We start from the raw sequence: 121896 nt of genomic DNA, 5'->3' as shown, positions 1-121896 counted from the left end.
TTCTGGCCAGGGAAAAATTCCTCTGGTGAAAGAATTGTGAAAGATAGCTACAAGATGTCTTCTGAAGACCCCCTGTAGTGAGGCAGAGTGGGCCAGAGAGTGAGGGACCTCTCTCTGAACCCAGGCAGTACCTGCCTCTCCCACCGGAAGTCAGGAGGCAGGACAGAAAGTATAAAGGGCAGGTCCTGGGGCTCAGTTGGGCTGCAGCTACCAGAAGAGACAGGTACCTTCTGGCTGCTATCAAGCTGTGAGACCATAGAGGAGCCCTACCGCACTGCAAACTGGCTAGAGCTGCCAGCTGACTGAGGAGTCTCTGGGACTGCCACTGGCCACCTACCCTGAGGAGATGGAGGACCACCACAGATCCAGGTACACACTGAGGGGAGGGGAGGAAGTGGCCCAGAGATAGTCAACCCCTATCTGGCTGCATTGCTGCTGGAAACCTGGTCAGCCTGTTGTGGCTGGATTACCTGTTTACCCAATGGCAGAACACTCTGCTGTTGTTAGGACCCTGGGCTGAGACTTGGTGGAGTCGGGTGGGCACAGGTACCCCTACCCCATGCCACTCCATCCCTGAGGTGGCAACCTCCCCACAATAGGCCAAAAGGCCTGTGTTTGTTTGCCATCTGCCTGAGCCAAGACATCAGGCAAACTGCTTACTGCTCTACCCTGTCTCTGGGGTCAGAGAGATCCCCTCCTGAGCCCACAGACTGTTTGGTGCCCCACCTGGCCTGAGCCCTTGGGCCCATACACTGAGGGCTTGGGCCCCAAGACTAATTGCGGCTCTGTCCCTGCTTAAGGGCCAGGGCTCACAGACTGCCTATTGCCCTGCTCCCGCTTGAGGGCCAAAGCCCATTGACCGCCCTTCTTGAGGGCTAGAAGCTTTTAGACTGTTTGACTCTGCCTTGCCTAAGGTCCAGAACCTTAGACTATTTACTTTGCAAATTCCCTGACTGTGGGTGTCACCCACAGACATAGTGATGTGGAGTGGCCTCCCTCTGACCCACAGGGGGAGGATCCACCACTAACTTGCTACACCACTCAAAACACTGGAGAAGGAGGCATGCTGGGGCAAGAAATTCTGTTGCTGAAGAGATTTTAAGCATCATTTGGGCCCATATGATAGCCTAGTGAGCCTTAGACAAAAACCGAGTACTGTCTAAATTATGACAGGGGCCTCTCCAGGCTCCAGAAGAATCCAGGACCAGTAGGGCAGGCAGGTGGCCTTTCTTTCAGGCCCTCCTGGCTCCCCTAGCATAGGTATAAATAGCAGTGTGGCTGGCAAGGCACAACTGAGGCAAGTAGAGTAAGGATGCGTTTGAAGTGTTTGGGTATATATGTGATTGCATACCCTATAAAGCTCTCTGCTCACCCAAGCTGTGCCTCGCTGCGTACAATGCTATTTTTAGCAGTGTAGTATCCCTTTTCCTTCTTGTTGCTGATGCCTTCTCAGGAAAAGACTCTCCCGTGTTTGGCAGAGAGCAGTCAGCAGGGAAAGCCTTGGGCACTGCAGACCTTTTCCCTGCCATATGGAAAGATTCTGGCAAGGGGGAAAAGCTCCACCAGCTCCCCATTGATGAAGCTTTTCTCCACCTGCTAGAGCCTTTCACTGACCTGTAGCTACACACCACAGTGTGGACACAGCAGGCTTTTTGCTGCAGCATGTAGCTATGGTACCCTACATGCCTCTGCCAGTGGTGTGTAGTATAGACATAGCCTTAGCAGCCAACACATAATTCCCCCCAGAAGTGTGAGGGTAGGTGGAAGGTGACTCTTGTTGCGTTAATGTCCAGGTGGTGGTGGTGTCCTGTGATATACAGGAGCTCAGAGTAGATGATCTTGGTGGTCCCTTCTGGCCTTAAAATCTTTGAGTCTGTGATTTTTGTGCTCCCAGATTGGTGCCCAATCAGATGCTTCAGTAGCTTGAGGTGAGATAGGTGCAATGTTACCTTGACCACACTGCCTTTAGTTCATTCTGGTGGTGTAGGAGTTCTATAACAGCCCTTTGACACTGAAGGACTCCTATCAGGAAGAGGGAATCCTCAAGTTGCAGAATCCACTGTGTTTAGTCTGCTTTGTACTGCCAGTGTAACACTGAGGAGAGGTAACCCGTATAAGAACTGGCTAGCTGTTTGTTCACGAATGTCTGTGACTCTTATGTAATGTTAATGAAAATTATATGAACACATCGAAGGGGGAAAATGCTGAAAATGAAAAAAACAGTGACTGACCATTGTTAAACCTGTGAATTGACTCTGTAAATCTAATTTACTTCCTGTGCATGCAAACTGAAAAGTAGATAGAAGTGTTAGGTGTGAAACCTAATCCACTTGATGTTGAACATGGAAAATATATATATTTGTGTCAGTTGCCTCTTAAGATCTGCCACTGAGAGACATTCTTCCTCTTCCACAAGAACATGAGTTAAAAAATATCTGGAGCCCAACTATGGGGGTAGGGGTAGGGTACACACACACCCCCTCTTTCACATCAACCTTACAGAAACTCCCCGTTGGACATTCTGTGGTGATAAAGATCCATGGGTGAGGAGGAGGGCCAAATAACAGGCTGAGGACGGAACCATTTTCCATGGTGTCATTTCAGACATGAGTTAATGTGGATTCCATCAGTGTTCACTGTCACTGGTTCCCTCACCATACAACAAATTTTCCTTCCTCCCATTAGGGTTTTGAAAGCACCCATTGGAGCTAAGGCGACTGCGAAGCAGTTGAGACATTGAGAACTGTAACAAAGGTGAGCGACACCTATGGTTCCGATGATGACTCCAGTGTCTACTGCTGCACATGGCTTCTTCATAGATGATGTTGGCTTCCATAGCTCTCAAGAGTTCTGTGAGTTTTGGGGGATCGAACCCCTTGCTTTGTCCACTGGGGGGGGGGGGGGCAAATCTGTGGCAGCAGTCCTAGGGATACGATCAGGTTAAGATCTGGCAAATCCACACTCATAGTTTCGAGTCCCGTACACTGGAAATAACTCCTGTATGGGGATGATTTAGACCAGGCTTTCTCAAACTGAGACCTGACCCCATTGGTGGAATCTGGACAATGCTTGCAAGGGGTCTGAAATGTGTCTGTCCGTCTGTCTATCTGTCGCTCTCTCTCTTTTTTTTATCTACAATCTTGAAATTAAGAAAATGTTAATGGGTATCTGGAATTTTGTTTTGTTTTTATCCCCTCTGTGCATTTTTCAGTATGCAGGAGGGCTGCAGTCACTTCTCCTGGCTGTTAGGAGCCACTCTGGTGCCAACTTTGAAGACTGGGAGTCTGTCTCTCCCCATCTGCTCTCAGTGCTTGCTCTGCAGTGCAGGTGCCCAGTCAGCTGAGCCTCACTAGTGTGGGAGGAGGAATTGGTGGCCAGCTGCTTCAGGGCCTTGCTGTCAAGGAGGTGGGAGAGGCAGAATTAGGTCTCGTGGGGGGATAGGCTAGTGGATGGTGGCTCAAAAAGGAAAAGGCTGGGGGAAGAGAAGAAGAAACAGGATGGTGCACTGGAGTCAAGGGAAAAGGCTCCAGGGTGAACAGTCTGGGGAGTGGGGCTATAATGAGGGGTGGGAGGGATGAGAACAGGCTGAGGGGACTGAATGATGTATTAGTCTAGGGGACTGTCATGAAGGGTGAGCAGGAAGAGTGGTTGGAATCAAGAAGGAATAGGCTGGGAAGATGGTGGCTATCCTGCAACCCTTGTTACCCTCTGTGTCCCTGTACTTCCGTTTTGTCCCCCTTGAGATTCCTGTGGGACTTGTAGATCACTCTCTAATTTCAATTTGGGTCCATTTCCCCACCACTGAATAAGCTATGCACACAGAAACATGCTCCTCCATCTCTTTAAAACATTTCATGGTAAGTTTATTATAACCTTAGGTGGAACTGGCAGCACCACCTACAGGTAATGTTACTTAACTCTTCCCATTATAAGACCTTGTTTTCAGTTGCTTATAACTTTAGCAAACCTCAACAGGTGAGGGGTGAAATTTTCCATGCCTGGTTTCCGCCTCAGGCTTTTTAAACATTGCAGCAGAAATAGTTCATCCAGGGGTTGCCTTTTACCACCCCTCTGAATATCTGCCCAAATTTGAGGTTGAGCAGTACTTCCCCTGGCATTGCTCCTCCTTACTCCAATGGGCCACTGTGGCACTAGACACAGGAACTGAGAGCAGGGAGACTGTCCTGTGTTCTCAGCACTTACATACCAGTTTTTAGAAGCTTTCCTAAATCTTTAATGGAAGCGACTTACTTTAAAAATGTAAGTTTTGTGAGGTGTTGATCCCCGTATTCACTTCAGTACTTCAGAAAATGTGTTAGAACATGGTTGAGGTATTTCAATTTGATAAATAAACTAAACTGGTTACTTTTTTGAGAATGTTTTCTGTCACTGTGCTAATTTCCTATTCATTTGATTGGGATGCAATGATTTCACGACAGTGTCAGTGCAGGTCTATGGAAAAGACATTATAGTGTCAAAATGAAATGAAACAATGTTAATTTGTCTATGGAAACTGTGTTACACTGCCAAATTGAAACATAACCTTTAACTCAGCCACCTTGAGACTTGGCACAGCAGCCCTGTCAGAGGACCCCACAACACAGGGTGATTTTTACAGCAGCACACTGGGAAACTACAAATCTGAGTTAAATATTACAGGAGGTTAGGCTATTTCTTTTGTTCAACAGAATCACAACTATATAGCCTTTCCAAGTATTGCTGCAATGCCTCAGAAATGGGAAGAGGCTGGGAGTCTTGTAAAGAGCACTCTGGCAGCTTACCTCAGACTCCTTTTGGCTTTCATCGGTTTGCAGCCCCTCTCATTCATAACGTTATATTGCTGTATGCTTTTGGGTGTGAAACATTAAGTTGTACAATGTCCACGGCACCTAACTGACATCTGGGACATCTGAGCTCAAATTAAGCAATGTTCTAAATCTAATTTGGATTCTAATTCCACCAGAACAAAACATTTCTATTAAAACTAGAATTTGAATATGAGCCACAGTCCAAGGAGCATGGGAATACAATAGTAAAAAAGAATGATAAACACTCTGATATCAAAACACCTATTCTGAGGGAAGGAATTATAATAATTATTCCCTTTACTGCCAGCATTTGTTGAGTTATAGAATCAACTTCTCAGCTGTAGTTTTCTCTTTCATTTTGTTCTATGTTCCTGGACAGGGTAACCACCTTTGAAAAATGGCAATCCTTGATTTTTTTGCCCCAGGGCTAGGATTAGCAGATGTCCTTTTGTTTTCTTTTTTTCTGTCTTCCATCTTCAGTGTCCTTCACCTTCTAGCAGAAGCGTTCACATGGTACCTGTGACAGATGTTTCTCCATTTGATCATGTAGTGATGGAAAGGCTGAGATCTGAAACCATCGAAACAAGTCCTTCCCCCCCCACCCCCCAACCTTGTTAGTAGGTGGTGGAAGAGGATGGCAACTGTATTACCTGTACTTCTGGGAATATTGGCAAATCACATGGGGATGTCACAAAGATGAAGAATGATCCAATAGTTAGGGCACTGACCTGGGACTCGGGAGAACTGTGTTTAATTCCCTGCTCTTCTATAGACATGCTGGGTGACCTTGGTGGCTTAGTTTCTCTGCCTCCGCTCCCTATCCAGGATGACAGCATTTCCCTAGTACTTCCCAGAGGACCTGTGAGGATAAATACATTAAAGATTGTGAAGGGCTCAGCTGTGATGATGATGGGGGGGCGGGGGCAGAGAAGTATGTAAGATAGACTGATATTTTGGAATGGTGGTAGGCAAATCGTATGCATGCTGTGTCTTTAAGAAAATAGTGTGAGCTTTTCAGAGTGTATGGCCCAGATGGCTTATCTGTCATTAATATGACACGGCTTATAAATAAGCGTAATAATATCAGTCAAGTCCCACTATTGGCAGTGTAAATGGCTTGGTCCAGAAGATCTGTTTGCCTACTGTGGTGTTTGTCATTTCGTACCTGTAATGATGTTTTCTGTGGTATGCACTGTGCCTTTTAAGTGTACAGTGAGCCCCCAAAGCTGTCTGCAAGAGAACTCCCTGGGAGTTTATGCTGGCTCCTGCTACATCCCGAATGGTGTACGCTGTGCTTTCTCAGAAGGACTTTATATTTGTTCTCTCTTTGTTCTTTCCTTTAATCTCCAGGCTGAAAGTACATGTTGAATGTTATGGGTCCAAGTATGCTAGGCATCTCTTGAGAGGGGCTGAATGTCTTATTCCCATTGACTTCAATGAGACGGGAGCTGTAAGCACTTAGCACCTTTTCAGAGGAGCTCATTTTATAATATATATAATATGAAGTTACAAACTTAATGAGTTTCTGTAACAAATTCTTCTTCACTCACCCAACCAATCATGCCAATAATTATTCTCTTCTAACCCACTTATGCCCACCACAACCAAACACAACCCTTAAAAGTCTGGTAGAATAGACAAGCCATGAGGTGTGCCCTGATAGTCCACAGACTCCGACAAAGGCAGAAGTGATTCCTTGAAGTGTGGGTCACCCATAGAAAATGCCCTGTTGCCAGCCCCTTCTCACTTAAAATGGGAGTCTTCAGTGCTGAAATATTATATGGCAATATGTTCTCTGTCATAGAAGTTGTGTATAAGGTGCCCAACTATTTAGGGCTTTATAATGTAGGTCAAACTAAGCATCTAGAACTGCTCATAGAAATGAAATGGAAGCCAGAGCAAATCTTAGAGACCAGGTGTAATTTGTTTCCCCAAGAGAAGAACCATTAAGCAAGCTGGCAGCTGTGTCCAGCTGAAGTTCCCTAGGAGCCTTCAGATGTAGATCACATTGCAGTATTACATTTGAAATCTCCATTTGGTACAAAATGTGGCAAATCCTGTATTAAGGTCACTTAACACTTCATATTCTAACAAGATTTCCCATGTTTTTTTTTTTTTTTTTGAAGAGCTGACAATTTGCACCAGGGACTTGAAATTTGACTGAGGGGTAGTTGTGGGACATAGAAGTGCCTTTTGCTTGTCCTGTGAAAATCCATTCAGATTTAAACAAAGATATATATGGTGTGTGCTTGTATGTGTATAAATTCGTTGTGCAACACGTTTATACAAAAGGTTTCAAATGGTTATTCATAACAAATTATACAAATGAGGTTTGCAGTTTATTGCGGGCAATGTGTTGTGCAGGCAAATGGAATAGCTAAATTTAAGGAATGTATTGTTTAATGTGACACTTTTTAATCATGAAGATATCAGCTGCTCTATTTCTAGAACATCCTTTTTAGGATATTCACTGAACAATGTGTCTGCCCAAACAAAATATTTTCTGTACCTCTGTATGCCTTTACAGTGAATGAAATGAAAACTTGGTCCCACTGAAGTCAATGGCAAAACTCCCATTGACTTCAATGGGATTTCAGCCAAAATTGCCACATTTAAGGCTGTAAGACATGAACGTACCACACATTTGATCTCTTACAAATAAAATTCTGTTCCCAGAAATTATCAATACTTTCCTATATACTGTTTTTGTAATCTATAATCCTCCCATTATGACGACACATGATTTTATACAACACATTTTGTTTCCTTTTTTCAGTTTTGCACATACTGTCTTCATGCCCCAGAAGTTCAGAGTCATGGCATACAGTTAAAATACAGTAATACAAGAAATATAAAGATCGCTTTTTGTAAACTTTGTTTACTGCTTAATAAAGTCCTGGGGTGAAATCCTAGCTGTGTTGACTTAAGTGGAAGGTTTGCCATTGACTTGAGTGGTATTTCACTCCATATCTTTAAAACAAATATTTAGCACATAAGCCTTCTAAAAAAATACATATGTCAAAGGAAGAACAGAAGACAGGGCAAAAAGTAGCTGCCTCAATTCTCCATAAAATTCTTTCAAACATCTCTCAGTACTCTAAGTCCTAATCTAAACTTCTGGCCACATAACAGATAACAGTCCTTGGAAATGAACTGAAGAACTGTAAAGCCAATAAGAAAATGTTCCATTAAAAAAAGAATTGAAGAGTTTCCTGGGGCGAGGGGGGAATCACAATATATGTACTTTCACATGTTCAGAGAAATGATAAAAAGTTTATAGCGCTTGTAATATATACATTTTTTTAATCCAGATACATTTCTCTGCCTCGCTTTGTGGTATCATTAATGAAGTCTGGGTTTTTTCAGTAGCAGAGGGTACAAAATGATGTGTTAAGAAAATGTAGCAATGAAACATGATAGATAGATGGCAATCTAAACACACAAACTGGATGATCCATCAGATGGGACCCAGTCCTGCAGGGTACCGAACACCCTCAATTCTGGCCCATCATGCAGCAGTAAATAACTCAGATGATAGGGGGGATTATTCTTCCTGCCAAGGCATTTCTCAGCATGTTGATATCCAGGCCATTACAGAGTGTTTGAGTGTTTTTGTTGTATATTTCCACCTCTTTAGATCTCAGTTAATAGTTATGCATGGCTCAGTGTAACTGCAAGAAAATCAAATTCTATCACTGTATACCAAAGGGAGGGAACGGAATGAGGGAATCCATGGAAAACTCCCTTTCCAAACCACCACTTGGCTTTTCTGGGAGAGTTCATACCCAGACAAGTTGTGTGATGTAAACCAGCTAACTCCAGTAACAAAGCCACTTGACCTGTTATCTTATTAGTGTGTCGCCAACAGACTAGTCTTAAAAACCAAAGTCACTTTTGACATCTACAGATCATGACCTTTTGATTGGTGTATGGCAAAAGTATGTCAGTACCGAAAGTCCCAGTCAAGATTTTTCATATAAGAATGTATGTGTCTATATATTGCTTTTTCTGTAGCAACTGTCAATCAGGTCACATGTTAAATTTTTTCCATTCTATTATCTTTTCTACTGTTAAACTAAGCTTTAGGTTTTGTTCTAACTGTAAAAGCACATATGAAATGTTTCCTTATTTCTTTTCATAATACCACAGGAGAGGGTGTTTTACCTTTTCTTTTGTAAGTTAACATAAGTAGAAATTGTCAATCTGAAATTGACAGGTATTTGTTACAGTCAACAATGCATTGTTCACATTTTAGTTCATCCACCAACACAGGCATTGCCTGTCAGATGTCACAACAGTGTGGAAACTTATTAAACTATAAAGAGTAATACTATAATATAAAGAATTGTGGGTAAAAAATCTAAAAGCATGTATGCTGGCTTGAGTTAGCAAAGTTTGTCCTTAGCTAAGCTAATGTAGCACTTATCTGCATATTCCAGAAACCTCATGCTTCCGCTGCCAGAGCTGCCCTTATGACTTACGGGGGCTCAGCTACCAAATAACAGTAAGATGGAGGTAGAAGTTTGGCAATAAGCTTCCTCCCCTTCAGTTTTATTGTTGGAGGGAGGAGGATAGGAGATCAAGTTGTTGCAGTGATTTTTCTACTCCACTGGAAGACAAGGAGATTGAGCCAGCCAGTGAGCTATACTGCAGAGCCCCCACAGTGTAATGATCCAAGCAATCACTTGTGTCTTTTCTGTTTAAATCTGTCCCTAGCCACCAATGAACTAACTATGCCAATCTGTAAGCCATTCTGTGGCCTGTGTGCCTGGCTAAAGGGATGTGTGACAGCATCCACTGGAATGGTACATGGGGAAAAAACATGCATTGACCAAGTCTCATTTGGTATTGGTAGTGACTAAATACATGTGTTCTAGAGATGGGCCTGAGCCACAAAACAAAATCTATATGTTTATATTCTCTCTCCACCCACCCCCTCAAAAAATGTCAGGGTTGTTTGGATTTGAGGTTCTATTTGGGGCTCTGCTCTAATATGCAGCAAAACAAATTTTGTATTTGTTTGATTTCTCCATACAGGAAACAGATACTTTGTCAGAATGAGTTTGATTGTGTGGTGTGTGTTTTGGTTTTTTTTTTTTTTTTTTTTTTAGATTGAGAACAAAACAAGGAAGGAAAAAGGTAAAGTTTCTATGTAAGAACGTGTGTATTCCCTCTGATGGTCTTCACAGCTTTCTGGGAACAAAATGATTGCTACATTCTGCACAGAAAGAACTGAGAGGGCCAGGATGCCATAAGCTGCCTTAGGTACTAGAACCTTTTTTACAAAGGAAAGAGAAAAGTGCTGATAATTCAATGGATTGCAAGGCAAATGGTTTTTGTAATCTGAGAATACTTAGTGAGTGTCTGGGTGTGTGCATTTGCATGCACACACGAGTGCAGGAACAAGAGCTCATTGAGATAATTTTCATCTTTTGTTTGTGGGAGACCCTCCTTTGCTTCCTGCCAGAGAAGGGAAAACAAACAGTTTCTATGGAAAGTTTTCCTTCTCCTTGAGGACCGTTAGAAACCTTGATTTCCAACTGGATCTCAGATATGCAGTATGACAGTAACATGTGAAGTGATGTGCAAAACATGCAATGTGAAATATTTACTTTTCAATGAAAAAGACAATGGACAGAATCTGGTAAACCACCATTATGTTTCTCCTGATCCAGGGCTCTCAGGGGCCAAAATGCCGTGTGACCTAAATTAGGTCAGCCCAAGAGTTGTTCTAGGTTACGCCAGGGATCACTGTACTGGCTGAGAATTGGATGTAGTTGTCACATTCGGGGTGCAGTCCCAACCAGAGAGAGAGAGTGTCACTATCTGCCCTATAACCCTGGTTTCCTCACAATGCTTTGTTGTTGTAGCTCCCAACCTGGGCTACTCACAAACAGCTTACCAGCAAGCAGGTCACACCCTGAGTGTCTGTATAGCTGCAGCCCTGATCCAAGCAGCCTGTCAGCGACACTCCAGTCACAGTCTGGTTCCCACCAGCCTTGGTTACTACTTTCAGGGTGACCCCAACACCCTCCCAGTCCCAAAGTTTCCCCAAAAACATCTGTTCTGCACTGTCCAGCCCTCTTGTGGGCAGTTCAGATATTAAAAGTCTGTTGCCTCTGTTCAGGGTCAATATTCAACAGTTTGCTACTTTTACTGGAGTTACTAAACAGTTCAGTTTAAACACAGCATCGGATTGATTTAGATTTAAAAAATAAAAGGAGGTAGGATTTTAGATGAATTCAAGTATCAAGTGTTAAAGTCAGAAATGGCTACAAATGAAATAAAGATAAAATGCTTTCTAGTAGCTGAACTTAACGAGCCAGGCTTGTTCAAGGTAAAAGCCTTACACATGTTCCCAGCAACATGGCTGACCAAATGCTAAGGTCAGGATCTCCCCCCACAGTCAAAGGGCTGGTTCTTTTGTCATCTTAGCTGAGAGAGAGAGAGAGTGAGTGAGTGCTTGGGGTTTTCTGCTCCTTTCTTTTGTAGTGCAGTTAACCTTTGGAGTGGATTCTTCTGAGGGTTACCCCTGGAAGCAAAGCTTATTCAAACAGTAAAGAAGGAGACATGGAGTCAGGTGAAGGAGGCTCCATATTTTTTTCTTCTCACCTGTGTTTGCTGAAATGCAAATTTGCTTTCTCTTCTGCCATCTCCCCTCTCTGTTGTTTTAAGGACCTTGTTTACTACTTCTATGTAAATTGAGGTAAACACACATTTCTTCACACAGAATACTTCTGTTTGGGTAGGGCTCTGTCGTTTTGAACGTGTGCTAAAAACATCATACAGGGGGAAGAGAATGGAGGTAGAGTTCATAACTTTACATATAACGTTGCTACACACATTTCACCATGATATTATTGACCAGTGAGTTGTTAGTTTTCAGATGATACCTCACAAGGCATATTTTGTAGAAAGATTATTACAATAGCATGTAGGGTGTTTTCGGTACAGGGGTGTTTTAGGTAACAGTAATGTAGAAGACTATCATTTATTGTAAATATCAAGACTTGAAATATCCAGTCAATGAATTGCATTGCATTTTTATTTGGATATGTTACCTTACTGTTGACTAGCTGCCTGAAAGGATCCAGTTGGGTAGAACCGACCAAAGTGGTATCTATTCCCAATACTTTGGGCCAACCACTCTAGGCAAGTTGTCAAGAAACGAGATTTTATTTAAAATGGAATTCTTGTAAAATTAAAATACCTATGTTTTTAAATGTACCAGCACTGAGAATAAAGGAAGGAAAAGAGGAAATTAAAACTGACAAAGGAGGAAGATCTGGCAGGTTGGTTTTCCACCTAAAAAGCTCAGGTAGGAGCCAGGGATGCCTGAAATTACCAAGAAATAAGGAGTTTTATAGTTCCTTGTTCAGTCTCTTAAGTGTCCCACACAATCAATAATGTGAGGGGTAATAGTGTATGTGGGGCGGGGAGAGGAAGGGAGAAGGGTGAGAATAGGTGTCCAGAACCAAAAATATGGGGTGGGAAGAGAGAGAACCTGGATTTGTGCTGGAAATGGCCCACCTTGATTATCATACACATTGTAAGGAGAGTGATCACTTTAGATAAGCTATTACCAGTAGGAGAGTCGGGTGGGGGGAGAAAACCTTTTGAAGTGATAAACACCCATTTTTTTTCATGGTCTGTGTGTATAAAAACATCCTTACTGCATTTTCCACTTTTATGCATCCGATGAAGTGAGCTGTAGCTCACGAAAGCTTATGCTCAAATAAATTGGTTAGTCTCTAAGGTGCCACAAGTACTCCTTTTCCTTTTGCAAATACAGACTAACACGGCTGCTACTCTGAAAAATATTCCAGTTCCTATAAACATCTATGGTTAGAAAGGGCTATTTACAGATTCAGAATGTCTTTCATTTTAACCTTAAAGTCTTTATTAAGAGGGATAATGTCACAATATCCTTCCTAACCCAGAAAAAACTAGCTTTCTGAGGACAAAATATTCATAGATAATAAATTAACCTCTCCTGGTAAATTGGGCATGTGAATGAAACATGAGGAACTCTTGATATAAGAAAAAAGAAAAGGACATGGCTGCTACTCTGAAACCTCTTGATATAAGAGTGGACAGTTGGGTTTCCATAGGCACTACATTAGCTTGCTTTTGTCAGATTATCTGTAACATCCCCGTTTGGTTATGCTATCTAAACATAAATGTTTGCTGTTCCAGAGCTCTCCCAGTTTAAGCTACTGCATGTTAAACTCCAAAGCTTTGAATAAATATCCACATTTTCACTTGATCCATACTAAACCCAGCAGCTGAATGTTTTAGCTTTGCCCAGTGCTGTGTTACTCAAAGAATGTTACTTCATATTATATAATATACCATATTAATATGTGATATGTAACTTCAGAAAGTTTAGATCATGCTGTACGTGCTCTATTGTACCAGGAGAACATAAAATTGACTGTTTTTCTATAATTGTGTAGATGGAAAAGAAAGAGAAATTAGCCAGGTAGTGAAGAAGAAGAAAGCTGTAGGTAACAATCTGATTTCAGTTAATAATATTAAAGTAGAAAAGGAAATAGAACACAAACATCAAATTATAGAACTCTTCCATCTGATCTATTTACATCATCAGTTGGTTCCCCAGTAGGTACTTTTGGCACTTGTATATTTTCATTGGGCTAGAGCTTATTCCACCTCATTTCTCTCTCGCTCTCTCTGGTTTTCCCTTGGAATGTACATGCACTTTACTCACTGGAGTCTGTGGCCTGGTCTACACTACAGCGTTAGGTCGACATAAGGCAGCTTACATCAACCTAACTGTGTTAGCCTCTACGCTAAAATGTAGCTTCCCACCAATGTAACTTGCCCACTACACTGATTTAATAATTCCACCTCTGCAAGAGGCATAGCACTTAAGTCAATGTAGTTAGGTTGATGCAGTGTCAATGTAGACCAGGGATCGGCAACCTTTGGCATGCAGCCCATCAGGGAAATCCGCCGGTGGGCTGGGATAGTTTGTTTACCTGCAGCGTCCGCAGGTTTGGGCGATTGCAGCTCCCACTGGCTGCAATTTGCCGTTCCAGGCTAATGGGGGCTGCAGGAAGCAGCGTGGGCTGAGGGATGTGCTGGCCACCGCTTCCTGCTGCCCCCATTGGCCTGGAACAGTGAACCGCAGCCAGTGGGAGCCGCAATCGGCTGAAGCTGCGGATTCTGCAGGTAAACAAACCATCCCAGACTGCCAGTGGATTTCCCTGACTGGTTGTGTGCCCAAGGTTGCCAATCCCTGGTGTAGACACTGCATTGCTTACATTGACTTTTGATGCCTTTCCAAAACCATCCCACAATGCCCCACACTGGCAGTTAAATCAGTGCAAGTGCTCCTGGTAAGCTCTTCCTGTATTCCACCAACAAAAGGAATATAGTGTGGATGTGTAAAACTGAGTCAATTACTGTGGTGGCTGTACGTCGACGTAACTTGGGTTGACTTTAATTTTGTAGTGTAGGCTTGCCCTGTGCCATGGCATCATTTGCATTTCTGCAGCTTAGAAAATACTTTGCAGAGCAAGTTACCTGTACTGAAGAATGTGGTGCTTCTTTCAACAATAATTTTCTGTCTTACAAAAGGAAAGCCTGTACGTTGACTAAGTGCTCTCCAATGGAAATGATATTATTCACCCTTGAAGAGCACATTATTGAACGTGGAATTTTCTGTTGGGAATTTGCACTGTGCTTTTTGATGTGTGAAAGAACCTCAGAATTTTGAAGAAAAATTTTTAAGTTGAGCGAACAGGAAGACCATATTAGAAGACCGTATAGAGAGCGGCTCAGGCAACAATTTATTTTTAAAATATATTTTAATTTTTCTTTTTTTTTCAATATATAGCATATGGACTACATTGAGATAATATATTATGTTATGTTACAATAAGTGCATTATTATTTATTAAGCTGTGATGATATGGGTGACGTTCTATACTTTGGGGAGTGTACTGTAACCCCCATGTTCCTCATTTTCATATAAGTGTGATCTCACATATAAAGCATGCCTTGTAAGGTATCAGGGGAAAAGTTATGATCTGCTGAAAGTCATTTCTCTACCATATATATATATATATATATATATCATTCATGCATATGAAGTTCTGAGAATTGTGTTGTATGGTTGTCACTAAAACATGCTGTAAATTGGAGAATCAGCCAGATATTAGCTCCCCAGAGGCAACAGCAAGGAAAGTAACCAACACCTGGGCGGGGTGTGAAACAACCCATCAACAGCCATTGTCCAGCAAGGGAGCTACAATTCAATGGCTCACCTACATGAAGCCACAGCAGGGGAATTGCTCAACTTTGCCTGTTGACTCAGCAATGCCTCCAAACATGTCTGGACTTGTGTTTTCCAAGCAAATGGACTGAGGGTATAAAACAGACAGAGTGGACACATACTGATCCTTTTCTCCTGCCCCCACCTACACTGCAATCAACTACAACACTGAGAAGAAGACAAGACTCCAACAGAGGATATTGGCCCAAGTTTAAGGAACAAACCTGTGTGTTAAGGACTGCAATATCCAGTGGGGTGAGAGAAACTGCTTAATTTAGATGTTGCCCACTATAATGGGGTTGACAGGTTAGACTGTGTACTTATATTTTCTTTTTTTTTTTTTGGTAACTAATTCTGACTTTTTGCCTATCACTTAAAATCTACCTTTTATAGTCAATACATTTGTTTTACTGTTTATCTTTACGAGTGAGTTTGTATGACGTGTGTGGCAAGTCTGCTCAGGTTTGGCAAAGGCTGGTGAATATCCACTTTTCATTGATGAAGTGGTGAACCAATTAATAAATCTGCATTGCTCATCGTGAGCAGTGCAAGACGGTATATTCCTGAGGTACAGAGCTGGGGGAATTTGGCTGGTGCCTTACTCTGTGTGATTCATGGGATCATTCATGCATTATAGCTGGGTATGGTGCTCCACATGCTGTTGTGCTGAGTGATCACAGCTCCTGGAGCGGCTTGCTGCTGGTCACTAGCAAGGCATTGTGAGAGACAGCCCAGGCTGGGGAGAGTTAAGGTCCCACAGTCCCAGGCTGCACCCCGAGGGGATCCCGTCACAGTATGCTTGGGCTTGCAAAAGGCATAAATATAGAGAGAATCTTACCCCACAGACAGTCTAGTCCATAACAACAATTACATCTGTACCACATCCATTTACTTGTGCTACTATAGCAACACTATTCTCAATTTGGGTATGTCTACACAGCACCTGGGAGATGTCTTTCCCAGCACAGGTAGATGTACCTTCCATAGCACTGCTTGAGCTAGTACCTAAATACAGATGTGTGGCCATGGTGGCACAGGTGCTGGGAGGACCTAGCCACCCAAATACAACTCTGTTTAACCTCTCGAGTATGAACTCAAGTAGCTAGCCCAAGCTGCCATTCATGCCATGGTGGCCTCACAGCTATTGTTAGTGTGGTGACTCAAGCAGAGAGAGTGCATTTATCTCTACCTGTGCTGGGAATTACACTTTCTCCTGCTGTGTAGACATACTCTTTATGTTAAGAAATGAATTAACCTCTGTCAGTCATTTACTGACATCTCAAAAATTGAATGTTAAGGAGCCCCAAGATTTACCTTAGACCTACAAGAGGATTTAAGGGGCAAATATTTCAAATGTAATCTCCATTTCTGGACCTTTTGCACAGCTTTTACATGTGTACTTTTTGAACATTATCAAAGCCACAAAATGAGACCCATTCAAACCCCACTTGCAGTCCCTACACACCTAACTTGTACAAATAGGGTTGCATATATAAATTCCAAGTTACTGTATTCAATAGTTGATGTGGAAGTACGTTATGAAAAATGGAAATCTTGTTTTGAAAATTTGGCCTCACCACATCAATTATAGAAGGTAAATTTAGGTACCCATAAACCAGGATGTAGCTATCTACAACATGAGGCCAAAGTTTAAGAAGTGGTACTAATTTGTGATGTCTTAGTTTTTGGGTGCACAACCTGTGGTACCTAGAACCTGATTTTAAAAAAATGCTGGTCACCCACAATTTCTACGCATTTCATTTGGAGGCGTGGGTGATCAACATCTTTGAAAATCAAGCCCTGGTGTCTCAAATTGGGTGCTCAGTTATAGAGGCACCTAATGCCATGTCACTTTAACAATGGTACTTTGACACCAGATTAACTGATGAGTTCATCAGCTTGGAGAGTTTTCTGAAAAAGGAGGCCCAAAGAATTCTTGTTGAAACCACTGATTTCAAAGGAAACTGGAAAGAGAAATGAAAAAGTGGCAGGTGATATAGGACCTTCCCTGAGGGGAAAATACAAATGTAAATCTTGCTGGTGAGTATAAAGCTCATCTTAAAGCACAATTAACTGATTCAGAAGCTGAAAGGAAAATTTGCTTCCACATTCTTCGTTGTATACAGTACACACAGCATACTACATAGTCATCTAGCTAGTAAGAGTACATCAAATACAAATGTAGCATACACAACAATCCTTCATTTCAGCTCTAATACAGATGGTTATCCCTATAACAAATAAATAGCCAGGCTCAGAATCAAGAAAGGATAGGAAAAATGATAAGCAAAAGCCAAGAGGAAAAAAAATACTGGTGCAGATGATTTTGTGAGACACTACTTTATCTACCTCCCTTAAAACCTCATATCTCAAAAGCACAGTAGGATAGCATAGCCCAAGAGCACTTAAACGGGAATACAAATATGGATAATTGGTACTAAAACTACCTGTTAAGCACACAGTCACGTAATATACTGTCCTACAGGTTCAGTCCATTTAGGTCTTCCAACCCCAAGAGCTATATCCCTTTCCTAAAGTCTTACAGTAATTGCCATTTTGATATTTAGAGCTGACGGGTGTACAATTCCATTTAACTACAGCTTTCAGGATTTCTAACTTTGTCTTCATTCTGCATTGGAACAAAACCTTCTGAAAGTTTTTTTGGAATGGGATTTGTGTTGGAATGTCCATTTTCTGCTCAAATAGGCCAGGTTTTCAATTCTGCTTTCTCTCTCTCTCTCATCAGAAGTGGCAACAGAGAACCTCAGAAACCCTTTGGATGAAAACTTCATTGAAATGGATACAATTTTTTTTTAGCTTCAATGAACCAGCACATTCTAATGAACCAACTAGTTCCACTGATAATATTTTTAAAAGAGAAAAGACTTCCAGAAAAGAATGTCCCCAAAATAGACATCTCAGAGTGATACATTGTGCTTGAAAGCAGGTGTGACCACACTTTCATTTTATTTACATAGTTGTTCCAGTGCTCACCATTAACTAGACATAGGTCAAAAGAAGTTGCCCATGCCTATGTGATGAAAGAATTTGTCCCAACTGTACTTGCTTAGATGTTACAGCTAATGTTATATTATCACTTCAAAATATGCAAGATTATAATTTCATCTCACACAACGCCTTTTCTAGGTGACAATGAACTATACAGCTTTGGGTTATTGGCAAAAGAGTGTGGAAGATGCCTAGGTTAAAATCTGGCCATGTGTCTTTGCTCTCTCATTTAGCTATAATTTTTATTTCCAATCTTTTTCTGACTTCTTAGTCTTACCACTAATATCTTCAAAGCCTTCACCTCCTTCTGTTCAATAGGCTACATATAAATGAAGAGACAAAGAGGTAGATATTAGTGACCTCTGAGAAACCTTTGAAGTCTGCATACAGAGGCTGTCAGTCAAGTCAGGGAGTGCAAAATGGAATAGTTTTTGTTGTAAATCAGGACAATGAGTTTCAAGATTCACCTGCAACATTTTCAGTGATTTCAGGATATTCCAGACAAACCTAGTGATCTAGATGGCTCATATAATATATCATGGGTGCTTTACGTCAGAGAATTAAATGGACTTGTGGTTGTCAGTGGACTAGAATTTAGGAATACCACGTTCAGTTCTTGGCTTTGCCACAGATTCCCTTGGTAACCTTGTGAAAGTTATTCACAGGGAAGTTTTCAAAGTCACAAATGGGAGTTAAGCAACCTTGAACAGGGTTAGTGCCATGGAAAGGTAGTCACCAAATGGCCACAGATAAACGGTGTTCATGTAGGTTCAACAGGTCCTGTTGTAGCATACAGAATTTCCATTGATTATAAATAGGAGTTTCACACAAGAACCACATGTGGAATGCCCCTTAGTGTTTGCATTAGTGAAAAATACCCTTACTATCTCTGTGCTTAAAATTGTCAAACTGGGATTTAATATATAAGGGCTAGATCCTACAACCATTACTTGCTTGACTAATCTTTACGCACATGACGTCAGTGGGGCTACTTGCGTGCATAAGGATTACTCAAACAAGAAAGACTTGTACAGTTAGCCTGCAAGGTTGTAAGGAACAAGTCTGATTTTCTTAATCTAAGACATCTGTATGTTTGTTTTAGCAACTTGTCCTTAACTTGAACAATGTTATTATTTTAACTACTTATTATTAACAATTTATTAATTATCTCACTTTACCTGAAAGTTCAAAGACCCTCCCTTAATCTAAGTGCATCATTTCAAGTGGGTAAGAATATCCATAGAAGCATTTGTCATTTTAGGGCCTTATTTAAGCAATGAAAATATTCAAAAAAGGGTTTGAGTCAAAACTCATAGGTTCTTTTGTTTGGTTCCATTAGTGGCTTACAGTGAAATCTACCACTGGTTGAACTTGAATGAATGCCGTGCCTAGGTTTTCATTTTCCAGTACGAACTACTAGAGATTGATGGATTAAGTATTTTATTAGAAATATTTCATAACATTTTAAAAATAAATTATTGGATTAATATAACTCCACATAAGTAGTAATATTCACTAAATTGTAGCGTTCTTGTTAATAATTCAGCCAATATATTCTGGAATATTTTAACATTAACTTTACTTTATTCATTGATTAAATCATTGGCAAATATTTTTTCAAAATTTATTAATGCAAATTTACTGACTACTATTCATTGATCCACTCCTCTCCCCACCCCCTTACTGTATCCATTTTTGGTCATGGCATGGTTGCAAGTAGGAGATATTTCCTATTTCACAGACATCTTCTCTGAATAAGTTAGGACAGCGAGATACTGGAGTGTGAGGTGATATTTCAGTGGGATTCAAAGACGTGTTTTGTTCCATGATTTACTGTGTATTCTCAGTAAATTCATGCCACTTCCCATTTTTTGGCAGTCTTCTTTCCGGGTGCATTTACAGTGGGGCAGATTTCTGAATGAGGTTGATGAGATTTGTAATATACTCTGAGTTAATTTAGACAGCAGATTCTTCCCCTCAACAAAACTGCGTCCCATATACAAGTCAAATCTGCTTTTTTCCTTGGGCAATGATTTATTTCCCTCTTAAATTGGCTGGACCAGTTAGTTTTTTATTTTTATTAAGTCACACTATTCTTAAATGAAACTATTGATTTAAAGTCAGCTTAGTGAGAATTTAATTTGTTTTCAGGGGATTAGAGCAGGTAACATGGGATAATTTTACAATAAAGTAGAATAGAAGCATTCCTTCACATTACCCTCACCTTTTTTCTTGCCAGAGTGCACAGACATTACAAATTTTCAAGTAAATTGTGGAAATACATTCATAAATCAGGCCTAATTCCTCTGCCTGCTTAAAGGCTATTCTAAAAAATATTTTCCTTTTGACCTTGTTCCTGTTTGTCCTTCCACTGGCAGTCTATGCATTTGATGTTTTTTACATACACACAAAATTCTATCAGACCTGCCGTACTAGGAAGCTGTAAATAGGGGCATTTGTGGAGTAAAAAAATACAGACATGTCTTTTATCTCTGTTGAAATACATTGGCTACAGAGAGCTTTCCAAAGAGTTAAAAAATGGCAACAGTATTGCAAGCACAAAGAGGGACAGTCTACTATATATAACTATCATATGAAATCTCCTTTCTCTATATAATTATGCATTGGTCTTTTTTTGGCCCAAATCTGTACAAAGCAGCTATTTATCCAACAGTTTCAGGGGATTACCTGGCTGATTTGAGATCTGCTCCCAGTGCAACCTCTCATTGACTTGAATGGGGTTGTATGCACTGTTTGGATTGCTTGTTCTTTGTTGCTGCTGCTGCTGTTCTGTAGATGGGACATCCTTGCAAGGAGCCACATTTGGCAAGACTAAAGTACACATAGTTCTGCCACTCATTGTACTTGGTGAAGTTCCTCCTCATCTTGCTTTATAGTTGTCTTTAGTGCACATTCACTCTGCCTTGTGGGAAAGAAGGCTATAGTCTGCGCTCATGATGGCCTTGAACCTTTAAGTTCCCACTCAGTCCCCTTTACTCATGCTGAGTAGTATCCTACTCTGAAAATAATCCCACTGAAGCCAAAGGTTTAGTGTGGTGCAATGTACTACTAGGTGTAAATAAAACAGACAGTATTGGATCCTTAATGAGTGAAAATATCAAAACATGGCTCTTTGGAATAATTAGCAAAAAAGGCAATGCTTCATTAACTCAATACCTGTTTTTACCTTGCGACATAAAATAGCATGAGAACATGGGTATTAGAGAAAGAGGAAGGAGATGTTTCTTGGAAGAAGGAAGATAAACCAGGCAGATACTCTCCCTTTCACTACATAAGAACTAAGTATCCTTATTTATTTAAATGGAGAAAACATATTTTCCCCCACATTCTACTCCAAAGCTTTGAGATCCTGTAGTGGGGTAGTCACCCGCTCCTGCACTGAAGGGCTTGAAATCAGCCCTGGGAGAGGGCTGCTGCTAGGGAAAGCAGCAAGCCTCGGCTGATTGGGGAAACAGCCACAGTTGCGGCCATGCCCCAATCAGGGCCCAGATGGCCTTTATAAGAGGGCAGTGGGCCAGGAGGACATGGGACGCCGGAGTGGGACGCCGGCCTGCAGCAGGCTCTCCGGAGGCTGGACGACTAGCAGGAGGCACCGCAGGGGTGAGTCCCGCCCTGCTACAGATCCATCTCTGGAATCCAGAGCATCAAAGAATTAATCTACTAGGCTCTAGTCAATTGTAATAGTGCACCTGGGATAAAATTTGGGCTCCATTAAAGCCAGTGGAATTTTTGCCATTTGTTTCAATGGGGCGAGGATTTCACCCCTGGTGTCTATATTCATCCCCAACCCTATTCAATGTATAGGCCGACGGCTGATGTGGAGTAATGGTGACTAAAAAAGTAGCAGTCTACAGTGAACCTACATTCATGGCCATAGTGATATGACCTAGAACTCTCCAGTATCAATAGTTTTGGCAAATAACGAAATGACTTTACAGTTCTAGAAATAATCAGCAGCCAGGCAATTTGCCTCAACTTCCCACCCCGCCATAAACGTCTTCCCCCTTACTCTCACAGATACTGTGGAACACACAGCAAGCAGTAATAACAATGGGAATATTGGTTTCGCTGAGGTCTAACCGAGTCAGTAAACTGCGCCAGCACACTTTGAAATGTCCAAATGCACATTCTACCACCATTCTGTACTTGCTCAGCCTATAGTTGAACCGCTCCTGACTACTGACCGGGGTGCCTGTATCTGGCTTCATGAGCCATGGCATTAAGGGGTTGGCTGGGTCCCCAAGGATAACCACAGGCATTTCAACATCCCCATGGTTATTTTCTGGTCTGGAAACTAAGTCCCTTCCTGCAGCTGTTCAAATGGACCAGAGTTCCTGTAGATGCGAGCGTCATGTACCTTTCCCGGCCATCCCATGTTGATGTTGGTGAAATGTCCCTTGTGATCCAACAGTGCTTGCAGCACCATTGAAAAGTAGCCCTTTCAGTTTATGTACTGGCTGCCAAGGTGGTCTGGTCCCAAGATAGGGATATGCATCGCCCCACCACAGTTAAGGAATCCCATTGCAGCAAAGCCATCCACTATAACCTGCACATTTCCCAGAGTCACTACCCTTGATAGCAGCAGCTTAGTGATTGCATTGACTACTTGGATCACAGCAGCCCCCACAGTAGATTTGCCCACTCCAAATTGATTCCCAACTGACCGGTAGCTGTCTGGTGTTGCAAGCTTCCAGAGGGCTATCATCACTCGCTTGTGAACTGTGAGGGCTGCTCTCATCTTGGTATTCTTGTGCTTCAGGGCAGGGGAAAGCAAGTCACAAAGTTCCACGAAGGTGCATTATGCATGCAAAAGTTTCGCAGTCACTGGGAATCATCCCAGACCTGCAATGCTATGTGGTCCCACCAGTCTGTGCTTGTTTCCCGGGCCCAGAATCGGCATTCCATGGCATGAGCCTGCCCCATTGCCACCAGGATGGTCAAATTGCCAGGGCCCGTACTTTGATAGAAGTCTGTGTCCATGTCCTCATCACTCTTGTCACCGTGCTGCCGTCGTCTCCTCGCCTGGTTTTGCAGGTTCTGATTCTGCATATACTGCATGATAATGTGCGAGGTGTTTACAATGCTCATAACTGCCGCGGTGATCTGAGCGGGCTTCATGCTTGCCATGGTATGGTGTCTGCAGGAGAGCAGAGTTGCAGGGGAAGCGGTGGTTGGATGACCAGTTTTGCAGACCTACTGCACCGTCTGCTGCCAGGACCCAACAGCTGAGCAGGCTGCATGCTTGCCGTGGTATGGCGAGACAAGAGCAGCTGAGCAGAGTTGAAGCAGAAGTGGCAGATGACAACAGTCATATAGAGGACCTGCAAGACCACCAGGAGTGTAGCAGAGCAGAGTGGCAGAGGAAGCGATGGATGACGACAGTCATATAGAGGACCTGCGAGGTTGATTGATAGCACTCGATGACGACGGTTTGCAGCCCTACTGCACCGTCTGCTGAAAGCAGTATGTCACCCGCATGGAAAAAATTGCAAAACGATTGTATGTCTTTGCTTTCACGGAGGGAGGAGCGACTGACGACATGTACCCAAAACCACCCGCGACAATGTTTTTGCCCCATCATGCATGGGGAGCTCAACCCAGAATTCCAATGGGCAGCGGAGACTGTGGGAACTGTGGGATAGCTATCCACAGTGCAACTCTCCGAAAGTCGACGCTAGCCATGGTACTGTGGATGCACTCAGCCGACTTAATGCGCTTAGTGGGGACACGCACAATCGACTGTATAAAATCGCTTCCTAAAAATTGACTTCTATAAATTCGACCTAATTTTGTAGTGTAGACATACTTAGTCTAAGCTCATAGCCTCTATAACTTGTGTGTGTGTGTGTGTGTGTGTGTGTGTTGTGTTGTGTGTGTTTGAACATCAAGAGAATCGTCTTAATGTTAGATGAAATGAATGAAAAGGTCATAGATATTTCATTTGAGATCTGAACTTAGCTAAAAATGCAATAGATTTTGTGTGTGAGGAGTAGGGGGCAGGGGCAACTGGAGACTGAAACTAAATTTCCCATACTTTGACTACTGATGAAAATTGAAAATAATAAGCATGCTAAAAGGCATTTATCAGGAGCCAAAGTGCTTACTACCAAATAAATAAGTGTTGCTGTCTTGAGAAAAAGATAAAGTAATCTATGCCACATTTTTTTCAGACATAACAGAAAGAGTTTTACAAGGCAAATGTTGATCCACTTCAGTTTCACGCAGTCATGGTATGGAAATTTGGGATGGCCATGCTCATTTTGTCTAATTTCAAACCCACTCAAATACCTTAGCTTTGAAAGCTTAACGTGAACTCACAGGTTATTGGGTTTTACTTAAAAAAGATGGTAGAAAGAAAGAAAGAAAGAAAGAGAGAAAAACATCCGCTGAAAAATCAGGATAAAAAATGAAGCACTCAACCTACAGAGTGAAAAACAGATGCTGGAGAAATTGTATATAAGAAGAGATGAGAAGAAAGGAAAAAATTTTAACAAAAATACATTTATATGTACAATACACAGTATATATATATCAGGAAATGTCTTCTGTCAATCTAGAGTTAGGAGATGTTAGCCATAGTAGGGTACATGACCTAGGATTCTCTTTGGGTAGAACATACGCACGTTCATATGTGTTGCATCACTCTGCAATAAAACTCAGGCTCTAAATTACATCAGGAAAAAAGATTCACCAGCTCGAGCCTGCTTTGTAAAACCTGTGCAGATTCATATAATACTGAACTTTGTGATATTTGACCACTTCTAACTGCCATGTCCCCTTCTAAAGTAAATCCTTAGAGGTGCAATATTACTTATAGAAGACCTGCCCACTCTCATGCTCCATATGCCAACAAAACTTCCATTGCCTTTAATGGAAGTTTTGCCTCAGTAAGGGACACACCATTAAGCCTGTAATATGTATGTGGACCCTTGAAACCTGGGTAACTTAGTGCCCAGTACTCGGCATTGAAACTTATAACTGAAGTCTGCATTCCGTCTCCCCTCAAAAACCACCCCTCCATTTTTATTCTCTGAAGATTAAACACAATAAAAGATGTTTTCTGTAAACCAAGGTATGCAACACATTTCTCCTTCTCTCTGGCTGATGTACTAATGTGTAACTGTAGGGTTTAATTTTGCTTTACATTAATCAAACAACAATAAAGGCCATAAAAACCCCAGTAAGAAGCATTTTAAGTTAAGATCCAAAGCTAAACACCCTGGGATTTTGCTTATTGTCTTGTCCAGTCCCCCTGTAAAAAGAACTAGATAGCATGAGAAAGAAAGAAAAATTGAGCCCACGTTTTTTGCATAGAGATGGAGAAAACACATAATAAATTAGGGGGAGAAGGGACTGAAATAAAGGCCAGAGGTAAACTACGCTTAATTGTGTGAGCTGCTCTTCCTCTTGTGGTTCCTGCCAGCTGCTGCTGCTATTGCTACCTTCCTGTTTTAAGATGAAAGCAATGATGGTAGACACGTGCAGACACACAAAAGAACCTATTTGGACTGGCGTGTCAGCTCATCTTTATCAAATGTTGCACAGGTATATTTTGTTGCCATGCTTCATTACCTCAGAATGGTGTGCCTGAAATGTTTGTCTCTTCTATAAACCCAATAGCTTTCCCAGCAAGTCACATTTGACAAAGCAATAGACGGGTACTCGGTTGTTAGCATCCGTTTATAAAGCCCAGGCAATTATATATATATATGGAAATATTATTATCACCATATTTTTATATATATATATATATATATAATCTACTTTATATATGTAGAAGATGTATGTATATATCCATACATACACACACTGCGCAGGAGATACCTAATATAATAGTGTGTATGTATGTATATACAGGAATAGAGTACAAAAATGAAATGAAGGAAAACCAAACTCGCATTGTTGAACTAAAAGAAGAGGTTAAAAAATCTTTCTGTAAAAATCCTAATCAATTAAAGTTGAAAAATGTGTGTTTTTAAAAAGGAAGAACTAGTGACTATTTTATTGTGAGTATTTTATTTCCTGGCTTCATCTCAGCCATCGTTGTGGGGAAAAGAAAAAACAAACCATGGATCACTTCAGCCTGGAACTAATTTTAACAGTAGTCTAGTTTAAGGTAGGAGATAATGTGAGTCAGAGGAGGAGCCTCGCAACAGCTATGTGAGAGACGATAATTTTATTAGTATTTTACAGATGGGCAAACTAAGGCTTAGAGTTTTCATATGATGTGCACAAGGTCACATATGGAGTATGTGGCAGAGCCAGGAACAGAACTGCCATATCCTGATTTATAGCTGTGTTTTAACCTTTTGACCTTTCAGCACATACAGCAAATTTAAGCTTCATAAGTGGTGTAAACGAGCCAGAGAATTCCATACTACATTTAGCTGGCTATTGTTGTGTCACTGTTGCTTTCTATTGGTTGGAACAAAAACACAACTGTGAATTGTTAGCCTGCTTCTGCTAATTAGAAGTTAATTCAGATTTGCTTTTTACTCAGGCAATAGGGACTATGCTATTGAAACAGAAGGATGTGAAACTTAGAGGGGCCATGGTGTCACATCATAGTAATAATATGGAAGTTATTTGACTGCTGTTTTTACAACATATTGTCCTTATTATAACACATTGTCAGAGGAATATAATTCTTTGGTTAAAAACAGAACACAATAAAAACAAGACAGTTAGGGGAGTACATTTTCTAGAATACCATCAACTGAGGTCAAAGTTCAGATGCCTGTCCCCTCCCCCACTTCCCCTCCTATTACAAAAACTCTAGCATTTAGCCGCACCTTGTTCACTTACAGGAAACTTTTACTACAGGGACATCATAATGAATAAGTAGCAAGTTTTCAATTTTCTATTATCATAGTCTTAAATAAAAACATACTGTAAAGTGTAGACTGCAAACTTTGGATCTATCTGAACTTTCCCAAATTTGTCAAGTGTTTGGATCCAATTGGTTTCTTTGTTTGTGTTTGTTGTTTTACCCATCTCTAGAGCTAACAAACAGATACAAGGGGCTAGAATTTGCCCTCCTTTGTTGTCAGTGGCGTTTCATGGGGCACAAAAGGAATTTGCACCTCTGCAGTCCTGGTTCAATTCTAATTTGAGGAACTGTTAGTAGGGGCAGATATGCATGGCTTGGATAAAACAGGAACACATCCAAGATTTGAAGTAAATCTTTTTAGAGGTTTGAAAAAGAGTAACTAACTTAAGTAATATCTGAGTCTAATCAAGAGTGAAAGTGTCATGGTACAATGAGAGGCTGTTCCTGCAATATTTGTGAATGGATTGGCAGTGGGAACTATTATATTTTTCACGATAAACCTGTTCTTGTGATATTCACACCCCAATTGAACAGACTGAAATGTTTCAGTTACTTTTGATAAGATTTGGAGCAACAGCTCAAGCAATGGAAATGCCAGTTTTGAGGTTTGCTGGTCCCTAAATTTGTCCTGTAGCTTAATTTAGGTAAAATGATTACTCTCTGTATTAAAACTGTGGTGTATTGATTTAAACAAACAATTGTTGCATTTCACTTCAAGGGCAGCAATGAATAAATTGTATGAATACATTTGCTCACATATGTATAAATGTTTGCAAGTTTGGTGCCGAAGGCCCTAATCCTGAACTGAGTCCTAAACCATCTGTGATGGAATGTACCTGCCCCACCCTGGCCCCACAGGAGTTAACTTTGCATTGCAGGCTGGGGAAGCCCTGCCCTTTCGCCTCTGCAGGGCATGCTCAGCCTGGAGGCAAGATATAAAAGGAAGCAGCCCAGCTCAGTCAGGGCAGACTGCTGAAGGGAGAGGATGCAGACTGCAGGCTCTCTCCAGGGAGGGGCTACAGGCCCCGCCCTCAGAGCTAAAGTACGCAGCGCCCGAGATGGATTCTAGGCTGCCTGACGAACCCAGAGAGGAGACTGTGCCGTCAGGAGCTACACTGCCTGAGGACCCCAGAGACCTGTGGGAACTGTGGACCATCACCGGCAAAGACAGGGTAGGAAGCAGCCCAGGGGATTTAAACTTTGCTTTGGTGGATCAACTGGGGAATCAGTCAGCATGTTTTGGGAGGATCCCCGGTGGTAAGTAACCCCACCACTGCCAGAGCCTTGGGCTGGGGCTCAGCGGAGCAGGGAGGGCCACACTCCTTTGAGTGGTGCCCTACTTCCTCAAAGGTCCAATAGGCCACACAATCCCACAGAGGGGTGCAACTTTATTGACTCTGGCCATTAGGCCATGCTGCCCTGTCTGTTAGGGTTGTTTTATTGACACTCGTTAGGCCACGCAGCCCTGAGTGGAAGGGCCACTCTATTGACTCTAGCTATTAGGCCACGCAGCCATGTGTAGAAGGGCGACTTCATTGACTCCAGCCACTAAGGGTCATCAGCATAGGATCTAACCGGCTGCAGTGCAGCCTCTTCCCTTTCTTTTGACCATACCCCGTGTTGGGGTGTATGTAACCCATAACAGCATCCAAAAATAATATATCATGAAACTGATGTGATGTTTGCCACAGTCTCACTGGTTGCTCCGCTTGTGTGTGATAAACTCTTTCCCCTCCCCTTTGTTCTCTTGCCTAGTTACGCCGTAAACACTTCAGGGCAGAGGTACTACTGTGTGCTTATAAGCAGCCTCACACAGTAGGGCCCCAGTCTTGATTTGTCCTTTGGCACTATTGTAAAAAACATGTTTGATAATAACCGGGATGGCCCCTGAACCACTCGAAACCCCAGTGATGACAGTGGCCTCTGCATGGGTTCCCACATGGGTCTCAGGGCAGGATTGGGGCCTCAGTTTGTAAAGTACTTTGAGAGGCTTCGATGGTTTAGCAGCAATTAAAATAATGGAATAAAAATCAAGGGGTGGGGGGAGGAGGAAATCAGTTGGTACCTAAAAGCGAATATACAATAAGCAATGAACATATCCATGGTGAACAAAACTTGTCAAATACATTTGATTGCTTTTAAGAAAAACAAATGGCTGAATTAGGCCCCTTCTGCAATGAGCTGTCTTATGGGCAGAGCCCCTCATTGGGACTAGCTGTCCTGACTAGCTCCTGCTTGCGCATAGATCACTGCCAAACAGGGACTGATTTGTTAAAGTGAGCAACACAATGGGTGTGGGATGTGTGTGTTTGTATAATAAAATATATGAAAATCAGTATGAAACATTAGGAAAATGTATTCAGATGGGCTTAAATATGAACAATGTGGTTGACAACTGGCAGAATGAAACAAAAGGTAATTCTAAGAGTTAAGCTAAGGTGGCCGTGCACAGTGAGACAGTCTTGGCCAAACACGATTGCCTCACAAGGGCATAAGAATCAAGGACAGATCATCTTGCTTAGGAGAAAAGGAATGATTTATAATTCCACTGGGTTGATGATGGGGGTGAGGTGGAGGTGTTCAATCCATTTGGCATATTTTTTATTTTTATTTTTTTGAATTTGTATTAGTTCATGGCTTTAGAGGCTTAAAAAAACCCCTTCTTCTGGTCTATTTCTCTCTTTTATTTGTCTTGTTATAAATCTCTATAAGGCAACTTAGGTTGAGTGAACTCTAGGAGAAGGAAGTAGAGGGGGGAATGTGGAAAATGGAGTGGCTGTTATTTCATGTAGCAGAAGAAAGAAGCAATACCTTGGAGGTGAATGATAGATATTATTATAAGCCAGTTGTAGCTCAGGGCAGGTGAGAGGTGTGTTAATGAGGCGCCACCTCCTGCTTTCTGACAGATGATTGTCATTGTTCGAATGCTGCCATCAGACTGATTAATAACTGGGTTGTCCTGCCCTGCAGTTGCAGTATACCATCTTCATTCTTCTGCTGATTTCTCTAATCTGCTGACCTGAAGATGACCCAACAGAGGTGAGGTGGAGCTGAAATTAGCATTGCACTTCCTGTAGAACAACAGAAAAACAAAAGCAGAAAAACTAGATTGTTCAAGAACAAAAATCCCAGTCCCATTAAAAGAACCCACATAGTGTTTAAGACAAATATTTTAATAAAGATTTAAATCAATTGTTCATGCTGCCGTATGACAGGTCAATATTTCCTATATGGAAAGACATATAGGATCTGCTTGGAATACATAAAGGCATGTAGAATACACACCTGATCGTGGTGGTTTGGATCTGATGAGGAACGTGAGATGAAATTGCTTGCTTTAATTTTAGAACATCTCTTATGTTCATTAAACATATTCTTACAAGATCAAATAGTAAACAGTGTGTTTTGACAATTAAAATACAGAGATGTTGTCCTGGATTTTTGTGGAAAACTATATTATTGTGTGCAGTATCTTCACCTCAGTAATTCTTCTTCAGGATTTTCTCTGCTTTCTTCATTTAAGCTCTTCTGAAAGCAATGGTATGGCAAGTTTACCTTTTTCCCTTGTGTACTGTGAAGGTATTAATACCATTGGAAACATGAAGCAATGAAAGCTTCATGTAATAGCCAGCTTTTGCTCCAGGGATAACCTCAAGCTTGTGGTACACAAGCAGCTAATTAGTATTTTTATTTGCAGGCTTTTTGGAGCATCAATTAGCTCAATGGCTGTATGGAATCATTTCTGCTATACCTGGTGACAATGACTCATTTCTTGTATTCTGTAATTACTGAGATTGGCAATGGCAAGGTTTAACACACTCTTGCCTTCTTGCTACAACTGTCTTATCATGTGAGCATCACATTGGGTTTATAAGTTCACTGGTAACCAGAGTGATCTGGCAATGGCAGAAGAATGATAATAGTCTACACTGGTATCTTTAAATAACTTCAGAAAATTGTGTTTTTAAATGTTTCATCCTGCAGTGCAGGACTTCTTTTGTTGAAGTTTAACAAACAGGCGTAGCTTTCTGTCTTTCACAATATTCACCACTAAGATGTCACTTTATCATTATCATCATTTATTTTATCATTTGTCCTTTTATCATCTGGTCTTCTCCATTGGTTTTCATTATTTCCAACCCCAAGTGTTCAAAAAGCATGAGTCAGGCTTCAAGAAATAATGATATTTTAAAACATATACTTTGGTGATCCTTTATTTTCTGGTTCGAATCTTTATGGCTAATGTTTTCAAGATTTTCTCCACAACCGTAAACCTCAGAGTTAAGACTTTGGCTGGGATGGGGTGGAATGGAAATCTTTGCTCCAGCTTTGGCCAGCCTCATTTACATGAATTATGGTGGAACTGGGCAAGCTATGCCCAAGAGTGAATGGGTCACTCTGAATTTACAGACACCAGATTCTGGTTTGGGAATGGGACTCAGGTTCATGGAAAAAGTGTAGGGGGTTCTGTTCTAGAGACCAGGAGCTGTATCCCAGGAGAAGAGACTCTCTCCAAGGGTATTGTCTTGTTTTAGACTCCCCATCTGGAGATTTTGATCTGAATGTAAAGCGACTGTGGGGCTGGACCAGGCTGAGCTGATGGTAGTGGTGCAGAGCTAACTTGGCAGCAATGTCTGACTGGACCTGCAGCAGTGGTGCAGAGACGACTTTACAGAAATAGACAAGGCAGCTACAAACTGGTGTGGGCCATGGTGTCTTGATTTCTCTTCCCCTGAGTACCATAGCATCTAAATGGGCCTGTGAGTGGGGATTGCTTTGTGACTAGGAGGTCTGGAGCCCAATAAGACGGACAATTAATACATTAGAACTATGGTGTTGACTGTATTCATTGATTTGTGCTTTGCTCATTTTCTTGTATGTAAATACAAATATATATGGTTATTGTGTTGCTCTTGCTTGGTTTTTCTCCCTCCTTCACCCAGCCCCCCAAATAAAAGGTATTTATGGTTTCATATTCCCAGGGACTCTTGGATGCTTGTAAGTAGGGATGAACCAGCAGCAAAGGTGACCAGGGAGGTTTTGTTTTAATTTTCCAGAGCCCAAAGTAAGGGTGGGACAGTGGGTGGGGGGCTTGAGCCAGTTTTATTCTTTTTTCTAAAAGAATTTCCTGGGGTCTGACTAATGATTTTTGAACACTTGGGATTGGTAATACTGAAAACAAATGGAGAAGGTCAGATTATAATTAAAACTCAAAAGACAAGAAGAGAGTGAAGGGTCCCCTCATTCTGACTCAATACAAACAGACTAGACCCATCCCTTTTTGCTTCCGTTGGCACCTGACAGAAGACTGTACAGCCATGAGGGCTAGAAAGTTAGTTTAACAATAACACCCACCCTGATATTGTTCTATAATCCCATGTCTCCAGGATATAGGGTTTTAGGTAAAACACAAAACATCCATGGAAACTTGTTATAAAATTGCATTATCACAAGAGTTGGCAACATTGCTTTTCATTCTTATCTTCCTACAGGGTAAGTGTAAGGCTCCCCAGCCCTCAATTAGCCATGGCAACACTTTTTTCTCTTATACGGCTTCCACTGCAGGGTTGGAAGAATATCTGGGAGACTTAATACTTGAGTTTCTCAGTGATCCACATCTGGACTGAGAAACAGTACCAATTGGTCATCCGGATTATCATTCTGTGTGCTGAATTCAAGTGCTTCATGGACCTCTTCTGAGCTGGTTACTGTAGAAGTATAGCAGACAGTTTCTCCCTATATGTGGAGGCTGTGTATGCAGATATAAAAGATGGGAATCCAAAACTAGAATTCAGCAGGCTCAAGACTTCAGTTTCAAATCTCTAGAATTGTGAATCATGATTTATACTTTGAAAACAGTGTATAAGCATGAAACAATTTTTTTTAAAAGATCACAAAATGCTTATTTAGGCATTAAGTTAAAATCAAACCAGTGAAAAAAGAAGTAGGAGATTGATTATAAGAAGCAAGTAGCCAATTAAATTCTTCAAGTACCTATGTAGCACCTTATCGCAAGCTCTTTGGTGCAGTCATTTTAAAATGTTCTCTCTCTGCCCACAATGCTAGTAAGCACTAGAAAAGAAACTCTGGTGTGCAGACAGTCTACAGTGGGTAATTTTTTGAGCATCCAAGAACAAGTAGAGATACTGATCCCACCTTGCCCAAAACTGCATGTCTATAACAAATTTCTCCACTCCCTATAGGACCTAGGCAAAATGATAATTTTTAGGAACAACTATTTAGTGCTGTGAGATCCACATAGAATACTTAGTAGACTGGTACATAACTCTGACTTAGAGACACCAGGGCTGTCCATAGCACATAGTATATAGCTCTGTGGATGAAAAACGTTGTATAAATGTTTTCATCATCATTGGCACAACAGTGAGCCCCAAATGTCTTTTTTTCTTAGGTCAACGTATTGCTAAAATATCGCTTTTAATTATAAAAATATTTATTATGTCTGCTATAAGAGAAACCATCCCTGGACCCCAGGAATTAACACATTATCAGTGGGCACATTTAAAAGGGTGGCTTGGAGTTCTGTGAGATAGAAAAAGCGACTTTTAAGCTCCTTGAAGTAACTGCTGTAGAGATTTTTCCCTTTATCTAAAGCATGCTGTTAAATCAATTCAGCTATGTAGCACTATGTTTGAGTAACATTAAAGGTTGGCTTTAAACCCATAAAAGTCAGGAAATTCAGGGTTAAGGAGGAAAATCCTGACTGCAGGTCTGGTCTCAGCTTGTGGCCTTGTGCCAAAATAATAATAACGCAAAAAAAGTGGCAACCTCAATTTTCAGACTCAACTATGAGTTTTCCTTGAGCTATAGGAAACACTACTGAAAACTCATCCTTCACTGCCTGCGAAATCTGCAGTAACTGGTGTCTTTCTATACATGGAATAGGTGAGACCACAATAATTTAATCACTGTAAAGTGGTAAATATTTTCATTGATGGTGATGCCCAGTAAAAGATCCTTAAGATTCTTACCTTAAGACTTGTATTGATAAATTGGTGTACTAATTCTACTAGTAACAGCTGTTCCAAAACACAAAACACAGTACATTGTTTAGTATAACTTCTAAATAATCCAAAACAGAGGAAAAGAAACTAAATTTTCTTCTGAAAATGTCTCTTTTCTCCATTGTCTTCTGGAACTCTGAGTAGAGAATTGCAGTACAGGAAGGCAGTTTCAGATGGTGGGAAATGCAGAGGAGAGACTGTGTAAACAGAGACCGAAAGAGAGGAATTTAGTACTAGGTGAGTAGTATGAGGATGGGGGAATGAACTGGAGAAACTTCACGGAGGGAATCAAAAATAAGGGGTGAAATCCTGGGCCCCACTGAAGTCAATGGCAAAACTCCCATTAATTTAAATAGAGTCAGGATTTCAAAACCTCAGCCCTTGAAGGTCCATTAGCAAGATGGTCACCAGAGACTTTATCTGAGTGTCATGTCATAGTTCCACTTAGGGTTTTTTTTAGCTCCCCTTGCTGTAAAAGTTTATGAAAAGTTCCACCTTCCATCTTACTTGTCATGCAATTTACTGTGGCATGTCTTCCAAGGCATCTTATTTTACAGAATGGTTTTATGAAGGACATCTCAAGTTCTAGCTAAAATGTTGGGAAGTGGGTCTGTGTATCACAGTTCTGAGCTGATAGAACATGACAGGGTTTTGCTACTAACCAGCTATTTGTTGCTCGTTTCATAAGGAAATTGATTTGGCTTATTTCATGTTATTTCTTTATTTTATAGGGAATGGACTATTCCCATAGCGCTGTTATAAAATAGCACATATATATGCTATTTTATCTCGCAGATTTACAACTTTGCTATTCCACTAGGGATACATTTAATGTAGCATGTCTATGTATATGACAATTACATTCACATGACTCACAGACCACCTCACAACTCAAAATTGCCCTTTACGTGTTACCAGAGAATGCTGATTATCCTCTAATCACTTCTTAAAGCTTCTTCTTTTCAGGGGGTTAAAAATGGAAACACAAGCCAATGCTCATAAAAAATATATGGCAACGTAGCAGTGTCTATTACCTGTTCCTCTATTAAAATATGGTTTAGAAGGCCAGTGTCGCATGTTTCTCCTCCATCCTCTCACTTGCTTATTGAAACAAAAGACCCTGGTTCAGGGAGTATTTTGAACTTACAAATGTATAAGTACCCTTATAAATGGATCACTGGATGTAATGAATAATATTGCATTGACCTAGCTATCCTTACATTGTTTCGCTGATCTGCATTGGATAGAATCTGAACCATGCACAGGCCCTATAACTGCTAACAGTGGTTCTCCTTTTGTTGAAATGCTAAGCACTACGACTTTTTTAGAACAGGAGATTGAGTTCTAAATGTGCTACCCCTTGGAAGTTCCGGAGATCCATTGTGTGCAACATGAAGGACAGTGAGGAATCCAAAGTCCTAGATGGCCACAGACTTGCTATGGCACGCTTCCGGCTTATTATAATAATGGAAGATGGTAGCATTGGTGGTTTTTGCATTAGATTTGAAATTCTTAGAATCCACAGAACTGCAGGTTTGAGGCTTGGCTGAATCAAAACATTTTGTCTGTCTGAATTACATAAATATACTTCCATTTAATTTACTGTGGGAAAGCCTTTAAAAGCCTGATCCCATGACACATTTGGTGGTGGTAGATTTCTGCACCTGGGTTTTTGGCCTAGGTCACATTGTGCTGGCTGTCCCCTGGTCTGTCATTCTTTATCCCACAGGTGACTGAATTTCAGTGATGGGGTAAGTTTCAGAGTAAGTGATTTTTCTGCTTCACCTTAGGGGCTCTTTGGATGAAAAGAACAATATAAATGTCAGATGTAGTGCAGAATTTTATACCTGGTAAAAACATCCTTGTTTTCAACCTAACTTATAATGAAAGAACAACTAAACTGTAACTTTTTTTGACTAACTTTTTAACTTGGGGGAATTAATTTTTGAAACTCAAGTGAACAGCCCATGCCCCAGCAGCTCTTAAAATGAGTATAAAGATCTGTTCATCTACTTGCAGGCCAACAAAATTTGTCCTCACTATCTCTGCACTGATTGTAATGGGCTTCCGTTGCCAAGAACTTGCAATTTGTCAGTACCTGGAGTGCATCACCTATGCTCCAAATGCCAGACTGATATTTACTAACAAGGTTTGCAGGTTTGATCGTTACACCCATATCCCCATGGGCAGACACACTTCCTGTTAATATTTGAGTCAGTGCTTGGATTGCTTTTTCCCCAGCACTTGCAAATGGCAATGGGAAACTGTAGTAAAAGTTGGTATTAAATAACAAAGGTAGAAAATGCTAACACCTGATTAGCAACACTACATTTTCTTTAATTTTGTGGTGAGCCAAAGCTGCAAAATTGGAATATGGTGTCTGAACCCACTCCCTGCCCCTATAACTAGTGAGGAAGGATGGTTCAGTGATTAGGGTGCCAGCTTGGGACTCAGGAGACCTGGGTGCAGTTTCCTGCCCTGCCACAGACTTCATGTGTGACTTTGCGTAAGACACCTAAGTCTTCCACTGCCTCAGTTCCCCATCTGTAAAATGGGGATAATGGCACTTCCCTATCTCACAGTGGGGTTTTGAGATACGTAGATACTCTGGAAATTGGAGCCATATAAGTACCTAAGATAAAAGTTGGTTGGAGATAGCTGCAATGTTTGCACCAACGTTCAGATTCTAAGTCCCACTAACGTCTGGGCATATTAGGGTCTGATAGCTTTGGTTTGAATCCCCAGCCCGAGGTTTTTTTTTCCCATTAAATTTACTAGAATATCTCTGAGTCTGCCAGAATTAATGGACCTGATTCTCCATTGCATTGCTCCAATGTTATGTCAGTGGCATTTTAAGCCAATGGAGTTATATCAGTGCAAAACTGGAGTATACAAATAGAATCTGAATGGAATGATTCTTTAACCAGTGCATATTAAATTCTAGACTGCTGCACTCCTCAGACACCAGGACTCAAAGGGTAATTGTAATTTTAAAAAGTGGTAGACTGTATGCACCAGTACCCTTATTATTGTTGTTATTATTATTATTAGTGTTTATTATTTATTTGTATTGCAGTAGCCCCAGTGTTGGCCCAGGAGCCTATTGTGCAAGGAGCTGTGCAAACACAGAACAAAAAAGACAGTCCCAGCCCCCAAAAGTTGACTGTGTAAATATGTTTGGTTTGCTATTAAAAAAAACACTTCTCCACTCTTTTATGGCATTAATTTGTAGGCTTTCCCGTTGCCCCCATCACGGAGCTGTCAGAGTACCTCACAAATATTACCGAATTTAGCTTGCCAACAGTGTGAGTTAGGAAAATATTATTATCCCCATTTTACATAAAGAAAGTGAAGTAGGGTGAGATTAGGTGACTTGGTCAGGGTAACACTGAAAGCTTGTCACAATCCAGCACTTTGATCACCAGACCATCCTTCCTCCACTGAACGTAGGCTGTATGTTTATGCCAGAGGATTGTCACCTTTTGGCCCTGATCCTGCCATTGAAGTCAATGGGGCTTTGTGTGTGTCATGGAGTCATAGAAAGTTTAAGGCCAGAAGGGATCACCAGATCTTCTAGTGTGACCTCCTGTATATCACAGGCCACCAACACCACGCAGCACCTGCCTACTAAACCCAACAGCCAACATTGGACCAAAGTATTACAGCCCACTGGAGATGAGACAATTATGTGCCACAGGTGGAGAATAGGAGGGACCAAGGTGCACCAATGCCTGCGGTTCCTACAATGGCAGGAAATGATTAAGTGAGATCTATCCAGATAAACCTGGTAAGTCACCCACACTCTCATGCTGCATAGGAAGGTGAAACCCCCCCAAGGTCACCCCAAATCTGATTTGGGGGAAATTTCTTCCCAAGCCCATATATGATGAGTGCAGCAGTCCATCTACATACTATCAGTTGCAGGATCGGGCCTTTATTTGCACCTTAATATGGTATAGGTTCTTTGCAAAAATGAAATAGGAGTGTTTTGGTATTGATGACAATTGCTGACAAGCTTGCTGTAAACTAATTTTCTGTCCCCCCATCGCATATTATAAAGTGGTAGTAAATGGAGACCATCATCTCTCTGCATTAAACAAATAAGGAAGCTGCATCCTGAAACTCATAAGTCAGCACCAGCCTTTACCAAATAATAACAGCCACATTGCTGATGATCTTATCTCTCTCTACAAGTAGATCAGTGACTGAGCGACGAGGTGGGGTGTGTGTGCGCACATACGTGTGTGTGTGTGTGTGTGTGTGCGCGTGCATGCACGTGTATATGTGTAGGGGGGACATTTTTCATTATTTGCTCCAAGAGCGACAAGCATTCCTGGAAATCCATGGAGGCTCTTGATAATCTTTTGCAGGTGGTCAGATTTTAAATATTAGAAAGACATTAAATAACATTTAAAACAGGAAGATATACATTTCCTCTGTTTGATTTTATTCATTCACTCAGGTAATGTATCTTATTTGTGTCACTTACTAGGATTTTTTGTAAAATCCCAATGGATTGATAAACCTTTTTGAAAAAATAAAATAAAATAAAACTGATTTGCAATTCTACAAAACCCTATTTCCAGTGCATAGAGTACAGCATATGCCATAAAACATCAGGCAGTGTTACTGAGATTCCTGTCTGCATATTCAACAATGTCTGATGGCTTCTAGAAACAGAGATATTGAGATTTAATGTAAATAAATGGTAAGATTTTAAAATATGGGATAAAGGTTGTACAGATATGTCATTTTTCCTAATTGGCACACACAGAGGAACAATACAACAGTATTACTTAGGCAAACCCTGTCTGTGAAGATCAGGGGCGGCTCTAGCAATTTTGCCTCCCCAAGCAGTTGCTGCCAAATTGTCACTGCACCAAGAGTGGCAGAGCTGCTGCCCGAAAGCTGCCACGGCAGGAAAAGCGGTGGACACGGACCGCCGCCCCATTCTAATTGCCGCCCCAAGCACCTGCTTGGAAAGCTGGTGCCTGGAGCCGGCCCTGGTGAAGATTGCAGTCCAATCAATGTGCCCTGTAGAATGCCAGCTGTGTCTAGTTTTCATAGGAAAAAAAACCTAAAGTGTTCATGGTTCTTATTAGAGATGGGCCGAGGAGGCAGCCTTCAGATCTAAACTTGGATCCCAATTAAAAAGCTGGGGGTTGGGTTCTTCTCCCTCCTTCCCCCCAAGAGCACACTACAACAAACACTGGTCAGGGTGTATGTCCAAAGTGATATTTTACAGATCCCGTGCAAGAAATGTACTGAAAGGTGATATTCCCTGAATTCTCTAGACTTGATACCTTTTGGCTGTTTCAAGGCACTAGAATATTACCCAGAATGAGATGGTTCCCATCTTCTGAGATTTACCCATGGGCCTACCATTCTGATGCAAACAGAAAAGATCATAGATAACAAACAGGAGGCACAAGAGTTCTGGCAATCCCACAGTGCAGAGAACACTTCTACTGAAAATGAGGCCAACCTTTGGGGCCTGTCTGAGAATGCATTGATAATACTGCTTATATTATTATTTTAGCACAGACAGAATGCTTGGCACAGTACAAGCACCTTGTGCAGGCTATCCTTGTGCAAAATATCTTTGCCTCAAAGGTGAGAATCCCAGACGAAGGGTTAATTCCTGAGTTTTGTTTTATTTTATTCTAATGTCATTTGTTTGTTGCTTGTGGGAGTCATGGAAGACATAAGTCATGTTCTGTTGTTCGAAACAAAACTGGAGGAAGTCCATAAAACAGTATAAAATTACCTTTGCAGGTAATTTAGATTTGGCAAATTTAGATTTACTGAATTAAATGTACAAGACCACATAATTGAAGAGTACTGAGAAAAATTTACTTATGGAGCCTGATATTACTTGCACTGGTTTTGGAAGCAGGCAGGCCAGTCCTAGCACAGACCAATAATAAGCTACTGAACCAGCCCTGGAATCAGAGGTGACAACACAGCTAATTAAGAGGATACAAACTACTCCTCCCCCATCAATGAACCCTTTCTAGTTGTACTATAAGACATTGTGCTTATCAAATAGATTGTAGAGTAGACGGGGTAAAGAGAGAATTCAGAAGACCCCCTCATCAGAGGCGCAAGGTGCAAAGGAAATAATTGGATCAAATGAGAACAATCCACTAGAAGGCAAAAGAATAGTGCGTAGTAGAAAGGAAGGATGGGCTCATGGTTAAGGCACTGGACAGGACCTCCGGAGGGCTGAGGTTAATTCTTGGCTTTCCCTTGTTACACCGGGCAAGTCACTTCATCATTCTGGGCCTTGGTGTGTGTTTAGAATGTAAGCTCTTTGGGGCAGTCACTGATTCTTGCTGTGTTTGTACAGCACCTAGCACAATGGGGGCCCATTCTCGGTTGGGGCCATATATTGTAATACAAATATTAAATTAATAAATGTCTATTAAGTCTTACTCTGTCCACTGGACTTTCTGGCTTTGTTCAATGGTGTGGGGCATGCGCCGATCTTTGTTCATGATGCAAGAGCTGATCTAGTGGTTGTCACTTAAAATTCCCTTCTCTACCACAGGCTGCTAGCTCTGTGACGTGACACGGGATAGCTTCTCTCTGCACAGTGCACTAAGCAGGCAACGTCAAACCCATTAACACCGCTGGGGTATGTGAGTTGGGGGGAAGTTTAATTTCTTGAATAGGATGCTCTGTACCTTCTCAGCAAAAGGTGTAGTGAGAATGGTGAGGTCAGGAAGGATTAGGTCACCAGGTATTCGCTTTATTTTTCTAGAATCACCCAGGGTATTTCTACACTATGAAATTAGGTCAAATTTATAGAAGTCGATTTTTAGGAAGCGATTTTATACAGTCGATTGTGTGTGTCCCCACTAAGCACATTAAGTCGGCGGAGTGCGTCCACTGTACCGTGGCTAGGGTCAACTTTTGGAGCGTTGCACTGTCGGTAGCTATCCCACAGTTCCCGCAATCTCCATCACCCATTGGAATTCTGGGTTAAACTCCCAATGCCTGATGGGGCAAAAACATTGTCACGGGTGGTTTTGGATACATGTCGTCAGTCTCCCCTCCCTCTGTGAAAGCAATGGCAGACAATCGTTTGGCGTTTTTTTGCCGTGCGGATGCCATACTGCTTTCAGAAGATAGTGCAGTAGGACTGCTAACCGTCGTCATCGAACCACCACTTCTGCTGCAACTCTGCTCTCCTGCTCTTGTCTCGATAGCGAATTTCTCCATGTTGGCTGTCATGGGCTCCTGCTTCCTCTGCAACTCTGCTTTCCTGCTCTCCTACAGACGCCATACCATGGCAAGCATACAGCATGCTCAGCTCAACTCACCGACACCGCTGCTGTTGTGTCCTGGAACTGCTGGCAGCAGACGGTGCAGTAGGCCTGCTAACCATCGTCATCCACTGCTTCTGCTGCAACTTTGCTCTCCTGCAGATGCCATACCATGGCAAGCATGGAGTCTGCTCAGATCTCCGTGACAGTTGTGAGCATTGTAAACACCTCGCGCACTACCCTGCAGTATGTTCAGAACCAGAACCTGCAAAACCAGGCGAGGAGGCGACGGCAGTGTGGTGATGAGATTGATGAGGACATGGACACAGACTTCTATCAAAGTATGGGCCCCGGCAATTTGACCATCCTGGTGGCAATGGGGCAGGCTCATGGAGTGGAACGCCGATTCTGGGCCCGGGAAACGAGCACAGACTGGTGGGACCGCATAGCGTTGCAGGTCTGGGATGATTCCCAGTGACTGCGAAACTTTCGCATGCGTAAGGGCACTTTCATGGAACTTTGTGACTTGCTTTCCCCTGCCCTGAAGTGCAAGAATACCAAGGTGAGAGCAGCCCCCACAGTTCACAAGCGAGTGGTGATAGCCCTCTGGAAGCTTGCAACACCAGACAGCTACCGGTCAGTTGGGAATCAATTTGGAGTGGGCAAATCTACTGTGGGGGCTGCTGTGATCCAAGTAGTCAATGCAATCACTGAGCTGCTGCTATCAAGGGTAGTGACTCTGGGAAATGTGCAGGTCATAGTGGATGGCTTTGCTACAAAGGGATTCCCTAACTGTGGTGGGGCGATAGACGGAATGCATATCCCTATCTTGGGACCGGACCACCTTGGCAGCCAGTACATAAACCAAAAAGGTTACTTTTCAATGGTGCTGCAAACACTGTTGGATCACAAGGGACATTTCACCAACATCAATGTGGGATGGCCGGGAAAGGTACATGACGCTTGCATCTACAGGAACTCTGGTCCATTTGAACAGCTGCAGGAAGGGACTTAGTTTCCAGACCAGAAAATAACTATTGGGGATGTTGAAATGCCTATAGTTATCCTTGGGGACCCAGCCTACCCTTTAATGCCATGGCTCATGAAGCCAGACACAGGCACCCTGGACAGTAGTCAGGAGCTGTTCAACTATAGGCTGAGCAAGTACAGAATGGTGGTAGAATGTGCATTTGGACTTTTAAAAGCACGCTGGTGCAGTTTACTGACTCGGTTAGTCCTCAGCGAAACCAATATTCCCATTGTTGTTACTGCTTGCTGTGTGCTCCACAATATCTGTGAGAGTAAGGGGAAGACGTTTATGGTGGGGTGGGAGGTTGAGGCAAATCGCCTGACCGCTGATTATGCTCAGCCAGACACCAGGGCGGTTAGAAGAGCACAGCAGGGCGCGCTGCACATCAGAAGCTTTGAAAACCAGTTTCATGACTGGCCAGGCTACTGTGTGACAGTTCTGTTTGTTTCTCCTTGATGAAAACCCGCCCCCTTGGTTCACTCTACTTCCCTGTAAGCCAACCGCCCTCCTCCCTTCAATCACCACTTGCAGAGGCAATAAAGTAATTGTTGTTTCAAACTCATGCATTCTTTATTAATTCGTCACACAAATAGGGGGATAACTGCCAAGGTAGCCCAGGAGGGGTGGGAGAGAAGGGAATACCAGGTGGAGGGAGGAGGGAAGGGAAAGGCCACACTGCACTTCAAAACTTATGGAATGGCAACCTTCTGTTGCTTGGGCAGTCCTCTGGGGTGGAGTGGTTGGGTGCCCGGAGGCCCCTGGCCCGCATTCTTGGGCATCTGGGTGAGGAGGCTATGGAACTTGGGGAGGGGGGCGGGCGGTTACACAGCGGCTGCAGCGGTGGTCTATGCTCATGCTGCCTTTCCTGCAGCTCAACCATACGCTGGAGCATATCAGTTTGATCCTCCAGTAGCCTCAGCATTGCCTCCTGCCTCCTCTTATCACACTGCCGCCACCTATCATCTTGCTCCCGCCACATCTCCTCACGTTTATTTTGTGCTTTCCTGGACTCTGGCATTGTCTGCCTCCACGCATTCTGCTGAGATCTTTCAGTGCAGGAGGACTGCATGAGCTCAGAGAACATTTCATTACGAGTGCGGTTTTTTTCGCCTTCTTGTCTGTGCTAGCCTCTGGGACGGAGATGATAGGGGGAGCGTTGCAACATTTCCAGCTGCAGGAGGAAAAAAAGGGAGAGTAGTATTTAAAAAGACACATTTTAGAGAACAATGGGTACACTCTTTCATGGTGAATGGTTTCAAACAGCAGCTCCCTCCTTTCCATACCAAGCAGCCTTGGGTTGGCCATTTAAAAGGAGAGGCTGTGGTTTTCGGGTTAAAGTGCAGCACAAGCCCAACTAACCCTCCCCCCCACCCAATTCTCTGTGATGATCGCTTCACCCCTAATCCCACCGCGTGACTAGTATCAGGGAAGATCCCTGCCAGCCAAATGCGAACAGCTCAGCATGAACGCCCCCCCCCACACCTCCACCACCGCATGGGTAACAGTGGGGATGATTTCTTTTCAGCCACAGGCAAACAGCCCAGCAGGAATGGCCACCTCTGAATGTCCCCTTAATAAAATTTCCCTGTTTCAACCAGGTGACCATGAATGATATCACTCTCCTGAGGATAACACAGAGAGATAAAGAACGGATGTTGCTTGAATGCCAGCAAACACTGGGACCATACGCTGCCATGCATTCTTATGCAGTGATTCCAGACTACGTGCTACTGGCCTGCCGTGGTAAAGTGTCCTACCATGGGGGATACAATAAGGCTGCCCTCCCCAGAAACCTTTTGCAAAGGCTTTGGGAGTACCTCCAGGAGAGCTTCATTGAGATGTCCCTGGAGGATTTCCGCTCCATTCCCATACACGTTAACAGACTTTTCCAGTAGCTGTACTGGCAGCGAATGCATCCCAAGTCTTCAGGGAAAATTAATCATTAAACACGCTTGCTTTTAAACCGTGTATTATATTTACAAAGGTACACTCACCAGAGGTGCCTTCTCCGCCTTCAAGGTCTGGGAACCCGCCTTCGGAGGGTTGGGAGGGTATTGGCTCCAGGGTGATAAACAGTTCCTGGCTGTTGGGGAGAACGGTTTCATCCTCCGCCTCATCATCATCTTCCTCATCCCCGAAATCCTCATCCCTGTTGCATGAGACTCCCCCCTTGCAGGAATCCACATACGGGGTGGGGCACTGGTAGGGGCACCCCCTAGAATTGCATGCAACTCATCATAGAAGTGGCATGTCTGGGGTTCTGACCCGGAGCAGCCGTTTGCCTCTCTGTTTTTTTGGTAGGCTTGCCTGAGCTCCTTAAGTTTCATTCAGCACTGCTGTGGGTCCCTGTGATAGCCTTTGTCCTTCATGCCCTTGGAGATTTTTTCAAATATTTTGGCGTTTCGTCTTTTGGAACCGAGTTCTGATAGCACGGATTCGTCTCCCCATACAGAGATCAGATCTAGTACCTCCTGTTCGGTTCATTCTGGAGCTCTTTTGCGATTCTGGGACTGCGTGGTTACCTCTGCTGATGAGCTCTGCATGGCCATGCCACTCTGGCCAAACAGGAAATGAAATTCAGAAGTTCCCAGTGCTTTTCCTGTGTGAGTTGAAAGTGCTGTCCAGAGTGGTCACAATGGAGCACTCTGGGATAGCTCCCGGAGGCCAATACCGTCGAATTGCATCCACACTACCCCAAATTCGATCCGGCGATGTCGATTTCAGTGCTAATCCCCTCGTCGGGGAGGAGTACAGAAATCGATTTTAAGAGCCCTTTAAGTTGACAAAAATGGCTTCGTTGTATGGACGGGTGCAGGGTTAAATCCATCTAACACTGCTAAATTCGACCTAAACTCATAGTGTAGACCAGGGCCTAGTCTTCAAAAGTAAATTATTATAAAAGGAAGAGTGGGAATCTTAATGCAACTCTGTTGTCCATACTACTGTCTAACAGGGTACTCTCTTGTAAATAAGTTTACTGATTTCTTCTACATCAAGGAGATTATTTATTTAAAAAAAAAACCTGACTGCTGTTTGACTATTTAAAGTATTCCCGTTATCAAGGCTGCTTTTCTAAAATGAGCTTTTAACAAACTTCTTTTTGTGGTATCTCATAATTAAACTTCAGTAAAGTAGCAAAGTGATAACGAGAGTTCTGCTCAGTTTTATGAGGCAATAATCTAGTTCCTGAGTGGATGAACTGGAGAACTTCCTCCCTTACGTGGGAATTGGGTAATTGCTGGGAAATCCAGAGTTATGCGCCTTTTGCCAGTGTGCTGTAAACCTTTTAAAATAAAATATGTGGGCCTTCCCTCTAAAATGGATTAGATGGAAACAGTGGATCACAGTACTCTGAACCTTGGGGCAATTGGGATCCTAACCTGAATCTCGATCCAACTTTCACAGCTGGACTGTATCCCTGTGACTGGCTGAACCAAACCTCCTGATCCAAACAGCTCTGAAGTTAGATAGATTAGGGTGTTTTTGTAGCTCCAGCTCACTTCTAATTAAAAGAGAAATACTAAAAATAGGTCTTGGGGAAGAAATGGAAGCCCAAAAGCAAAATGAAAATTAAAGGTCAAACTGCAACTTAGCAGCTTGATGCAGAGCTGGATTTAATAACAAAAAAAATCCATTCTGAGAAGGAAAGAAATAATCAAAATTACTGAATAGATAAAAGACAGAATGGCATAATATGTAACAGCATCCTCTGTGATATTAGTCAGGGAGAGAGGGTTCAATAACGTAACAAAAATAGAGCCAGTAGTTTACAGGCAACAGATGAGAAAGTGGATACACTTGGAGGCATCTATGGTTTGCTAAAGCAGCAGTGCAAAATTATATTTAATTTGGAACAGAATCTTTGACAATACAGTTAAAAAAAAAAACCCCTGTGCCACAGGATTTAATTTGAATTATTCTTGCTTCCTTATAACATTTAAGTCAAGCCCAATATAATTCTACATTCTCAGCTCCAACTAATCAGAAGATGATTTATTAATTTTTAAATATGTTTAGGTTGCCTTGACATTTGGATAATATTGTTTTCTATACCTATATACTTGTTTGACTGGAGAGCGAGCAGATATTGAATCTTTAAGCAGCTGTTGTATTAAGTCTGTAACCAAAAAAGTAGTAATATTATCTTTCCTTTCCTTTAAGGACAACTGAATCTTCCTTCATAATTAGTGCAACATCATCAATAAGTCTGAGTTCTCTGTATTCAAGGAAAAGCTATCATTGCTATCAGTGTTTTGTATATTTTAGCAATAGGAATTTCCCAACAATCATGCTAAACCACAAGCTGCCGTGTCATGTACATTTTGTGTGTGTGTGTGTGTGTATGTGTGTGTGGCCTATTTAGCTTTCCTCGTTGTTCCTAGGCGAGGCAAATAGCCAAAGAAAAGTGATGACTGCATTTCATGGTAAGAACAACATGTTAAAAATCGCTAAATTAATTTAACATTTGCAAGGAATGTTGGGGGCTTCATCAATTGAAATATGCTGGCAAGCAGGAAAAGATTTTTCCATGTGTGTGATGTCTTCTTTTTCCCCTGCTATGCTCAGACAAAATTTGAATTTTAGTTAAATCACATCTTAACCTCTTTGTGTAGAGGGGTCATATTAAGGTCAGTTACACAAGTATATACAATCACAAGCTGTCTCCCTAATTCTCAAATATGCACATTGCTATCCCACTGCACTCAATTGACTCCCCGCTAAAGGAGGTTCCTCCAGGCCAGGATTGAGACACGTTGGTGAGGGCAGTTCTGGGAAGCTTCCATTACCACTGCCTGTATTGTACTTCCTCTGTGGACAGAAGACTTCAGGCGTCAGAGCTGTCCATCCAGAATCCTTCGTGAGGGCTTACATTCACTACATAGTTCTTTCTGTAGAAAGAACTCTAAAGCAGGGTAATCCTCGAAGGATAACTGAGGCTTTGTTAATTAATGCAAACCTCTTTTCTGTTTGTCCAAAACATCATGTGTTGTCACAGTTCGTGTGTTCCCAGATTCTTCACGTTATCCCAGTCGCATGTTCCAAAACCACTGAAAAGGCACCATGAACCTTATGACAGAGACTGGCTTTGGTCAAACAAAAAGCATTAATGAGCGAGTTTTCCATTGAAAATTTTGCCTGCTCCTTGACCGGTATGCAGCTACGGATTACATATCAACATAAACCATCGGAGATTCTCCTTGTCTTCAATAATGATTTTAAAAATAGTGCTAATAGATGTGTCCAGGGTAACTGAGAATTACTGAATAATGTGTTTGGCAGCCAGTGCTTTTTTGTTTTTTGTTTTTTCTCTTCCAATTTAATGTGAATACAGTAAGGAGACTAGTCTTATAATTGTATCCAGAGTGTGCTACCAGGAGGAATACTTCCAGTCAAACTCTTCACTCTTGCTATTATCTTATTTTATTTTTGTTTGATTGTTTGCCTCATAGTGATGGAATATGTGTCCTAGGAGTGTGGGGGTGCCGGTATGAGATCATATGTATAGCCATTACGGTCAGTGGAAATTGACAGTACTCAGAACCTTGCACAATCAAGCCTTAAGAGAGGCAAAAAAGAGGATCAAGCTTTCTGTGGGAAGGCCTTCAGAACTCCCACTGAAATCAGTGGGAATTTTGCCTGAGCAAGAACAGTGGGATTGGGTCAAGTGCCTATAATCTTGCGATGTAAAGTTGTTGTTGTAGGTTTTTTTTCTGTTTTTACTAATTTTCACTAATTTTTACAAATTTCCATACTACTATTAAAGGGCCAGATCCTCAGCTGCTGTAAATTGGCTTAGTCACAAGTTTTTTGAGATTATGGGTGGTGATAGCAGAAGGTTATATTGCTATTAGCACATCACGGCAACAGGAAATGCTGCTTAATGCAGCTGAAAAGGCAATCTGTTTCAGGGGTTTTAAAGTTTACTGTCAAAATTCCCCTTTGGGCTGAAATCTCTCATGTTTAGTCCTAGCCCCATGAGGAATTGTTTTAAAAAGTTCAGTAAAATTCCATTTGATTTTTCTTGCAAGAAGTAAGTGTGGAATTGGTACATTTCCCCAACTATTAAGGAGTTTTCCATATGCTTTACATTTTTGCTCAGATAACCCTCACAAGTTTTTTGGTTGGTTGGTTGGTTTTTTAAAACTTCTTATTTGCACTGTGGATGAGGCACGCTGATACCATGGCAATGGGCATGATAAAAGCAAGGTAGATCAGATTAAGTGAATTTGACATGTTTTGAAGAAAGGTGGTTTTGAAATGATTATTACATGATTTCCCACTAGGGTTTTGACATACAGAGGTGCAAAGCTCCAGAGAGCTGTATGTATCCAGCTCCAGTAGATCAGTGGAAATCACCTAACCATTCACAAAGAATCCATTAGCAGCAATCCCATTTTCCTCCTTAATCTGCCACCTCTATTTTTTTAACGCATGGTCATTGCAGTGCACATTCAAATAATTATTGCATACCCTAGGGTTTTGCACTCAGTTTATTGTGTCCTACAGCAATTGCAAAATCTTAAGTGGGCAGCAGGGGCATTTTAAATGTAGGGGGAGAAGACCTAGAGAGCATGAAACTTGATTAAAATGTGCAATCTGGTATGAGTGTTGGTACATCTAATTGGATGTGATCATTCAACTAGCCCCTTCACTTTAATGTATGGGGACTGTGTGTTTTTTGTTCTTTTTTCTATTTCAAGTAATTATATTTCCCCCCCCCACCCCTCCAACAAAAAGGTCAGCACCGAGATCTAGTAAAAATTGCACATGTCTAAAAGTCAAGAATTTCTAAATTGCTTCCCACTGCAATCATGAGTCAGTGACCTTGAATGTATAGGACCTGATCCTGAGATCAGTGGAGTTATGCTGATTTACAACAACTGAAGCAATTGGCCCAGACAGTATATCAAGCCTGCTTTGTCCACAAGAGCCTGGACTTATCAGCCTTTGGGAGACACAGTGGCCTGTCTTCTGAAGCAGGTATGTGGGACAGAGCTGGACTGATAGACTGAGCTTTAATTCCCAGTGGGTTTGCAGTGAGGGAGTTTGGGTTGGGTCTGGAAGATGCTTTAAATTTTGTTGCTAGCCCATAGGACATGTATTGTTAACTGAATTGTAAATTTAAATCTTGCATTGAGTGTTTAACTAATTCTAAAAGCACTTGGAAATGGGATCAGTGCTGTAAAAGTCTAAAAGAGTAAATTCACTAACAGCTTATATGGTCATAAAAACCACTACATATGTACAAGGGGCCAGAGTTACACTTACAGTGGATATCATAACTTACATTTCCTGACTCTTTCTGCAGGTGAAACCTCAGTCTTGTCTTTGCTTTATACTCAGAGAATGGTTATCGCTGGTTCATAGAATCTCAGGGTTGGAAGGGACCTCAGGAGGTCATCTAGTCCAATCCCCTGCTCAAAGCAGGACCAATCCCCAATTTTTGCCCCAGATCCCTAAATGGCCCCCTCAAGGATTGATCTCACAACCCTGGGTTTAGCAGGCCAATGCTCAAACCACTGAGCTATCCTTCCCCCCAAATCTAGTCCAACTCCCTGCTCAAAGCAGGACGAGTCCCCAGTTTTTGCTCCAGATCCCTAAATGGCCCCCTCAAGGATTGAATTTACAACCCTAGGTTTAGCAGGGTAATGCTCAGACCACTGAGCTATCCCTCGCTTGGGAGGAGTGCCTTTTGCATTTAGCCTATTGTATAAGTGGAAGAAGAAGAAGATGAAGTTGGTAGTTTAGAATGTCAAACAATGGTTTCAGTTTGACAATAAGGTTCAAAGAGATTAATTTGAACTCGGCTGTTTTCGTTACTGATCTCCTACTAGCTGGATTTGTGGTATTAAGATGTCAATAGTACAACAAAATCTAACTAACAGTTTCATCACTGACATCTTTGGAAAGTACAGATGATTGCCTTCTTACAACCTTACATCAGGACATATTTCTTTAGGACAGGACTCTTTTGTAAGTTTCCACAAGAGAGTGAGAAGAAGAGAGGTGGAGGGGGAGTGAGTCTGGGTGTGAAGGTAATTAGAAACATTTCCAATGGTTTATATATTTTATTTTATTTAAACTAGGTCATCCACATGGCATAAAAATCTTGATTTTCCCAGGGCACCCACCTTGCTCTGAACTGTCACTAGAAAAATGTCTTGGATAATAATAAATTGTCCTGTCTGGTTTTTTTTTTTTTTTTTAAATGCTTCAACCTTGAATGGGGCAATGCTGACTCTTGCAAGGGCAGCCAAGGAGTTGATAATGAAGTTTCTTCAAAGAACCCCCACCCCGCAATACAATGTGTATTAATCAAAAGTAGCCAGACTTCTTTTGATCTGACTGTTGTGGTGAGTCTTTTGGCCCAGCAGCTGTTAGATGCAGTGTCAGTTAAGATGCTGCAGATCTGGCTAGTTATTCATTAGTATTTTTTAAATAATGGGGGGGGGGGGGGGGAGGAAGATAGAAAGAAATCAAGCAAGTAAAAAACTGCATCCAGCTTAAGTATTTTATAGATTGTTTCAACTGTTGGGCTTGTTTTATTAATAAGTAACATTTTAATTTGTTCTGCTTTCATTGTCTCTCTTCTATCAAACTAGCTGTGCTCATATGAAGGCTCCCTCAATGCCGGAGGCTGGGCGAAGGAATGCTGGAGGAAGCTTTCAGGGGTTAATAATGTGAAGCCTGGATGCAAATAGTTTTGCTTTGGAAAAAAAAAACCCTCATTTTCACTTAAGTATTCTTTAAAAGCCTTTCTCCCATGTTCTGGCTCTGTAGCAACCCCATGAAGTCCTGCGTCTCTGAAGGAAATCACAGTTTAATCCTTTGGTTCGGCACGTATTGTCCCTTAATGACAGGCATTACATTTCCACAGTACCATAAATCAAAGCTAGAGGCTGTTTTAAATAGGCTGCAGATGCATGTGGACATTGGCTTTCTAAGTGGCATTTTGCTAGAGAGACAAAGGGGGGAGGGTTTGGAAATCCCATAGTATAGTCTCCAGGTAGGATAGAACCAGCAAAGGTCTTCCCATTTTCACCATATTTTCATTTCACCAGTGCATGGGCTGTACATGGAGGCGTGTGTAGCAGGAGGAAATGCTTTTAGACTACATCCTTTAGATGGTGTAATGGGAATTTAACTGCTCCTATATTTTTTTTACCCCCCTGTGGGAGTCTGGAGCTCCGTTTACAAGGTGTGTCATATCCTCTCTACCCTTGACTTCTTCTCCCTCCTACCCCCACATCCCCTCCCCATTTTTTTTTTTAATGTCCTGGCCAAATAAGCAGAAAGAGACCTTTGAAGGGAATGTACCCAGAAAGACCCGCAATTACTGTCCCTGACTTCACTGTGAAAACTTTACAACGGCCCTACTGAAAAATCTTCCCCTACCCCTCCCACTCCTTCTAAGAGAACGAAAAAATCCATCAAATTAACACATCAATGAGTTGATTGTAATCTCCAGGGTTCAGTGTAGCACTTTCTAGCCTCTCAGACAGGAGGCCAGCATGATTTATCAATGCAAACCTAATAGCATCAATATGAATCTAACTAAAAATCAATATTTCATTACCAAATTGTTAGTGAGAATGAAGAAAAATTGCAAGAGTCAGAGCATTCTCTAGGGTAGGAGCATCTGGAGTTCAATGTGACAAGATGAGTGATGCATGACTCGGGGCCTGGGGAAGGACACTGGGAGGACAGGCCACTACGTAAGGCCGAAGACTCACGAAGAAAAGCATGCCTCACTTTTTTTTTTTTTTAAAGCTTTCTCTAAAAAGAAAGAAAATGTCTGAGAAGGAAAAATGGAAGGCACTCTATTTACTAAAACTGATGCAAAGTAGCACAAATGACTAAATTCAAAGAGACTAGTCTGTTTCTTGCACACACAACTTATCTTCAGGGTGTGGCAAATACTGAAGGAAAAATAAATCCAGTGGGCCAGATTCTGACCTCATCTACACAGGGTATAAATCCAGAGTAACTCATTCAATGCCATCACTTTGGATTTATACCCTGTATAGATCAGATTAGAAATGGAGGGTTATTCTGGATTTACACCCTGCTGTAGCCGAGGCCAGAATTTGGTGTAGGAAACTCACTTAAAGCCTGCAGCTCATTGTTAACTCACTCTGTCGTGCCTAGGCACTTCAGTTTGCTTGGTTATGTCAGTCTGAGGGCACCTTCAGAACCAGGGCTGAAAATGTAGGGTTATAGTGTATTTGTGTAAATTGTAACTGAGATCTGACTGTAGATAGACTGAAATCTGTTAACAAGAAGGCAGCAGAAATCAAAACAGCATGTTTGCTAAAAGCAACCTAGCATCCCAGTAATTAATGAATTTACTATTTAAGGAAACAGTAAGAATTACAGGGAACAGTGCCAGAAGTAGGCTCAAAGCATAACTTAATATTGATTGTGTCTCTGGTCTGTCCTGGCATTATAGTCAGAAGTTAGGCATATGGTTTAATAAGCTGAATGGAACCACAAAAGTACTGAAACTGAGCTTCAGTTTGAGTGCCACTTCTAAGACAGCATTGGCTTGCTCAGATTTTGTTTGGGGACAGTATGTAAAAGTGATTGTGCCATTCTGTTTGGAACCTTTTGGCTCAATCTGGATAAATGACGTTTATCTGCTTTATCAGTTCATGTATTTAAAATCTGAATCTGCTCTGTTGAGAGAGGCCACATGGTGGGTGTTGCCAATTCTTCTGATTTTAATCACATAACTTGTGATCTCTGGTGTTTTTCTTTAAGCCCCAGCTCCTGGAATTGGGTGATTATGTGAGAGAATCAGCTTTAAAAAAGTTTCTAGCCTTCAGGGTTGTGGAGGAATGCTTGAAAAATTGTGTACTCTAATGGCTCAAAATCCAAAAGGCAAATATAAAGAGCCTCAAATCTACCCTCTACTTTTAAAAAGTCTCATGATTTTTAAGGCAGTTCCATGAATAGAGGGAAGGTAGCATTGACTCATGATCGTGAATACTTGGGTTAGCAGCAATACTGGAGTCACTGTATTTCTTCTTTGTCCCAGATCGGCTAAGTCTATCCTATGGCTAGGGGGTGAGCACAGATAAGCAGAAGACATGTTTCCATTTGGCTTCTTGGAGAGAGTCTCCATGTTAGATGACTTTACTGCTCAAAATAAAATTTCTCTTAGCCCCTGTCTTTCTAATTCTTGCAGGAAGTAATACATCATTATTCTGTATTTCCTGTAGGTACTAGGAACTGTCTCATTATTTTATGTTTTAGCTCAGACAGTTGTCTCAGTTCTGGAAGGGTAACTTTCCACTGAAATCATAATTTACTTCTTACATCAGGAGAGAAGCCCAGTGACTGTATATTCCTGACAAAGGCCTAAACACTCCATTAATAACTTTGCAAGTTACTGGGAACTGTCTCACTCTTAGAAGAATTTGATGATGCTTCCATTTTACAAGGCATTAACTGTAACTTGGCCTGAATGAACTCTGTGGCCAAATATCTTTTCTAGCTCTCCCAAGTTTTGTCTGGAAGATGAGAGCTAAAGAGATGCATAAATGGAAACTAGTTTTGTGGGATATGGAGGGTCTTACTTTTTGGAGAAAAAGTCCTAAAAATTGTTACTTGTCATTTTTATAAAGATTTTATATGTGCCATGACCACTGGATCAGTGCATGTCTATACACTCAAATAAAATGCATTACAGTCAATATTTTTCAAGAACAAAAGTCAATAGCGCATTTAGGCCAGAATATGGTCATTGCCAAATTAACAGGAAGCCTCCTTAAACTGAATATTTGTATTAAATTTTCCAATTTTAAATAAAAATGAAGAGGAAACAGGCCATCAAGCTTCTGACGGTAAACTGTTGTTTAACCCTTTCCCCTCATTCCTTCCTACCTTATCTCTCATACCTCTCTTTATGTCTCTCCTCCTTCCCTTCCTAGAGGTCAACAGGTTCTTGTCCTCAGAATAACCATAATTTACTTTAGTTTATATTGTGTTTCAGAAGTTGGGAGACAGAGACTGGGAGCCTTTCAGTGTAAACACAAATTAAGTATTGTGGAGACAGTAGCTTTCCTGGCTTGTGGAGAGTGGAGGAGGAGGAGAGCGGAGAGATAAGTCAAAAGTTTTATTTAATCTTTTAACAATGTTCCCTTTTATCCATTTAAAAGCCCCATTTCCTGTGCTTTCTTCCATGTAAACTTTAAAGTTTTCGTTCTTTAACTGAAAGGAATAAGAAGCTGAGGTGACATTTTTGTTGCTGGAAAACAATTTTGAAAATGGAGTACAGGATCCAGTTGGAGAAGACTGATTAGATACCCAAACAGAGGAGAGATTTGCATATTCACAGCACACTTATTGAGAAATATAGTACCTATGCAAATCCTTGCACTCAGACTGATTGACAAAGGCCTCCAGCCATTTCAATAAAATACCTTATTTTCTGGCTTGCATAATATTATAGTACAGTTTTGTAAACTGAAACTTCTTTCCAAGGTCAGAGATCTGCTGTCACATTTAAACTGAGTTCCATTTTGATGAACTGGTAGAACAGCCAGGAGGGTAGGCAGGGCCCATTCAAAACTGAATCTTTCCAGGTTCAACTGAACAGGAGCCAAAATCAATCACTGCTGGTTGGACTTTGCTTGTCCCTTCCTACCAGATGTACTGATTCCAACAGACTACAAGATGTGGTAAAAACCTGGTGGTTGTCAGCACCTGCCTTAGTCACATGTTGGATATTTGGAGTAATACTGCCTTGTCGAAAAAAGGAGCAGGCGTACTTGTGGCACTTTAGAGACTAACAAATTTATTAGAGCATAAGCTTTCATGGGCTGCCTTGTCACTGGCTCTTTGCAGCCCTCCTTATGTATTCATATTGTGCATGAAGATATAGTAGCACAGATGACTAAATTCAAATATAGACCGCTGCACAGCAGGGGAAGGAGGAGGATATCTGACCCTACAGCAAACCTCTGCTCTTACAAAGTTTGTTGTAGGATCTTTAACATGTGCACCCTCACACAGCCAACAGAGCTTCACGTTTTAAGATCTAACCTGACAATAAAAATACAATAAAATATATTCCTTGCAGTTTACCTTAAAGATGAGGTTTGAGCCAATCTTGCTTAGATTTGAACTGGTGCTAGTTAAAGCACTGAGTCACCTCCTGCAGTAGAAGCTGAAAGCTCCACTAATATGGTGAATGCTGTCTTCCTCACTTTGTTTTTAAATCATCTCTCTCCACAGAAGATATTCGTGCCCAGCATTCTGCGTCCCTTCCCACTCTCTACTTGTATCCTCTGAGATTGCCCTATCTGGGATCTGTAGAAGGCAGTAAAATAGGAGAGAGTGAAAAGTATCTGTCTTCCCTATGCAGTACTCTCTGTTCCTTCAAGCTGTGGGAGACAAATAGTAATAAGTAATTATTTTAGAGTTGTACTTTTGGAAAGAACTGAACAAACATTCATCTCCACGTCACACAACTATCAGGTGGAGAAATATGTTTTAATAACCCCAGTCGACTGATGTTAACAGGAAGATTAGGTGACATGCCCAAGTTCACACAGCAAATAAGTGCTAGACCCATACGTTGAACCTAGGTCTTTTAGCACTTGGACCAAGGCATAACCCACAGGATAAAATTAATCATTCAACCCTCCTAGGTCTTACTAAAATAGACAAGAATTTTTTGACTACATAGTTCTTTCATCTGTTGATCTGAAGAGACCTGACAAAAGGTATGTAAGCATGAGTAGCCCTATTTACTATGTATATAACTAAAGCATGTAAACTTGAAAGAATTTTTCTGACAGTTCTTATGATCTAGTGAATTATGGGTTTGTTACAGCAAAAATCCTGGTTCTGTTCCCAACTGTGGCCTGTTACCTTTGGTTAGTCACTTACTCCCTTATGGATGGGAATGATATGAAGCTTTTCTAAATAAGGACTAGTAAGTGCAGAGACTTGAGAACGGTCAGTGGAAGAAGGAGAACAGAACTCAGACCCGTTATAGCACCTCAGCTGATGCACATTCCCTTAGGCTGAGGTGGCACCTTAGATCCGTTTACAGGGTCCTGAAGCTTTTAGAAATGGGTCCCACCTAGTTCATAGCAATTCAGGGGCTACAGAGTTTCAAATCTACTTTACTGAGCATGGATGAACAATGCAGTTGATGTGAGCTGTGTGTTTTTCAAACTTAGGGCTACTGTAGTTCACAGCGTACTGGGCATGGTGTACATCCGATGTTGTGGTTGACTGTTCTAAATAAATAAGAAAGTAGGACTGAGATGGGGTAGGAAGAAGAGAAGAGAACTTTCAATTAGTGGCAGAATGTTCAAAAGCTTATACAGGCGCAACAGGCCTGCCATAAACTCCAAACAGAGCTCAGCACATGTCTGGGCTCAGGAGATTTTTCAGAAAAGTTTGTTAATTGCACCTAATTCCCCTGAATGCTCTAGAGGATGAGCAGTCCCAAAGGACAGGTGTCAGAAGAATGGCTAAGGAGCTGGCTACTCATTGGGGGATTTTCAAAAGTGTTTGGAGGCCTCCTATGTGCCCAGTTAGGTGCTCCTGACTTAGATGAGTGAGAAGCACCACTACACGGGCAGAGGATGATTGAACCACACTGATACGTGCCCATATCGCTTGTTGTACACATGCCACTCTTAAGAGAACGTATGAGATACAGGCAGTGAGAGAAAGAAAAAGAAATTCCAATATTCAGAGAGTGGGAGATAAGAGTTCTTCAGGTGCTTTTGGGCTAGGATTGGTAAGTAACCAGTAACTTAGGCAGCAACAGAACAAGGAGAGAGGGAGCAGTGGGGGCTGGAAGAAGGTGCTGCTTGGGTTTTTTGCATTTCCAGGTGAGAACTGCACCCGCAACTGGCTGTTAAGGTGATACATGGTGAGTTCAGTAAGAGCAGAAGAGGTCAAACTTGCCCTAGCTCAGAGACTGAGGACACAACTGTACGTTCTAGACATGGTCTCTCAGTCAAAGAGATGCAGGTAGTTTAGCAATACATTTATCACAGAAAACTCTTTGGGGTGGGGACTATCTTTTCATTATGTGTATAGAATATCTAGCATAATGGGGCACTGATCCTTGTCTGGGAACTCTAGTTGTTGTCACAATACACATAATAAAGTGAGCTGAGAGAGAACCGGGAATTGGACTATGCATTTAGATTCTTGTAAAACAAAACCAAGAGATAAATAACTCTTTATATGCAAATGTTTATATTTTTCATTTGCTTAGTTAGTGCCTAAGAAAGTAGTATCTGGGGCCAAAATCACACAAGGTCTGTTTTTTTTCATGGTAGATTCACTATCTAGGGAATTAAATACTTTGGGAAGGTCAAATCTCATGTTATTTTGCATTGAAAAGCTCACAGAAAAACATACACAAATACTGACACATTAATCCTTCAAATACCAATTCTAGACTTATCCACAATCCTAAACTCTTTATACACAGTGGCTATTTGAAACTTAATTATATATAACTGGAGGATAAAACAACAATTTTGTCAAAATTAAGACCTAAAGTACTAGGTGTCATAAAAATGCACCTGTCATTTTCTATAAATAAAGTTGTTAAGCAGATTTACTGTGAAAAATTTTTATACTGTGATATGTAAATGGCAAAATTCTTAAGACTGCTTGGTTGTAAAGAACAAACCTGTGAAAAGAAATCATTTTTACCATCAGCCACACTATACATTTAACAGGCATCTATTTTATCCACAAGCCTTACAGATCTGCAAATAAATACATAAAATGCCAAAGAGTATCAGAATTTAAGGTCATTTTATTAGGCCTGTACTGAGACCTTTCTGACATCTGTTTAATGGAAAGAAAATAGGTGCCAAATAAACATCTTCAGAACAAAATATCCCTGTAGAAATAATGTTTTGGTTATTTCTCTAGGTGGGTATGCTGTAAAGGAAAGTCCCACTCTCAGCATCACTCATAAAAGTGCTAGACCCATGTTCTTGGTTACAGAGATGAAACTGGTAGGACAGAATATTATCTACTGATGGGAGAGAAAGGAAGTTTAAGAAGTGAAGCTCAGGAAAAAATTGGAGAATGAAAACAGACATTTCTGGTAGAATGGTCAGAATTAAGGCAACATATAGAAAAATGGCATCAGATGCTTCAAAGCCAATTAATGAACCAGAAGGTACAAAGGGGTGATCATTTTAGGCCACTAGGGGGACAAAGATTAGAATACAGCAGGGGTAATGTCATGCAGCTGGGAAGGAAGATAGGAAATAACTGAACGGGAGAAGAAGAGAGGAGAAGAGACTTTTAAAAAATATTCTATAAAAAAGTAAAAGAATAAAGATAATAAGGAGCGGAAAACTTAAAGGAAAGACCAGAGGATAGGAACCCAGATGAATGTTTCATTTTCCGTGGAACAATCCAAACTGGAAAGGAAGATAGCAATGACACGGAAGCCATTAGTGAAAGTCAGCAAGCAACTAGGTGAACTGAGCCTCATTTCCTGTTTGTGGGTAGTCCAAAGAGACTGAAAACAATTGTTCTGTTTTCAAAAAGTTTACATGAATGTTCTGCATATAAATTACAGTCTATTGATTGCTTGTGAACTGTTCTCACAGAGACAGTAGAGCATTCAATGTTCATGTTGAGACATTACAGCTGTGTGACTAGATCATCTATATCACATTAAACTATTTGTATTCCCTGATTGGAAAACTTAACCTTGATTAACTATTTCCACCAAAAACATACTTCAAGTAGTCATGAATTGAATTTCATTTCATGTTGAAGTAAATTTGTGGTACAGGCCCTAAATTTGCTTTCCAAGCACATTTATATGAACAAAACTTCAGTAGTGTGAATGTGCATGAAAAGGGATAACCATGCAGTCAGAGCAAGCTTCCGTTTAATACAGTCACTGGGCTTACCTGCTGATGTAAGAAGTTAACTTCAAGAAAATAGTTTCTCACTATTCATTCAATATGCAAAATGATATGAGAAAGATGGATGTAGGGTATGTGGAAAGTATTTTCTGATGTGTGTAATGAGAAATAAAGCTATCTAGTGGTGAAGCTTTTTAATAGGTTAAACTTTCACCACACATTTCTTTGATGCCCATGTTCTCTCCGAGAAGTGGTGAAAGGGTCAGATACCCTGCTCCTTCCTCTGCTATGCAGCGGTCTATGTGCCACTTGGGTGCTGCTTTCTACCATGGAGATGGGTGCAGTTCCTTAGTGGTTTATGTATCAAATGTGTAAAGTACTTTGGAATGAAGAGTGCCTATTTAAATGCAATTCTTGGAGATATTAGTTAATTGAAGACCACTAGTTCAAAAAAGCAGAATCCCATACTCTGCTCTGTCATCTATCCACTTAGTTCAAAAGTGGAAATGAGAAAGAGATTGTTTGGTTTTTCCCCACTCCTTTTTGTGGTCTTAATAAGATGACCATGAGTCAGCAGGACTCTATTTTCATTGGTCTACTCTGGCATACTAGATAGAATTCAAACTGTTGGCAGAGGAACATCCACTTTTCTTGGTCTTGTTCCACTCAGTTTCTAATATTAGCTCCGAGGACTCCATACAGGATTAATCTAAAGGGAGACAAAAACAGTAACCAAAGCACTAAGGATAATTAATCTGTGTTTGAAAGGGATATCCCTCCTCCCCCTTATCAGCCATTCTTTAGGCACAAATGCCCAAACCTTTTCCCTACAGTGGTGCCTGAGTGTTTTACCTACCCCCTCTATTTGCCCCCGATTAAAGTGTTGTCATCAAGGACTGCTTTACATGTTACTGCAGCGCACTGTTGTTCCAAGTTAATCTCAGATCAGCTAAAGCCATCAAATCAGCCCTGTGAAGTGAGCCTGGAAGGACTCCATTCCATACCAGGTTCTTCACTCTTAATTTTTAGATTATCTATCTTTTTTATTTTGTTAGCCATAAATAAATAATGAACATCTGGGCTGTATCAAAAAAGGTTTCAATGTACATATGCATGCAAAAACCATTGCCACGCTTATTTTAGCATATTTTTTCCCCTCTCCTGAAGAGCTCTCTATATCTAGTGAGAGCTCTGCTTAATTAGTTATTTAAATGATTGGAGCAATGCTGTTTCTTTAACTTCTAACTGTGACAAACACATATGAAACATACTGTTGGCGGCACTTAATCAACAGCAGTCAATTTATCATTTTCACAGTTTTAGTGAGTGGTTATGAATCACTAAAATCACAGGTATTGTAGACGCAGTGTTGTGGCACTATCATTAACAAATATACAGTGCACAGAGGGATGACTTGGTAATTGAGTGGGACTAATAAGAATACATCATTTAGCTGTGTGTGACAAACTGTGCCTCAAAACACAAGCATGGAAAATTCACGTTTTGCTTAATAAATAAATTACACAGCCGATGTATTATACATAATTTGTGTCCTCATGGATTTGAGTGATATATAATGCATGGTCCAAGTCATTTATTTATTAAGACTAACTATATATATTGTAGGTGGGGAATTTTAAACTCTAGAGTAAGACCTGCCTAGGTAACTGTTACAACTACTGAGTTTGATTGGGCTGCAAATGAGGCTGTGCATTTGGGGAGTTGCAAACACTGGCAAATGTTTCAAATGTTACAAGCTCCAGCATGTCTATAAACTTCAATTTCATTCACTTATTTGAGGCAGAGGAGGAGAAAAATCTCAAGGCTGCATAGAAAGGTTGTTTGTGTATACTTTACTCGGTGAAGAAAGACAAAGTAATGTCTCAATTTTTATTTTAATTGAGGCAAGGAATATAGATGCAGTGGGAGGATAATTGGTATCTCTTATGTACTGGAAGGAGCAATTTTAAACTGGGGGCCCATTCAGCCCTTGAACAGGTCAAGAATTCCTGCAACCATTGTTAGAACACCACTAGCCTCCATGAAGTAAATAGCAAATCAAGCCACTTTATCCAACAAACATTTTTAAGACACAAGTTTGAAATATTTGGCTTATAAACACTTTCCAAATAGCTTTCCTAGTCAGGAGGTTTTCAGCCAACTTGCAATGGAACTGGCCTTTCCTGTTTTCCTCAGAAACTTATGAATTTCCCGAGTTTGCTATTGCCCCCTCAGGATTGCTCTGATCTAATCTGCTCTCTTATTTCCTGGGCATAGATTCCAAGGCCAGAAGGGACCATTGTGATCATCTACTCAGACCTTCTGTATAACATAGGCCAGACAACGTCTCCAAAATAACTCCTAGAGCATATATTTTAGGAAAAACATCCAATCTTAGAACCCTTGGTAAATTGTTCCAATGGTTAATTACCCTTACTATCAAAAATGTACACCTTATTTGTCATCTGAATTTGTTTAGCTTCTGTGACAATGCACCTCTTTTGTCACATCAGGCTCAGACTTTCTCCTTCAGGTGTTGTGGGGAACCTGGGGTAAATCAGTCTTATTCTAGAGGTTTAATTCTTCACATTAGGGTTGGATCAAGAGGCCCCTTTAAACTAAAAAAATAAATTTCCTATCTGCCACTGGAGTACTGCCTCTTTTGAGCTGCTTACCAATCGCTAGATACCCTCTCTAACCCACTGTGGGAACCAAGGCCATCTCCCTAATGACAAATAAACATAAGATTTCCCTCATAGAGAAAATCAGCTCTTTACCTAGGAGAAATCTTTTCCCCTTCACCGCACGCAGCCCTTCTACAGCTTGCTTTTCATCCCTCCTCTTTTCCCTCTCACTGAAAGAGGTTTTTAAAGGTCACAGGCTGCTCTTAATTAGACACAGGTGTCCTTAATTAACCTGAGGTAATCTCAGTTCATAGGAAATAAGGCTTTAACTGTTCTAAAACTGATATACCTGCCTTCACTCATCCTTCTGAAACTGTCAGGTATGACTTCTTCACACTTCAACTTTCAGCCGCTGGATGGTATTATGCCTTTGTTTGTTAGATTGAAGAACCCATTATTAAATATTAGTTCCCCATATATATACTTACAGACTGTTATCAAGTCACCCCTTAACCTTCTTTTTCTTAAGCTAAATAGACTCAAATATCTCAATCTATCACTATCAGGTATGTTTTCTAGTCCTTTAATCATTCTTGGGTCTTTTATCTGAACCATCTCTAAATTTACAACATCCTTCTTGAATTGTGGGGACCAGAACTGGACACAGTATTCCAGCAGCAGTTGCAACAGTGACAAATACAGGGGAAAAATAACCTCTCTACTTCTACTCAAGATTCCCCTGTTTATGCATTCCAAGATCACCATAGCTCTTTTGGCCACAGCATCACACTGGGAGCTAATTTTCAGCTGATTATCCGCAATGACACGCAAATCTATTTCACTCACTGATTCACTGGATAGATTCCCTCCTATCCTGTGCAATTCTGGTTTTGCTCATTTCAGGAAAACCTAGTTTCTTCTTCTTCCTGCCTAATTGACATCTGGTCTCATGTTGCTCACTTTATGATTACTCAAATATAGTCCATCTCTGCAGCAACTGACCTCATAGAATTCTAGGTATCAGGAGACAACAACAACCTTCCAGAAAAGTAACCTTTTAAAAATTGAACCTTAATGTTAATTTTAAAATAACTGCACTGCAATTAATAAACATCAAACATTTCAATGATGTCCATATGCAAAATAGCAAACATTCTCTTCAGTTCCCCCTTTGACCCTAGACGTAGCAAGCAGTTTCCTTCTTGACTGCTCTCAACAGTGTTTCCTGAAATGTCTTTCACTCTGCATAGAACAGCTTTACAGCTGAGAGAATGAACCCCATTTCTTTGAAGACAAGGAAAGGGAAACTGAAACTTTCAGAATGAGGTCTGTGTGAAATGTTGAGGCACTAACTTATGTTTGTTAAGTACAACCATGTCTAGAAGTAGGAAAGGTATGAGGCTGGAGGACACTGCCAGGACTCTTTTACTAGTTGACAAAAAAGATTCAAAAAGAGAACAAAAAATTCCCCAACCACAATACGATAAACCATTCCAGCACTGAAAACTTGCAGTAGTCTTCAAAGGCCTATTAGGGTGTCAGATGTCTTGTGACTCATGTGTCAGATTTTTGGAATAAATCCGGAAACCTAGAGAGGCCCAATCTGCAAAGTTTGGATCTAGATCAAAATTTCTCCAGAGGTGTCTTGTATCTGAGATTTTGGTTTAACTTAATCTCTTGCTGGAAACTTGGCCTTCGCTTTTTCTTGGTTTCAGGTTTTATCGTAAACTGGAAACGTAAGCCAGACTCATGGAGAAGATTGCTGAGTTTATAAACCTTTCAGTGAAATCGGGCTATTTTTGAGCAAATTGGGGCTGAGTTTCAAGTGACCAAGGAAATCTGAATTAACTTATGTTTTCAGGAAGTAATCAGATGGGGATGGGGGGAGAGGGGAGGAGCGGAAACAATGGTTTCAGCTAAATTTTCCTTGAAGTTTGGGATTTATTGCTATCCAGAATTCAAAGTAAAACTGGGTGGTGTACACTCTCACAAAACAAAATCAGAATGTTTATGAAACAACATGGCCTCATTGTGCACAGTGCCCCTGTTAGTCCTTCAAAACAGCATGTATTTTACCAAATTTGTAATTATTCTTGGTGGCTCTTCTAAAAAGTAATGCATTTGGCAATGATGTTGAATGGCCTGGATTTGTAAGGTATCTGGGGGCTTTTTTTGGTGCTGTGAGATGAATTTTTTCATGGAATGCTTCAGTTAGGGAGGCATGCTGTCCTTTAAGTCCCCATAACTTTTCAAACTAAGTGGCTTCTTCTTCAGAAAGATTATGTTGTTTGGTCAGTAAACATATTATGCTGAATCTTCTTACAGTTGGAGGCATTGCAGTGCTATGATGAGATCCTACCATCCAGTTCCTCCATGAACACTAGGGGAAAATATCCAAATATCAGTATAAATCTAACTTCATATCCGAAAGTGAAGCAACTTGAAGCTCAAAAGTATTGAGCCAATGCAGAATTTAATCCAATGGAGTCAATTAATTCTAGTTAAATCAGGGGCATCAGGAATCTCACAGCTAGGGTGGATATTTTACCACTTCAGGCTGGGTTTGAACGGGTTTCTTGAATGGTGTCATGTCTTGTCTTTAAGCAGGTGGGATAAATTCATCTTCAAATTGTCTTGTATCTGGGGTCAACTTATATTCAGCTGCCTCAGTGGCTTAATTTGAATGAGATATCGAGACAAGACTATAATTACAAATAGTTCAATATAAATAGGTTTGGAAGAATTAAATTTTTATGGGTAAATACTGATAAACGTTGATTTAACCAAATACATACTCCCCAACAGAAAACATTTCCACTGATGATAGAAAAGTAAAGATAAGCAAAGTTAAAAAAAAATGCTGCTAGAGAACTCATTAGAGTTTGATTTAAGGCTATTTAGTTTGTATATTTCGAAACATGATGTTGACAATTTGTATTTGAAAGATTTTAAAGCTGTAACTTTTAGAATCTCAGTGTCTGCTGTCATTTTAAATAATTGTGTGACCTGCCCCATATTTATGTGCAATTGTGAAAATTTAAATTGATAACTTGAAAAAATGCTTAAAATTAAACATTGATATTATCCGTCTTAGTGCCTCTTTGAAATGCTAATCCCAAGGCTTTCTCTCCTCCCCTTTGATTACCTATCCATCCCACTAGCATTCTCTCTCCCCATAGAGGCACTTGGCCAAAATTTCAAGAAAATAACAACTAGCTTTTGGTGCCTTGATTTCAATATATATTTTAGCACCTGACTAGAGACACTCAGGACTTGATTCTTTAAAGTGCTGACCATTCACGGCTCCAACTCAAGTCAATGGACGCTGCAGGTGCTCAGCAGTTCTTACTTTACTGACTGAGTTAGCTGACTATCTCTGCATTCCATGCGGTGTGACAGGACATCGTCACATTCATTAGAAATACCTAAAGTAGACAGAATCTTAACAGCCAATCAGTGTAGTATTTAGGTGCTTTAATCCCATGCCCCCTAAAAAGACCCTCCCAACATTGGTCACAAACAATTGTTTGTAAAAGGATTGAATGAAAACCGGGCATTCTACCCTTTGCTTCATGTTCCACTATGATTTTTGCAGATAATTCTAGGCAGCTGGGTGGGCTGTGTATCCCTCTTCCAGCCCAGCTCTACTCCAAAGGAAATAGTGAGACACAGGACAAGACACTGTATTATTTACAATGCATCATCCCTTCTTTTAAAGCTTGTAACAAGCCAGTGAGCACTGGAAGAACCCTTGGTATACTACTGAAGTGTGCGTGTGTGTGTGCAGGGGGACTGATTAAAGCTCCTTGGTAAGAAAATGTCCTTGATATAATTTGAGTCAGTTTGCTCTGCTATTCCATTATTAACCCTACCAAAGCCAGCACCTGGATTGCTGTACACTTCCGTGCTAGAATTTCATATCCCTGATCCCTCAACATTAAATCTACGCTAACAGGATGAAAGATAAAAATCAGGAAGGGATGTTTAGGCCCCCGCGGTCACTGAGATAAATTAAATAATTTAAATTGACCTAGGGCCTGTGTGTAGAATAATCCTCCACTTAGATGACCCAGTGATTCTTAACACATTTCCGAGTCTATATCCAGTCAGTGTGAAAGTGTTAATGTTCCTGTATCACAGTACACTGATTACACTTATCTTTTTCATACCCAATAACCAGAGACAATGATTATATTATTCATAAGATATTTTTACCTGAAGTAATAAAGCATGCAGCTTTAGTTATTATTTCCTTATCTTTTTCTAAACTATACCTCTGTCTCTAGCCCAAGGATAACCCTACACTTTATATTAAAAAACATTCCTCCCTTACACTTTTCCCCACTCGCCCCCATTTATCCTAAGGTCGAATAGTATCAGCAGCAGCCAGTTTATTGTGAGCATCTTTGTATTGTTTGGGGAATGTCATTCCAGTATGGCTGGCCAAAACACCAGGTTTTTTTTTTGTTTTTGTTTTTAAATTGAACAATAAAGTTGGAGATGGTTAGTGTTGGCGAAAGAGCTTAGATCAGCACCTCCTCACTAGTCAGGTAGTATACAAGATCAAAATAGTTTGTGCTGCCTCACCATATGCTGATCTAGTGCTCCAGATGGGCCAAAAATCTGTGAAAGTCATGTTTCATGAGCATTTCTTTCCGAATCCCAGCAACCCTCAGTATGCAGCTGGAGAGATGCGCATTCTAAGCAGTAGGGGAGACAGTCCACTTAAATACTTCCTGATACAACTACATGGGAACAGTTACGTGCTACCTTATTATCCAGGGCAATAAAAATTCCAGGTGAAATACTTGTAGCTGACTCCTCCTACCCCCAAATTCTCAGAGCCGTTTAAAATCATTCTTATTTTCTTTATTTCGTCTGGAAGATGATTCCATGTAATATGTTGTAACAGCATGGTGAAAATATGGTGGAAATTGGTGCATGAGTTGGAAACATTTAAATAAAATCTGTTAGTAGAGGAGCTGTGTCCTTCTATTCCTTCCCTCTTTTTCTTTGCTTACTGTAAAATGTATTTCCTTGGCATTTTCATGAAGTGAAGTAATTTTAACCCCAAACCTGGGGGAACAAAAGCTCCATAGATAAGTTCAGTTCCCCTCCTTCCAAAAGGCCGCCAATTTTATGGTTTATATTTATATAACAAAAACATGTAAGGGCTTTTCTACACTTCAACTTTTAGTTATGCTTGAGCACATTAATAGCACACATTAACAAACACAATTGTAAATCCTGGTGTAGACACTAACAAAATGTTTGTCCTGGGACATACATACATGTACCTCGTTGTGTTAAGATGACTAGCAACAAAAGTTTGTCCTGTCTGCACGAGAATGTTCCATTGGTTTACTTAACACTAGTAAAAATAGAACTAAAATTTCAAGTGTTAACGTGTGTGTGTTTGTGCATGTGTATAGAGCTCTGTCTGTGTCCCTTACCCCAGTATTGGGTGCCATTTCTGAAGACACTGCTCTGTGTTTTTTCTCTCCAGTAAAGGAGGTGTGGCTCACCTTCTACCTGTGCAGCTGATCCAAACCCAAGATATCAAAGGCAACATTTAACATAAGCTCTTTGCATAATGTACGTAATAACAGAGGGTTTGGGCAACAGATATAACCTAATTGTTTGACTGTCACAAGTTTTCGGTACAAACCAAACTGAAACCACTCAGCCTCGATTTCAGTAAAATAGACAAAATATTGTTCTTATCAAAGCACAAAGAGCTTATGTTCAATAATTAATTTATTTTATTCCCATTTCACAGAAACCAGAGCCTGGTTTTAGCTGCAACCTGCAGCTCTCTACCATAGTGATCCAGTCACAGATCCCTGCATTCCTATCTGGAGAGTGACATTTTGACCTCTGCAACCACCTCCTGAGATCCATCTTCAACAATAATACCTACTGTGTACAGAGAGCAAAAAGTGTTATGTTGCCATTAAAGTAAAGGTTCCTGGGTCCAAAAATTATGTATGGAACTGGGCTGTTTCACCATGCTCACATTGCAAACTAGCTGAGTTTTTTGCTCTGGCTATAAATGTTACTGATAAGAATCTTTCATAGCTCTAGCTCTCCTTCCTCCATCATCAGGAGACTGGGAGGAGAGGTTGAAACTATGGGGACCTAGGGGGTTTCTCAAGACTCCAGCAGGGAGAAACTATAGGAAGAGGAAACCAGTATGAAAGCTGTTGGGAAGTGCAGTTTGGCACTTTGAGACAGTAGAAGAAATGGGTCAGTAATGCTCTAGTGTAGAGGATGATGACAGAGCACTATCTATTTAGTTCTGTCCTGGCACAAAAAGATCAGCTGAATTAATTCATTTTTAACCATGTACAAGAAACACACACACTTTTAACTAGCCAACGAAGGAGCAGAAAGGTAATATCCTGGCCATTTGTTTCTGTAATTTGATCATATAACATAGGGATTATTATTTTATAACTTAAAAAAAAAATCAATGCAATTTTCCACTGATGCTCATCAGAGAGAAAAAGACCTCGGCCTGATCCCCAGCAATCTTTGCCCCCTGTGAGGCATCATAGCCTTTGCCTTCTTCCCTTTCTTCCAGGGATATAAATTAATATCTCATCATTGACCATAATATGCCCTGTAACTGTGTTTATTATTGCTGCATATTTTAGACAGGTGGTAAGTATTGGCACTTTTTATTATGCTGATAAACAATGTTGGACTGCCAGGTAAAATGTGTTGTCAGGGGTGATTTCTTGCCTCCCTGTAGCCTCCTGTGGATTTTTATCTAGGCTCATGAAAACCTTGAGCACTGAGGCTTTTTTGCAGAGCTTTTCCACAATAATACTATAGTGACAATTCTTTCCTTCTTTCATTGGAATTTGTGCTAAAAGGGAGAGGAACAGAGGGTTAAAGGATTAAATGTAAAATCCCTCACCCCTCCCACACATACACCATCCAGGTAAAGCAAAGAAAAATAAAATAGAATACTAAACACAAGCTTATTCAGGCTTTTTACCCTTTACTCTTCACGTCAATTCTTCCCTCCCAGATACTTCTCCTTTACTCACCCAACAAGAAATGTAGCTAATTTTTTAAAGATTTTTTTTAAATCCCTGTTTTTGTTAAAGGATATTGTCTAAAGGGGAGTGGGGGAGATAATTATTAAAGTCCCTTTAATTTTTTTTCTAATTTAATGGTGTTCACATATTCTGATATACTCTGGCCCAGAGTATACCTTTGGAATCTACATGGAGAGGATTCCCTCTTTCTCTGGCTTTCCTCTTCACAAAATGGAAGGAGAAATTGAGCTGTCTCCATGGTGCTGTTGCCTCGCATCCCCCAAACTCTGCAAAGGGCTCTCTGTGGGTCTGGAGATATATTAATAGGAAAGGAGTGAGCGTAAGCAGGCGGCGGGGAGTGGGGGTAAGATTTAGAAGGCTGGGGAAGAGGGACATGCATATGGAGATAAGCCTCACATCCTCATACTATTCAATGTCACACCTCTGCCACCCTCCCATCCCTAAGCTCTTTGGCCTCTCTTCTGCTCTTCATATTCCCGTCTTCTCCTGTTTATCCCTAAATATAGTGGCAGCCATTTTTCCTTAGTGCAGCATGGCTTTGGTCCTGTTAAGAGCTCTGTGAAAAAAATGCTCACAATGAGATATTTGCTGTGCACAACAACAAATTTTATTACTCCTACAAAACCCAGAAACGATGGTACATATTCCTGAGTGCTGTCCACTGGCACCTTATCTATTAGCTCACAGACATGCCTTGTAATAAGTCTTATTGAAAACAAGGGAAGTTTGTGGCCATCTTTACTAGGAGCAGGCTCATATCCACGTGCAGAAACTGCAGGGAAATGGTGGCCATTTTGCATATCTTCAACTTCACTGAAAGTAATGGGAAATATCAGCCATTTTGAATAGGAGTTCACAAAATAGAAGGCAGGAATAGGAATTGAAAAAAAACTTCAGGTATCATAAGTCTCATGATAGCTGGCAACACAGCTTTCTCCTAGTTGAAATTATTTTTTCATATAAGCTCTTCTCAGGAAGAAGGTTTAGATCCTGATGTTGGCTAGTTCTGTACTGCCCAAGTATTAGTTTAATATATATATTAAGCCCTTCATTCCTAAAATGTTATGGATGAATAAAATGTTCCTAATCTTTGTATGCCAAAATCCTAAGTGTTTTATTATTTTGATAATTTACACTTTTGAAGAAAATTATGTATTTCTCTTATTGTGATCTTAGGGATTTTTTTTTTTAAATGTGGAGCTTTACTTTTTTCTTTTCTGTAATCCTTGCTACTTGTCTCTGAATGATTGCATGAATGTAATTGTTTTGATATGATCAAATCATACTCAAAGTATTTTATATTGTAGATGAAATCTGTTTAATTGCAAATCTTTCACATATTTTTACTGTATTTAGAACTCTTTTACTAATTTAGCTGCACCGCTGCCTATTGTCATGCATGGTTGAAGGTGGGAGTGGGAAAAGTTAGCAGCAGTAGGAATGAGTAAGCTAAAACCAAGCATTCCTTTCACTTCCTTGCAGGATATTGTGAAGCTTGCAAGGTGTTACAGGACTAGCCTTTCAACAGAATTGTATGGAAGATTTAGTTCGTAAGTTGTTTTTTGTTTTTATTTACTTTAGTATTTCTAAACTGCCCCACTTGAAAACTGGTTTGAAATGGGACTGCTGGAGACTTTCTTGAGTACTCATCCCTACAAACCTGCAGGACAGAAACAACATTCTTATTAAATGGAGATGTGAAACTGATGTCATTGCTTTTGTTTCAGCTTCTATGATTGTTGTATCTTTAAAGTTTAAAGGAAACATACTACTTTTGGGAATAAATATTTTTGGCTTGTTAAAACATATGGGAAGCACAATACCTGTCGAGGTATAATTCAGCATAGTGCTTCATGCATGTTCCATGTGGGTTCACAAGTGAGTTGTCTAATTCTGGCATTATTCTGTAGTGCAAACATTGCTCTGAATGGAGAGAGAAAAGGAAAGAGGCATGTATATAGCATTAACTTTAGAATCAGATATACCATGTGTCATAAATATAAAGGGAAGGGTAAACACCTTTAAATTCCTCCTGGCCAGAGGAAAAACCCTTTCACCTGTAAAGGGTTAAGAAGCTAGGATAACCTCGCTGGCACCTGACCAAAACGACCAATGAGGAGACAAGATACTTTCAAAAGCTGGAGGTGGAGGAAAACAAAGGGTTCTCTCTGTCTGTGTTGCTTTTGCCGGGACCAGAGCAGGAATGCAGGTCAGAACTCCTGTAAAGAGTTAATAAGCAATCTAGTTAGATATGCGTTAGATTCTGTTTTGTTTAAATGGCTGATAAAATAAGTTGTGCTGAATGGAATGTATATTCCTGTTTTTGTGTCTTTTTGTAACTTAAGGTTTAGCCTAGAGGGATTCTCCATGTTTTGAATCTGATTACTCTGTAAGGTATTTACCATCCTGATTTTACAGAAGTGATTCTTTTACTTTTTCTTTAATTAAAATTCTTCTTTTAAGAACCTAATTGCTTTTTCATTGTTCTTAAGATCCAAGGGTTTGGGTCTGTGTTCACCTGTGCAAATTGGTGAGGATTTTTATAAAGCCTTCCCTAGGAAAGGGGATGTAGGGCTTGGGGAGATTTTGGGGGGAAAGACGTTTCCAAGTGGGCTCTTTCCCGGTTATATTTGTTAGACGCTTGGTGGTGGCAGCAATAAAGTCCAGGGACAAAAGGTAAAATAGTTTGTACCTTGGGGAAGTTTTAACCTAAGCTGGTAAAAATAAGCTTGGGGTTTTTTCATGCAGGTCCCCACATCTGTACCCTAGAGTTCAGAGTGGGGAAGGAACCTTGACACCGTGTTTGTGTATTAATGGAGATTTGCTGGGAACCCTCAGTGGACACACAGGTAATAGTCCTGGAACAACAGTGTGTAGTAATAACCTCTTTAAACTGCCCATTAATTCTCTGATGCCCCTTGTTAAACAATGACAATCTGAAACCCCCATGTGGGACCCAATCCAAAATCTGAGGTCTCTTAATAATAAGAGGGTTCTGCCTGCCATTTTCTGTGGCTTTCATGCCCATTTTGGCAAGAAGAATGAATCTTCCCCGCCTGTCTCTGTGTCATCTGATAATATGTGCCCATCCATGTTATGCAGACACTGTGGTAAGCTACACTAGGACTCATCTATTGATCCTATCTCTTTAATGAGAGAAAAAACAAAACCCTGAATGTGAATATCTCTAACACTTGAGGTATTTAAAATTCACATCTGAATTCTAATGTCCAGGACCAATGTTGATCCTTTTTCTAACATTATAAGAATTCTGCAGCTGGTACTATTATAAATAAGTTTTGATTATTTGGATATATAAGCAGTTAGCTCTAGGAGAAATACTTATTTTCAGCTGTGGTGCAGAATTTTTTTGATGCTAAGCTTATTTCATCCATCAGAGTTAATACAGCTCTCTCCCCCTAGCCCCACCAAAATGTGATTATCCTTGAAAATAAAATATGTTTTTATGCTTTGTTGATATTCTCAACCCTGTTTATTCACTCACTCATGAACATTCAGGTGAGTGACTCTTTTACTAAAGTGCATAGAAAGGAAAAAATTAGTTAATAACGGTGCAAATAATATTCACAAACCTTTTTTGGGGAAGAAGTGCTTCCATGACTACATTCCAAGATTTTTTGTGGATTGGAGGAAGCAGAGGAAAGAGTGAGGTTGTTACAAAGGAGCAGAAGGAATATGAAATATTTTTAAAGATGAGGAGCAGCAGCTAATAGATGGGAGAAGTGGTTTGGGTGAAGGCAGGGTAAAAATGTAAAACAACAACAACAAAAAAAACCTCCTAAGAAAAAGCAAGTGCCAATCATTTTAGGTTGGCCAATCTAAAACCTCTAAACCTCTAAAAATTAAAGACCAATGGCAGTTCATTAATATTTAGAGGAACACGTTTATGCACAATCCAAAGGCTATAGCTTGTCCATTTAAAGTACTCATTGAACAATAAAACACAGTTGAAACAATCACAACTTAGCAGGTAACTTACGCAGAGAAAAAGTGACTAAAATCACTGAATAATTTATTCACTGCAAATGCTATGCCTAGCTCTATGGATAATGTTGCACTTGGCCTCCCTGCTTTGTTGTGCTAATTGATGAGCCTTGTCTCAGTACCAAAAGTTCCTAGCTATTAATTTTAAACAAATAGCCCTTTTTGATTTCTAGTTTCTATGATTTCTATTACCTATTAAGATACCTAGTATTTTTCCTGTGAGTTGTTGATATTTCCTTCTAGTATTTTGCTGAGACTCATTTCAAATAACACAAGTTGATGATGGGCCTTCTATGTTGCTGAAAATAAAGAATACTATGAGAGCTATACATTAAAGGAAATATATAAATTTTTGCTGTTTTGTGACTCTAATTAAACTCCATAAACTCCATCTGAGATAAGCAAATAAGGGACTGGATGTGTCAAAATGGGCACCCAAAACCAAAGACACCAAAATTAAAGACCACTTTGGATAGCTTTGCCACTACAGTACTGAACTGCTTCTAGTCCAATTCTAGTCCACTTAGGGTACGTCTACAGTATGAAATTATTTTGAAATTATTTTATTTGAATTTTCGGAAGCGATTTTATACATTCAGTCTTGTGTGTCCTCACTAAGTGCGTGAATTTGGCAGAGTGCATCCACAGTACCGAGGCTAGCATCGAATGTCGCAGCAGTGCACTGTGGGTAGCTATCCCACAGTTCCCTCAGTCCCCGCCGCCCATTGGAATTCTAGGATAAGCTCCCAGTGCATGATGGGGCAAAAACTTTCTCGCGGGTGTTTTTGGGTTTGTCATCAGTCGCTCCTCCCTCCGTGAAAGCTACGGCAGATAATCGTTTCGCTCCTTTTTGGCGTGCAGACGCCATACTGCTTTCTGCAGATGGTGCAGTATGGTGCACCGCTGCTCTCCTGCTACTATGAATCCACCTCACATTTCCTCTCGTCTTCCTATGTAATCTCTATAATACCTACTCTTTCTCTTCCTCATCGACCGCTTCTGCTGCCAACTCTGCTCAGCCATTGTGAACCGAGCAGCACAGCTTCTGCCGCCAACTCTGCTCTCCCACTCTTGCCGCACTTCCGAGCCTCTCCATGTTGTCTGCCCTGGGCTCCCACCTTCTTGAAAGCTAAGGAAGACAACTGTTTCCTGCCTTTTTTCAGCGATCGTGAACTGAACAGCACCTCTTCCACTGCCACTCTGCTCTCCTAGGTTTTGCACCCTTTCCCCAGGATTACCCGTGCAGGCACCATAGCGCGGCAAGCATGGAGCCCACTCAGATCTCCGCTGCAGTTTTCACCATTGTAAATACCTCACACATTATCCAGCAGTACGTGCAGTACCTGCAAAGCCAGGCGAGGAAGCGACGACAGCGCGATTACGATACTGATGAGGACATGGACACAGGCATTCCTAGAAGCATGGCATGTGGCGATTGGGAGATCATGGTGGTGTTGGGCCAGGTTCATGCCATGGAACGCCGATTCTGGGCCCGGGAAACAAGCAGAGACTGGTGGGACCGCATAGTGTTGCAGGTATGGGATGATTCCCAGTGGCTGCGAAACTTTCCACTTTCATAGAACTTTGTGACTTTCTGTCCCCTGCCCTGAAACGCAAAGACACCAAAATGAGAGCAGCCCTCACAGTTGAGAAGCGAGTGGCCATAGCCCTGTGGAAGCTTGCAGTGCCCGACAGCTACTGGTCAGTCGCAAATCAGTTTGGAGTGGGCAAATCTACTGTGGGGGCTGCTGTGCTGCAAGTAGCCAACACAATCATTGACCAGCTGCTATCAAGGGTAGTGACTATGGGAAATGTGCAGACCACTGTGGATGGCTTTGCTGCAATGGGGTTCCCTAACAGCGGCTGAGCGATAGATGGAATGCATATCCCTATCTTGGCCCCGGCACACTGGGGCGGCCAGTACGTAAACCGCAAGGAGTACTTTTCTATAGTGCTGCAAGCACTGGTGGATCACAAGGGACGTTTCACCGACATCAACCTGAGATGGCCAGGAAAGGCGCATGACGCTCGCATCTTCAGGAACTCTGGTCTGTTTGAACAGCTGCAGGAAGGGACTTACTTCCCAGACCATAAAATTACTGTTGGGGATGTTAAAATGCCCATAGTTATCCTCAGGGACCCAGCCTACCCCTTAATGCCGTGGCTCATGAAGCCGTACGGAGGCACCCTGGACAGTAGTAAGGAGCAGTTCAGTTATAGGCTGAGCAAGTGCAGAATGGTCATAGAATGTGCTTTTGGATGTTTGAAAGCGCGCTGGTGCAGTTTATTGACTCAGTTAGATCTCAGCACAACCAGTATTCCAATTGTAATTGCTGCTTGTTGTGTGCTTCACAATATCTGTGAGAGTAAGGGGGAGATGTTTATGGTGGGGTGGGAGGTTGAGACAATTCGCATGGTGGCCAGTTTCACACAGCCAGACAACAGGGCGATTAGGAGAGCGCAGCAGGGCGCGCTGTGCATCAGAGAAGTTTTGAAAGCCAGTTTCATGACTGGCCAGGGTACGGTGTGACAGTTGTTTGTTTCTCTTGAAGTTAGCCACCCCCTATATATATGAAAGGAAATAAAGTCACAATTGTTTAAAAACCGTTCTTTATTATTTGTTGCACAACACATTGAGAGAAATGAGAAGGTAGATGGGGGGGGGGGGTATGGGATGATTCGGTTAGGGAGTTGGAGGAGGAGGGAAGGACAAGTCCAGAAATCAAATCAAAGTTTTGGATATGCCAGCCTTCTGGTGCTTGTGCAATCCTCTGGGGTTGAGTGTGTGTATTCCCATACCTCCCCCCCACCCCCGTGTTGTTGGGTGCCTGGGTGAGGACACTGTGGAACTTGGGGAGGAGGGAGGGCGGTTATACAGGGGTAGCAGCGGCGGTCTGTGGTCTTGCTGCCTTTCCCGCATTAGATCCACCATACAGTGGAGCATGTCAGTTTGCTCCCCCATCAGCTTGAGCATAGCATCCTGCCTACTCTCATCGCGTGCGTCCCTCCTCTTCATGTTCATTGAATGCTTTACTCCACAATTGTTTGCCTCCACACATTCAGCTGGGCCCTATCAGTGTGGGAGGACTGCATGAGCTCGGTGAACATGTCCCGAGTTCATTTTTTTTGCATTCTAATCTGGACCAGCCTCTGGGACAGAGTAGATAGGGGCCACATTGAAACATTTTCACCTGCAGGAGGAGGAAAAGGCAGGGTAGTATTTTAAAAGATACATTTTAGAGAACAAAGGGGACACTCTTTCTCAGTGAAACAGGCAATTCTTAGTACACAGCACATGTTCTTTCTGTACAAGGTCGCATTTTGCCTCATACTGAAGTGCCTGCCACTTTGGTGTGAGTAGGCCATCACATGTGGCCGGGCAACAGAATTCAGCTTGCAGGCAGCCATGGTAAGCCCTAGGGACATGTAGCGTTCTGCTTCTTCTGCATTCATTTCAATGCTTTCAAACTGTCGGGCCCCCTTTCCCATAGCAAGCAATTCCTGGTGGGTTTGCCATATAAAAGGAGGGCCTATGGGCTCTCTGGGATGATTGCTTCACACAACCCCCACCCCCCCGCACCCACTGTGTGGCTCTGATGAGGCTCTGAGCAGGGATAGCCCTTTAAACTAAATGCGAACAGCCAAGCATGGCTGGGTTACTCCCCACACCCTCACTGCATGGCTCCGATCAGGCTCTCACTCACCAGAAGTGCCTTCTCCAGGGTCATGGTCCGGGAGCCCGCCTTGTGAGTTGGGGGAGGCTGTTGGCTCCAGTGTTAAGAATAGTTCCTGGTTAGGGGGGAAATGGATTCCCCACTTGTCACCTGTGCACTGTCCTCTTGCTCCAATAACTCATCCTCCTCGCTCTGTGCAACTCCCCCCTTGCAGGTGTGCACGGCCAGTGGTGAGGTAGTGGTGTCGTCACCCCCCATAAATGCATGCAGCTCATGGTAGAAGCGGCATGTATGGGGCTGTGACCCAGAGTGCCGTTCGCCTCCCCGGCTTTTTGGTATGCTTGCTTGAGCTCCTTGATTTTTGTACGACACTGCTCTGTGTCCCTGGAGTAGCCTCTTTCCATCATGGCCCTGGACACTTTAGCGTACGTATTTGCGTTTCTTTTTTTTTGGAACGTAGTTTTGCCATAACAGATTCGTCGCCCCAACATACGATGAGATCCAGTACCTCCTGTTCGGTCCATGCTGGAGCTCGTCTGCGAATCCGGGACTGCGTGGTCTCTTGTGATGGTGGACTCTGCATGGTCGCCTGTAATGGTGAACTGTGCTGATGGTCACCTGTGCTGATGAGCTCACCAGAGTGACCAAACAGGAAATGAAATTCAAAAGTTCCCTGGGCTTTTACTGCCCACCTGGCTAGTGCATTGGAGTTGAGAGTATTGTCCAGAGCGGTCACAAAGGAGCATTCTGGGATAGCTCCCGGAGGCGAAAAACGTCGAATTGCATCCACAGTACCTATAACCCGGAACTGCGATCTCGATTTTAGCACTGCTCAACTTGCCAAGGTGAAGTACAGAAATCGGATTAAAGAGCCCTTTAAATCGGAAAAAAAATGGTTTGGTCGTGTGGACAGAATCCGTTTTATTTCAGATTAACTCGGCTAATTCCAAAATAACCGCGTACTGTAGACCAGGCTTTAAAGTAGTAAATATCTGCATCCATGCTGAATCATATTAAGAATCCCTTTTGGTTTTCCCTGTATCCATACTAGCATTGCCTACACTGTTTCAGACATAAAGCTCCATTGGTAATTATCCAACAGTTCACAGATCAGTCTTCAAGAACAGTGTATTTTGGGAAACTTTCAGAGGCCACTAGTGTACTGTGGAATAGCAGTGGGAGGACTAGTTTAACCATTTCAGCTAGTTTGTGTCCCCAGTGGAGCTAAAACTATTGAGGCAAGAACGACTTAGGTTCAAGCAGTATTTAGCTGTGCTGAAGCATACTCTACTTGGAATGCTACTTAAAATGCTTGGAAGTTAATTAAATTGGTTTTGTTCATAGATAATAAACAATATATAATAAGGTAAATTTGTCAGGTGTCAACAAGGCCTAAATGGACTTATCGAAAGTCACACAAATCAGTGGCAAAGCTAGAAATAGAAACCAAGGGTTACAACTCTATAGAGTTTTATACTTGCCTCCATCACCATAGTATCTGAGTGCCTTCCACATAGAAGCAATAGGAACAGCAGTGTCACTAGTAGACTTCATGGACTCTCAGACCTTTTTATTTCCCCACCACTGCCTCTGTATCTGAAAAGTTATTTCATAGTCCTGTAGATTTTACTACCAGGAAAACTTCCTAGGAATCATCCTGCTGATTTCTTTTTTTTAAAAAAGTATTAATACATTGTACATACACAGAGCTCTGTCTTCATCCCATTTCCATTATTATAATTCCTTCTTCTACCTTAAAGAATAACTCCTTCCTCCTTAGTGTTGATACACTTCAATCCACCAGATGTCAGCTGTTAAGAACTTCTGTGAAAGTGAGATCATGCTATTCCAGTCCTGTTGTGTGAGCTCAGCTGCAAGGAGTCCACTGTGTTTGCAAGTAAAAGTACAACATTATTTTTATTTTAGAAGATGAGATTTTTTTAAAATTAAGAGTTGGAGCAGAAAATTTTATTTGATAAAAATTAGGTGGTTTTCTTTTCACAAAATACAGAGAATGAATGAATGAGAGGTGCCTAAAATTCTTCATGTGCAACATATTGATAATGTCAATTGCAAAATGAACGGTTTAAATAAAAATGACATAAAACATGAAATATTTTTGATTAAATGTATTTTCAATTTCTTTGTTTCTTTAAAACTGTAGAAATTGAGGCAAGAAGATGGGCCATTAATTCCACATTTAAGAGGAATGGGGCTTTGTCAGCGTTCACATTCACTGTATCTATTTGATGAATTTCAGTTGATAGAATGGTACCGGTCTGAAACTTTAGGTACCTTTGCAATCACTATAAAATACAGATGCTTTACTACAGCGTTTCCAAAACTGTGTTCCGTGGAACACTGGTGTTCCGCATGATGTGAATAGGTGTTCCATGAAAGAATCTAGAATTTAATTTTGACTCTTGCACTTGATTTTTGTACTACTTTATACACGCTTTCCAGTTAGAAATGGTTAGTTCAAGTTATTTTAAATTTGTGGTTTTGCTTTGTTTTATAAAATAAAATATATTTGAGCATAAAGAACACAATTTTTTATTTGAAAAACAAATGACTACAAAATAATATTATAAGTGTTCAGCAATAGGCTAAAAAGTGTTCCATGGCCAAAAAAGTTTGGGAAACGCTGCTTTACTAGATCAGCATCCGAAAAACAGTTTCAAAGAAAATTTCCACAGTCTACCCAGTAGCCCAATCTGACTCCATTACCTCTTGAGGGAAAGCCAAGAAAAACAGTTAGGCTTTGCAGCATGACCAGATCAATACACCTTGTCTCTTGTGAACCAAGGAGAGAAATGAAATTCCAGAACTGAGGACCCCTTATTGGAAATGTTCCGAAGACAAGCCTCTTCCTATTTTATTTTAGGGGACTATGAGTATAAATGTGTCCTCATGAGAAAAAGTTTTTTTTTTTTAAGGTTTCCAGGATTCAAATGATTTAGGGCTTTAAAGGTCAAAATAGACACCCAAAAATGCTTTGGAAGCCAGTGCCTCATAAGCGTACGAGTGTATGGTGCTGCTTACAAGAAACATTACTGAGCATGTCAGTTGGTGTGTTCTGTACTAGCAGGAGGGTCTGAACGGTTTTTATGCATAGCCCCTGGTAGAGCTCAATGCTAGTCTCAGGGGTGCTAAGGGGTTGGTTAGTGCGGCAAGATCAGTGGTGAAAAAATGGTAGGTGCAGTTGTGGATCTCTGATTGCTCCTGAATGGTAAGGAAGCAGCAGCTGTTAATAAAACCCTCAAATTGCAAAGCTCTACTATAGTACCCAGGTCCAATGAAATCAAGACCTAGAGCTGTGTGTCTTCTGCATACTGTTGTAGGTATCTTTCTCCTATAGGGTTCTCATCTACACACTGAATAGAAGGGGTGACAGAATGGAACCTCATGGAACCCGTGAGTGTGAGAGCCCTCCGAGCAGATGAGCAATTGCCGAGTGCTTCCATGGGATCCCTCAGAATAGAGGGGACAGAACAGAAGGCGCTTGATCAACTCCATCTACCATTCAAGGGTTTCAGAGTAGCAGCCGTGTTAGTCTGTATTCGCAAAAGGAAAAGGAGTACTTGTGGCACCTTAGAGACTAACAGATCTATTTGTTGGGTTGTCATCTTAAATGTTGCTTTCATGTACGATACTTAGGCTGTTGCTCTGACCTATAATGCAGTATTAAAATGAGTCCTTTTTGTAGGGTGACCAGACAGCAAATGTGAAAAATCGGGATGGGGGTGGGGAGAATAGAAGCCTATATAAGAAAAAGACCCCAAAATCGGGACTGTCCCTATAAAATTGGGACATCCGGTCACCCTACCTTTTTGGCACACACAATATTTTCTCCTAGACCAGTAGCAGGAAAGAAAAAGAAAACAGGATTGACCAGTATATTAACTCATATGATCAATTTCCTCTGAACTATTAGGGGAGAGCCAGAGTGTGTGTTTAGAGCATCTGCAACTGACCTAAATGTTAGCTGGAAATGGCCAGGCAACAGTCCAAGCCAGCATTAGGACTGTAGAGGGTGAAATGCTTGTTTTTGCTGAACCAGTAGTTTTATCCAGGTTACATTCCAGGTGTTACTTATTTCATTGTTGTACATCACATAATTAATTTCCTCTACTTTTGGAGACTCTATTTGGATAGCAAGTTTCCCACTGAGACTTCACCCAGGTTTTAGTTTAATTCAGCTAGTGCTGAGCTCCCGTGCTTGTGGGGTTTTTTTTATCCTTCTTGATGTAACTCCTAATATTCAAAACCAGGAAGTACTGCGGTTAAAAGCCTAATGGAGAAGCTGGCTCTGATATACAGTATTCTCACCCCACGAGAAATCTTGGAAATGGTGCATGTCTACCGTAACTAATGCAGCCTGTGCAATGATATATGCATTTGTGAGCAAAATTGATGCACATTGCTGGATCTTGATGACCTCTGCTTTTTATTGTCAGTTTCTAGTGTTGTGTGAGTAACATTATGTAAGTCTGGAAAGAACTTGTGGCTGCTTCAATCCTCAGTCTTAAAAAGTCATATCTCAAGCTTTTTCCTGTGGCTGGAGTATTATTTGAAGCAAACATACAAAAAAAAAAAAGAAATCTATTATACACTTCTCTTTATGGGAATGATTTGAGCGAGTCAGCAGTCTTGCCTCTCACTGTTTTCTTAAAAAGGTAGGTAACTAGTGCTCCACTCAGTCTCGTATTTCCAGAATAAAGGATGGATTACAAAGCCAAGTCACAGGAAATAAGGCAGGTAAATAGGGGTACTACATTAAGCTGGAAAAACTTTCTGTTAGCTATCATATCCCATGCTGTTGTGTATAATTATTAACTGTAGAATAGCACAGCTTGAACATTATTATTGCACATTAAAGAACATTTCACTTATAATTACGGAATGAGAAGAAGTGCTTACAACTCACCTAACCAAGCATTCATTTTGCACTTGGAAGAATTTTTTTTTTTTTAAAAAGAAAACCCTCTTCATTAAAAATCTGCAGATATGTGACTTTCTGTACCAACTCCCAGATTACTTATTTCAATGTGCCAGTAAAATGTGACACCTTAGTTAGCTTTTTAATGAAAAAGCAACACACACATTTTTCTGAGTAAGAAAATGGACAGTGAAAAGGGCCATGGAGGATACTACTCAATAATAATACGTAGGGATTTTCATCAATAGGTCTCAAAGTATCATTACCTCATTTTACAGGTGCTAAGGCACAGAGAGGGGAAATGCCTGCTGGGTGACCTTAGGAAGGACCTAGGGATGCTTGGAATAGAACCCAGCTAACCACAGTCCTTGTCTAGTGCTTTACCCAATAAGCTACACTGGCGTCCCCCTCAAAGCCTTGTACATTTCTACATTCCCTATCAAGGGAAGAATTAATGGTACAATTGTATTAACAATATGGGGCTAGGATTTTTGAAAGAACCAAAGGGATTCATATGCCTACATCCTTTGGCTCCTTTGAAAAGCTCACCCAAAAGCAATGTTAGGTGCTAGGTACTGTCATTGGAATCCTTATGGTGTTTTGTGTGTGAATGTTTTGTAGATGATGCCAAATTTTAACACCCTCCCTCCCCACTTTTTATTAAATTAATGTACAAGAATCTGCTCAGTCTGCTTGTGAGTTTATTTACTTTATGCAAAATTATTATTAGAGATTTGCTATTACAGTAGAGAATACACATTTCATTAGTCATGTTACAGTACTGCCCAGAGGCCTTTGTTGAGACCCATGGGGCTAGGCATTGTACAAACACCATTTAAGAGAGAGTTGCTACCCCAAACTGCTTACACTGTAACTACACAAGACAAAGGGTGGGAGAACGGAAGTATATTATCACCATTTTACAGATGAAGATTTGAGGCATAGAGGAATTAAATTGTTTGTCCAAGGTCACACAAAAGTCTGTGGTGGAGCTAGAAATATAACCCACATCTACTGGATTTCAGTCCAGTATTTTAACTACAATCCTTCCTCACTAGGTTTCTTTTTACACTTACAACCTTAAAGGCACTTAAGGCCAGATATTGAAAATCTGTTCTCTGCTGTTAAACACACAATTTGACGGTGAAAATAATAATGGGCTCAAGTTTGCACACATAATTCTTTGTGTGGGGAGTTCATGTAATTTAGAGCTCAAAGTACTTGACTAAAGCCACAAATGAGGTACTTGGATATCAAAATTGTTCTGGCAAATAATTTCAAGAGTAATTTTGCAGCCACAGATCAAAAGCCCATTTAAAGCCAGGCTGGGTGTTTATTCATTATTTAACAGCTTGTTGTTGGATGGTGAGATCCTCCAAATAAAATGTCAGTCATTCGGCATACAATTAAATGAATTTATTTCAGCAACTGCAACCCTGTTTAAAAATTGTAGAAAATAGGAAGGGCTGAAGGAGAAATCTCATTGGTTAAGTAAAGCCAAACCCATTAAATTAAGAATAAGAGCCCTCCAAGCTCAAAACTATTTGGCCATGCCTAATTGTCTATGCAAAAACCCACGTTTTTCAGTAGAACAGCAGATTGCAGGTTGAACTAAAAACATCCCAGTCAGTCTAATAAATAGCCTGCATTTCAGTCTGGCGTTTGCCTCACCAGGTTAAAAAACAATAACAGGTCACTTGCTGCACAGATGAAGGTGAAAAGACCAGTCTGACTGTGGATAGACTAAATAGTTTTGGATGAAAATGACAAAAAGCCACGGCTTTTATGATCCGTGTTTTTATCAGAGTAACATTTCCTGTAATCTAGTCAATTTGCCCCTAATGTTACGCCTCCCCATGCATCAGAAGTATTTAGGTTTCTCACAACTGTAAAGTTTGTCATGTGTTACAGTAATATCACACCCATAGATTTAGGGATGGATGAAGCACTTAAGACAGATGGTCAGATACTATGGTGGTGAGTACAATGTAAAAACAGACATACCATATGATATCCCCTCAACTCCAAACCATTGAATCTTCATTTATTTTTAGAACTAAACTGGAATCAAAATGTGGTTTGAAACATTGTGATTAAGTAGGTTTTGTTTTGTTTTTTCATTTCCAGCCAAGAGTAGCATTGGTAATGCTAAAACACCAAAGGGCTATTGGCATACTTCTGTCTGGGACTGGAAATAAAAAATGATCAGTTATATCCTGAAAGCAAATGTTCTCATGGAATTTCCAGACCAATGTTACACTCTTGGACGATTCATATAGTTCGGAAAGGATTTAGCTAGGAATTTAAACTTTTGAAATCTGCTTGAAGTCTAAATTGGATCTTGATCAGAATGTTGCCAATATATCTTATGGTCAGCACCCAAATGCTCATCCTGAATGCCTTCCAACTTTGGTGTGTTTTAAAATCCTGAATCTGGACCCCAATTTTTTATCTTGTGCTCATTTGAAATACTGAAGTCTTCGGGTACTTTAGTTATAATTTATGCTACTAAATAAAAGACTGAGGCAAACCAGCAGCAGGATTACTGAATTCTGAATGTTACTGTACTGTTGGATGCATAGCGTTCAGCTGATAGTAAGGTATTGGTATGGCTGAGCAAATAACTTGTAATGAATTATTAATTTGACGAATAAAGTGTCTTTTTCAGATCACAGAACATCTGGGAGCAGACTGCAATATGCTCAAATCTAATAATTTTAATTTATTTGAGTATCTTTCTTACAGAATTTTTTACTGCATGAATTGATCACTGTTATTCAAAATCAACCTATTGCTTAGTCATGGTTGGTCAGGTGAGTCAGGTGGTATAGTTTGTTTCCTGACCCCATCAATGTGCGGTCATTGCTGATTTGGATACTTATGCCTGCTAATGTAAAATTCAATCTCCATGAATATGTGTACAAGGTATTTTGAAATTTGTTGTCCATTAACATTTTTGCCAGCAATACTCATTCAGTTTGTGTGTGAAGCTAACAGGAAAGGAGTGCTAACATGGCTGACGCCAAATCTTTTAAAAATGTGAACGGTCATTCATTAGTCACCCAACTGTAGATATTGGCAATCTGTTCATCAATAATGTAGTGAGTGAGGAAACTGCTATAATGAATATGCAATATCTAATATTAAAAATAAATTCTGGGTTATCTGCGTAACGAGTAACTCCTAATGTCATTTCCTAAGAAATATGTGAAAGGAGAATTTATGGGAGAAAGTCCACTCTGTTCTGTAGCAAAAACAGATGTTCATTTATAAAAAGGCTGACCATGGAGGCATTGGAACTGCCATCTGGATGGATGTTGCCACAGGATTTCCCCCTGACCCCATAGCAATTTGTCCCGTGCCATTCTGGTGGTAATCAGATGATTATTATTTTTATGGCTTAGATGGAAATATGTTAATCCTTTTTTTTTCTCTTGCCTTTCCTTCAAATAATTTATCTCCTCCTTCTGTTTTTAAACAACTTAATAAAAACTGCCAGCCATAAAGCATTTCAAAAAGTTCCAGGAATGTCAAACATGTTAATTAGCAGCCATTTTCCTTGGTAAAGCTGGCAGTATGGTCTAGTGGTTAGAGCAGTCTCTCTTTACATTCTTCTGTCTGGCATATTGCCATATTGTCCGAGCAGTGCACTGGGAGTAAGGGCTAATTCTTTTTGTTTATTATTTGTATTATAGTAGAACTTTGAGGCCTCCCATCAAGATTGGATCCCCATTGTGGTAAGTGCTGTACATATGCGTAGTAAGAGAGAGTCCCTATCCATGAAGAGCTTACAGTCAAAGATCCCAACTGTGATAACACTTAAGCAGGTGATTAACTTTTAGCATGTTAGTGGTGACATGTAATAATAACATTATATATTGAACTTGTGTTAAAGTTAAGCACATGTATTAGCCGTTTCAGGGTTGGGGCCTAAATAGACAAGACAAAAAAGTGAGTAAAAGGAATTATTATTATCCTCATTTTACATTTTACATTTAAGAGGAACAGAGTCCCAGAGAAATGAAGTGACTTGCCCCCAATCACAAAGGAAGTATATGGGTGGGCCAGGGTTTGAATCAAGATGTTCTGAGTTCTAGCCCATCCTTCCTTCCATCTCCGTGTACAATTTTTTGACCCTTAACCATTCTACTTCAGTTTGCCCATCTAGAAAACGGGAACGAAAATGCTTACCTACTTCCCAAGGGTATTGTGAGGATTCGTTCCTATTGCAATGTTCTTTGAGATTCTGGGATAAAAGGTATTGTATTGAGTGAAGTATTAATATATATTTTTTAAACTGTGTAAATGTTTCTGCAGGCTAGTATTAGGGAGATTACAACTAAGGAATGATTTATCTCCTATAAATGTTGGACAGTTACAGGTATTACTATGTAATTAACATGCTTGGACTTCACTTACTGTTTTTACATCTTCCTCACTCTGTTTCATTACATGCTACCAAAACCATTCTATCCTTACTTAGCAACCAAAACAAGAAATGACTTGATGTTAAGGGTTGCCCTATTCAGTAGTCACTACTGGCTGCCAACAATTTATCAGTATACTGCTTATTAATGTTCTGCAGTACACTGTTTATTGATATTGCTTTTATTGTGATACCGCACCTCAGCCATGAAGAGAGGACATGCACCTTTATCTAGAGCTAATGGCAGTGCTGCCAATGCTGCAGGGAGACTGAAGAGCAATGTGACTAATAAAACACAACCAATAAAAATATGAAGGAAAAAAATGTCCCTACTAGTAAGAAATGCATATTCCAAGTGCTTGCACAGTGCCTGGAGCTGTTAATCATCACTCCGTGGGCACCCCTAAACAACTCTAAACAACGGTTAGAAAAGGATCAGATGGCTGTTTAGGGGACTCAGTAGAGTGGTATTTGTTTGATTGGCAGGTAGCCATGCTTGCAAGGTGCATTATGAATAACAGCAGTTGCTGCTGAAATGTGAGGATGAAGGTTTTACTCCATATTGTGTCATAACATTCTTTTCTACCTTACAGGAGTGAATAAAAGAAGGATGCAGGCTGAATATAAACACAGGCCTGGGCATGTGGAAAGGACTCATGTTAAGAGCAAGCTGTGGTTGACAAAAGTCATTCCTCTGGCTGCTTTACTAAGGGGTTTCTTCAGAACGAGATCATTTATTTGTATAACAGATTAATAGTTTCCTCCTATGTTTCTCTCCTGCATTTTTAGGGGAAAAAGCTTTAGAAACACCAATTTTACTCCACTATTGTATGTTAACTTCCTTCTCATCTTTGAACCATTAATCATAATAATTTTTGTAACCTGTGTCTCTCCGCCCACGACCCACCCCCTTAAAATTAGTTAGCAGCTGACATTCTTTTCCTTTGACTGCTCCTGCCATGGGACCTTTTTGCAACTGAGATGGTGCCAGGAGGTGTCTAATATAAAGTGCTATTGTGAGTGACTGGGGCAGCTAACCTTCTGTATCTGGATACTATGCCTGTCCACTGGCCTAGAGATTGTAAGCCATAGGTCTGCTCTCAAGCCTGTTTTCCAGCATGGCATTACAAAGCTTTGTCAGTGTGGTGCTGACTTGGCCCATATCTATCATTTTGCAGGAAGTAAAAAATTCCATGTAATCATCATCAGTCATTCATTATCAGCCACTTTCAGCCCACTGCTGGGCAAAGCCTCTTACGCTGTTCTACTGCCTCATGCTGAAGGGATTTTTGCTAGAAGAACTTTGCCATGCTTGGCAAGCAGGGCCAGTTGGTGAGACTGCAGCACTGTGTGTGCCAAGTCACTATCCCCACAGACTGGAATGAAAAAGGGGAATTTACCAAGAGTTGTTATCACTTATGAAATTGGCCAGCCTGTACCGAAATGCAGATCGGGCAGCAAGCATAGAAACTTTTGAATACGTGCGAACAGTGGGTGAACTTGAAAAGGATCGGCATTTCCAATTCACACAAGCATTCAGAAGTTTGTAGATTTAGCCAAATCTCGATGGGCTGAAAACACTGAGAGATTGCTGTTGTCTGCTGGGTCTGGCTTCAATCAATCTTCTGTTTCTCTCTCTGCCCACCGTCTCCTTACCTCTGCAAAAAAAAAAAAAAAAAAAAAGTTCCACCGTTGATAACGCTAGTTCAGCTCCACTGATATAAAAAACTCTGGGAGCCCTAGTGTAGACAGACATCATGGTTATTTTAAATATTATGCTATAAGGCCTGCTCTGAATGAGTATAGATGATACTGTGTCTAAAATATTGGGACCAGCCAGTGACCAATCCACAATAGGGCTCCCAATGTTGCTAACACTGGAGGAACCCTAGTATTGACAAGGCCTTAAGGTGAGGGGGTAGAATGGTGTTTTTATTCTCCCAGTTATAATGAATGAGTGATGCTTGTTTTTGTCTCATGGGCCAGATTTCTAATGTTGTTTTGTTGCTTAAAGGTGCAGATAGGCCCCTAGTGGGAGTTTCAAAAGCAGTTAGGTGCCTAACTGATATTGATTTCAATGGAATTAGGTGTCTAGGCATTTTTCAAAATCCCACTAGGTGCCTATCTGCGTCTTTAGGTGCTTAATTACTTTTGAAAATCTGGCCCAAGTGAATGAAGTTGTTTCTGAAACTTTGTTTCTGTTTAGCTACTGCTCATATCACTGTTTTAAAGGTACAAAGAGTTGCAGTTGGCCTGAAAGATCTGCCTTTGAGGCACATTAATTAGCTTTTTGGGGGCAGGAACTGTTACTTACTGTGTCTTTGCCCAGCACTTAGCACAGTGGGGTCTCAACCTGGTTGGCCTCTAGGTGCTACTGCAATATAAATATTGATGATGAGGATAATAAGAGCAGTGGTACATGAGTGTATCAAAGATGTGTGTCTAGCTGTAAGTAATTAAACCAAATTAGCATAGGTGGCAGAGAACATGAAGACAAGCTATTCTGGTAGACCCTATGCAGCTGTCATGGGTGATGTCAGCAACACCTTTTGGGTTTTGGTGGTAAAACATGAGGAAAAAATTATTTTAAAAATTCTTATTTTTCTCTTAAGAAATCCTTTCCCCACCCTTCAAAATAGACCCTCCATGGCCAAAAAATTACTTTCAAGTCAAAATGAGTTTACCTCTTTTACAGTGCAGGTTGCTTTGCAGTGAAATCTTCATGGAAAATATGAAAAAATGGTCACCTCGCAGCTTTATCATACTTTGTAGCATTTACCCCCCATAAGTCCCAGTCTGAGCATCCAAAGTGGGTATCCTATATAGATGCTCACATATGAACACTGGGCTTCTGATCTTAACAGTTTGATTCCTTGTTTTACATGATAGAGGTTTCATCTGATTAACATTCCCTATCACCGTGGAAAATAAAGGTGAAAAATCTAAAGAACATAATGAAGAGGTAAAAATGTTCTGCCAATAAATAGTCTCTTAACTCTTTCCTTGTTATGAGCTTCTTGTCCTCTGGTTAACTCTTCAGAGCAAATAAAACAGCTCTGCGTGTTTGTACATATGCACTGTGGCTGGATTGTGAAAGTAGGTAAAACCTGCCTGGTTGTAGGTTGTTGTACAAATAGGAAATTCAGCCCATTGTTCCTAAGGCTGCAAATCTGGATCAGTTTATAATTTTTGTAATTTTGTACATCCTAATGTCAGACCAGCTGAAATTCAGCACTTAACCGAGTTTTATATTTTATTCATCCCCCTAACCTCAAAGTAAAATTCAGGGCCTGTGAACTCAGGTGAATCAAAGCTGACGAAAATGTCCTCACAAAACTGAGGTTTGCAAGCAACTATTTAATATTCTCCTTGCCTCATTCCTATAGGAATTTAGTTGGATAGGTTTCTGTGTAGCCTCCTCTGTTAGTTTAATTTTACATGGTCCCTTGTATGTGTAACTTGCTGAGATTTCCATATTATTCTTTTAAGAAAGTGATACTCTATACTGCCTTTTATTAAACCCTATTCTTCAGTTTGTCACAAAGCCATCAGCATGACTGAAAATGAAACCTGAGTTCATAGTGGATAGCAGGAAACTCAGGGGCTTTGAGAACAATGCTTTCTTTTTCCTGAATGGCTCACCTTCATAGATTATAAAGCCAGAAGGGACCATTGTGATCATCTAATCTGACCTCCTGCATAACACAAGCCATAGGACTTCCCTGAATTAATTCCTGTGTGAACTAACATATATCTTTTAGAAGTCAACTTCTCACTCCCCAGTATATGAAAGGGTCTCCCATGACACCTATAGACCTTTCATAATGGACAGATTTTTCCAATGATATAGACAAATTGAGTTTTCCTGGGTGGTGCTACCCCACTCAGAGCTGATAACGGAAGACCCCAGAACTGTGTGATTACTTTTGCACTTTGATGTTCCAGGAACTTGTGCATCTTCTGCTTTATGAGATATACTTGGCCTAAGGGAGCTAAGTGGAAGGATGAGGGAGAAGAGGAGGTGCATAATGGTATGGCCTCCAGCACTATTATTTATGACAGTATCCTTCCAGCAATCTCTGCCTGCATAGGGTGAAAGCATGGTTTCAATTCTGCCCTTGAAACATGGATTAAGCAATGTTGCTAATACATATTTGTCCCTGCGGCTGTCAAACATTTCACTGATACCAGACTCTGTAGACAGCTTAATAGCTAGGTCTTCTGTCAATGTTACTGCAGCAGTGTCTCCTTTGCTTTAAGATGCTGTTCAGATTTATTCAAGCAATAGGTGTAGCCTGATACTTAGTAAATAGAAGCACCTGGCTGTATACCGGTATCATCACCATTAGCTGACATCCCAAGTGACCAGATGAAATAGACTCTGGAAACCAAGTGCTGAGAAGAATCCAGTAAGTGGAAGTTGGAAAGATCATCTGTCCCATTCCTATTTTATGCCTTCAAACAGAGTTACATGCACAACACGTTATTGTTCTAGAAGTCTCTGAACAGTAAGTACCATCCCTAAAAGTTGGAAACCTGTGTATCCAACAGTGTTTGGACAAATGGTTTTATTGTTGCTGTTGGAACTGGGTTTTACTACCATCAATTTAATAGCTAAAGTGTCCCTGGATTTTACATACCACTGCTAACAGAATTCCATTTCTCTGGTTGTTATGCTGAAATATTTTGTGCAAAGGTAAGCAGTGGAAAGTGTAGTGGTATGTGTCTGTACACGGCCACAATCCTTTGACACCTACTAAATTTCTGGGTACTATTGACCGATGAAATTATTCCAGGCCACAGCATTTTAGTTCATATACATGTGGGAAGGGCGGAAAATATTTGGATCTGCAATACTGTCATAATTTCCATAATTGCCACATGTTGTTAAGGGATATAAAAACCTAGCTGATTGACTGCTTCACTTCCTCTTTATTAGCTTCAGCTTCCTAACCAGCTAGCTCCTTCATGACTACTTCCCACTGGAGCTGATGTTTTATTTCTTAAAAGGTTTTTAACTAGTGATGGGAGAACCATCCCGAACCTAGCCCAAATCCCCCCCAAAACAAAAGTTCAGATAATAACCCCCCATAGAGGTCTCTTTGTTCAGCTAACTCAAAATCCAAGGTGGCATCCTACCATATCTAATTGTCATGATGAGCTGGACACCATCTCTAAAACATATGCACTTTGTGGTTTCTCAGGGCTCATCGTGCTTTCTTGGATGCTTCCCGCTTGGGGGGAAGCTCCATATTATTGTCATATTCGAACCAGCACCCAATCTCACCAAGTGGAGAAGTCTTCATAAATTTAAGAAGAGCATGCACACTTTTGGGAGATTATTTAAACTGAGAACCAAACACCTGGATCTTTTAAGAATTCCTTTCCCCATGGTTGTGGATTTCTGTCTCCCATTCATAATGGCAGCAGGGCTTAATGCTTTAATTTATTCACCATAAAATATCTTTGGATCATTCTTTAAAAGAATTCATACCATATACTGTTTTTCTTCTGTATATTGAATTCTCCAAAGCATCTTGGGATACATTTCCTATGATACATTCTGATGGGGCATCCACTCAACTCTGGTCTGCGAGGGGTTAATAGAGCCCTAGGGAGGCTGCGCAGGAGGCAGACAATTAGAGAGGGGCTGCAAGGAGCAGCCAATCAGGGCTGGGCTGGCCCATATAAGAAGAGCAGCAGAGCAGCTTCAGTCATTCCCTGGAGCTTGAGGAGGGAGAAGGACTACGTGCCTTGCATGCTGAAGGCAGCAAGCACACTGGAAGAGCAGTGCTGCAGGCAGAGACCCAGGGAACTAAAGGCAGCTCCTGTCAGGCTGCAGGAATCTGCAGGCTGAAGTCCTGAGGCAAGAGCAAAGAGGGTGCTGGGGCTGCAGGGAAGTGGCCGGGGAAATCTACTGAGGAGTCGGAGGGGACGCAGCAAGTGGCGGTCATATACAGGGTCCCTGGGCGAGGACCCGGAGTAGTGGGTGGGCCCGGGTCCCCCCCGCACTCGCCATTGAGGAATTGGCCAGATACTGGGCTGCAGTTGCCACTGAGGGAAGTGGCTGGGCAGCAGATTGCAGTTTCCCTGGAAGTGGGGAGCACAGAGTGTGGCACAGCCAACGGCTGTGTCTGGAAGAGGATGCTGTGGTCCTTGGAGCGCCACTGGTCCTGGAGCAGAAGTGATGGTGGGCAAGACACCACTGGGAGTTGGTGTACCAATCTGTGGAGCTGATTTGCAAGATGACCATTAGTAGGTGCTAGCGTGGTAAGTCGTACCCTGTCACATACATATTACACAAATTAAATTTGTATTGTATTCAGAGGTGAAAGTAAGGGGGTAAACCCTGGTACAGCGTACCGGCAAGAGCTGGTGCGCCGTACCAGGGTGGTTGGCTTCCCCAGGCGCAATTTAAAGGGCCTGCGGCTCCCAGGAACGGTTGGAGCCCCCGGCCCTTTAAATTTCTGCCAGAGCCCCATTGCCGGAGCCCTGGGGTAGCGGCGGCGGGGCTGGGGCGGTAGCGACAGCCGAGCCCTGGGCCCTTTAAATTGTCCCCGGAGCCCCGCCACCGCTTCCCCAGGGCTCTGGCAGGATCCGGGGACAATTTAAAGGGCCCGGGATGGTAGTGGCAGCTGGAGCCCTGTCCCCGGAGCCCTGGGGAAGTGGCGGCGGGGCTCTGGGGACGATTTAAAGGACCCAGAGCTCCAGCCGCTGCTACCGCCCTGGGCCCTTTAAACTGCTTCCAGAGCCCCCAGCTGCCGCTGTTACCCCGGGGAGGGGGAAGGAGGCACTTGCCGGTACAGGGTGGGCCGGGGCTGGCTCTGACCTCCCCCAGCCCCGTCCCTTCTGCCCGAGGCCCCGCCCCTTCTGGGGGCCAGAGCCAGCCCCAGCCCAGCCCCCTACCAGTAAGTCTCTAGACTTACTTTCACCCCTGATTGTATTTCAAATTTTTTGAGATTCCCTCATCAGTAATAGCCACATGCGCAATGATGCCTTGATAAACATTCGGGTGGTCGATCCGGTAAATTGCTCGGTGTTAAGTTTTTTGGGTTTTTTTGCTAAGAGTTTAAGACTTGTTCTTGTCTCCAATGACTTGAACAACTTAGCCCTGACCAACATTTCAGATTGTGTCTCTATTGTGTTTCATACAATACAATGCTAGCTTTAATGTCATCTTAGACTCTATCTTTCTCTATGCTGGCACACGTACTTGAGTACTGGACCATGTACATGCTCATGCTTGCGCTCCATACCCTGAGTGTCCACATTATGCTGTGCTGGATGGGGGTATAACAAGGGGTGCTGGAGCAATTTGAATAATTGGGGTGCAGAGAGCCATTGAACCGAACTGTAAACTCTACATATAATGGAAACCACTTCAAGCCAGGGGGTGCTGCAGTACCCTGCACCTCTAGTTCCATCACCTATGGGTATAACACTGTCCACACTGCTGCTGCTGTTATGTGATATTAGCACTACCATTTCAGGAGTGGTATCCCAGGGTTCTGTGTAGATAGGGAGACATTCTAGGAACCATTTTGCTGTGTTGCTTGTATTGTCCCTCACCTTCACCCATTTGCATATGTCAGTTCCCGATCACAACAGCCCTCACTGTTATTCCCTGACAAACTGGGTGGAAGATATGGAGTAATGGCAATGATTTGGTTCTGCTCCTTATTGAAGGACAAGTGGTCATGCATTGGAGTAGATGATCAGCAAGATGCTGGATGGAGTTTGGGCAGAATTTTTGGTGACACTGAAGATGGCTGATCTTGAGGGTCATTGACAACTCATTCAGCATGTGTAGTACGGATATAATGAGTGCCAGAATTGTCAGGGTATACCCTTGAGTGGACTGTTGCTTATAGTGTAGGAGCACCAGCATGGTATGGAGGGATTATATTGTTTTGGAAACCTGGGATGCGAAGCAATGGCTTCAGAACTTCGAAATGAGGAAACAGACCTTCATGGAATTGTGTGAGAGGTGTACACCAATCCTCCAGTGGCAGAATACTCGATTCAGGAGAGTCATACCACTATTGCCCTGTGCAAGCTGGCAGCATGAGGCCACTATATGTCCATTGCAAACCACTTTGGGGTGAGAAGCTCACGGTTGTGGTTGTACAGGTTTGCGAAGAAATTAATGCTGTGATCTCCCCGTGGCTGGTTGCCATAAGAAAAGCTTAAGAAATACTAGCTGGATTTGAGAGGATGGGATTTACAAACTGTGCAGGGGCTATCAATGGCCATCCATATCCCAATACTTTACCCATTTCAAGGGGCAAGTGAGTCTGTGAAATGAAAAGTTTGCTATTTACTCATTCTGCAAGGCTTAGTGGAACACAGATGTGGATTCATGAATACAAATGTGAGCAACACTGGAAAGGTTCATGACACCAGACTGCTGAGGATATCAGGATTGTACTTGAAAGGGGAAAAAGGTATTTTATTCTCCAGAAACTATATGGTTCTGTATGGTGTTTCTTTGCCAACAGTTGTATAGAGGAACATCGCCTACCCACTTCTGCCTTGGCTCATGAAACCATACCCAATGTCAAAGACCCTGGAAAACTACAAGCTAAGTTGCTGCAGAATGGTCATAGAGTGCACATTTGGAAGGCCAAAAACTCGTTGGCGCTGCCTACACACCTGTCTGGACGTCAACGTTGCAAATGCCATTCATATAATTGTCATCCGATGTGGACTCCACAACATTTGTGAGGTTAAAGGGGAGTGCTTCTGTCCCAAGTGAGCTCAGGACACGTCTGGTTTATAAATTCTGCACAGGCAGATGGATCCTACCCACGTGCACGCTGGTCCTGGTTCTGACCAGGCAAGGGAATCAGAGATGCCATATGTGCATACACCTTGGCAGAGGAGGGGGGCAGAGGATGACATCCTCCCGTGCCAAGGGACACCTTCACACCCTGTAGTGCTGCTGGAATTGCACATAAAGGAACATTGGCACATACTTGTGGTGCTAAGTAGCTTTGTAAGGGTTTTGTGCCCCTGTAGCCAATTAGCTGCTTAATGTGTGCAGTGTCACAGAGACAAAGACAATTATAACAGGGCATCTCCACTGGTTTATCACCTTAGGGTCGAGTTTCAGCTGTGGAGGGCAGTAGATGAGTTTTAATGTGGCCATTGTGCAATGTTTTTGTCTTCACCTTCACACACACTTGCTTACAAACCACTGTTACTGGGAGCACTCAGTGTCTCTTCATGACCTTATGAAGATTTGCTTGGGTGAGGGAGGCAGATATGCAGCCATTTAAAAAAAATTCTTTGCAGCAGTGCTAACTGCATTTAGTTTCTGTTATAGAACACTAATCCCTTCTACTATTGAAACTGGTTAAGGATTTTTTGGGAGGGAGGAAGGGCTGTTTATGCACAGGATAGTGGCAGACGCTGTCATTGTCTGCACTATTATTGGAATTGTTTTGATTTTCCGCATGTGAACTAAAGCCATAGACACATTCATCTATCCCTTTTCTATGTTTTAAAGTTCTTCTGCATTGAAAACTAGCAGCACTTCATGTACCCACAGAACACTAACTGTGTTTTCCCCATCTCTCCCACGTATTCTTGGGACTTCGGATATTTTTGAACCTGGTGAGCTGGAGACAGACAGAAAAGTGTTTGTAGAATCATGTCACCAGAGAGTTGTACACCATTCTATTTCGTGTGCTGTGAATGGTGGGGCCCAATCCCAAATTTGAAAACATCTTCAGTGCATCATATTTAGGAAGGAGGGGGTCACACGCAAGCCAAGGAAATGATAACATTTATTACAAGTATGACATGGAATGTGTAATCAAAATATTTTTTAAAAGAAAAGGTCAACCAAAAATCTATAAAACATTAAGGAAATGCCACTGTGAACGCTGGCTCAGTATTAATGTCTCTACACCCATCTCCTTGCCCTCCTCTTCACATGGGGGGACTGACAGGGGAAAATCATTCTTGGGGAAAACTGGGGATGTCACCTATGTGGGTCTTGGAGAGCAGGCACTTGGTGAGGTTCCAGGACTTCTGCAGACCCAACGTTCCCCTCCTGGGTGCTCGGGGGGATCCTCCCTGTGAGGAGTTTTGGATACTGATGGAAGGTGAAGTCCTGGGAGTCCTGCATGCTCCATGTTCTCCTCCCCATCTCTCAGGGAGCTGTGGCGGGGGTATCCTTGAAAGAAGATCTTCCAGTTCAGCAGCACCCTGGTGGCAGCCGGAGGAGGAGGTGGCAGTTCATGAATGAATGCAGTAGCCATGGCAGCAGATGGAACTGCTGAACTGCTGAACCCTGAACTCATTCAGCTACCAGTTCAATGAGCCTCTTTATTAGATAATGCTCTCATTCCCTATGGCATGCCTCCTGCTTCATGAACCAGTTCATCAGTGTCTCCTACTGCTGAAAAGTCTGCTCCTCCTGTGTCCTGAGGAATTCAAACTACTCCTGATTTCTCTTGTCCATCCAGCTCTTCCACGGTCCTTCTCCAACTGCCTCTGCTGTCTCTTGGATACTGCTCCTACTCTCTTGGTGAAGTTGTTTTCTTCTTGGGAGCTGAAGGTCCTGCCCATTCAAAGACAAATATAGCATTATATATATATAACTTTCTGTTTGAAAGAAGCCAAGAAATCCCCCCACGTAACAAAACTTTGCCAGAGAAGGCCACAATTTTGATACTTTTCCGCATTCCAGGAATACTGTCGTTAAGCTATCCTTGATTCTCAGACAACTTTTGCAGCCCACAAAGAAGGAGCAGAGACCAGTAATGGTAAGAAAATGTTTTAATGTTTAAAAATGTCTTAAGGGATGTGTTTGGGGAATGTGTTTGCAGTTCCTTTGAGGGGCTGTGTTACCAATTTGTAATGTCTTCTTTAAATGCTGGCCATTATTGGAGAACATAGCAGTTGTCTTGGTACTGGAGTGGAAAAGAGAGGTGTCTTTCCAGTCCTGTGGAGAAGATCCAGTTATCTAGATCAGAGAGATGATTCTGCTAATGGACACCTCTCCACATATTTCTGAATAGAGGGCTTTGGTCAGCTATGAAGATAGACCAAACAGATTTGCACAGCTGTTGAACCTCAAGACCCAGCTGGAGTTTCTGCTACACCTAAAATTTGCTGAAATACGGTTACAGGATTGGAAACTGACTCAATTCTCAGCTCACATATGGAGTTTCCATGCAAAGGGACCCACATCTTCCCCCTCAGAGCAGCCTCACGAGGCCCTTCTGCGTGCCCAACAACAATGAAACGGACAGGGAAAAAGACACACAAGACAACTGTATTTGGTTCCCTGAAGTTTCAGATCAACATTACAAGCCCTTCTCCTCTCCACTGCAAAGGGATACTCCATTGATTAGCCAACCACCCAGACGACATCCTTTTTCCGCCCCTCTTTCCCCCAGGTTGTGTAGCATGGCTCAGTGTGGGGAGAGGCCAGACACCAGGGCCAGGGATGGTAAAAAAAATTGTAATCTTCCAAGGGAGAAAGGAATGCTGTGACTAACATTTCCTCAGACAACCAAAGCGTTCTATAACTATGTTCTGTTCCCTTCCTCTTCCTGGACCTAACCCTCCATCTCCAACTTTGCCCCTGCCTTCCACGTGCCTCCTGCTTGTAAGGGGATAGTAAGATCAGGGGGTTGGGAGAAGCACTGAAATTACATAATCTTTCAAAGGAAAAAAAAAGTCAGATGTTACTAACTTTAGACAACCAACTGTACATTTCTACAACTGTCCTGTCCCCAACTGGGACTTTTCTAACCACCCCATTTTCTTCCCCTGGTCCAGGCATCTCTGGGACCGTCGCTGCCTGATTGCTGGCAGACACAGGGGCACAATGATTTTTCGTTAATAAGCTGTTTTCAGGACACAGCTTTAGCCAAATGCATAATAGCGGTTTATCAGAAATCAGTAATATAGTCTGATTTAGAACTGTCTTGTTTGGAGACCATTTTGCGGTGGAGCGGTGTGGGGGCTGGATGGGTGGGGGAAAGTTAGAGGAGTTTGGTGAGGGATGGGGGTGTGACAATGCCGTGGCTTCAGCACTGAAGTTCAAACAGACAGACAGAGTGATGCATGGCATATTATCCAGGGAGGGAAAAATCAGTGCACAGTAATTCAAATCTCCTTGATCTTAAAATCAGGAATTTAACACTAGAGCAAGAGCGGATATTGGCAGGGAGTGTGTGTATGTTTGGTGCGGGGGGGGGGGCATTGTAACTTACCAGTGGCTCAGGGTGTGGTCGGTGGGCTAGTAGGCTGCCCTCGGAGCAGAATCCATGATCACTTGTATTGATCTGTAAAGTGTGCAGCAGAACGCTGATCAGACGTGGTCAGTGCAGCTTGCTACTACTGCTGACAATGGAGGGTAGGGACCTTTTTAGGGCAAATAAGAATTAGGAAGAAAAGCATTCATTGCCTTGTGGGAATGTAGGGGGTGGACTATTGAACCCTGGGACTTGTACAATTGATAGTGTAGATGTTCCCTTAGTGTCCTCTCCCACTCCTGCATTCTTGCCTTGCTTCATACTGCCCTCTCCTCATGGAATGACCTATCAATACCAGGCACAACCTTCCAAAAAACCCCCTTCTTCCTTGAGGATCTTACATGGGGGGGGGGGGGTGGGAAGATGAAAAATCCATTGTGACTGAATAGATGTGTAATATGTAGAAATATAATATTTTTATTTTCTTTCTCTCCCAAATATAAGGAAACTCCTTCCTCACAATAATTGAGTTTGCCTTGACTTTTTATGTCACCTAGAATGTAAGCTCTCTAAGGCAGGGGACTCTCTTGATATTGAAAGCATACGAATGCAGATGGCACTGACAGGTTTTTTTATATTAAGAAGTGTAGTGTAATTGGCAAACCATTTCTTGAGCCTTAAAGTTCTTTCACAAACCTAGTTCCTTTTGTAAAAGATTATGTTGAACTGAGGTGTCTGGAAGAAAATCTGGGCAGGGCACAGGTTCATTATTTGGTGAACTATGAAGGAATGCATTATTTAAAAGGAAATAAAACAAAATAGTGTGGTTTATTGTGGATGGCCACACTAGGCCAGTGAGGGATCAAGCCTGTGCTGCCTGAACTTCCTCTCATGCAAGCTACTGTGCAAACTGAAGAACAGCTGGCTAAGCATCTGCTTACCTCAAAACTCCTCATCAGTAATTTCTGAACATCTCATATTTTCATGTACCCTTAGTATTCCATTTGGCATTTCCCACATTACCCTTTCCAAGTCATTCGTTATTGATCTTTGCATCCTTACCATTCAACCTAAACTGAAACCCACCAAGTCCCAAATTATCACCCACCCAGCTCACCCATTTCTTCCTCCTCTTGGAATTTAGAAACATTAGCTTACCAGTCAGAGAACAAAACCAAGCCACATGATTTACTTTACCAATCACAAAGACTAATCTAATTGCGAATATCAAATACTTGACCAATGCTGGCAGAGAACAGTTTACGTGCAATTCATAGGCTGAAATTGGTTTACATGAAATATTTGTTGGACAACTTCAAATAGCAAACAAATCTGTAAAAATGCAGTTTGTTCATGGGCTACATTGATGAGAATGTTAAATTACACTGCAAATTATTTTCCCAGTGCCAACTGCTGTTCCAAGGGAGACTCTGGAGATGCTGCTGATGCCAGTGGAAGGAACCCAGAGTCCACCATCCCTACTGTACACGAATATTGTTTAAATTAAATAAGTCATGTGGAACAAGGCAAACGATGGAACAAATATTGCAGATGTAGTTGAAGATGCATGCCAGCATATTTGAGATAAAAATGAATTTTAATGTTTTGAGATACTAGGAGAAATGACCGACTAGTACCTAAAACTCTCACAACATACTAATTCTAAAAATAAGATATTAGCTTATTGAAAACTGAATTTGAATTGTATTATTTCACCCAAAGTTTTTAACTTGGGTTTCTGAAGAAAGACCTTTCCCCCTCTCTACCAAAAAATAATACGGTCCCTTTGACATGACTTCTCTGTATCAGTTGTGGTCTCTAGCTCTTTCTTTTATGCAAATCCAGATCTGCAAGATGGGCATTCTGACGTGTCAGCTGTATATAATGTGCGCTTTTTTGTAGCTCAAATGACATTTGTATTCTGATTGATAATTGTCCTGCACTTTCTAATGACCATGAAGCTGTAGGACCAAATTCGGTTTTCTCAGCCTTTTTTGGGGGGAAGAGGACAAGTGTTGAGTAGGGATTTTTGAGCTGAAGACTTTGTTGGCATTGAGTCAATTTGTAAATGGTTTTTTAAATAGAATTATTATTTTAAAATTTTGTATATGTACAACACTTTCGATTTGCACATTTAAAAATATAACTAAATTCTTTCTTCAGACAGGAAGATACATTTGCTGAGGTCAAAAGGAGTTGTTTTGCGTTCATCTGAGAGCAACATTTTGTTCACAGATTGTAACTTAAACATATTTTTTATCTGAAGTACAATGTTGCAAGGGCTGGTATGAGATTTATTGTGATGTATTAAACCATCTGTTCCCAAGGTCTGTGCTTCAGAGTCCAGGACTAGCCAATGCGTGTGCTGCTGAGTTTCTGAATCTCAAAACTCTTTTGCCATTCTAACTCAGAAGGAATAGAAATATCCCTAAGGTTTCATTCACTTGGAAAGCAGATATACCAGTGAAGTCGTGAATCGGCTAGAGTGGAGTTCAGCAGCAGGGAAGCTTATGGTTGATGTGTATATTATTTTTAATTCCTGGCCAGAGTCCTGATAGTCAATGACTAGAATTACATAGTTAGGACTACAATACCTTGCCGTAGCATTTCTAAGACTCAGCAGCTGAGGGGGCAAAGAATGTGCCTATAGCAGGGGGGAACTGCAGCAAAACTTCTTCTACGGCAGTAATTTTTTTAGCTTAAATACTGACCTCCTAAAATCCAATTGCATTTTATCAACTCCCTTCCCCGCAATTTGCAATCTCATATATATGTTGATAATAGCAAAATAGAATGTGCCAGAGGCTTAGGTGTTTTGTGACAGGGTGTGAAGCACAAAATGGAATTGGAGGTAAGCTTATTCCTAGAGGAAAAGGGCAAGTGTCAAGAAGCACATCCATGTGCTGTTCCATTGGGATTCTGGGAGAGAACAGTTGAAAGTCAGCCCTGCCTGGCAACTTTGGTTCTGAATATGCAAATCTGAAGGTCCCATAATAATCAAGGAGGAAGAATGTGCGTTATGCTTTCAGACAGACTCCTCTATCTGTTGAATTCCCTCCTGCCACTCTGTCCTGTGCACCCGGCACAGTAAAACCAATGACTTTTATCTTGGTTCCGAACAGGAATAAGTCCTGTGAACTGAACCATTATTCATAATCAGAAATGTAGGGTTGAGACCCTCTAGAAGTCATCTAGTCCATCTTCTTCACTCAGTCTCTCATTTACTTTTCTCTCAATCTTTCCTCCCCTTTGATGTAAATTGACTCTTACTTTAAAAAAAAATAGGAAGAAAGGAAGAGTCTCAGTGGTGAGCCCTCCAATTCCATGGCCATCTTTGCCTTGCACATCCCTATGGTGTTGTGCTTCAGGCTTAAATGCTGCAGGCAAAGGATTCGTTCTGGAGTGTTTGTTTAAGAAGAGCTGATCTGTTTTCCGTGGTGTGCAGGGCCTCTCTAGTGTTGGGCACCAGGCATACACAGCTGCCAGAGCAGCCTGAGGTAGAAGGCCGATTTATACCAGCTGAGGATCTGGGCCTTTGACTTCGAGATCCTTCCCGATATATTTTCTTTAAGGTAGCAGATTCATCCCTTACTGGTGCAGGGAGTCACATGGCTCCGGCCCACCATAGGGAGCTTCACTCTGAGGAAGGGAGGCCAGACTTTCCACTACTTCTCCACATGTGGGATGTGTTCCTTTGGAGGGCAACTTTAAATTATTTTGGGATGGCCCATGGAAGCTCTGCCACCAATAGTTGATGAGAGGATGTGCTCAAGCAGCACAGAGTGGACAAATTAACCAGAAAAGGCCAGTGGAGAATTCCCCTGGCACTGGGGGAAAGCTTGGCAGACACAAAACCAGCATAGAAGGATTTTTGGGAAGGACAGGGCTAGTAGCCAGGGGTGGGGCAGAGGCATGGGGGAGCAGAGCTCCTCTATACCCATGCTCCAGTGGTGTAATAGCATTGAGGGAGCTAAGGAGCAGCTGTAACTTTGCTTTCACTGGGGTCAGGAAGTGCAGGATCAGGGAGTTATAACTGATTTACTTGCAGTGTCCCACCCTGAACCTGTGCTCTGCTCGGGTGAGCCAATAATCCAGCCCTACAGTGCTGGAAGCTTTAAGTAAGTCCGTATGTGCCAACACTCCAAAAGTAGAGTACAGCAGAATAACAAGTTAATATAAAAATAGATTGACAAGAAGGCTCAAATGCAAATATTAAGTGTTAGCTGTAATTTAATCATGCTTACAGATGACACACTGAAATTCTGTGGATAAAAAACCCTGTTCATAATTAATCACAGTTCTTCAGGGTCTATGAGGATTTAGAAAAATTCATGGGTGTTGGAAGGTGGGGAGAGGCAGAGGTTGGGACAAGCACATTTCACTGTTTTGTGGGGCTTCAAGAACAGGCCTGTAAGATATGCAAAGAGAGTGAAATTCCTCCCAGTGCTAAGGGTTGCAGAAGACTCTCTTCTGCACAAATCCCTCTGGAGGCCCATATAAAGGACATAGTGGTACATGGTGCACTGGGTGAATTTTGCCCAGACTGACTTCAGACACATGTTTGCACAGCTTTTATAGTTGTGTATGAGCCTCACAATTCTGAGTGACCTGGAGAAGAAGCCAAGAGAAATCTACTCCATATGCTGGAAACTGAAGAGTGTGTTAGAAAAGTTTCATCATCCCTAGCCTGCAGTCAAATTGTAATGGAAGAAAACACCAGAGAGGTACTGTATTCGAACTCCACACACAACCCCAAATTTGTTTATGCTAAGTAGCTATGAAATAGATTACAGAATTGACACAACTCAAAAATACAGTGTTGGAAGTTTAACACAACATTGAGATGAACCGGAGCTGAATACACACCTCTTAGGGCACAAAGGAGTTTCTCTTCCCTCTTGAACTGTCTCTTTGATTGCACAAAGAGAGTGTGTCAAGCAGGACTGCCTTAGAAATGAGTGAGAGATCCTGAGAGCATCTCCAAGATTTCCCAGGGTATCTCCCTGACAAGTATATTGTCTGCATAACTGAATTGGGTCTGCTTGTGCTGCTTAACCTCTGATATAGTCTTTATCCTCAAACTCTTAGAAGTAAGGAATTTTACAACAATAATATGAAATGTTTTAAATATTACCATGACTACTAGCCATAAAATTCTAGAGAAAACAGATTGTTTACTTATATTTCCCTCTTTGCATGCAAAACAAATGTTATACATGCAATTATTAGATAATTTCTGGAAAGTGGACTTCAAACATACAATCACAGCAAAACTGGTGCTATTCATACGCAGATGTTCAATGTAAGTTGAGCTTTATTCAGAGGGTTTTTTTCCCTGGCATTTTGTATTGCTGCTACTTTGTTAGTTTGGCTAGCAGCCTGGAATTATTCTTCAGGTGCTTGTGCATATGCATAGTAAAATTGGGATTGATATTTTTCATAAGCACAAATTAAGGCTTCCATCTCCAGTAGCACTGGATACTGCAGTGAATCAAGGTAACATTACATCAGTGCTAACGTTGGCTTTGCCCTGTAAAATATTTCATTTGCATGCTCTAGTTTAAAAGGTAGCAATTCTGAGTGATGGAAATGTGTACGGTACAGTCTTGGTATAATATCCAGTATATTGTGCTTTTGGGAATGAACCAGGAGCCAGGAGCGCTGACAAAATGCTTGAACACATGATCCTATATTTACAGTACAGTATCTCATTTTTAATAGAACTTATCAAGGAAAATATTCCAAACAAGGTACTCCTGCCTGGCCTGATTCTTGCAGCTGTGGGAATTAGTATTCTGAGCAGATCTGTAATTTTAGATTTCTATCTTAGCTGGTTTCCCACCATGTAATTTTGTTAACTTTACTACCTAAAATCCCTCTCCTCCCCCCATTTTCTTTTTTAATATATTATTTCTGGCCTCTTGAATGATTATTCAGTATATATGATATTGTAATTTTGAGGTGTGATCATGTAATAGCTGCCTTGGTAATCCTGTTTTACCACTTTGATTATGAATTCACAACAGGTGTGTGTGTGTGAATGTGTGTGCACACACACAATCTCAAACTACTCTGCTGTCTGTATATTTTTTAAACATTGGTTTTATAAGGGTTCCTAAACGCCTCTCCTTTTCCAACTCCCCAGTAGAAAGCCCAAGAAATTCTCATGGCTGTGGGAATTTCCAGCTTACTGATGGTAAATCTCTTTTGATGGTTGAAAGTGGGGGTGGGGAACATGTCAGCTTTTACATGTTGAAAATACATAAAAATAAAGATAAGCAAGGAATGGAAGACAAAACTACACTGGCTATCAGGGTGAAGTACTGAGAACTCCCTGATAAAATGAAGCAATTCACAAAACATTTACCAGTGCTTTTAAGAACTGAGAATTTGTCAAGTGTTATGAAGCAATGAGCAGTCAGCAATAGAGAGAAAATGTCTTTAAAGAAAAGTAGCCTGATGCTAGCCAAAAATCTATGCAGAAATTATTCCTGATACTATAATTTTTCCTAGTGATTTGAATGTAGATTTGCTCAGAAATCTATGTATCGAGGGGAAATGGCGCTTTAACATTTTTACTGAGAATGCTCAGACACTGAAATATCCAAAGGTTTCTCTGACTGGTGAATGCAAAAAATGATTCTGGTATCACTCCTGTGACATTGGCAGTGTCATTGTGTGAGACTCCACTGTGTCTTTATCTTGTGGATATGATTTATTACCAACCTTGTTCAATAGTCTCCCCAGAACATATGATTGCCTGCTAGTGTATAGTTGACACCCTAACTATTTACCTTCTTCAGAGGTATTATTAGAGTAAACTAGATGCACATATATTCAGCCAGATTCTCTGGCACTGTGTGGTGTCTTTTGCTGAATTGCCAATAGATTCTGGCTGAAAAACCAGCATATCTGGCAAATGGAGGGCAGGGGGATCCTTCAAGAGGTTTTGATTGCACTACCTTACTTGCAGTCAGCCTAGGGTGGTGTGACTAGGAGAAAGGAGATATGGGACACAGCTGATCCTCAGGCTGTTCTAACTTAAACCAGTGGACTGGCCCTGAATGCAGCAACTCCAGGACTGGGGGAATGCAAGGGTGAACTGTGCTGTTTGCAGTCTGGCTGTCTCCCACCTTTAGCATTTAATCCCACTGTGTGCAGGAGTTTAAATGGCAACCTGCTTATTCATTTACCTGGACACCTGCTTCACAGCATTATGTGAGGCGATAATCTGCCATGTTAATAATGCCAAGATGTGCCACTGGACAAACATTAACCCTTTCAGCACTCCGGTGAGTTACATGTCTTATCCCCATCTTGCAGATGGGGTAACTAAAGAAGAGAGTTCAAGTGACTCTGTTAAAGCCACCCTTGAGTTGGTGTGAGAATCAGGATTAGCACTCATGAATTCCTTAGCCTTATCCCAAATTTATTCTTTTAAATCTGCCTGAAGGAGCAGTTGTCACACTTTTTACAATGGAAAACTATCAAAGTCTTTTTTGACGACTGCAATATGAAATAGTGGAGAAAATGCATAAAGATACGGTCTCACACCTAATGACCTTGTACTGAGGTGGGAATCAAAACAGCTCATTAGAGTGATTTAATGTGTTGCATTCAAAATAATCTATGGAATGTGGTTTAGGTTGACCCAAAATGGAATTGTAAATTTGAAATACACTGAGGGCTAACTATATTTAAAAACATGGGCTTTTAGATTTTATATCTATTTAGAAAATATTTTAAAGCTCTATTGTCAGCAATTTGAAATAAACAGTACTTGGATTGGCTTGCAAGCTGAAGAATGAAAAAGGTCCTTTTTGAAATATGTGTAAGAAGTAGATGATAAAATTTCAGGATATTTGTCAGCCAGAAGGTCTAGAAAAGGTACTCTTCTATTCTTCTAACTGTCTAGTTCAGGCCTCAGTCAGTTGCCTATATTTTTTTCTAGATTTGTCTTTTTTTTTAATATCTTCCCTCCCCCCACAACTATTCTTAAAACAGAGAGAAAAAACCCACAAGCTGTATATTCAAGTTGACAGTGATGAAACCTTTGTTCTTTACCCTTCACGACTTTATATAAAGACACGTAAAGGATGGATTCTGTGCTTTAATTTGTTCTAAAAAATGAAACAATACAAAAACAATGTCTCTGCTTTTTCCATTTGGAGTAGTTCTGAGATCCCCTTGGAGATTTTCTCGAAAGTCTCTGAAGATATATGAACCTTTCCATTTGATATGCTGCTGAATTCCTTTTGTCTTTCCTATAAATGTTTATACCTACCTAATTTATGCTTATTGTAGCCATCAGGCTGGGTATCTAAAGATTCTGGCTAGGGATTGTTAAACATTTCAGGTAAACTCTTTTTTTTTATGGAAAATTTGGTTTTTGACTAAATACTTTTTTTTCTCCAGGTTTTTTTTTGTGTGAAAACATGAACACCTGGAAAAAATTGAAATATTTTTGCCAAAAGCCAAAATATATGAATTTAGAAACGCCAATGAAGTGTCTTATGGGAGTTGTAATTTGGTTGCCTCATGTCTCCAGTCTCCTCTCTGGGCCAGACTCTATGATTTCACTACATCTCCAATGTTGCAACATTCTTACCTAGTATGCTCTGCCTTCGCTCTCCAAGAGGGGAGACCATGGTGCATCCTGGGACATGTAGACTGACTGGGGAACCTGGCCCATAGAGAGAGTGGGAGCATGAAGCACCCAAACTGTAAGTTCTGAGGCAAAATGGCAGCATTTCTAAATGGAATATTTCCAATTTTTGGCTGAAATTTTTCTGTTTGAGCTGTATACAACTAAAATCTCTTTATGACCTAAGATTCTAATTTAATTATATTACTGTAACATATTCCTTTCCTTAATTAGTTAACCTGGTGATGGTTTAACACCTTTTAATCAAGAGAACAAGTACTCTGAAAGAGAAGCTTTTAGCATAAATTCTATCTCAATGCTGACACTTCCTTCCAACAGCTATAGATTTCATTTCATCCAGAAGAGGTTGGAATAGTAGGGGGGAAAATGTGAAAAGTTTGGTCTTTCCTTTTACATCTTTGTCTTGAAGAACACTGAAGTCAGCTAACAATAATAAATAATATAAAGTTTTGTCCAATGGGTCACATCTGCTTGATAGACAAATGACATATCCAAAATTCCATTTTTTATGTTATGGGGGGTTGGTAACTAATGTTGGGTTTTTTTAAGTTTAAGACATGAGCAATGACTTGTGATAATAGATTTAAAGGGAAAATTGAGGCCACCATTGTTCATGGCAATTCCTTTTACTTATATCTCACTGGACACTTTAAGAGGGAAGAAGGGGGAAAATATTAATTGCAGAGGGAACAGTGGAAATCAACTCTGGAAGAGTTCAGTTTGAATAGTCTAGTTCACTGACTCAAATTACAGTTCAGCCTATAACAGAGCTAGATGCATTGGGTGACCATGGCTACTTTGATTGAATCATCCTCAGAAGAGATGTTTACATTGGTATGGATAGTTATTATTTAAAAAAACAAGTTCTTCTCTTGACATTTTGAAAGTTATGAATCAGATCTGATTAACATTGCTGAATAAACTGCCAGCTGGGATCAATCCAAGAAATTCAAGTTTTGGGTTTTTAATCTGAACTAGTTTGTGTAACATTGTACGATACAAATGAAAGAATTGCTCATGAGAAGGAACATGTCCTCAAGAATGATGTGTGTCACTATTCATTCAGCTTTTCTTTAAGAATGAGATTTAGCCAGTTGTTAAATTGATATGGCGTGACATTACCAGTTTTGTCTGCTATATTCACCACAATATTTCCCCTTAATCCCAATTCAATTGATTGAGTTAGCTGCACATTTTTCGGTGATATGGGATTTTTTGCAATTTAGAAAAAAAGGCTTTACCAGTATGTACCTTTTTTAAAAAAAACTTGAAATGTTTTTTTGAAAACAAATGGTAAAATAAGGTCATGGAACTATTTCTAGTTTTCCTAATGCATACTTTAAAGCCATTCTTAAATTTGCTGCATGCTCTTTTTGGAAGCCTCCTTTTTGACACAGACAATATTTGTTTCTTAAGCTCTTTCTGATTCTCTTGTTTTGTCCCTTGGTCATGGTTCCTGGAGTGGAATTGCCTTCACACACAAGTCCGATGGGTGGTATATATATTCATAAACAGCCAAATTTTCAAAAGTTGTGTCCATTTGGGTGCCTCCATTTTTACATGCCCAAATCTGGTTTTATTGGGCCTGATTTTCAGAGCTGCTGAGCTGCCATGGACTTCAATTTCAGTTATGGGTGCTCTAGGCCTTTGAGAGTAAGACCCAAGATATTGCAAATTGGATACCCCAAATTAATGATCATCCGACAGTTTTTGCCTTAGATTTTTGAAGTATCAATCTTTCATGCTTGGGGCTTCCCAGTATTTAAAATAATAAATTGTAATTAATATTGTTATTAGTTACATACTGAACTGCTTTACAATTGCCTCAAATCACACCCCTCCCCCCACATGTGGCTATCAGCTAATTAACTCATAATCTTTCCCTCTCCAACTGTTCTCATGAAATAGGACATCAAAGTATCTAAATGTGTTTTCAGGGCACACATTGCAATGCCACATTGGCAACAAATCTTCCAAATGCTGTGTCCTCTTCTGTTCTGCCAATTAGGTATTGCTTTATTCGTGTGATCTTATCACTTTCAAGGAAAGGTGTGGTTCAGGTGATGAAATATTTCACTGCAAGGATTGAAACAAAGGACTCATTTATGAAGGCAGGTCAGGTTTGTTCGATTATTTGAGCTAATGCTCCGTATGTGTTTGTATAAAGACCTTAGAGAATGGGGTCCCAAATCCTTTTGATAACTCAGGGCACTACTCTAATTCAAATACTGCATCATGATTATGTTTTCTCATTCTGTTTTCTGTGTTCATTTAAATCTGAAAATTAGGTACAAACTCACAGGAACCAGAAACACTGTGAGCAAAAACCATGTAGTTCCATGATCTCTATAGAAACTACCTTACTGGCTGGAGACTGTGCCTTGTTTAGTATGTACCGGAGGTTTAATGCTGTGATCTTCTTGCTTTTTTGAGGTTGTGTCAAAATATTTGGATATAGTTCATGTTGGGAGAAATAACAGGGTGGTCTCTTCCTGTCTGTTGTTTGTTGTTGCTGCTGCAGAAATGGACAGATTATACCCACTGAAAAGCTATCTACTGTATATGACTATGCAGCGTCTCCTTGCCACTTTGTTTGGAAACTGCATGTCAAGGTCATAGTCCCTGAAATTGCACTTCGTATGTAGCATGTTTTCATGGCAATGCCCTCTATATAGAGAGGATGCTAGAAGTTTTCTGTGCATGCCCATCAATGGTGTACACTATCTATGAGGGAAAAGCCTCGTGTTCTATGCAATCTATGCACTCTTTTCCAATCTCCCCCATGACTCCTCTTCACCGACTGTATGTAATCACCCTTGGAATCCACCCAAAGAAACACAGCAAATAAAGCAGTGTAGATCTGGACCCTGATATTATTTACATAGGCACTGAAAATACAGGAGGAGACCATTTAAAAAGAGCCATTTGACATATTTGTGTTTCAACTTTCCTGTGTAGGAATGTTTCTAAATGAGAATTTCATTCCCATTAATGTAGTTTTCTAAATGCTATTTTCAATTATTTGGAAACAATACCTTAAAAGCTTTGTAATTCAGAAAATATTACTGTTACTGGGGTTTTCACATTTGGTTATTGACCACAGCTGAGAAGCCAAGATTCCTGTATTTGCCATAGGTAGAAGAGAGCACCGACACTATGGGACTTTGGCTCTTTAGCCCAGCAAATAACTCACTCAGATCTCGCTTAATGATAAAATGTTCCCTTTAGTCCTCAACTAATTACCAAATAGATTTTCAGTAGTCTAAAATCTTCAATCATAGATTCATAGATATTTAGGTCAGAAGGGACCATTATGATAATCTAATCTGACTTCCTGCACAACGCAGGCCACAGAATTTCATTCACCACTCCTGCAAAAAACCTCACACCTATATCTGTGCTATTGAGGTCCTCAAATCGTAGTTTAAAGACTTCAAGGAGCAGAGAATCCTCCAGCAAGTGACCCGTGCCCCATGCTACAGAGGAAGGCGAAAAACCTCCAGGGCCTCTTCCAATCTGCCCTGGAGGAAAATTCCTTCCCGACCCCAAATATGGCGATCAGCTAAACCCTGAGCATATGGGCAAGATTCATCAGCTAGATACTACAGAAAATTCTTTCCTGGGTAATTTAGATCCCCATCTAATATCCCATCACAGGCCACTGGGCCTATTTACCATGAATATTTAATTACCAAAACCATGTTATCCCATCATACCATCTCCTCCATAAACTTATCGAGTTTAATCTTAAAGCCAGATAGATCTTTTGCCCCCACTGCTTCCCTTGGAAGGCTATTCCAAAACTTAATTCCTCTGATGGTTAGAAACCTTCGTCTAATTTCTAGTCTAAATTTCCTGGTGGCCAGTTTATATCCATTTGTTCTTGTGTCCACATTGGTACTGATCTTAAATAATTCCTCTCCCTCTCCGGTATTTATGCCTCTGATATATTTATAGAAAGCAATCATATCTCCCCTCAACCTTCTTTTAGTTAGGCTAAACAAGCCAAGCTCCTTGAGTCTCCTTTCATAAGACAAGTTTTCCATTCCTCGGATCATCCTAGTAGCCCTTCTCGGTACCTGTTACAGTTTGAATTCATCCTTCTTAAACATGGGAGACCAGACCTGCCCACAGTATTCCAGGTGAGGTCTCACCAGTGCCTCAAATCATAACCTTAAGCCTTCAGCTAATTTTTTCCCCTTCCCAAATGAGAGCTATTGATGAGGGTGATCTCCCTGGTTTAGTCAGTGATATTAATGTTAATAAAAGTAAGATTCAGCTACTGCTCTATTCTAATTGCTCATATAACATACTTCTAGTGCTTCCTCATACATTTGTGCTTACAGCAAGGCTGTCAGTTAATATCTGCGTCTAGCATTTCAGTACCTTGGTTATGACTACGTCCTTAGTTCTATGCGGTATTGTGGTATGGCAGAGCTAAATTAGTCTTCCAGCGCCCTTTTGTATTTAATTAGAGTTTCTCTTGGACTTTCTGTCTTTGTGCTGATTTCATAGTTCAATTTGGGACATCACTACATGATAACCATTTTAAAGATTCCAGCGTCTTACCAGCCTCTCATCATATGCGACATTAAGGGAAGCTTTGCTCAGACTTGTGAATTTACTTGCCCATTTCTCAATGTGCAGTTGTAACATATAGCATTTGGGTAGTTAACACATGAGATCTTGTGAGATTTATTACAACATCCACAAGATCTTGGGATAATTCCCATGCTAACAGTGCAATTACTACCGTGTGTGTCATCACTGTAGCAAACAATGCATCATCATTTCTCTTTCCTCATAATAACTATTATGCATAACAAAGCTGCTGTCCTACTTTCCACTCTTTTGTATCCTCCTGGAAAATATTTTCAGTGTAAGACCACCAGGCAGGCACTGTCTTTTCTTTCTTTGTGTCTTGTACAGGACCAAGAACATACTCTGTGCTTAACAAAGAATTAAAGAGAGAGAGAGCGAGAGCGATGTCCAGTAGCAAGATCTTCTTTTAGTCTGACCATCCATAGAGAAATAAAGGCATTTTTCAAAGATTTAGATTCTGAGGTTGAAACCCTAACAGGAGACTTAAAGTTTGAAATAATTGAGTTTACACTACAGCTAAACCGGGAAATGATTGAAAGCTATAGCTCGCAAAGCTTTTCAGACCTCTTTCTGTCATCTATCAACAAGTCTGTGAAACATGAACGTTTAAAATATCCATACTCCTATTCCTCAGCAAAATTACTGGGCAAGTAGTGTCTAGGGTAACTCCAGCTCTCTGCCAGCATCCTAAACTCTTCATAATCAGGTTTCGGACTGGGAATATAGTATGAAGACAAGTCTAATGATATTGGTAGATGAACTCTTTATAACAGCTGACAGAGGGAAAACCTGTGTGTTAGTGCTATTGAATCTCTCAGCAGCCTTCGACAACACCAACCCCAAGGTGCTGCTGATTCACTTACAAGACTAAGGCGGACTGGATGAGCAGCACTAAACTGGCTTTGCACATTCCTCTTGGACAGATAAGAGAGCCCTCTCCTGTGAGATATGCAAGTTTTAATCCCAGTTTCTATTTTTTTCAACATATTTGGGAGATCTATCACCAGTGATACAAGTACACAGCTGCATGTCTGTTTTTGCAGATGCAGTCAGTATAATCACACAGATGTCCCAATGCCTGAGAGAAATAAGCACATGGATGAAAAGAAGCTGGATCCAGCTCATTCTGGGTAAGACAAAGTGATGCTGGTAGGGAAAGGGAATATTTCAAGGAACTCTCCTTTTATAGAAGGCTTTGCCCATCAATTATCAATTTGATGCACAGACTTAAGGTTCTGTTGGACTCATTTTTACTCATAGACATGCATGTGGGAACAGTGGTGGGAAAAGCCGTCCTCCATCTTTGGCTAGTCACCTTGAAAGATGACTAATAGCCGTGACCACAAATCATTTGCCTCTGTGTTACATCATCTCAGGGCTTGGCTACACTTGCGAGTTACAGTGCAATAAAGGAGCCCCGGGCACACTAGCTCACTATCCGTCCACACTGGCAAGGCACGTAGAGTGCTCTGACTCCACGGCAACAGTGCTGCTGGTACTCCACCTCGGTGAGTGGAATAACGTTTGCTGCGTCCCCGCTGGAGCGCCGCAGCGCCAGTGTGAACGAGGTGTTGAATTACTGTGCTCTGATCAGCCTCCGGAAATGTCCCATAATCCCCTTAAGTCAAGTGGCCACTCTTGTCATTGTTTTTGAATCGCTGCAGGAATGCAGATATGCCCTTTGACAGCTCCGTTTCTGACAGCCGACTGCTTATCTGCTCCAAGACAAAGCAACCATTAGTGTGGAATGCTGTGTGTGAGAGAGAGAGGCAGGGGGCAGGAAGGGGGTCTGCTGCTGTCTGAACTTACAAGACAGCATGCTGACATGCTCTCTCCCCCCACATACACACAACACACTCCCTGTCACACTCCATTCCCCCCTCCCTGCATTTGAAAAGCACGTTGCAGTCACTTGCATGCTGGGATAGCTGCCCATAATGCACTGCTCCCAATGCCACTGCAAGTGCCGCAAATGTGGCCACACCAGTGCGCTTGAAGCGGTCAGTGTGGACAGACTGCAGCGCTTTCCCTACTGCGCTCTCCGAAGGCTGGTTTAACTCAAAGCGCTCTACATCTGCAAGTGTAGCCATGCCCTCAGTGTCCTCTGCCTGGAGTCAGTTGTGAATAGCATGTGGGAATTGGTACAATATGCAGCAACTTCTCTTTTAGTCATGGGTGACCAATGGAGCACTGCACACCAGGGTTCCACATGTCAACTATAAAAACTAAAGCTCAAACTTTGACATATGATCCAGAAATCATAAATAACAGTTTCAGAGTTGTGTCAGACACACTAATCTTCCAAGATGCCTTCAAATCCAGAGATCGAGTTAATAAATAAAAGCAGTTTATTGAAACTTACTTACATTTATCAAGACATACGAAAAGCTCTTAAAAGTCTAGGATCAGGCAAAGTAATGTGCTCAGATAGTCATGGAGAAACCATAAGTTTAGTTGCAGAACTGTTATTAGCAGTGTTTAAGCATGCATTTGAACCACCAAAACTGCTCAATTCATTCTGTGAAAGTGCTGTTGCACTACTGGGCAATCCTAATAAACTGTTCCTCCTATAGACCCATAGCTCTGCCCATTGATCTTAAACCTTTGTCTTTTTTTTACTCACTGAGGTGAAAGGTGTTGTGTGCAGAGGGCCCTTACTTACGTTCTCTTTAAGCCTTTAGTGTAGGTTTTCTGGGGGACTAAAGTGGTGCATAGGCCTTGTGAGACACCTCTGCACTTCAGCTCAAAAGATTCCTACTAGTAATAGGAGACCTTGTCCACATAGATCAATCAAGATTTGTTTTTCACGCTGCTCCACTGCTGATAATTTAAGAAGACTTTTCTGTGTTTATTCACCATAAGAATTTGATAACTCTAGATTTGTCCATTCAATTGACTTGGGAAAATCTTTAGATTCATTAGAATGGAAATACTTGTTGACTGATCTCAAAAAAACCCCTCAACTTTGGAAAGACCTTCATAAAAATTGGATTAAAATCTTAGATAATGTACTGTCCAGGTTTGTACATACTAGCAATACAAACTCGCCCTTTTTGAAATGACACTGGGGAACTTGGCAGTGCTGTCCATTATTCCCTTTTCTTTTTGCAATTGTAATTGAACCTCTAGACTAATTTTTCAGCAACCAAGAGTTGCTTCGAGGAATAAAAATCAGAAATGCCACAAATTTCATTTTATTCTATGCAGATGACATATTGATTTGTTCCTGTAATCCCAATCATCTGCCCATAATCCTACAAACAATAAATCAGTTTTACATTATTCTCAGTTAATGGGGATAAAAATGAATGACTTAACATTGAGTATACAATTGCTGATCCTACTTTAACAAGGAAATGATATTAAAATAAGATTCTATTAGGTACTTAAGGATAACTATACATAAAACTAAAAACCAAATACTATTTTAAAAAGTGTCACTTCTCTGACTAGAGACATCATTATTTATTGGATACTCTATCTTTCCTTTGACTTTGATTGGAAGAATAATTCAATCAAGATGATATATGCCTCACATTTTGTTTATGGGTTTCAAGATCCTTCTTTGTTTCTGCCACAACTTTTTATTTTAATGTTTTCATTTTCTCCCTTGTGGGGGCAACTAAAAGACCCAGAGGTTGTTTCTCACTCTTGCAATTACCATCAGAAAAAGGTGTTTTGGTACTTCACAATGTTTGTACTTTTAGCAGTCTAATACCTTCAGTCTATTGTACCTTCACTGAACACAAAGGTGTAATACCTAAAATGATAGATGCAGAACTGACGAAGGGTATTCCTATAATTGATGTGTGGTACCATAAGAAACAAAGATTAACCAGGAAAGCCTACATGCTAAAATGTATGATAAATACCTGGGACAAAAAACCTCATTCCATTCAGCATGGGGCTGACAAGTGTTTTCTCCTTCCCCAATGACTATTCTGTGAACTACTCAATGACCTCAGTCCAGTCATTTGATAGGAATTGAAGGATGGGAATAGATCCCTAACTCTGGGTGAAGCTTTCCAAGGTTCAAGTATCATATATGTTCTGGGACTTCAGTAATTATGTTATCTGTGAGGATCAACCCTTTTTCATTTCTATGAATAGACATACCACTAGCAAGGGAATCTTTGGTCTAAACATCAAATGAACAGATTCTATACTAGAAAAGGGCTACTTCAAATACATTTTTAAAAGGAATGTGGTATTCCTATCATACAAGTTTATTCTCACATTAGACAGTTTTAGAAAAGACCAAGTTAAAACTTACTAAACTCAAAAGTTGAATTTTGGAATGGGATTATTCTGTTTGGAGTGAAATTTGGGCTCTTAATATCCAAGATAATTATTCATACTAAATATACATTGATTTTTCTTTAATGTGCTACGTTAGTTATAATTAAATCCTCAAAGAATTGCTTCATTTCAGACAAATTTGTCCTCCGTCAGGGAGTGTGTGTTCTGTACACTATAATATGATATAAAAATGGGTATGTTGTGGAAAGTCCTAACCCAGTCATTTTAAAAGCAGAATGGCAACGTCTGTAATCCACATAAATGAAACACAGATATCTTTTGCTCCAAATTTAATTTAACCTCAGATGGTCCTTTACTAAGAGCAAAATACCTTTGCTAGTAGCAAAAAATAGTATGACTCTTCTGGACGGTTACAACCATCTCACACAAACCCATGCAAGCTATACTACTACTGGAGCGAAAAACATCATCAAAATAAAAAGTTAAAGAGCTTTCATATGGAAGCTCATTCATTGACTTCACAAAAACCGTAAGATTTTAAATGTTAGATATATTTTTCTAAACCCCAAGCCATCATTGCTGAAAATTCCTGGACTGGATCATTGATTTATATTGTGTAAACGCATTGCACATATGAATGGTATAACTGTTGGTGTCCTGTGTGAAATGGGTTGTTGATCTCAATCCAGTTGCTAGTAGACTAGTGTCAAGATCAAATGGGTATAGAGCTTCAGTCTGCCCCCCTTGTCAGTCAGGGATGTGACATAAGTAAGGTCAGGTACATAGGTGCTGGAACTAGGGGTGCTGGGGGTGCTACCGCACCCCCAGCTTGAAGTGATTTCCATCATATACAGGGTTTACAGTTGGGTTCAATGGCTCTCAGCACCCCCACTATAAAAATTGTTCCAGCATCCCTGGTCAGGTAGTATTGAAAATTCTGCATTGCTGCCTACTCATGGTCACATGCTGTATATAAATGGAGGATTTCAGTCACCAGGGCCATTAATTCACCTTCATGAGCATCATGTTCACTTTTAAAAAGTTTATAAATGCAAAGAGAGAGGGTTTATGTGGCACAGTGGGTTAGTGTCCTAGGCTTTCCACTCCTAGAATTTGGTTCAAATCTTGCTTTAAAATTCTGGTTGGATTAGTTTAAAAATGGATTCTCTGTTTGGTGGAAAGCCACCTCAGATAGTGACAATTCAGAATGATATATTCCTGATGACTTGTTTCGCTAAGCTGGGGATGCTGCTTTATGCTGAACTAGCTGGAGTTTCTTTCAGGGCTTGGGGCTTTATTGCTAGATCCAGAAAATCACAGTAGTTGAGCCTAGATGTTACAAATTCATGGATTACTATGGTCAGCTATGAGCCCAAGGGAAATGGACACAACAGCAGATGGAAGTGGGTATTTTTTTACTACATTGGGAAAAGGTGTCTCTGTGCAGTCCCATATTCTTATTAGAAGCAAAGTCATTGCCATTTTAAAAAAAATCATATAACCTTTCATCAAACATGACATCTAGCCCATGTTGAAGTAGATGATGCAACAATTAAACAGCCATTCATGATTTACTGTGTATATGAAACTTATGCAGGACTTCAAGCGCAATACTCATTGGTAAACCATGCTACCTTGCTCTGCTTTGTTCATTATGTCAACTCCTGCAACCATTGGTTAAATTAACTTGCTATGTAATCACGACCATGCTGCACAGTTTGGAATTAATTTCAAGTAAGCTCTTTTTGACAGTTAAAATAATTTTGCAGGCTACATTGTCAGAATTTTCCTCTGCAAGGGTAATATTTTATGTGTCTCTTGAGTGTCCTATAAACTCCCACTCTTAATGCTGTTTTAGTGGTGATAGTGATGCATGATAGCATTGAAACAGCATGTGCTACTACAGTGTTTTAGGGTTGTAAAGCATTTTTAAGCAGCATGCTTTGCAAGGCTAAGTCTAGATAGTGTAATATAGCACAGGCTAATCATATTGATCTAATTAAATTGCAGCTAGATATGTTGTTCATGTCATTTGTCTACATTAACATTATGTAAACCTATTCAGCTTCTCCATGCCTTTTATATACAGTACAGTATTTTCTTAAATACCTCTTTAGAATTTGACCAGTGTTGCTATGTTGTACATTCAGTCCTTCTTACAGGAACAGTAGAAAGAGGGTGGTTGGACGTCTTAAGGGATAGTGGTGGGGGAAGCCCCATCTTTTTTTAAAAAAATCTATAGCAAAGAGCTTGAGGCGCCTCTAAGACTTTTGTTTTAATTGGGACTTAGAAAATGTTTTCTTCTCTGATCACTTGTTAGATAGCATCACCTGTTACAAAAACACCAGAGCATCATTAATTATTAATTTTACATGCATCATTTTAGGGTCCAATTCAGTCAGGAAGTTCAAAACCGCATCTTGTCACAGGATGGGCCTCCTTCACTTCGCTGCAAACAGTCCTCACATTCTCCCATGGCAAGTTGAACACCATGTGCTTTATTTACAGTGTGCTGTACAAGTGCTTGTCCCCCAAAACACAAAACTTTTTCCTTATCCATACACACAGGGTGAGGGGGGAAGAGATCTCATCTTCCTGAGATCCTGGGCTTCTCTAGCCCTTCCTTCCTGACCTTCACTTTCCCCTCCTTCCTCTTCCTGTCTCTCTTTTAACTGTCCCCAGCTGATGAACTGAATCACTTTGTTAACTGGGTAATCATCCAATCCTTAGCCAATGATATCCCCAGTTTGGTCCACGTGGGAATGCTTGTCACGTGCATGGAGTGGTGAGTCAGTCTTAGGCTACTCATACTCTGTCATGCACCGCTTACGTTCTTATATCTTGGGCAAAGGGGTATGTGTGTGTATGGGATAGATTACCCCTGGGAGAAAGCAGGAATTCTCCCCACTGATTACATTGTGTTTGGATGCTGGCAAACCCTCGACATTGAGCTGGAAAACTCTTAAAGGCAGGCTGATTAGTAGAAAGCTAGGGGACAGCACCACGTCGGGGATAATGGCTGGCAATTGACTGGGATTCACAGAATTTGGGCTGCTAGGTTGGATCATTAGCTTCCCAGGGATTAGCCAGGAACTGAGAGGGGACGCGATGTGAATGCTGATCCAGTGCCCCCCTCCTCTCCACTGCTACTCTCCCACAACTGGAGATCTGTGGATGGGTATCAGTTTTAAATTCCACCAGGGACTCCATAAAAAATTGTTTGGCAGAGAGGGCTAGGGAATACACTGAGTCAACGCATTCCTGTCCTCCCTGACCATGGCCCTTCTTGGGCAGCAAAGCCCACTTGTATGGCTGCCCTCATAACATTGAAGTTCCAGCAGCAGAGGGCAGTGCAAGCAGATGTTATTTCCAAGTTTGGACCTAACTTCAAGACTACACTCATTTGAATGTTGTCCCGCACATATCGTCCTTTAGTTTTTTCCTTCATTGTTATTTTAAATGATAGCACATATAAACTTCAGCAGGAGCTGGCTAGTTTCTAGGGTTGGCAGCTACAGGAATTCCTTCTTCTTGTCTCTGATACTAAGACACTCTGACCGCTTTTATGGTCTTGGTTTGAAGTTAGTAGGATTCATCTGGTCCAGTTGCTACGATGAATCAGCTGCATTGCTATGCAGGGGTCATAGCAGCTGACGCCATGTCACAGGGAGAACATGACCATTTTCCTCCACAGCAACTTCTCCCGGAAACCTGTCCACTACCACCATCTTTCACAGCTGTTTATGCTGGCCCTGGTGTATTTTGCCCCAGGAGTGCCGTTCTATTACAGAAACTTACAAAATTGGTTGGAAATGAGGCGAGAGACTGAAATGTGGGTAGTCATTATACTTGAGCTACTTAAGATGTGGTCTATTTTATAAAATAACTTTCAAAAAATTTCAATTAAAAATATCAAAATGTGTAATTTATGAAAATTAAGCATTTTTAAATTAATTTTTTTTTGTTTTCCTGCTGATGGTTTAAACCAGTGCTTGAGCTGCTGAAATGGAAAAGTGAGACTTTTTGCTCTCTGCCCTGGGTTGTCTGGTGGGTGTTGGAGGTATTTATGAAACCAGAACTGCATAAGGAAAACAAAGTAAGGGAGAATGATGTTTTTTAACTCTTATCTTATTTTCATTGATGCAATATCTGTATCTATGTCAGTAGAAACAAGAACCTGAGACTTAAGTTGAAGAAACTGGTCAGTTCCAATTTTCATTTCCCTTAAATAAACATTGAACTAATGAAGCATTTAATAAAGTAAAATAATACTTTTAAAACCAATTTCAGTTAATTTAGCTTATTTTTTTCTAAGAAACTGAGTCACAAGAGCCACCTACATTCCCAGTGTTAGCCTAACAGATTCTATGCCTTAGATGACTTTCATTGCTATATTTAGGTAACTGTTGGTGTTGTTGTTAGCAGAGGTTTCCCCTTTTTTTTCTTCTTGGCTGTTGTCCTGATCTCACTTATCACTATCAACTTACAGCAAGCAGAATCCTGGGTGCATTGATAACGGAGGTCACTTGCAAAAGACTCTTTTTATAGTTGTGTTAAAAATAATGAGGATTTCCTTAACTCTAACCTAAGCCTCTAAAGGTCCATTTCAAATCATATGTATAGAGTATGACACCCATGTCTCTACATTCTAGGGCAAATACTAGAGAGAATGATGTTCACTGTCCATGGCTGTGAGCCCCAACCCTTGTCCTCGTACGATAGGTAGCAAAGAGTTTGGCCCTGGTATAGCAGCAGAAGACTGTAGTGCAGAAAAGGACCTAATAAAATCAAATATTGAAAGAGTCAATGGAAAAACTCCCACTGACAATCAATGGGAGTTGTATCAGGCCCAAAAGAGAGCAAGTTGGGATCTGTACTACAGAGAAGGCAAGAGCTCTTGGTCTGTCATGGAGAACAACAAAAAATTGCCTGCATGGGATCTGGAGCAAAGCCAGAGAGAAGCTGCTGTCTCATCTCTACGCTGGTGTCCTTTCTTGAACTTAGCACAATCAGCTGATCTGCACGAATGTGATGTGTTATGGCACCAGTTATAAGTGGGGAGTGATAGTGGCCTGACAAAACCAGATGGCATATTGTACCAAAACGCAGGTTGAAGGGAGTATGGGGATTCAGTAGAAAATCTTTAAAACTCATTTAATCAGAGCTTCTCTTGCTAATCAGGATACTTTCTGAGAATCTTGGCAATTGTAGACTCTGATCACAAACCAGAGCATATGAAAGGGTCTCATTCATAAGCACTTTATCTTCTCAGGAACAAGTCGATAAGCCGTTATTGTTTAATTTTTCTTTCCTGGGAACTGGGCAGCTGACATTTTTTCAGAGTCCCTTAATTTGTAGGGGACTTTCCGGGAGTCACAAAGCCCCATTAACAGTATTTTTCATCTGGCTTTAGGAGGAATATATTTTAAAATGGGAAAAGAAAGAGACTTTGAATGGCTTCTGATAACTCTCAGTTAAGCACGGCTATAAAAGCAAATAAAAAGTCAATTAAAAATGGAATATTTCTCTTCCTCCCCACCTCACCTAATTTGTCACTATTTCTTGTAGCCAGGTGGAAACATAAGGCTGCAGGAGCCTGTTTCTTACCACAAAACTGACTCCCATAAAGCATCAGAAACTGACATGGTAGTGGTAGACTAAATTTATTTAATTCCGACCAGCCCTCAAATAACTCCTGAGCGAGTTTTTCTAAATCAGATAAAAATATGTAATCCAGAAGTACTTTCACAACCACAGAAGCTATTGGGAAGTCAGGGAGAGCAATAAGATTCCATTTTTTTCCTTGGGATTCACCCCCAGTTAGCAGGACCCAGGAATGCGCTCTATTTTGTGTTAGAAATATGCATAGCCAATTATTCTAAAAGGTTACTTAAAATATGGGCATGAAACACTTGCAATATCCATATTTGCATGTGCAAAACAGACATATACATGTATGCATATATAACCCACTAGTGAGTGGGTTACAGGTCTTCCTCAGAGCCCAATCCCACAGGATAACTGTCATTACAGCACAAGAAGCTTATGCCTTTTAGCTCTGGGGGTCCTAGTCAATCCCTGGTGTGTCAGCCAAGATGGGGAGGGCATCATATAAGTGGGGTATCTTCTGAGATTCAAACTTGCTGTCGACCTCAAATGTTTGGAATGAACTTCCTATGATCAGAGGAAGTATGTTCCTCATTGGTCAGTGTTTATGGCAAGTCCCCCTTTGTGCCCAAGTCCACAGAGGTTAGGAGTCT

General features: G+C 41.1%; 1 long non-coding RNA gene across 1 annotated transcript; it reads left to right on the top strand.

The window, feature by feature from the left end:
• Positions 1-202: 202 nt before the first annotated feature.
• LOC122464519 lies at positions 203-68096 on the top strand. Its single transcript, XR_006288619.1, has 3 exons — positions 203-369; positions 2686-2852; positions 67566-68096. It is a non-coding gene; the product is annotated as an uncharacterized LOC122464519 (long non-coding RNA).
• Positions 68097-121896: the final 53800 nt, after the last annotated feature.

This window comes from Chelonia mydas, chromosome 2 (genome assembly GCF_015237465.2).
Source record: "Chelonia mydas isolate rCheMyd1 chromosome 2, rCheMyd1.pri.v2, whole genome shotgun sequence".
NCBI lineage: Eukaryota > Metazoa > Chordata > Testudines > Cheloniidae > Chelonia > Chelonia mydas.
This window is presented reverse-complemented; position numbering and strand designations above follow the sequence as displayed.